Source organism: Sus scrofa, chromosome 17, assembly GCF_054392235.1.
Source record: "Sus scrofa isolate SSC_HxYL_T2T_F1_AM1 chromosome 17, Sscrofa_HxYL_maternal_Yorkshire_Landrace_v2.0, whole genome shotgun sequence".
NCBI lineage: Eukaryota > Metazoa > Chordata > Mammalia > Artiodactyla > Suidae > Sus > Sus scrofa.
This window is the reverse complement of record NC_139399.1, coordinates 58,964,033-59,106,966: the sequence shown is the minus strand read 5'-3', so window position 1 is coordinate 59,106,966 and position 142,934 is coordinate 58,964,033. Positions and strand designations below refer to the sequence as shown.

General features: G+C 45.3%; 1 protein-coding gene, 3 long non-coding RNA genes and 1 pseudogene across 11 annotated transcripts in view; 3 read left to right on the top strand and 2 right to left on the bottom strand.

Moving 5' to 3' along the window:
• The window catches only part of LOC146395363 (uncharacterized), a 10,460-nt gene extending 3,020 nt beyond the window's left edge, over positions 1–7,440 (bottom strand). The window contains exons 1-3 of one of the 6 annotated variants that reach the window (XR_014832555.1): positions 7,352–7,440; positions 1,933–3,135; positions 1–586 (exon numbers count right to left, since the gene is read on the bottom strand). The exon at positions 1–586 is cut by the window's left edge and continues 844 nt beyond it. This is a non-coding gene — a long non-coding RNA (uncharacterized LOC146395363). Of the gene's footprint in view, positions 587–1,867; positions 3,136–6,361; positions 6,429–7,351 lie in introns of those variants that run through there. The other 5 variants (XR_014832554.1, XR_014832557.1, XR_014832556.1 and 2 more) reach the window with 5 other exon arrangements.
• A 17,782-nt stretch (positions 7,441–25,222) lies between these two features.
• B4GALT5 (beta-1,4-galactosyltransferase 5) lies at positions 25,223–102,429 on the top strand. 2 transcript variants are annotated; one of them, NM_001444660.1, is made up of 9 exons: positions 25,338–25,519; positions 79,451–79,585; positions 89,960–90,073; positions 91,421–91,545; positions 92,456–92,572; positions 93,200–93,387; positions 94,371–94,493; positions 98,203–98,304; positions 99,248–102,429. In NM_001444660.1, the coding sequence occupies exons 1-9, from the start codon at positions 25,405–25,407 to the stop codon at positions 99,393–99,395; spliced, it is 1,167 nt and encodes a 388-aa protein (NP_001431589.1). In that variant the 5' UTR covers positions 25,338–25,404; the 3' UTR covers positions 99,396–102,429. The 2 variants fall into 2 exon arrangements, with proteins under 2 accessions (XP_084858926.1, NP_001431589.1); XM_085002800.1 differs by lacking the exons at positions 98,203–98,304; positions 99,248–102,429 and adding an exon at positions 95,722–95,883 and having other exon boundaries at positions 25,223–25,519.
• On the bottom strand, positions 46,827–56,444 carry LOC146395362 (uncharacterized). The gene is made up of 2 exons (XR_014832594.1): positions 51,009–56,444; positions 46,827–50,725 (listed from the first exon to the last, which is right to left on the bottom strand). It is a non-coding gene; the product is annotated as an uncharacterized LOC146395362 (long non-coding RNA).
• A 238-nt stretch (positions 102,430–102,667) lies between the features above and the next one.
• LOC146395360 (uncharacterized) lies at positions 102,668–142,565 on the top strand. Of its 2 annotated transcripts, XR_014832725.1 has the most exons (6): positions 102,668–103,073; positions 105,204–105,405; positions 107,687–107,860; positions 108,764–108,819; positions 139,969–140,087; positions 140,631–142,565. It is a non-coding gene; the product is annotated as an uncharacterized LOC146395360 (long non-coding RNA). The 2 variants fall into 2 exon arrangements; XR_014832726.1 differs by lacking the exons at positions 139,969–140,087; positions 140,631–142,565 and adding an exon at positions 110,747–111,533 and having other exon boundaries at positions 102,964–103,073.
• Positions 137,778–138,676, top strand: LOC146395361 (MOB kinase activator 1B pseudogene; annotated as a pseudogene).
• Positions 142,566–142,934: the final 369 nt, after the last annotated feature.

Below are 142,934 nucleotides of genomic sequence, written 5' to 3'. Positions count from 1 at the left end.
TGAGCCACCAGGGAACTCCTACAAGTCCTCTTTTTTTATCTATAATTCTAAAGTTTTTTAAAAAAGCTGTGACGTGGAGTTCCCATCGTGGCTCAGTGGTTAACGAATCAGACTAGGAACTATGAGGTTGCAGGTTCGATCCCTGGCCTTGCTCAGTGGGTTAAGGATCCAGCATTGCCGTAAGCTGCGGTGTAGGTCGCAGACAAGGCTCCGATCTGGTGTTGCTGTGGCTGTGGTGTAGGCCAGCAGCTACAGCTCCAATGTGACCCCTAGTCTGGGGACCTCCATATGCCTCGGGTGTGGCCCTAAAAAGACTAAATAAATAAATAAATACAATAAAAGTAAAATTAAAAAATAAAAAGCTATGACAACCCCCCCCCCAAAAAAAAAGTTAAAGAAAATGATCAGGAGTTCCCGTTATTATTCAGTGGTTATGAACCTGACTAGTAACCATGAGGTATTGAGTTTGATCCCTGGCCTCGTTCAGTGGGTTAAGGATCAGGCGTTGCCGTGAGCTGTGGCGTAGGTCACAGAGGTGGCTGGGATCTGGGGTTGCTGTGGCTGTGGTGCAGGCCAGCAGCTACAGCTCCAATTCGACCCCTAGCCTGGGAACTTCCATATGCCGTGGGTGCGGCCCTAAAAAAAGACAAAAAGACAAAAAAAATTAAAAAAATAAAAAGCTATGACAACCAACACTGTAAACCAACTATAATGGAAAAAATAAAAATCATTTTTTAAAAAATTTTAAAAAACCCTGAAAACCAGCCCGAAGTCTAGTGTCAAAGCTCATCTGGGAACAAACCCTGACCTGATCTGAGGCCATGTCTAGGCTTGTTGAACCCACTTAGTGTGAATATTCATGTGTTTCATATCAATGTTTTTGATTGTAAGATGCTATAAAATATATGGCTTATAAACCACTTTACTACTCTGAAATGGGAACATTTCTAAGTTTTGAAACACTGATTTCTGATAAGGGATTGTAGATTTGTGCTGTCAGTTCTCATGACAGCTGTGATGTGAATGCTTTTAATATCCTCATTTTACAGATGAAGAAACAGGGTCAGAGCGGTTATGTGCATCGCCCAGACCACCCAGCTAGGACGTGAAAGAGTGAGGATTTGGACCCAGGCCGACCGACTCTAGAGCTTCTGTTGGAGGGAATTTTTTTGTTTGTTTCCTTTACTGTAGGACTTTCCAGAGGCTTTAATCTGCTAACATGCTCTGTAAATCTCCAGGAGAGGACTATAGAACGCAGCAATCCCCAAACACGTAGACTGTGGACGTCAAGATCATTTTTTTCAAGGAATCTCCCAGAACTAACTCTGAGAACCAGGGAGTCCCCTTGGAGGATATAAGGAACCTTGGCCAACCAGGAGCATGAAGGAGCCGAACCCTGCGCATGGGAGCAGGCAGAAGAATCCTTGGCAACTCCCACCCTGTCACTAATTAACTACGTGACCTTGAAAAAAAAAAAATCCCGATTCCTAACTTGTAAAGCAGATGACAAAACCACCTTGAGGTCCGTCAGCCTGCCAGCAGCATTTTGTACAGTCTTTGAAGAGGAGGAAGCCTAATGCATTTGAAGTAGACATTCAAAAAAAACTTCAAGGGGGTACAGCTGGTGCAAGTTTCCTGAAAATTCTCTGAAACACCAGGCTGGGCTGGCTGAGCTGCTCAGTGGCAGGAAAGCAGGCAGGAGAATTTCTAAATGTCCCTCAAGCTCCAAAATGCTGAGTCCCAGATCCCTTCCAACCCTTTAATAACTGAATTTGTCAACATTTCTATTTTTTTTTGTTCGTTTTTTTCTTTCTTTCTTTCTTTCTTTTTTTTTTTTTTTTTTTTTTTTTGCTTTTTAGGGCCTTACCTGTGACATATGGAAATTCCCAGGCTAGGGGTCGAACTGGAGCTGCAGCTGCTGGCCACAGCCACAGCCACAGCCATAGCAATGCCATATCCAAGCCATGTCTGTGAGCTACACCACAGCTCACGGCAAGGACAGATCCTTAATCCACTGAGTGGGGCCAGCGATCAAACCTGAGTGCTCATGGATACTCGTCGGGTTCATTGCCACTGAGCTGCAATGGGAACACCCAAAGATTTATTTTTAAGAACTGAAGATGTGCTTGACAACATGGAGAGTTAAAACTGGAGACAACTTAAATGTTCCCAAGCAGGGATCCAATCAAGTATGATATAAAAAATAGTGCAAAGAAAAGCTGTAATTATATATATTACAGGGTAGTGGTTAAGGTCATAGGCTCTGGAATCAGATTCTCTTGAGTTCAAATCCTGACTCTGCTGTTTACTAAGCATACACTCTTAGTCAATTTACTTGACACCTAAGGGCTTCACTTTTCTTTTCTGTAAAATGGGTATAATAATTGTCCTCACTACAGAGCATTCTCAAAAAAGATGAAATGAGTTAAAACAGACCATGCCTAGAACTATCACCATGAAAGTAAATGTGACTAAATGTATCTTATTTGAGTCATAACATTTTTATCTCCTTTGTACGAATCACATTTTGATCTACCATCCCATTTCACTACCCTTTCTTTTAAGGAGAAGAATGAGAGGGTTATGCCCAGGGTTATGCAGCAGGAAAAGCTCATCTTGGAACCCAAGCATCCTGCCTCCCGAGTTCAGGGCCTGACCACTGGGCTAGAGCTGTGCTCGTTAGCTGTGCTTGAGGCTCGCTCTGGGGATCCCCTAGCCTATGGCCTGTCGGCCCAGTTACAGCTGAAGCTGGTCCAGCATGAGGGACGGCAGTGTCTCCTCAGATGGCCCCACGGGGCACCTCGCCAGGCCCTTTTTTCCTCTGGAGCCCGGCCTCGCTCACACAGGCTGCTCTGTGAGGCTGTGGGCAGGAGGCCTCTCTCGCCAGCAGTGTTCAGTTACCCCAGTGACATTCAATTGTTCCGAAGAGAAGAGCCTCGTTTTTTGGCAGCCCCTAGACCTGGATTCCAGGAAGCTCTGCCTGGCTCCTTTTCTGTTTGTTTCCAGTCAGCAAGTCCGCCTGTATCACTTTCCACCGGGTTGCGTAAGTCCGCCTGCTGCTCTCACTCTCCCTCTCTTACTGTCATCTTGATACCACTCTGAGCTCACTGCCGGTCAGGGAGGAAGACCTGGGACCTATAAGGGGAGGAGACAAGACGCAGGGTGTGTCAGCAGGTATTTATTGCTTCCTAGATAGACCCAAATGGCAGCTTGGCCCAGTCCCAACATTTTCAGGGATGCGTGTCTTACCCGAGACAGAAAAGCCCAGGCTCTCGGCCCTGAAAAGAGATCCCTGAGGTGGCAGCTCGGCCCTGCAGGTGAAGGGCCCTGTCTGTATGGACCATGGTAGAGCCCCCTCTACCCTCTGTGGGATTATTTTGGCAGGCGCTTGGAAAACTGAAATGGAACACACAGCCCTGGAGGCAACTGCCTGAGTTCAAATTCTGGCTCTGCCACTAACCGGCTATGTGATTTTGGGCAAATTACTGAACCCTCTGTGCCTCAGTTTCTATACCTGTGCATGGAGATAACAATAAAACCTCCCATATTAGACTGTAATAAGAACTGAGTCAGTTAATACATGCAAAGGGCTTAGTACAATTATCGCTATAATTATAATAGTAACTATTATTATTGATATCCACTAGAGAGAAAAGTTCCTGTTTGTGCCCAAGGAGATTAGACAATAACATTCACTGTGGCATGATTTTTCACAGTGGCAGGTTGAAAGCCATTTAAATATCTCTCAGAGTTCCTTGGTGGCCTAGCAGTTAAAGATTCGGCATTGTCACTGCTGTGGCTCAGGTTCAGTCCCTGGCCTGAGAACTTCTGCATGCCACAGGTATGGCAAAAAAAAAAAACACAAAAAACCTCTCTCTCAGGAGTTCCCATTGTGGTGCAGCAGAAACGAATCTGACTAGTATCCATGAAGATGCAGGTTCAATCCCTGCCCTCGCTTAGTGGGTTAAGGATCCGGCGTTGCTGTGAGCTGTGGTGTAGGTCGCAGATGTGACTCAGATCTGGTGTTTCTGTGGCTGCGGTGTAGGCAGGCAGCTGCAGCTCCGATTTGACCCCCAGCCTGGGAACTTCCATATGCTGCAGATGCGACCATAAAAAAGCAAAAGAAAACTAAACAAAACCTCTCAGTTGCTAAACAAATTATAGTATATCCGCACTGTGGGTTTCTGTACAGCAGTTAAAAAGAAAGGGGAAGATCTATGTGGCCTGATGTGAAAAGACTCAAAATATAATGATCAGGAGTTCCCGTCATGGCACAGCAGAAGCGAATCTGACTAGGAACCATGAGGTTGTAGGTTCGATCCCTGGCCTCGCTCAGGGGGTTAAGGATCCGGTGTTGCCATGAGCTGTGGTGTAGGTCGCAGACGTGGCTTGGATCTGGCATTGCTGTGGCTGTGGCGTAGGCCAGCGACTACAGCTCCAATTAGACCCCTAGCCTGGGATCCCCCATATGCTGCAGGTGCGGCCCTAAAAAAAGACAAAAAGACAAAAAAAAAAAAATATATATATATATATAAAATGATCAGTGACAAAAAGCAAGAAGCTGAAGGACACACGGACGGGAATATTTATGTAAAACATAAAAATGCAAAACAGTCTGTGAGTCAGGAACATACGTAAATGCATAGGGAAAATGTCCAGGACAGCGCTGCCTGATATGGTTGTCACTAGCCACATGTTGCTATTTACATTTAAATGTAAGTTCATTAAAATAAAATAAAATAAAAAATTCAGTTCCTCAGGGACATCAGCCATACTCAAGTGCTCAATAGCCACATGTGGCTAGTGGCTAGTATACTAGACAGTGCAAATATAGACCCGCCCCTCACTGCAGAACATTCTGTTGGATGGTGCTGGTCTAGATGGGTGAAAAAGAGAAATCGACAACAGCAGTTACCTTGGCATGAAAGGAGCAAGGATGCCAGGGTATCATTTATTCTTTTTTTTTTTTTTTTTTTTTCTGGCCATGCCTGTGGGATGCAGAACTTCCCAGGCCAGGGATCAAATCCAAGCCACAGTGGTGACCTGAGCCACAGCAGTGACAACACCAGATCCTCAATCTGCTGAGCCACAAGGGAATTCTTATCGTTTATTCTTTTAGCAGATGTTTATCAAGCACTTACTCTGTGCCAGGCATTGCCCTCACACTGGCACCACAGCCTGAGTAAGACATAGCTGCCTTCTTGGAGTTTTCATTCCAGTGGCTGGTATGTCAAATGGAAACTGATGTTTTGGTGAAAAATAGAGCAGGTGCAGTGGATAAAGAATGTTGGCAGATGGCCTGGGGTGATCATTAAGACATTTTTTACATTTACCTGCATTTTTTTTTTAAATGAGGAGACTGCCTTACTTGTGTAATTAAAATTTTATGAAAGGAAACAAAAGTACCTCAACCCTGGAGAGAGGAAGTCTGGATTCCTGCCCCACTCTGTCCTTAACCCTTGGGCCCTATGCCTTGTGATGTAAGCTTTCTGGTCCCCCATTTCTGTATCTCCATGTGTGTGAGATAGGGGCTCCGAGGCGCCACCAGCCCCTCCATCCTGTGGTTGGATGTTTTCATGAGTCTCTTCACCTGTCCAGGAAGCCCATGGATCGCTGGAGTCCTTTGGAAATGTTAGCGTGTAAAACCATGCAGGACCCTGTTGCAACAGACACAACAACCCAAGGACAGAGAAAAGGAGAAGGATGGGGAGGAGCAGGGGGGAGGCATGGAGATGCCCTGCGGTCAGCTGGACTCTCCAGCCAACTTCTCCTGGGAGCTGCTTGTACACACCCAAGTTAAAGCAACACAGAGTTCTTGTTATAGTAGTGCAGACAGACGCTTTAAAATAATAGCTAAAATAATAGCTAATAGTCACTGAGCTCGACGATGCTGCAGGCACCGTTTCTGTGGATTAACTCCTTAATCCTCATGACAGCTCTATGGAGGTCAGTACAGTTTATCAACCCCATTTTACAGATGAAACAACTGAGGTTCCAACATAATAAATAACACTTGATTGTTAGGTGGAGCGGCTGGGCCTTTACCTAGGGGTCTTAACCACCAGGTTTCAGCACCTGTTGCTTATATCAATTAGACCATGAAACAGAAGAAGTAAAGGCTTTTGCTTGTTAAAAGGAGTCCATGCATGTAATCTGTAGGCCTAGACCAAGTGGGAATTAATTAATTGAGGGTACTGGGTCTTCTCGCTTCTGCCCTTGCCAACCATTCCCCAGAAGCCAAAGGAATCCTAAGTCAGATCCTGTCTCTCTGCTCAGAAACTCCCATGGCTCCCGCCTCATTCAGAGTAAAAGCCTTTCTATGATCAACAAGCCCTTCTGCAACGGCCCCAACCCTCATTACCTCTGACCTCGTTCCTCCTGCTCCCCTCACTCCAGTCCAGCCACATCAGCCTCCTCTCTGCTCCTCTGACTCAGCAGCTGGGCCCCCTCCCCGGGCCCTCGTGTGAGCTGTAACCTCCCATGGACCTTCCACCTTCCTGGTGGAGGTGAGGTCTGAGCTGAGCCTGGAGGCAGAGGAAAGCCCTGCCTCAGAGAGTAGGAAAGGGAGGGGAGCTTTCAGGGAAAAGAGGGGCGTATATGTGTGTGTGAGACAGATGGGGGGGGGGGGAATGAATATGGCTCATTCAAGGGACCTAAAGAAAACCAGGAAGGTCCGTGTTCCTGAGAAAAGAAACTGAGTGGAAAATGGTGAGGAGGGCGAGAGAGATAGCCAGGGACCAGTTCACGCAGGTCTTGGCCAATGTAAGAGTATGTGGATTTTCTCTTGCGGGCAGTGGGGAGCTAGGGCAGAGTTTGAGCAAAGGAAGGACGCACTTGAATTTGCTTTTCCCCAGCTCCCTCACTCCTTCCTGGGGGCTCTTTGCTGCTCATGACTTGCCACCTTACGTGGCTACAGGTAACCCTCAGTTTCACCTCCCTTAGGGACTCCAAGAATATATATATATAAAATGTCTTTTTTCCCTCTTGAGGAATATGTTTGTGTGCATATTAATTTTTTTTGGCCGTACCTGCATCATGTGGAAGTTTCTGGGCCAGGGATCGAACCTGCGCCACAGCAGGGACTGGAGCCACAGCATTGACAACACTGGATCGATCCTTCATCCACTGAGTCACAAGGGAACTCCCTGTACATATTAATTTTTTATTTTCTTTTTGATTTTTTTCGTGCCATTTTATGTTTGGGAGGTACAGAGATGTCTCCTCACCCCCTGCCTCCGCACACATGTAGCTTTGCCCATTGTCAAAATTATTCACCGGATATATAGATATTTTTTAAACCAAGGGTGAACCTACGTGGACACATCGTAATCACCCAGAGTCTGCAGCTTACCTTAGGCTTGTACGTTCACTCTCGTACATTCTGTGGGTTTGGAGAAATGCGTAGTAGTGTCCATCCACCGTTATAATATCGTAAGGAGTGTTTTCACGGCTCTCAAAATCCTCCGTGCGCTGCCCGTTCATCGCTCCCCCGGCCCCCCCAGCCTTGGCCCGCCCTTATCTTGTCCCCACAGTTTTGCTCTTTCCAGAATGTCGCATCATGGAGATCACACAGCGGGCAGCCTTTCACCTTTGCTTCTTCGAGCCAGTGATGTGCAGTTAAGGCTTCCGCTTTTTGGCTCTCATGACTGATGCTGCTCTGACCATTTGTGTCCACGTGTTTTCCGAGGTGGGAGCCGCCATTTGACATTCCCACTAACAGTGTGTGGTGGTTCCAGTTTTATACCGTTTGTTTGGCAACTACATGAGCATATATGGAGAACGAGGTGAAGAAAGGTGGGGATAGGGTGACCAGAGGGGGCTAGAGAGGAAGCCTGGTACCCCACCCTGCAGGGCCCACAGGCCTCAGTGAGGTGTGGAAGTTTACTGTGTTTCCAGACGGGGCGGGCAGCTCTTGGAAGCTTTTAAGCAGGGAAGAAGCACGAACTGATTTGCATGTGCCTGTGTGTACCTGAGCGGTTCATGGAAGTTTTGACACCTAATCCCTAAACGGATAATAATTCGCATGGTTCCCTTCCCCCTACAACAGGTAACTACTGTTTTGCTTGTGTACGTGTCCGTTTAGAAAGTCTTTTGGACTACGTATGCAAAGACAAACATACAGTCTGGTTTTTCTCCTGTTTTTATCCAAGGTAGATAGCATCCCACTTTTTTATTTCATGTAGAAATGTATTTTAGAGACTTCTGTATCAGGATGTACAAAGCTCCAATGTTCGGTTTTGGTTGTTTTTTTTTTTTTTTTTAACTACTGCATAGTGTTCTGTCATTTGATGTATCACTATTTATTTTACCAGTTTCCTCTTAATGGACACTGGGGTTGTTTTCTTTCTTTTTTCTTTCTTTTTTTTTTTTTTGCCAGTATGAACCATGTTTTTGATAAATAATTTTTACACAAATGCCATCTCACACAGGCAGAGTTATCTGTAGGACAAATTCCCAGAACTGAACTTGCTGAATCAGAAAGATAAATGCATTTATCATTCTGATAGGTTTTGCCAAATTGCCTTTCAGAGAGGTGGGGCCAATTTATACCCGACCAGGAGTTATGAAGGTTTCTGTGGCCTCAAACTCTTTATCACTCAGCCTTCAAGTCTTCAAGCTTCTGGAACTTTGCCAGAGTGATAGGTGGAACACGGTGGTTCCTATAGTTTTAATTTGCATTTCTTAGAGTGAGGGAGGCTAAGCATCTTTTCATATGTTTAATGGCCATTTGCATTTCCTTTTCTCTGACCTATCTGTTTAAATCCTTGGTTCTTTTTTTCTATTGGGTTTTGTCTATTTTTCTCCTCTGTCTCAAAAAGCTCTTCTTACGTGAGGGAGACTAGCTCTTTGTGGGATGAGTTGCAAGAATTTTTCTTGTCATTTGTGCTTTGACTGCATATGGTGGGGTTTTTTTTCTTTCTTTTTACCATCAGTTTGTATTTTTTTAAATAGCAGTCAAATTTATCAAATGTTTCTTTTCTGGCTTCCAGACTGAGAATCACAGCTGAAAGCCCTCTTTCATATTCTTTTAATATTTATAGTTTCACTGTTTATGTGTTTTAAATTCAGCCACACGTTATCCTCCCGCATGTCTCATTTTATAACTTTGCTGTTTACTCGAATTATTGATACGGGAGTTCCTATGTGGCTTAGCGGGTTAAGAATCTGGCCTTGTCGCTGCAGTGGCTTAGGTCACCCCTGTGGCTTGGGCTTGATCCCTGGCCCAGGAATTTCCACATGCCCTGAGTGCAGCCAACAAAAATTAGTGATACATAGAGAAGCTTTAGTTCATTCATTTTCATTGTTGCACAGTATGCTACCATGCAACTGATAAAACCACAGTTTCTTCACCAGTTCCCCCAATAATGGAATTTAAATTATTTGTAGTTTTTTACTGCTAAACTCAATGCTGCAACAAACACCCTGTATATATCGATTTATGCTCACTTGCCAGAATTTCTTTGGTGAGCATATCTAGAAGTAGAATTTCTTTTTTTTTTTTCTTTTTTCTTTTGTCTTTTCTAGGGCTGCATCTGCGGCATATGGAGGTTCCCAGGCTAGGGGTCGAATGGGAGCCATAGCCACTGGCCTATTCCACGGCCACAGCAACGCGGGAACCCAGCCACATCTGCGACCTACACCACAGCTCAAGGCCACGCTGGATCCTTAACCCACGGAGAGAGGCCAGGGATCAAACCTGCAACCTCATGGTTCCTCATCGGATTCGTTAACCACTGAGCCACAACGGGAACTCCTAGAAGTAGAATTTCTATCAACCTCTGGATGTAAGTATCTGATTCTGGTTTTAGTTTGCACTTCCTTGGGCCTTTTTTCATATGTTTATGGGCCCCTTGGGTTACCTTTCTCACAGAAATGCCTTTTTCACACCCTTTGGTCCTTTTACATTGGGGTGATTGTCTTTTTATGACTGATCTATAAGAGTTCTTTATACATTTTGGATACAACCCCTTTGTTATATTGGTTGTATCTTTTCCAGCTTGTCACTTGCCTTTTTGTGAGGGCTTTCGTCATTGAGGAATAATCAATTTTGTTGTAATCTAATAGATAAATCTTTTTTCTTTATTGTTAGTACTTTTCGTGCCTGGTTTAGAAAATCCCTTTCTTTTCAAGGTCCTATGTGTTCCTTTAATCATTTTAGCGTTTAAAGAAAAAAAAATTCTTTTGAAATCTAAATGATGCCAAAGGAGACTGAGCTGCTTTTATGTTCACTGAAATAGGGTATGGGTTAAGAAAAGGGAGAAACACAGCTCCAAACGCTGTCCATGCTGTGGCCTCTAGCTCAGGGCAGTATTACATTTGCTCTCCTACGGGCTGATTGATTATGGCCAGGCACTGGGTTGTTAAGACCCTAGACTCAGATTTTCTGTCACTGCCTTTGATCAACATTCCTCATTCCTGCCTGTGACCCTGGGGCTTCGCTGTGGTCACGGCTCCGCCCTCTGCCCCCATTACTCCGCTCAAAGTAATGCTGCTGGGTCAGAGGAGAGGAGGAGGAGAAGCAGACACAGCTGTTTTCCCTTCCTGAGACCATGACACTGTCTGATTGCTCCAGACACCTGCCACAACATGATGTCCTTGGCTAAGTGGCTTTCCCTGTTGCCAACAGGGGCGGCCTTTCCTCCAATCGGGTGATATTTGGAGCCCTGTCCATCTCTTGGGAGTTGGGTTGTTTTCCACCCCAGCAGAGAAGGAACTGAACATAGCTTTGGAATGTCAGCATTCTGTTCAGGAGCTGGGCTGGCAGGGGCAGCAGGTGGCTTGGAGATGAGAGTTCTTTGACCTTCCCAGAAGAATTTCCCAGCAACTTCTCCATCTAGGGTCATTTTAGGATATTCCTGGGCCTCTGGCATTGTTACTTTGTAAGGCCCCATCCACAGCCTATTAAGCATGACAAAATGCATCCCCCTGTCCTAGTCGATATGACAGTTGTAATCTCATAGGTTCAGAGGCAGGTAGCCAGTTGACCTAACATTATATTTTGTAGACATTTTAATTAAACATTGGTTACTTTTTTTTTAACAGTTTCCTTCTTGTATGTTGGACTCTTGTATAAGTCTCAAATGTCATGTGCGCTTGACATATTTAGAGACTCTGGGCTCTGGCCTATGGTGTCCATTATTAAAACTGCCCAGCCCCCAGCTTTCTTTTGTAAGACTAGATTTGCCAAGCCCACTACAGCCCACAGAATCCCCAAGCACTTGCCAAACATTCTCCTGTGTATTAAATCATGAACTGCTTCCAAATCTTCCTCCGGTGTGTGTCATCGAGGGATATTTCCAGAGGTGCTTTTTGTCCTCTCAGCAGAGTCAAGGAAGTGTTTGCTGGACTCCATTCATCTGTGTAAAATCTTGGAATGCGTTCTGAACCCGCTCCTACATATAAAATCATGAGATATTTGCAGAATACCATTTTGTGTGTACAGTCATGGCCTGTTTGCTTTGCCCCTTCCTCTGTGCAGAATCAAAGAATATTGGCAGAACACCCTCCTATCTGTAGCATCATTAACTGCCTGCAGAGTTTCCTATGTTTGGTACCATGGAGTCTTTATAGAGCCTACGTGTCCCAGGTAAAATCAGGGAAATGAATACCCTCCTCCAGGTAGAATCATTCATTGTTTGCAGATCCCTTTCCAGGATCACCAGTGGTTTGCAAAACACCTTGGAAAATCAGGGGACATTTACACAGCCCTCTTCTATCTATAGAATTAATATAATATTTGTAAGTCCCTTCTTAGGTATAAAACCATCCATGGTTACAGAGCACTTTCTGTGTATAGAATTTTAGGGTGTTTTGATCAACTTGTCCTTCCTGTATATAGATTTATGAGCTGTTTTGGAGAAACATTCTTTTTTAGGATTTATTGATTGATTGATTTAAATTTTATGGAGTGGAGTTCCCGTCGTGGCGCAGTGGTTAACGAATCCAACTAGGAACCATGAGGTTGCGGGTTCGGTCCCTGCCCTTGCTCAGTGGGTTAACGATCTGGCGTTGCTGTGAGCTGTGGTGTAGGTTGCAGACGCGGCTCGGATCCTGAGTTGCTGTGGCTCTGGTGTAGGCCGGTGGCTACAGCTCCGATTGGACCCCTAGCCTGGGAACCTCCATATGCCTCGGGAAGAGGCCCTAGAAAAGGCAAAAAGACAAAAAATAAATAAATAAATAAATAAAATAAATTTTATGGAGTATAGTTGATTTACAACATTAGTTAATTTCAGATATACAACAAAGGGAATCAGTTGTGCATGTACATATAGCTATTCTTTTTCAGATTTTTTTTTTTTTTTTTTTGGATCCTCAATGTTTGCAGATCCTCTTTGCTTATCATTATGGAATGTCTGCAGAGCTTTCTTATCTGTTATAGACTCAGGGAGTGTTAGCTGAACCCCCTTCTGTGTTGAATCATGGAGCATTGACTGAGCCCCCCCATGGTATGGAATCATAGAATGTTACTAAGCACACTCCTCAGTATAGAACTTGAAGTATTTACTCTCATCCCCACTTACATATTAGAAGAGATACAAAGGGTCATGGCCAGGTCATGGAGGGTCTTGAGGATTAGGCTTTCTTCTATAAACTATGGAAGAGTCACCAAAGGTTTTTTTGTTTTTGTTTTTGTTTTTTGTTTTTTTCAGGGCCACACCTGTGGCACATGGAAGTTCCCAGGCTAGGGGTCAAATTGGAGCTGTAGCTGCCTGCCTACACCACAGCCACAGCAACCCGGTATCTGAGCTGCATCTGTGACCTATGCCGCAGCTTGTAGCAACACAGGGTCCTTAACACACTGAGCGAGACCAGGAATTGAACCCACATCCTCATGGATACTGGTTGGATTCTTAACCCAATGAACCACAGTGGGAACTCTGGAAATTTTTTTTAATGATTGGCTTTTGGTGGGTATTTTTTGTTTAATCTGTTGAATTCATAAACTGTTTTATTCATTAATTTATTTAACTAGTATTTACTAATGATCTACCTACCACGTGCCAAGCCAATTTAGGCACAAAGTTGGCAAAGATGAAAAAGAGATATTTCCTTGCCCTCAGGGAAATGTGTAGTTTAGACATAACTGTCACATAATTCATAAGAAACCAGCTGTGTGGCCTTGGGGAAGTTCCTTAATCCTTCTAGACGTCGGTCTCCTCATCTGTGAGTGAAGGCGGTGATTTTGTTGTAAGGATTAAGAAAATTTCTATTTATCTAGTGCTTAGAACAGTGCCTGATGCAGCGTTAATGCTATTTAGGTGCTTGTTTCATTATGTGCACACACGAATATACATCCACATGTACGTATATAAATATAACACGGTGTGCTCTATTAGTGCTCTGATAGAGGTGTCTACGGTTATTCTACACAGGAGAATTTTATGTCAGGATTTACTTTAGGAAATAGAAACTACTCCAGGTATTTTAGTCAAAAGAAAATTTGATACAGTATTTAAGTGATTAACAAAATCACCAGGAGGGCTGGAAGAGTTGTCAGAGTGACCATTTTAGACTTTCAGTTTTTTGTTGTTGTTGTCTTTTTGTCTTTTTAGGGCCACACCCGCAGCATATGGAGGTTCCCAGGCTAGGGGTCCAATCGGAGCTGTAGCTGCCGGCCTACACCATAGCCCCAGCAACGTGGGATCTGAGCCATGTCTGAGACTTACACCACAGCTCACGGCAATGCCGGATCCTTAACCCACTGAGTGATGCCAGGGATCGAACCCGCAACCTCATGGTTCCTAGTCGGGCTTGTTAACCACTGAGCCATGATGGGAACTCCTAACTTTCAGTTTTAAGGTTCCTCCACCATGCCATGTTCCAGAGGTCACCAAGCTGCTACTGCTCTTGCCATCACCACTGCCACATCTTACTGCCTTGCACCCTCCAAACTGGGGACTAGGTAGTGGACTGCACTGCCCATCCTTCTCCCATTTGCCAAGTCTGGCTGGTCAGCTGCCACAGCCACAGGAAGAGGGCCGTAGCCTCCCTTCCACCCTTCAGATCGCATGCACATGCATCTAATTGACAACTTAATTTACCACTGACCTCCTCGCTGCACGGTTAGCTGGGGAATTTCATTTTAAGCTTTTGAGATTCTTCCAAATAGAAGGAGAATGAAATAGAGGTCAAGAGCACCCATCCAAGTATCCAGACCAAGAATTCTGGGAGATTACACGATGGGGAAAAATATTGGAGCTGGATATTAAAGGATGAGAAACGAGAATACAGGGCTTCTAGGTAGCGGAAACAGAGTACATAAAGGCATGAAGGCATAAAATAAGCTTGGCATAGTCCACAAATGTCTGTTGTTTTTGCCTACCCAGCATCTAGGCCACTGGTAACTGTTCCTTGGTTTCCCTTTGGGGAGTTACCCTGTCCCACTGTTAGTCATGTGGGTCTTATGAAGCCTATCTTGACTCCTGGTTCCAGGGGTAGGCGTGTGACCAATCCAGCCAATCAGCATATTCCATCCACTTAGTCATGGTGATTTGTTCAGGGCTGGCCATGTGACTGAAACCAAGCCAATGAGACTTGATCATAAAAACTCTTTTTTGGCAGGGATTCTTTAGCTGTGGGGACCATCTGCTCAGGGGAGCAGGTATATCTGATGAAGCCCACTCAAAGGAAAGCAGCTAAAATATGAGGAGAAATCGAGTGAGGATAATATTACGTGAGCCCCTGGACCCAGCTATGCCTGAAGCCACGTAACCCTCCTTCAGGCTATAAAAGTCATTTAAAGCAATAAATTCCTTTTTTTTTTTGGCCATGCCCATGGCATGTAGAAGATCCTGGGCCAGGGCTCGAACCTTCACCATAGCAGGTGCAAGTGTGACTTCAGCCACAGCAACACTGAATCCTTAACCCACTGAGCCACCAGGGAATTTTTTGATGTTCTTTTTCGTGATCTGAGTGCTTTTTAAATGGGTGTATTTGGTTTTAAAAATTCAGTGAGCTATATACACTTGTGCTATATGTTTCTGCATGTATGTTATATTTCAATTAAAAATAAAACAAGGAGTTCCCATCATGGCTTAGTGGTTAACAAATCTGACTAGGAACCATGAGGTTGCGGGTTCGATCCCTGGCCTCGCTCAGTGGGTTAGGAATCCAGCATTGCTGTGGCTGTGGCGTAGGCTGTCAGTTACAGCTCCGATTAGACCCCCGGCCTGGGAAACTCCATGTGCCGCAGTTGTGGCCCTAGAAAATACAAAAAAAATAATAATAAAATAAAATAAAACAAAACATGGAGTTTTGGCTCAGTGGAAGCGAATCTGACTAGCATCCTTAGGACGCAGGTTCTATCCCTGGCCTCACTCAGTGGGTTAAGGATCTGGTGTTGCTGTGGTTGTGGTGTTGGCTGGAAGCTGTAGCTCTGATTCAGCTCCTAACCTGGGAACCTGCACATGCCACGGGTGCAGCCTAAAAAGACAAAATGTATATATACATACATACATAGCAGAAAAACCTCAGCAGGTAGAAAACTTGGGGATAAAAAGAATGGCAGACCAGGACTAGACAGATTCAGGGCTTAAATTATGTCAGTAGAACTCAGTTTCTCTTTATTGCTTGCACTAGTTTCTCTCCATGTCCTGGCTTGATCACCAGGCTCCACATGTTGAGAAAATGGCTGCCATTGCTCCAACCTCACAACCTCTCATATTTATGTCTAGCATGAAAGAGAAAGTTGACTTCTCCCCAGAAGTGCAAATTTAAATGTCTGGGAATTGAGTCTCATTGGCTCTGACTAGTCTGCCCAACTTGCACCAACTACTTTTACCAGAGGAATACAATGTTCTGACTGACCAGTCTGGCTCACCTAATGAGTCTGGAGGCAGAAATGGAGTCCACAGCCCCAGAGAACCCAAGAGGCTGAAAGCAAGATTAGGAGGAGACTGAAGCTGTTGCAGAAGTGAATGGATGTTAAGTAGCTAAAAAGGATCAATAAATACCTGGTACCCAGACTTCTCTTCTTCCTCCTTTTTTAGCATTTAGAAAAATGCCTGGCACCTAATTTGGTACTTGATATAAGTAAGTGTTGAATGAGAGAATCGCTTCTATCAGCTGATATTCCCCAGGAGCAGACCTGTCACGCCTTGAGCCCTTCTGTCCAGGATAAAAAAGGCAGTGTCAGAATTTAGAAAAGGGATCTAAATCACTGCTTTGATTGAAAAGCCACAGGCCTCTATAGAATCAATGCTCTTGGAGAACTTGTGCTAACTCTTAGGCTAGTTCCTCATATCTTACTCTTTCTTCAGAGGGGCTTTGAGACAGAGCACTGGAAAAATCTCGTCATGGTAACTGTGGGCGAGGCAGGAAGTCATGAGAACCCTTGTTCACTGCTGCAGGAGTGTGGATTGGCACACCCATTTTGGAGAACAATTTGGAAATGGTCATTAAAGCAGAAGGCGTGCATAACCTACTGCTCAGCAAATGCACTCTCTGGAGAAACCCTTGCCCTGCTGCTCGGCATACATACAGAAGGGCACTGTTACAGGTCCTAGTGTGTGCATAACCAACCACCCCAGACTTAGTGGTGTAACAGTAACCATTTTATTACCCTCATGGATTTGGAGAGGGCACCGTGGGGATTGCTTGTCTGGGGCTTCAGCTTGAAGGTCAAGGATGACTTGACAGTTGGGGGCTAGACTGTCTAAAGACTTACTCTCTCATGTGTCTGGTGTTGGATGCTGGCTGTCAGCTGGGACTTCTGCTGGGACCTGACCAGAGCACCTGCACATGGCTTTTCCATGTGACCTGGGCTCCCTCACAGTGTAGTAGCTAAAGGCTCCTAAGGTAGGTGTTCCAACCAACAAGTCAAGTGCATTTCCTTGGAAGTCGTGCATTGTCATTTCCACTCCTTTTTGTTGGCTATAAATGATTCACAATCCCACCCAATTCAAAGGGAGGGAAATTAAAGAAAACGTCCAGAAGAACATGGGGATGAGAAGATTGTTGAGGCTGTCTTTGCAAAAGACATTCTGCCAGAGATGTTTGTTGCGGCAGTGTGTGTGCTGGGCCACCACCCCTTATCCAAACCCCTTGGGGGACGATGTTTTTGAAATTTAAAAAAATCTTGGAGTTCCCGTTGTGGCGCAGTGGAACCATGAGGTTGCGGGTTCGGTCCCTGCCCTTGCTCAGTGGGTTGACGATCCGGCGTTTCTGTGAGCTGTAGTGTAGGTTGCAGACGCGGCTCGGATCCCGCGTTGCTGTGGCTCTGGTGTAGGCCGGTGGCTACAGCTCCGATTGGACCCCTAGCCTGGGAACCTCCATATGCCGCGGGAGCGGCCCAAGAAATAGCAAAAAGACCAAAAAAAAAAAACTTAGGAGTTCCCATCGTGGTTCAGTGGTAATGAACCCAACTAGTATCCATGAGGACGCAGGTTTGACCCCGGCCTTGTTCAGTGGGTTAAGGATCTCGGGTTGCCATGGCTGTGGTGTAGGTTGCAGATGTGGCTTGGATCTGGTGTTGCTGTGGCTGTGGTATAGGCCAGCAGCTTAGCTACAGCTCCAATTCAACCCCTAGCCTGGGAACTTCCATGTGCCACAGGTGCAGCCCTAAAAGGACAAAAATAAATAAAAAAGTAATTATCAGAATTTTGAAAGGTAATATGGTACATACACCGAATATTTATATAACACCCGTTGAGAGGAATGGGTCAGCCTGTAAGGAAAAATTTAAATATTTCTGCAGTGAAACGTGAATATTCACATTAAATGCAATAAAAATTATAGATAGCTTTCTGTCTATTGAGGTCAAGTTGTGCCACTAAAGAAGTTCATGTCAGGTCAGGTCTTATTGGAAAACACATTATGGATTTTAGATTTTTAGATTTTAGATTTTTTTTTAATTGTAGCTAAGGACCTATTGACCAGTAATAGTAAAAAAAAAAAAAAAAAAAAAAAAAGAAAGAAAGAAAAAAGAAAACCTAAATAGACATCATTAAGAAATGAGTAAACCCCAGCCACATGTTTCACTGGGGCTGTATCTTATACAAAGAATGTGGAGAGAAAGCAAGTTGGATGAGAGTATATGTGTGATCAGTTAGATAAGCAAGGTTATGTTGTCATAAAACAAACAGCCTCTAGATCTCAGAGGCTTATTTCTTGCTCATGTGACAGGTTCATCACCAGCCGCATAGGGTTGGGGAGGTTTCTCCTCACCTGGGGACTCAGCTGGTGGGGTGCTGCTCTGTGGAACATTGATGGTCACTATGGTCAAGGGACAGGAGGACATACTGGCTCTTAAAGCTGCTGGCAGGAAAGGATGCCTGTCACTCCTGCTCTGAGCCTCAGTTTCCTCTGAAAGGGCTGATTAATGACTGCCTGGCTGGAGGTGACCTGGGTGAACCGCACAGTCACTGTTCAGTCAACAGGTGTTCCTGGCCCTGGAAGTACTCAGTGCCAAGGCTCATGGGGCCTAGAAAGCAGTTATGGACATGCTGGCGATCTTTATCTGTTCACTGCCTCTGGGGGCTGGAACTGAGATCATCATTGCTCTGTAATGTTATCACACTGCTAGTGATTAGCATTATGGATTGTGCAACGGTTTCCTCAGGGCAGGTGCTTGGAACAGTACAGTTTGAGGGGTGGGGGGGGGCATGGTGTTATTTCTGACTTATTTCAGGCTCTGGAGATTTTTTTTTTTTTTTTGTCTTTTTAAGGCCGCAGATATGGCATATGGAGGTTCTCAGGCTAGGGGTGGAATCAGAGCTGTAGCTGCCGGCCTACACCACAGCCACAGCAACACTGGATCTGAGCCACCTCTGCAAGCTACACCACAGCTCACAGCAATCCTGAATCCTTAACACACTGAGCAAGGCCAGAGGTTGAACCTACATCCTCATGGATACTGGTCAGATTCATTACCACTGAGCCACAATGGGAACTCCAGGATCCTTTTCTTTATGTATTCTATTTGGGCAAGTCTGTAATTGGGTGTGGACAAGCATGTAAGGCCCAACTCTCACCCTCCTGGGAGTTCTCCAGGGACCTCTGTTTCTTTAGGCCATTCCTCTAAAACCTTTAAGGGCTCCCTATGGCCCACAGGAAACTGTAAGTATAGGACAGTTCCCATTGACGGAACACCTGCTACATGCCACACACTTTATAGGCACTATCTCAAGTCCTCAGAGCAGCCCCGGGAAGAAGGAACCATGATTCCCATTTTACAGATGTGGAAATGGAGGCTCAGAGAGGTGCATGACTTGCCAAGGTCACAGAGCGAGGGTGAGGAAGAGGCAGAACTGGTTGGTCATGAGATCTTTCTGACTCCGGGGCCCCTACTATACAGCGACAAGGTCAGGGCCCCTCTGGTCTCACCCCACCCCTTTTCCTTCTGCTTGGAGGCACCAGCTGCTCCAGGCAAGCTGTCCTCCTTTCACTGCCCCTGGAGCAAGCATGTTTCAACTCCCTTTTAAAGGCCATCTAGAATCTCACAGGACCCCTCCCCAGACGGCTGGTCACATGAGTTCCACTCCCATTGCATTGTACCACAGTTACTCACTTTCCTGTCTGTCCTGCCACGGGGCTGCAGGCACCTCCCCTTAGTCACCTCTGTATTTGTCATGCCCAGATGTGCTCCGGGCACATCTGCTCTTTGTTCTAGTTTCCTTTAACCATTACGGAGCACCTGCTGTGTGCCGGGCACTGTGCTAGATGCGAGGATACAGCAGAGAATGAGACAAAATCCCTGACCTCATGGAGCTTACGTTCTGATATGGGAGACAGAAAAGGAGCAAATAAGCACAACTATGCATAAGATGATGTCAGGGATGAAAAGCGACCCGAAGAAAATAAACCTGGGTAAAGAGATGGAGAGTTGGGGGGTGAGGAGAAGGAAAATATTTTAGAGGAAAATCTCTTGGAGGAGATAACATGTGAGCAGAGACCAGAAAAAAGGGAGCCTGTTTGATGGAGTGACTAACTAACTAGTGAGTGAATGAATAAATGAATGAATGCTCGCGTGAGCCGGAAACCTGACTTGGAGATGAAAGGGAGAGTGGAGGAAAGAATTGGACATCTTTTCCCCTTTCTATTAAAAACAACAATGGAGTTCCCGTCGTGGCTCAGGGGTTAACGAACTAGCATTCATGAGGACCTGGATTCGATCCCTGGCCTGGCTCAGTAGGTTAAGGATCCGGCGTTGCTGTGAGCTGTGGCGTAGGTCGAACACTCGGCTCGGATCCCAAGTTGCTGTGGCTCTGGCGTAGGCTGGCGGCTACAGCTCCGATTTGACCCCTAGCCGGGGAACCTCCATATGCCACGGATGTGGCCCTAAAGGCAAAAACAACAACAAAACAAACACACAAGCCAGTCAGTGCCTTGTTAGTTCAGATGGGAAGGCCTCCCTGTTTCTTTTCCTGGGGGGTCAGGGGAACTCCTTGCCCACTAGCCTAGGGGGGAGGAGGACTTTGTTCCGAGTCAGCTAGATCTCTACCATCCCCTTCCTAACTGGAGCCCGCTGGCCTCGGCCCTCTTTCTCCCTGTCCCAGCCGGCTGGAGGTACCTGAGTCCCTGAGACCTTTCCATCTTGCAGCACTGTGAGCAGGTCCGTCTCAGTGTCATTTATAGATGTGGAATGATGGCGTGCAGGGTCCAAAAGGTGCATCCAGGACCAGTTAGGGGCCACCGTGGCCTCGTTCACAAAGCAGTGGCACCTCTTCCCCCTGGCCTCCTACCTCTCTGTCTCCTTGGCAGAGTCACACTTTCCTGCTCTGCTATTCAAAGTTGACTTCCTCAAGGCTTGGCCCTAGGCACTCCCTCTCTTCCTCTGAACCAGCAGCCCACAGATGGTATCGAGGTGTGGTTTTAATTTGCGTTTTTCAAAAGACAAATGCAAGCACCTTTTTATATGCTTGCTTATTGGCCATGTGCATATCTTCCATGAATACCTCTTCAAGTCTTTCCATTTTTTTTTCTTATTAAGTTATTGGTTTTTAAAATCTGTGTGTGTGTGCGTGTGTGTGTTTGTGTGTGTGTGTGTGCGTGTGTTAAACAGTATTCTGAATGTGAGTTCTTTGCCAAATTTATATTTCTTCCACCATGCAGCTTATTCTTTCCCTTAATGGTGACTTTAGATGAAGAGAAATTCTTATTTTAAGGTAACCCAACTTATCAAACTTTTCCTTTTTAGCTGGTATTTGTGTCTCCTTTGATGAATCTTCGCCTACCCCAAGGACAGGAAGATACTCCTCTATGTTTTCATCTAAAAGTTTTTTTGTTTTATCATTCATATTTAGACTTACAATCCATCTCAAATTGATTTTGTGGATAGTGTGAGGTGGGAGTGATGAATCTTTTCTTTTTTTTCTCATATGGAAATCCAGTTGACCTAGCACCAGTTCAGTTAAACCAAACAGCACATGGTGGAATATGGTTATTTTTTGTACCATTCTTTCAGCTTCCCAACAGGCTTAAAAGTGTTTTAAGGAGTTCCCGTCATGGTTCAGTGGTAACAAACCTGACTAGGATGCACGAGGATGTGGGTTCGATCCTGGCCTTGCTCAGCAGGTTGGGGTTCCAGCATTGCTGTGAGCTGTCATGTAGGTCACAGACAGGGCTCGGATCTGGCATTGCTGTGGCTGTGGTGTAACTCTGATTCGACCCCTAGTCTGGGAACTTCCTTATGCCATGAGTGTGGCCCTAAAATTCGGGGGGAAAAAAAGTGTTTTAAGTAAAATGTTGGGGGAGGGACAATTAAAAAAAAAGACAGAGGGATTATTGTAGCTAAACAAATACTGTGTAAGTAATTCCCAATGTGGTATGTAATATTGTTTGATATTGTTAAAAAAAAAAAAGCTATAAAAGGCATTGTTTAAACCAAAGGGTAAATTTGGGAATGGACTGAATATTATAGGTTGTTATGATATGATTGTTCATTTTCTTTGGCATGATAATATTATTGTGGTTATGTAGGAGAATGTACTTTGTCTTAGGATTTCTGAGGAAGTATGAGGCATGAAGTACCCATAAGGCAGCAACTAACTTAAATAACTCAGGAAAAAACTGTATACATGAATATAGATAGAAAAAGCTGGAAAGGTTGGGGGAGGGGCCATACAGAGGTGGGGGAGTGGGAAGTAGGAACTGTTCAATGCAAGATAGGTTCAAGGATATTTTGTGCACATGGGAAATGTAGCCAATATTTTGTAATAGCTGTAAATGGAAAGTAACCTTTAAAAATGTGTTAGAGGAGTTCCTGTTGTGGCTCAGCAGGTTTTAAGAACCTGACACTATGTCTGTGAGGATGTGACTTCGATGTGAGTTCGATCACTGGCCTCGCTTTGTGGGTTAAGGATCTTGTGTTGCTACAAGGTGCGGTGTAGGCCTCAGATGCAGCTCAGATCCCCTGCTGCTGTGGCTGTGGTGTAGGCCGGCAGCTGTATCTCCGCTTTGACCCCTAGTCTGGGAACTTCCATATACCGCAGGTGTGGCCATGAAAAGAAAAAATTTGTATAAGAAATTAAAAAATTTTTTAAATCTGGAATAATAACAATCCAGGCGGAGAGTGTACAGGTGCTGCTTATACTAGTCTCTGGACTTTTCTGTTATGTTTGAAAATATTATTTATTTATTTTTTTTTAGGGCTGCGCCCACAGCATATGGAAGTTCTGAGGCTAGGGGTTTAATCAGAACTACAGCTGCTGGCCTACACTACAGCCACAGCAACGCCAGATCCAAGCTGAGTCTGTGACCTACGTCACCGCTCACGGCGACACCAGATCCCTGACCCTCTCACTGAGTGAGGCCAGGGATTGAACCCACATCTTCATGGACTAATCAGATTAGTTTCTGCTGTGCCGCAATGGGAACTCCCTGAAGATGTTTTTTAAAGACAGGTTGGGGGGTGCTTTGTATTGTCCAAATGAAAGTAGCTGCAAGTCACATTACTCCAGCTAGTTTGAGATTTCTGGTCTAGGGCCTCACCTCTGCTATCTCACTTACTCTGTATCATATCCCTGCGGGGCAAGTAACATTGGGCCCCTTTCACAAGTAATGAATAGAAGCTCAGAGAGTTAAGTGACTTGCCCGAGGTCACACAGCCAGTTGAGACTGATCTAAGACTTGAACTCACATCTGTCCTAGTCGAAATTGTTTGCTTTTCTGTTGTTTAAGCCTGTTTTCTCCCATCCCATTTCTCAGCGGAACTGGTCAGCTGAGAGCCTGTATGCATGTATTACTCACATCCTCACAACAACCTGATGCAGTTGTTGCTAATAATATCTGCCATTTTACTGAGAAACAGAGTGGTTAAGTAACTTGCTTAAGGTCACTCAGCAAAGAATGGAAGAGATAGGGTTCAAGAAACTAGGACACTGGCTCCAGAGCCCTCATTTAAAGAGTCAAAAAAGACACTGTTAAAAAGTATAAATCACTTTAGGAATACAAAGCAGAATTATAATTGGTCCTCACAGAATCCCTGCAAAGTCCTTTCTTCTCCTGTTTGGGCATTCCAAGGGGACACTTGCCTCCCCCAAGTCAGCTGGCAGCCTCTTGAAGGTGGAGCAGCCTCTGCTGCCCCTCACCATGAGTCTTCAGTTATTGCTAACTGCCTTCAGAGGTCTTCTGGCTTGGAGCTGATCCTAAAGCATTATTTTGGATATGGTTCCACACTGTCCTCTGGAGTAGGATACCAGTTTGTATTCAGGATGGGAATTAGGAGCTAGAGGAATAGTCAAGGCACTTACAACCTGGTGGTCAAGAGTGCTTTGGGAGACAGGTACATTCTTTTCTTCTTTTTCTTTTTTGGCCGCTGCTTGGCTTATGGAGTTGCCGGGCGTGGGTTCAGATCTGAGCCACAGTTGCAACCTATGCTGCAGCTGTGGCAATGCTGGATCCTTAGCCCGCTCTGCCTGTGCCAGCTGGGGGATCAAACCTGCATCCCAGGGCTCCAGAGATGCTGCCAACCCCGTTTCGCCGCAGCAGAAACTCCAAGATAGGGTTTTTTGTTTGTTTGTTTGTTTGCTTTTTAGGGCTGTACCCACGGCATATGGAAGTTCTCTGGATAGAAATCGAATCAGAGCAGCAGTGCCAGCCTACACCACAGCCACAGCAATGGCAGATCCGAGCTGAGTCTGTGACCTATACAACAGCTCATGGCAATGTCAGATCCTTAACCCACTGAGCAAGGCCAGAGATTGAACCCACATCCTCATGGATATCAGTCCGGCTCATTACCGCTGAGCCACAATGGGAACTTCCAGGTCATTTTTTTACTTAAGCCGTTACTGCAAGGATTAGGTGAATTGCTTCTCCATCACAGAGCCTCAGTTTCCTCATTTGTACAATAGGAATAAGAGCGCACATCTTCGGGTTGTTGGGGTGATTAATGTGGTAAGTAAAGCCCAGTGTATCTTAAGGGCAGGTCTTCACATTAATAACTTATCAACACTGCTGCTTGTGATTCTTTGGTATGTGGAATCTGCCCATATCTACAGCCTCATCCCTGCCATTCTCCCTGCCCTACTGGATTTTATCTATGCTTGCTTTGAGTCTACCTGGGGTCAGATCAGTCTTTTTAACCTCAGAGGCTTTGCATCTACTGTTCACCCTTTTACGTTTCTTCTCCTGTCTGTCACCCATCAGTGAGGCCTTCCCTGACCACATTATTCCTCCAACATATTCCCCTGTTTTATTGTGTTCATCACTTATCAGAACCTGGTATTATGAATTGATTTGTTTCTTTTTCTCCTCCCATTTGAGTGTTAAGTTCAAGAAGACAAGGATTTTGTCTGTTTTGTCTCTAAGCATCCCCAGCGCCAATAATGGTGTCTGGCATATGTCTGCTTTCAATAGATGCTGATTTGAATGAATGAATGAATGAATGAATGAATGAAGGTGTATACCCGAGCCCATATTCCTACAATCCCTGCTTTTCTGTCGCAGTGGGTGACCAGCCGCGTCAGGCATTGCAGACGATCCCTTGGCTCCCAGGTTGGGGGCGCCCAAGCGCGGAGCCGACAGGCACTTGAGCGACGCTCCCCGAAAGCCAGGGCGGTGGCCGCGCCAGGAGAGGGGCTGTCGCCTTTTGGCGACGTTCCCGGCGGGCCACCGCGCCGCCGCCGGGGCCAAAGAGGGGGTCGGGCGGTGAGCGCGCGCGCTGATCTTTTGCGACGGTGCCCTGCGGCACTGGCCCCGCCCCCTCCCCGCCCCCGAGGCCCGCCCTGCCCCGCCCCCGCCGCTGCGCTCGCTCGGGGCCGCTCAGGCCCCCGCCCGCTTCATGTGGCCGGGCCCGCGGCGGCCGGCGGCGAGGAGCGGCGAGGCGGCGGAGAGCGGCGGCCGGCGAGGCCCGGGAGGTGGTGGCCGAGGCCCAGGAGGCGGCGGCGGCGGCCCAGGAGGCGGCGGACGGGGAGCGGCGGGAGCAGGCCCGGCCCGGCCCTTGAGCGGCCGCCCGGCTGCAGCATGCGCGTCCGCCGGGGGCTGCTGCGGCTGCCGCGCCGCTCGCTGCTCGCCGCTCTCTTCTTCTTTTCGCTCTCGTCCTCGCTGCTCTACTTCGTCTATGTGGCTCCCGGCATAGGTAGGAAGGGGGCCTGGGACCCCGGGGGGGTGTCGCTCTGGCCTCGAGGGGACCCTGGAAACCCCCGCCCCGCCCCAAGGAGACCCCAGCTCTCGGAAGACCCCCGGCTGGAAGGCGACCTCAAGCCTGGCCCTCAGATTACCGGGACCCCCGCCCGACCCTTGGGAGACCCTACGCCTGGACCTCGGGGGACCCCAGAACATTCCCGCTCTCTGCACCCCGACGGGCTCTGGAACCCTCCTCCCCACAACATCCTCCCACCCACCTCCTGCCCTCCTTTAACCCCATCCGGGCGCGAACCCGACTGTGTCTTCACACACACCCTCGTCGTGCCAGGACGCCCTCATTCTCGCTTTGGCCTCCTAGAACCCTCACTTTCCGCTCTTCGGCTCCTGAGCTGCCGCTCCCCCTCCCCGGGGTCTCCTTCAGCCCGGGTTCCCGGCATTCCGCGGACCCCGAACCTCCGCGGCCCGCCTGCCTCTCCTCGCGGAGCCCCTGTGCCCGGGTCTCGAGGCGTCCCACCTTCCCCGTTCCCATCCATCCTTCTCCTCTCTCCTCCCTGGTGACTCTCCCGTTTCCTGCTCTCCTTCCCTACCCTTTTTTCCCTCCACTTTCGCTTGTTACATCCACCTCCAGGTCCTCCTCCTCCTGATGGACAGATCGCTTTCCTTTTAGGGTGGCATTCCCCGGCCTACCCCCCGAGGAGGTCCCCCCCTTCAGTCTGCTAACCCCTGAGTGCCCCACTACTCCTCTCCGTCTACCTCCCCTCGCCCCGCCTACCCCCAAGGGCACACCCTTGTCATCTCCCTTACCTCTATCGTTCCTGAATCCTCACTGCTCCCCCCTCCCCCGCTCAGGTCCTCAGCCAGGTTCTTCCTGATTGCAGACTTGGGGAAGGGGTGCTGTCTGGGTTCTTCCTCTTTTCCCTTTTTTTCGCTTATGCTCTCTCCTAGTCTTGAGGGTAGAAGGTGGCCTTTAAGTATTCTTTGGTGCCAGGTCTGGGGCAGGGTACAGGGAGAGGGTGGCATTTGAATTGGCCCTAGAGGAAGAGATAAGACTAGGGCTTTGGGGAAATGGTGCTGGTGGCAAGGAGGAGCGTGGAGAAAAGGTGGAATGGGTACTTATTCTCCTCAAAGCCATGTCCTTTAAAAGAAAGGCAGCCTTGGAGAAACTGAATCCTGCCCAAGCATAGACTCAGATCACAGAGCAGACATTTAGGACATAAAAAGGTTGGAAGGAAATGACAGCATGAGGGTTAAGGTCAGAGGACATTGAGGTCAGACCTGGATTCTAATCCCTGCCCTCCGTGACCTTGAGCAAGTTACTAAGCCTCAGCTTTTCTTCTCTGTAAAATGGGGGTACTCATTCCTAACCTCATAGGGTTTTTTTTTTTTTTTTTTTTTTTTTTTTTTTTTTTTTTTTTTTTTTTTTTTTTGTCTTTTTGTCTTTTGTTGTTGTTGTTGTTGCTATTTCTTGGGCCGCTCCCACGGCATATGGAGGTTCCCAGGCTAGGGGTTGAATCGGAGCTGTAGCCACCGGCCTACGCCAGAGCCACAGCAACGCGGGATCCGAGCCGCGTCTGCAACCTACACCACAGCTCACGGCAACGCCGGATCGTTAACCCACTGAGCAAGGGCAGGGACCGAACCCTCAACCTCATGGTTCCTAGTCGGATTCGTTAACCACTGCGCCACGACGGGAACTCCCCCTCATAGGGTTTTAAGGGCGGAAATAGATAAATTCCCTTTTAAAGCACTTGTCACCATACCTGATGCTTAGAGAGTTAAAAAAAAAAAAACAAAAAAAACCACCAGCAGTTATTATATATAGCTTTGGAGAAACAAGGAAGTAGATGGAAGGTTTAGGTATGTATTTACCTGACTTTGCATCACCATGAGGCCCTAGAGAGAACCTCAGTTTAGAGTGAAAAGTGATCAGAAGATGCTGTCGGGAGTGGGCCAAGGAGAGTAAATTCTGCTATAAAAAGTCAGGATTATTTGGATGTTAGGAAAGGGTCGTTTAACTCTGGGGAAACTCCCTTTAGGATTGCAGTAATAATTAGTTTCATTCTCTGTTGACCTGTCAACACTGAACTAGCTGAATAGAGAAATTTCCAGATAGAGCAGGAGATTCTCTCCTGACTTTTTTTTTTTTTTTTGTCTTTATAGGGCTGCACCTGTGGCATATGGAACTTCTCAGGCCAGGAGTCCAACTGCTGGCCTATGCCACAGCCATAGCAATGCCAGATCTGAGCTGCATCTTCAACCTACACCACAGCTCATGGCAATGCAGGATCCTTAACTCACTGAGCGGGGTCAGGGATCGAACTTGTGTCCTCATGGATACTAGCCAGATTTGTTTCTGATGAGCCACAATGGGAACTCCTATCCTGACTTTTTTTTTTAAGTGCATATTTCATTTGATGGTTAATATTGATAATATGTGCTGTAAACTAGATCTAGGAAGATAGCACAGGTAACATCAGATTGCCCTAACAGTTTATGAGGTGTCTTAGGAAAAGGATCCCCCTGGGAAGGCACTGTTTGTGGCCTGTTGGATCAGGATGAGGAGATAGGAATTTTGGCAGAATAAGAACAGGTGAGTAATTAGTGGAATTAATTGAGAAAAGGTTCTTCAGTATATTGAATATTAGATTCTAGTAACAATGGGTGTGAGATGATGGATTTGAACCTAGAGGCAGTCTTGGAGCCTTAACTCCTTTTGTGAAAGTGACAGTTTTTTTTTTTCTGGTATGGGTGCATAAATCAGCTATATCTAAATGGAAAAGTATATCCCACTGGGATGGTAATCACCTTCTTGATTAGAAAGATTAGAAGCTAGATTCTAAAAAAGAAATGCAACTTATCAACTTAATTAAAATTCCTCAACGGTAGATTTTTAGGTCAGTGGAACCCTGGTGTAAAGCAATGGGCTTCTACCACACTTAGATTCTTATATCACCGATAACTGAAAAAGATGCAAGCCACTTAAATATTCACTCATCTCTCCTTAAATGTAAGTCTTCTAAAGGGTAGATCTAATTAGGATTCAGATTCTCTTAGTTGGAAAGGAGAGCAGTAGAATGGATGTGGAGTGGTTTTAGGGTTCTTGCAGGCACGGGTACAGGGTACATTGAGTCGTTTGGTGGTTTTATTTATCTTGGATTTCCTGTTAATGAAATTAGTTTTTTTTTTAATGATTAGCTTTGGACAGAGGGTGGCAAACCGTTTGAAAAGGTTAAAGCAGTCTAGAGAAACAGGTTTTCTATGCCTGGGATGCAAAGACTTTGAGACAATTATTAAAATGAGCTTAGAAAATAATACTGGGTTGAACCACATGAAATTTCCATTTTTGCAGGTCAAAAGCAGTTGTATATCAGCAGTTTAATGTACCAACCTAGTACATTTCCAAATAATGACAATTCTGTTTTCTGGCATAATGGAAAATGTCAGGCTTGTATTTCCTTCCAGGTTTAATTTTTTTCCAGCGCTGCTTTTGATTTGCTGTGTATACCCTGTGACCACGTTGTGCTCAAGGGCTAAAGAGAAATTATCAAATCTAAGAGAGTGTTACAACTATATTCAGAAATAGGTAGACTTGCCTTTGAGGTATGAGAACAATCATGTTAGTTGTGTTTTAAAGATGCTCATATAGGCCAGCCACAGTTTTAGCCTGTTGTTAGTGTTTTTGAGTTCTAATGCTCGCTCTTCATATTAGTGACCCATAGTCTAAGAGCAAAGGGAAATTTTCCTTGACTTGAGGGTCCTCTGAAATGGGCTAGCAGTACAATCTAACCTAGAAAATTGGGCTTGAGGAGTATTACTAAATGTGTTAACAAAGACAGAGTACTCTTAGGTACTTTCATATGCCAATTCAGTTGAGTAATTTTAAAATATGGCTTCATTGGCCATTATGTTTTTGTTATTAAATCAAAAGTAGTGTTTTATATCAGTAGTTTTAAAAGTAGAAATGCAAAGGATGGGGAACGGAGTTCCCGTCGTGGCGCAGCAGAAACGAATCCAACTAGGAACCATGAGGTTGTGGGTTCGATCCCTGGCCTCACTCAGTGGGTTAAGGATCTGGCATTACCACGAGCTGTAGTGTAGGTCGCAGATGCAGCTCGGATCCCAAGTTGCTGTGGCTGTGCCATAGGCCGGCAGCAACAGCTCTGATTTAGATCCCCTAGCCTGGGTACTTCCATATGCCACAGGTAGGGCCCTAAAAAGACAAAAGAAAAGGATGGGGCAGAAAGTGTGAGGGAGGTGGGCGAAATGAAAAAGGGGAGAAGGGGATGTGGTGATTAAAACAAATGCTTACGTGCCTCTTCTCTGTGGCCCCCTCTCCCCCACAGCCTGAATAATTCTTGTTTATTTAATCACTGCACTGTTGAAATATCCCTATTCCTTTCAGGGTTCTGAAGAAAACTTTGAACTTATTTATGATCCTTTAACTTTAAAAAATCTAAGAGCTTGGAGTACCTCCATATTCCAGTCTGACCAGGTCTTTTAGAAGATAAGAGAAATGAACTGTTTACAGATGTACACTTGAAGGGCTGATTCAAGAAATCTTACGTTTATGGTGCTGTCACATGGGCAGGTTGCAAAGAGGTTACTGTCCTTTGCAAATTGTTACTGCTTTTGAGAGAGATGCTTGTGCATTGTTAGAAGCAGTAGTCTTTTCACTGATGAAATTTTATTAAAGTTCCACTATTTGAAGTAATTTTTCTTTTGTCCTTTGATTATTGAGGAAAGGAAATGGGAAATGTTTTTCTTCCTTTTGGCCTCCTTAGTTCCAGGAAAATTTCATTTACAGCTGGCCTTTGGAAGGCAGGAATCAGTAATTCTGATTCCACCTGATTTGACCAGATGACCTTGAGCAAGTCACTTGATTCTCTGATCTTAGAGTTGGCCAAAAAACAAAGAAAGCTGTTTGAAAAAAACAACAACTGCATCTTCACCAAACTTTCAGTGAGAAATTTTTATTTATAGCAATTTCATTCACATTCTATGAAACTTTGGACTTAAGATTTTTCAGAAGATGCAAGTTTTTTATAATCAAATGCAATTTTTTCTAATAACTTCAGGAAATTTTCACATTCTCCCCTTGTTAAGTATAATATGAAAGTAGCCTTTTTGTTGTTGTTGTTCCACACATGAAAATGCCCTCTAAATGCTTCAGGGCACTTCGTTCCTGAGCTTTTCTGGAATCAAATACATATTGTGAATGTGGGTTTTTTTTTTTTTTATTTTAGAAAATTAAAAAACCTCATCCCGTTAAAGGAACCCGTTGTACCCATGTGTGCCGGCCTGTAATCACTCACTCACAGTGTTTCCTTTGAATATTGCATTGTGTCTGTCTTCTTAGAAGGAAACCATATTTGGAGAAGAGGTTAAATTATAAAACTGAACAGCACCACTTTTGACCAGGCTTTTGGTGGTGTTTTATGGCCTTTCTGCAGAATTTTCCTAATTGGAAACAAAGTCTTGGGTTTAGAGTTGAAGTCTCTTGAACAGTGAAAATGTGCTAGTCCTGGACAGTCTCTGAAAGTACCATTCAGACAGTTATCAGTTACTGTTCTAGGGCATTGATACTCTAGAGGGTAGATGATTCTGCTGGAACCCTGAAATTCTGCCCCCCAACCCCCACCTTGACAGGCCAGTGGGAGCAGCGTATGACATGGCCAGGAAGTAGGGTCTTGTGTTGCTATGATTTTTCATAGGTCTTCAGGAGCACAGAAATTCCAACACTGTAGAGGCCAAAGTGCTACTGACTTGCCTACTTCCCTGATTTTGCAACTTTTTAGATCATGAATGATAAATGTTGGGCTGTATAACTATATAAAGTGAACAGAACTTAAGCAGGCAAGAAGTAGGCAATGTGACGCAGCAGGGGCCTAAGAAATAGAGAAAACTGGTGGTCAGTATTGTCAAGATAAAGGTTAATCAGAAGCAGATAGATTGGGTGTTGGCTTAAAAGGAGTTAATGGACTTATTGTGAGAAGAGGCAGGCCTGTATGTACTAATAGTGAAAGGGCAGTTACTCTTCAGTTCCTAATACTAGCTAAATAATGGTATCGCCTCCATGGCATGTTGCATGTATTTTTTTTTTTTTTTTTTTAGAAAGTCGTGAGATAATTAAAGGAGTTTAAGATCTGTGGGTCAATAATAATCCAGTATTTGAGTGACTTCCTGTCATGTTACCCACAGCTATGGGACATACTTGAATTCCAGACTTTTGACTGCCTCTTTCATTTTATAGGTGATTGTATAAGCCCAGACTGAGTCATTAACTTGCCCAAAGTTGAGAATTATAAGATATCCCTTTGGCACATACCAAATGGTTGAAGAGACAAGATTAATCACAAGAAATAAGTGAAAAAAATAGATGACAGTATATAATCGATTGCTGAATTTTATTTATTTTTTATTTTTAGGGCCACACTTGCCACAATTAATTGCTGAATTGATATTAGTCCTTAATGAGATGGAGATACAGACAACCACTTTTTTGTTTTGTTTTTTTTGCTTTTTAGGGCCGTACCTGAGGCATATGGAGGTTCCCAGGCTAGGGGTCGCATCAGAGCTACAGCTGCTGGCCTACACCACAGCCACGACAGTGAACGCCGTGTCTGAGCTGCGTCTGTGGCCTACACCACAGCTCACGGCAGTGCTGGATCCTTAGCCCACAGAGCGAGGCCAGGGATCAAACCTCCAACCTCATGATTCCTGGTCGGATTCGTTTCCACTGCGCCATGATGGGAACTCCAAGACAACTAGTTTTTTTGAGTGCCTCCTCTTGTCAGATACTCTTGGGTATCAGCCACTCTAGAACGAAAAAGGCAGAACAGTTCTGCCATTCTGATGCTTCCATTCTATCTCGTGGAAGGTTTTTGCCCTTTGTGACACTTTTATTCTAATCAAGAGATAGCAAATATACACGATGGTTTCAGGTAGTGGTAGGAGTGACTGAGGGTCTATTTTAGATTGAGTGGTTAGGGAAAGCTTTGTTAAAGAGGCGATGTTTGACTTGAAGGCGTCGAATAAATAGATCACTCGCAGGTCTGGGGGTTGGGGTGGTATTGGGGGGTGTTGAGCGTATGTAAAGGCCCTGAGGCAGAAATAAGGTTGAGTGAAGCTTGACTAGATGTAAGTGATAAGAAGTGAGTTTAGAAAGGTCGTACAGGTCCTATGGTCAGGCTGTATGGGACCCTACAGGCCATGGTGAGAACGGTAGGATAGGAATGAACATGAGCTTAGAGCACTGGGAATTATATCTAGTCACTTATGATGGGGCATGACGGAGGAGAATGTGAGAAAAAGAATGCATATGTGTATGCATGACTGGGTCACCTTGCTGTATAGTAGAAAATTGACAGAAAACTGTAAACCAGCTATAGTGGAAAAAAATAAAAATTATTTAAATAAAAGAAAAAACATTAGCTTAGAAATCGGCCAGACCTGGGTTTGATGGAGTGGGCAGACTACTTTCAGTTTTCTTATCTGCCTAGTAGGGGTCTTCCTCAGGGTTCTTGTGAGAACTGAGTGAAATAAGCATGTTATTAGAGGGCTTGGCACAGAGCTCGACACAAAGCTCCATATGTTTATAATGATTATTTCTCACCCTGGAGAGAGATGGCCTCCTGGCCTAACGCTAGTACCACACTGGGAGGAGGACTGGCCTCCAGTCGGACTTTACCAGTAACTAGATGGAGACCTTAACTTCACTTTTCTCATCTGTAAACTGAGGAGATTTCGGGGTCCCCTTCAGAGCCAAAGTTACAGGATTCTGAGCAAGTGTGAGCTGAAGTAGAAGGAATCATGAGTTCTGTCAAGTTAAAGGCACCCCACTTCAAAATACATCTCCCATTAGCTTAGTTTCCTACCTTTAGTGAAATACTGAGCCAGGGATTCTGTGGTGAAATGTTGGTGTGTAACCGTCAGACCTTCCCTCTGTAGGGTGAATGGAGAAGTTCAGACTGGGCAATGCTTCTTTGAAGACATAGGCCCTAAAAATGAGAGAAGAATGTCGGCACTGAAGTCTATCTTTGAAATCATTTGACAAAGGAAAAAAAAAGAAAAAAGAGATTTGTGGTGTTGTCTCGGTCAAAGGAAAAAAACTAAGAGATAAGAGATTTTATGGGAATATCTTTGGGATGTTAAAACTTTCTTTCTTTCTTTCTTTCTTTCGCCCCTTCTGTTCCCTGGGTAATCCTTTTAAGTTTTAATCTGCTAAATCAGTCTTTTCCTTTAGCTTCACACTTTTGCTTTTAAGCATGAAATAGAGCCCTGGATTCATTAGCTCCTGCCCCATCTTCAATCCTCTCGTAATTGGATGTTGAATGAAAATGAATATTACATTTTGACCCAGTAATTCTTGTTAGTATTGTGGCTTATACCGAAGGACATTCATGCTGATTCCACGAATCCAGGGTTTTCCCAAGCATGGGCATCATATTGAATAATTTAAAGTGCTGTCTCCTCTCAAATTCCCTCCCCTACCTCTTTTGTTTGTTTGAGTGAGTAATTATTAGACTCTAAGTATTGTCTGCCTCCTTCCCAGGTTACAGAGATGTCCACGTACTTTGCGGTGACTAGAAGGGAAGCTGGTCATTGTTTCTGAGGTCCCTTAGTTACTGTCATCAATTATGAACAGTTCTCTGAGGCGATCCGTGGTCTAATTATGGTGATGAAAGATGTTATGAAGTATCAGGTACAGGAAAGTGGAGATTGGAGGAAAGCTAGGTATTGTGTTTTACAACTTTAATCTGAGGTATGTTAGTGAGCACAGCTGGGTATTCTTTTTATTAAAGAGTTGTAGAACATTTAAATATCAGTAAAGAGGGAACTTTTTTTCACCTTCCAGGTTGTCTTAAAAGTGTGATTCATACCTTTTGCTTAATTCGCATGTGTTGCACAACCATACATGTGGAAAGATGGAAAAACAGAAGTACTTGTTTCCTCCTAAAACTGCTAATTACCCCCATTTTGAGGAGTTCTCCTTTTAGGCACTAAGCCTAAATTATTCTCATGATTGTGATATATCTTCTAACTTGGAGACTGTTGACTTGTGAAAGTCAGAAAATAGTTTAGTCCTAAATTCTGTGTCATGGTCATGTTTGTGTAGTTAAAAAAAAAAAAAAATCCTTTATTCCATTTCAGAAAAACAAATGAATTGCCAACTTAGCGAAGTTAAACCAGGTGGACCCGAGATGATAGTAGACCAACTTTAGGATTCTTGATATACTTATTTATGAATCTGTATATTTTAGTTTATTTATTTTTTTGTCTTTTTAGGGACGCACCCATGGCATATGGAGGTTCCCAGGCGAATCAGAGCTGTAGTTGCCAGCCTACACCACAGCCACAACAATGCTTGATCCGAGCCGTGTTTGCCACCTACACTGCAGCTCATGGCAACGCTGGATCCTTAACCCACTGAGTGAGGCAGCCAGGGATCTAACCCGCATTCTCGTGTGAATACCAGTCAGGTTCATTACTGCTGAGCTACAAAGGGAACTCCTGAATCTGTATATTTTTAATAAAACCATTTAATCTTGAACTTTTAGAGAGGAACTCATTTTATCCACATCCTTAAAATCTATAGAGTAATGATAGGGAAGTTTTCTGGGTTGTAATGGCCTTGTGCCTAGGATAGTGCCTATCATACTGTAGGCCCTTCAATATTTAATGAAATGCATGAAGAAACTGTGGTCTGGTCAAGCTAGCCTCTTCATTGTTGGATTGCATTTAATCTCGGGGGGGGGGATTCTTCTGTTAATTCTGATTTTGAAGTGAATTTGAAATCATTTTGCCCAACTAATTTGTCTTTCTTTTTTTTGGCCATGCCCATACCATGCAGAAGTCCTAGGGCTAGGGATCAAACCCATGCCACAGCTATAACCAGAGCCACAGCAGTGACAATGCCAGATCCTTAACCCACTGAGCCATGAGGGAACTTCTCCTTGCTATTTCTTTATGGTAAAATATTTATAACAAAGTTTGCCATGTATTTTGGTGATTTCAAGTGTGCGGTTAGCATTAATCACATTCACAATGATATGCAGCCATCACACTATTTCCAAAAATGGCCATTGCCCCAAACAGAAACTGTCTTCCCATTAAGCAATACGTCCCTCCTCCGCCCTCACCCATCCCCCACACCAGCATCTAGTCTACTTTCTTTTCTGTGGGTTTGGCTGCTCCAGGTACCTCATATAAGTGGAATCATGCAATAGGTGTCCTTTTGTGTCTGGCTTATTGCACTTAGTGTGATGTTTTCAAGGTTCATCCATGTCATAGCATGTGTCAGAACTGTGTTCTTCTAGATGAATAATATTCCATCACATGTATATGCCACATTTTGTTTTTTCATCTGTTGATAAACACCTGATTTGCTTCCACCTTTTAGCGGTTATAAATAGTGCTGCTATGAATGTTGGCATATAAGTATCTGTTTGAGTCCCTGTTTTCGAATTTTTTTTGTCTTTGGGTCTTTTTAGGGCTGCACTCACGGCATATGGAGGTATGGTTAGGGGTCGAATCAGAGCTATAGCTGCTGATCTACATCACAGCCACAGCAACACAGGCTCTGAGCCTCATCTGCCACCTACATCATGGCTCACACCCATGCTAGATCCTTAACCCACTGAGCGAGGCTGGGAATCAAACCCATGTCCTCATGGATACTAGTCGGGCTCCTCTGAGCCATGGCAGGAACTCCTCAGTTCTTTTTAGTATTTACCTGGGAGTAGAATTGCTGGGTCATATGGTAATTCTGTTTAATCTTTTGAGGAACTGACAGACTTTTCTACAGTGGCTGCATCATTTTACATTCCCATCAGCATATATGAGGGTTCTAATTTCTCTACATCCTTGCAGCCAACACATATTTTCTGTTTGTGTATTTTTTTTCTTTTTAAGTATAGACATCCTCGTAGGTGTGAAATAGTAGCACATTGTGGTTTTGGTTTGCATTTCCTTAATGACTAATGAGGTTGAGCATCTTTTTGTGTTGATTGGCTATTTGTGTATCATGTTTAGAGAAATGTCTCTTCAGGTTCCTTTGCTTTTTTGGTTGTTGTTTTTTGTTTTTTTTTTTCAAATCATATCCAAGCCGAAGTTGTGATTTATGTATGCCACAGCTGTGGCAACACTGATCCTTTAACCCACTGTATAGGGCTGGGGATTGAATCTGTGTCCTGGTGTTGTAGTGTCCGTAGTGCCACAGTGGGAACTCCTGATGCTAGTTTCTTGATTTCTGATTCTTGGTCTTTAAGATGGTCACTCTCTTTGCCAAACTTGACATACTTTGCACATTTCATTAAATGTTTCAAGAGTTTGAAGAATCCTCTGACTCTTCTGATGAAGGGGATGCCATCCGTATCTTATTGATGTCTTTTGTTTGATTATTTTGTTCAGTAGGGCTGAATTATAACTGAAATGTTTTGTTTCTAATTGCAGTTCTCTGAAAGTCCATGTAAGACATTAACACCAAAGTTTTGGTATGGGGGACAATCCAGTTTACTGGTTAAACATAGGATATAGAAGAGAAATTTGGAAAATATTATAGATTGATGAACATAGTCCACGAAACACTGGGCTCATTTTTTTTTTTCCATATAGAAATGAAAGGATATGATGATTTGGAAGATAGAGAAAAGTAAATATTACTTGGCATTTTGTTGGCTTCAGATTTCTGTTAGCCAGCACCATTTATGTTTTGCTGTTTAATAAGTAGTGGTACTTAGGCTGAAGACCTGGAGATATGACTTTGAGTTTTAAGCATGGGTGTTTTTCTTCTGATTCTTTGAATGTTGATGATTCTTTATTCACCAGAGCATTCTGTTTTCCCATACCTCTCCAGCCTACCACACAGGCACAGGATGGCAGGTAGTGATGAGAAACAGGCTCCTAGTAAAAAGATGAAAAATAAATTAAAAAAAGGAGTTCCCTTTGTCATGGCTCAGCGGAAAGAATCTGACTAGCTTCCTTGAGGAGGCAGGTTCGATCCCTGGCCTCACTCAGTGGGTTAAGGGTCTGGCGTTGCTGTGAGCTGTGGTGTAGGTTGCAGGTGGAGCTCAGATCCTGAGTTGCTGTGGCTGTGGCGAAGGCCTGTGGCTGCCTCTCCAATTCGATCCCTAGCCTGGGACCTTCCATATGCAGCTAGTGACACCCTAAAAAGACAAAAAAAAAAAAAAAAAAAAAAAAGTAGACGTTTAAGACAACAACAAAAAAAAATTTAAAGAAATTCTTGAAGAGACATTTAATTTAATTTCTTTCCTTACTGGGCCCATCAGTTGTACCTGTTCTTGCTGGTGGTCATGTTTACATGGAATGTTTCTGCTGTTTCTCTCCTGAACAGAGTCATGGTGATGGTGAGCAGTGACTTGGAAGTTTCTTAACTTCAGGTCGTGTAGCTGCTCTCCGGACCAGCGAAGGAAGGATGCTTTTATTTGCTGAGGCCTTTTCCCTTCCACCGGGAAGAGTGTCAGACTTAGAATCGAGGTCCCGCCCTGAGCAGGTACTTAGGGAGCATTTCTCAGACATGATCAGTCTGTCTCCTACCCTTCAGCAGTTTTCATTGCTTTTAGGATAAAGTTCAGGCTCCATATCATAGCTTATAAGAGTTTTCATGATCTGGCCTCTACCTCCTCAGCTTCATTTATGTCATTCCCCTTCCTCCCCATAAGCCTTCCCACCTGGTCTCCAGCATAGACTTTCTTTAAGCTTTTCCCTGTCTAACTCTAAGTGGCCAGTGCATGGGCCTTATCTCTTTTGTTCATTTTTGTATCCTTCCCTGGATCTCTGGCTTGGCACACTGTAGGTGCTCAATAAATATTTTTGTTAAGTCAGTGACATGAGGTGGAGGTAGACAGATGGGAGGCACTGGAAAGTACAGCTATCCAGTCCCCTGCCTATTTGGGTATGTTGAAGTTGCTCTGCTGACTATTAAGACTTCAACGTGAAGAAACGAAAAAGGATCAAATAAAAACACAGTGGATTTGTAAAACTATTAATTGTAATTGAAAGTATGATTCCTAGCACAGACTCAGATTAATTTTGCCCAGTTCAGTCAGGTGTTTGGTTTTATGGGGGCCTTGTTTACAGGCAGATGACATGACAAGCAGGAGTCTTAAGTTTTCCTCATTTAAGAGTCAACATGGATTTTAACCCTTTTAAGTGCTGTGTATTTTACATCCTGCTTTGAAATTGCAAATCACAAATGAGTATATTAATGGTGTGTCTTGTGCCTAAACTTGAAATCTAGACAAAAAAATTAATAAACAGGAAGACAGTTCTGATTTAGGAAGCAGCAGATACAATAAATCTTGTATATTACTAGGAACATTGTTTCCAATTTTTAACTAGAAAATTATTTAGGTTAATGGTTTTGGTGTTTTCACATTTGTGGTAAAAGGTATATATCATTATGTATTGAATATGGTTGTCGGTCTTTAAATCGAGAGGTACTTTTTGCCTAGGAAATAAGAAATTGTTTTATATTTTACTTCCAAGGAGTGATAAGGAAGAAACGCTTTCTGAAATCGGAAAGCCATATGGATGGTATGGAAAGTCAGTCTGTTATTCGTGAACAGCTAGTGTCTTGCGTTCTCTGCTGTTGGGTGGAAGGTGGAAATAACCTTGCCTCATTGCTGAGATTATTTTTGAACTGACTCATGCTAGGCTGGCCCCCTCAGTTGCTTTGTCTGAAAGGGACAACTGGAATCCTTCATTGTGCTGTGTGTGTGTGTGTGTGTGTGTGTGTGTGAGAGAGAGAGAGAGAGAGAGAGAGACAGAGACAGAGAGAGAGAGAGAGAGAGGGAGTAAGAGAGGGAGGGAGGAAGTTAAGTGTTTGGTTTTGGTATTGGCTTCGTTTTTCTGTTTTGTTGTTGACTTGGCATGCCTGGCTTTTTCGTTCTGGTTTTAAGTATTCAGAAATCTTAAGATTTGTGTGAATTAGAAGATTTGAATTTATTTGAATTTCATTTGGCACTGGGGAAATTAACTTTAGGTAAGAGCTACTTCGGGGGTTGGCTTTGTGTTAAAGATAATTTTTTCCTTAGTTATTTTATTGTATTATAAACAATTTCAGATATAACGAAAGTAGAGTGAATAGTATAGTTGGCTCCCATGAACAAAGATAATTTTTGATGTGACCTCTCTATATATGAAAAATATAAATGTGAAAGGGCCCAAAGACATATCCCCCCCAACAAAGCAAAACAAAATACAAGCTTAGGGCATTCCTATTGTGGCACAGCTCGTCAAGGATCCCAGGTTGTCTCTGCAGTGGCTCAGGTCCGATCTCTTGCCTGGGAATATCCATATGCCTCGAATGTGGCCATAAAAAAAATAAGGAGTTCCCATCGTGGTTCAGCAGTTAGCGAACCCAATTGGCATCCCAGAGGCCATGGTTTCGATCCCTGGCCTTGCTCAGTGGATTAAGGATCAGGCGTTGCTGTGAGCTGTGATGTAGGTCACAGATGTGGCTCGGATCTAGCGTTGCTGTGGCTGTGGTGTAGGCTGGTGGCTACAGCTCCGACTGGACCCCTAGCCTAGGAACCTCCATATGCCACAGGTGCAGCCCTAAAAAGACAAAAGACAAAACAAACAAACAAAAATGAAATAACAAGCTTAGACTAATTAATAAATCATATTTTTAAAGCCTGGATAATTGGATTTCATTTTTGTTGATATGTCTTGCTGATCCAGTTACCTAAATGAGTGTTTCTTAATATGTAAAAAAGGAAGACAAAAAGTATAAAAACTTAGGAGGCTTATTGTGAGGATTAAAGGAGAGTATTTGTCAGATGTTTGCACAGCTTGGTACCAGTTTGATACTCAACAGGTAAATGTCCCCTTGCCCTTTCACAGTTCCTCAGTGGCAGTGCTCAACTCAGTAGAGAGGGGAACAGACACTTGGGTGAGCTGGTACATGGTAAAGAGTTGATTTCAGTGCAATTTCCAGAGCACTTATTTTTTCTGTTGCCTCATCTTTCCTTTGAACCCTGGAAATTTAGAGCTGGAAGAACAAGGGTCAGATGTTTGTCAAGGGTAAACTTTCCGTGCCGTGGTGGTACCTCGAAGGCACTCCCAAGCTGTAGGAGCAGATGCTCTGGCTGAAGATGCTGAAGTCTTGGAGGGCCCCTGGGAGCAGACAGTTGACTGTTTGCGTGTTTACCACCTGTGTTCTTTTGGTTCTCTTGGCCTTGTTTTCTGAGAATATATTGCTGACTTCTGTAGTTATCTACGCCAGCTTTGACCAAAGCCAAGTGCAAAGCTAGCAGGGGAAAGGATGGCAAAAATACCTCTTTTAGGACTTGGGTTAGCGCAGATTTTGTGGTTTGTGTTTAGTAGCATTCCCCAGTAGCCACAAATGAACACACCACTGATTTTAATTTTAGTATTATCAGTTATATTAATTTATTCTATAATTAAAATAGTAAAACAGTCTGCATAGATTGAAGCTGTGGTTTCAGGTTGTATGTATGAATAACTCACTCTGTTGTGAATTTTGGACAAACCTATCAGCAGATTATTTATGTAAGCTTGTATCATCAGAAACATTGCAGAATGAATCATGTTTAATTAGGATCTAACAAATGTTTCAACCCTTGTTCTGTTGAATAGTATTTTTAAACTATTAAATCAACTTTAAGAATTATAAAAGGAAATTATAATAATTTATTCATAATCATCTTTTTCATCACATGTGTTTTCACTTCGTTGTTTCCTTCTCATGTTTATACACAGAGAGATATTTGAAAATTTTGTACCTTAGGAACCGAGAGGCTGAGAGAATTGATTTGGAGAGGGTGGCAGCAATTTAGTAAATGCTGTGTTTTTATGTTAGAATAATCTTGACAGTCTCTTTGCTGTAACGTCTTTTTCTGGTTAGCTCTGTTTCCTCCACTAAAACTAAACATAGTGTCTAGATACAAGTTTATTTCTTAGTTCCCTTCATGGCTCACTGGTTAACGAACCTCACTGAGCAAGACCAAGGATCCATGAGGATGCGGGTTCGATCCTTGGTCTTGCTCAGTTGGTTAAGGATCCAGTGTTGCCATGAGCTATGGTGTAGGCTGGCCGCTGAAGCTTGGATTTGACCCCTAGCCTGGGAACTTCCATATGCCTTGGGTGTGGTCCTAAAAAAACAGTAACAATAATTTGGAGTTCCCTTTGTGGTGCAGCAGAAATGAATCCAACTAGGAACCATGAGGATTTGGGTTCGACCCCTGGCCTTGCTCAGTGGGTTAAGGATCCGGCATTGCTGTGAACTATGGTGTAGGTTGCAGACGCAGCTTGGATCTGATGTTGCTGTGTCTGTGGCGTAGTCCAGCAGCTGTAGCACCAATTAGACCCCTAGCCTGGGAACCTCCACATGCCACAGGTGCAGCCCTGAGAAGCCAAAAAAAAAAAAAAATTATTTCTGGCGAGGGATTCTTTAAATGAAGACTCTGAAGAAAACGCATTTGTTAGTCTTTACCAATATGTGGAAAACTTGGGAAGTTCTAGCCCTTGTGGTATCAATTTAATCTCATTCCTAAATACTATTAATAAAATTAAATAGAAGAACCTCAAATTTTATTAAATTTTATTTAATTTAAATGTGGCTAATTTAGTGTGAAAGTGTAACATTTGATCTGTCGCCTCCATTGCTTGGGTTCTAGAAGGTAGAATCTTTTTCCGCTCTTTTTTTTTACCTGTGCATACAGAAGCGGGGCCCGGGGACACCATTGATGTCAGATGATTTAGTCTTTTCCGTAAAGGTGATAATATTAAATACAATCAATCGTGCTATACCATGACTTAAGCATTCCTAAACATCACCGTGCTATGCAGAATTGTTGAATAAAAACCATAGAGCTTATGGGAAAAATGGGGTCAGGCACACAACACTTAAAAACTAAATTAGTGACATATTAAAAAGAAAAAAAAGGAACCTAATGAAACCAGAACAATTTTACACACATTCACTGGTTAAGAAACACCATAAATAGGGCACTTCACTTTGAAAAAGACCTGAAATTTGCTCGTGGAAGTGGCCTCAGAATTGCAACTTGTGAGTTATTGTGAAGTAGAGGAAGGAGAAATAGGACGGAAATAGTACTGAATGTTGTAACATCCAGATGTGTATGGATACCTGCTTGGTGAACTGAGGTCACTGGTAGATGTTTGAGGTGTGTGCGTAGGTGTGTGTGTGTGTGTTCAGCCGGTTCAGAAAACTAGACACTTCAAAAAAAGAGAGGAGGGGAGTTCCCGTCGTGGCGCAGTGGTGAACGAATCCGACTAGGAACCATGAGGTTTCGGGTACGGTCCCTGCCCTTGCTCAGTGGGTTAACGATCCGGCGTTGCCGTGAGCTGTGGTGTAGGTTGCAGATGCGGCTCGGATCCCACGTTGCTGTAGCTCTAGCATAGGCCGGAGGCTACAGCTCCGATTTGACCCCTAGCCTGGGAACCTCCATATGCCGCAGGAGCGGCCCAAGAAACAGCAAAAAGACACACACACATAAAAAAAAAAAAAAAAGAGGAAAAAAAACCCAACGCATTTGGTTTCCTAATCATTTCCAACAACTCAAAAGCAAAGAAACATTCATCCCTCATGGGTGAAATTGCACATAAGCAAATGCAAAATTCCTGTTATGCTCGGATTGTTCCCAAATATTGCAGTTGGTTTGGAACAAATGGGTATTTTCAAAAGAAGTGTTATAGTGGAACTAACTATAAGACTAAGTATGATGTAATTTGTATAAATATGGGAAACTTAAAAAGATTTTAGGAGTTCCCTGTTAGCTTAGTCATAAGGATCTGGCGTTGTCACTGCTGTGGGACAAGTTCGATCCCTGGCCTGGGAACTTCCTCATGCTTTGGGTACAGCCAAAACACCAAAAAAGATTTAAAAAAAATTTTGAAATCTCAAGCTTATAGAAAAAACTGCAAGTGTAGTGCAATGTCTTCTTCTTGAACCATTTGGTGACATGAAGCCACATCACCCCCAAATATTGAGTGTGTTTTTCAGAGTTCCCATCGTAATTCAGCGGAAACGAATCCGACTAGCATCCGTGAGGACACAGGTTTATTCCCTGGCCTTCCTCAGTGGGTTAAGGATCCAGCGCTGCCATGAGCTGTGGTGTAGGTTGCAGACGTGGCTCGGATCCTGCGCTGCTGTGGCTCTGGTGTAGGCCGGCAGCTGTAGCTCCCATTGGACCCCTAGCCTGGAAACCTCCATATGCTGTGGGTGTGGCCCTAAAAAGCAAAAAAAAAAACCAAAAAAAAAAAACAAAGTGTTTTTCAATAAAGGATATTCCAGCCAAGGACAATCTAACCATTAAAGTTAACTTGGTTACTTACGGCCTTCTAATCCTCTGCTCTCCGTTAAAATTTTGCCAGTTACCCCAGTAAAGTCCTTTATATCTAAAGGGTCCAGTTCAGAATCGCCTGTTGTGTTTGTTGTACTGTTTCTTTAGTCTCTTTGAGGAAAATCCAGAGAAGTTCTCCAGTTTCTCTTTGAATTTCATGACCTTGACCCTTTTGAGGATGACAGGCCAGCTCTTTTGTAGCTTGCCCCTAAACTTTGGGTTTGTCTGATGCTTCCTTATGGTTAGGTTAGGTTAGACACTGAGGCAGCAGAATCACAGACGTGATGTCATGTCCTTTTGATACATGTCAGATGACACAGGATGGTGACTTGCCCCATTGCAGATGATTGCTCTGATCACTTGACTGAGGAGGTGTTATCCAGTATTTCCACTGTAAAGCAACTCTTTCCCCTTTTGTAATCAGTGTGTGTTTTGCGGGGAGCTACTTTATATAAATATCTTGTTCATCAGACTTTTCAATGTACTTATTTTTCTATTTATTTATTAGTATAAATCCATGTGCTTTAAAAAATTTATTGTCGTCACTGTGGGCTTATGGTTTTAATGTTTACTCTCATTTATATTTGTACTCAATTGTTGTGATTAGGCCTTTGGGAACCCCTTTGTCCTGGCATCTGCCCTTTTTGATATGTCCCTGTCATTCTTTTTGTTTTTGTCTTTTTAGGGCTGTACCTGCGGTATATGGAGGTTCCCAGGCTAGGGGCCTAATAGGAGCTGTTGCTGCTGGCCTACACCACAGCCACAGCAACGCAGGATCCAAGCCACGTCTGCGACCTACAGCTCACAGCAACGCCAGATCCTTAACCCACTGAGTGAGGCCAGGGATCGAACCCACAACCTCATGGTTCCTAGTCGATTCGTTTCCACTGTGCCACGATGGGAACTCCTGTCCCTGTCATTCTTGAACACTTCCTTAGTTTCTGGAATAACAAGGTATTTAGGCACATTTTGTGCTTTCTTTATCCCATGCTTAGAATCAGCGATTTCTCCCCAAAACTCTGATTCTTTTTAGTGGAGAATGGGTACTTAGAGGCCAAGATCCTGGTCCTGGATGCACTCATTGCTGTTAGAGTGTTATGACTTCTAGGCCTTCTCATCAGTGTGTAGAGCTCTGGAATATATCTGTGTGTACACATGTACACACTCTTACACACCCGCACCCTGCATCTATGTTCGTTTTCACGTGCATATATATACACATATAGAAAATGGTGAGTTCACACCAATGACAGTTTAAATCCAGCACCTAAGGGTTCATTCTAGTTTTTTCCCTTCCCGTATTTCTCACTCCTTTCTCTGACAGTGAGATCCTAACTCCCTTTTTCCTTATTCCCTTTACTTACTTGGCCATTCCCCCATGTGCCTCCATGCTGCTCTGTGTCCAGTACTGTTTGGACATGCTTCTCACCCCCGACATCATTCAGCTCTCTTTGCTGGGCTGTCTCCCTTCTTCATCCCACCTGGGTTCCCACAAGCCTGTACCAGGCTCCTCCCTCCTCCCTGTGTGGGTTCCCCTCACCCCTGCTTTGACTCTGGCGCCCCACCTCACATCCCCTCTTCCCTGCTGGATGCTTTCCTCACCTGTCCTGTCTCTAGCACTCCATGCAGGGCAGCCGCCCTTATCCTGCTGTGCTGAGACATGCCTCTGTGTCTCCCCCATTTTACCCCTGGCAGGTCTGTCTAGCCTCCCCCACCGCGCCCTGACCCATGGCTTCCTTTAGGACTGGATGCACATTTTGGGGGAATGAATTATTTGCCCTGACCATGTCACCTAGTTTTGCATTCTGAAAATAGAGTCACCACACCTGTCTGAAATTCTTTTTTGACTATTTTCTGTGTCCCTTGCACAGGATACTCTTGAATTCTTCCTATAGATGCCACATTTTTAGCTAACCAGAGGGTGACAAAGTGACATTTAGCCCACATAATTACGATGAGTTCCTTTCCTTCGTCAGACTTTCGTGACTTAGGGACCATGGTATTTGAGAAGCCCTATTCCTCAGAAGTGACTATTTGCATCCGTAGTTTGTGTCTCCCCTTCTTCTAGCTCAGGAGTTCATCTTCCTCTGTTTTCCAACATGACAGTGGCAGCAGATGCTGCTTCCACTTGTTGAGCCTTTCTAGAAGTGTTTTGCATATATCATCCTATTAGTTAACACCCTAGCTGTGTGAGACATAGATGTTTTAGAGATGAGGAAACCAAGGCTTGGAGAGGTGAAATGATGTGTTCAAGGTCATACAGCTTGCTCTAAGTTCAACCTTGCTTACTTTCTAGAGCCTGAGTTCTTGAATAAGCCTATGCCGCCTCTACAGTGTTAGGATAAATTTGATTAAGATAAGTTTGGCTTTTTAGGGCCACACCTATGGCATGTGGAATTTCCCAGGCCAGGGGTCGAATCAGAGCTACAGTTGCTGGCCTACAGCACAGCCACAGCAATTCAGGATCCTTAACTCACTGAGCTTGGTCAGGGATCGAGCCCGCGTCCTGGTGGATATTGGTCAGGTTTGTTAACTGCTGAGCCATGAAGGGAACTCTGATTATATTGTTTTACAGTCACTGTTTTTGATTCCTTTTGATTTAGGAAGAGGAAGTGTAATCTCAAAGTTATACTTGGAAGAAAAACAGATGTCATTAGCTGTGTGGAAACCCTTACCCTGAAATGACTGCATTACTGGAATAGGCCTAAAGAAGTAGGTGTGAAGCCTAGATTACCCCTCCCCCCCTCTTCCCCGACCTGGGCACGACTCCCTTTCCACAGAAAGGGCACTTTGAAGTATGAGGATCAAAACTTTTCCAGCTCCTCTTTGGAAACTAATGTGAAAATTAAGGCCTTAAAAAGTATATATAAGCTGTCTGATGCTTTTTTAAGGAAGAGCAGGTTGGAATTCTGCTTATTTCTCGGCCCATTTCAGTGCTGTTGTGTTTTCTTTTGTGGTTTTTTTTTTTTTTTTTTGCAAATGTAACGATGTAGCTAACTGTTGTGTTGGAAGAGGGTTTCTATCCCGTGGTTCTGCTTTTCTCCAGGTGCAGAGATAATTGTTTGCGCCTTTGTCTCCCTGTATATCCGCTCTCCTTTGTGACTGGTGTTAGGTTTTTATGAGGTAGCTCTCTGGAATTGGGGAACTTCCCCCAGGCTACTCCTTATGCAAAGAGTTGTTCTTTATGCAAAGCTGCAGGCCTGCCCTGGAGTCAGACTGGCCTAACCTCATTTGCACTGCTCGCTAATCGTGGAGCTGAGCTAATCATATCTGAGCATAAACACAGCCAAGTCCGTCAGGCTTTTTGAAAGTGGTGAGGAAAGTAAGCTTGTTTCTTGCTGATACATAACCATGAGAATAGTAATAAGGATGGTTATACTTAGAATTCCTAGACTTCTAAAAATCAGAGGGGTAGAATTCTTTCTTTCCTCTCTCCCCTCCACCCCTTTCCTTTCACCCCCCCCCCCCAACTCTTTGTCATTTAATCAGTCGTCAGGCTTATAGGCCTTTAGAAACACAGGTTATACTGTACGCATTGTGCTCTGTTTAGGACAAGGGGAGTTTGCCTGCCCTGGGAGATATAAACCTGCAATGAGTTATGGAGTCACACCTCCTGAGCTCATGTTTGCTGGTGTTGTGACTTTAGGCAAGTTCCTGAACCATTCTGTACCTACTTAACTTCACTTTCCTCATGGGATAATAACAGTCCCTACCTCACCGTTAAGTGCTCAGCAAGGTCCCGGCAGTGGTGAGCATACCCAGTAAATATTAGCTGCTACTGATTCACATTGTATAGGATCACAGCATGAAAGAGCTCAAGGGGATCGTCAAGGTTACTGGAACAACCTCTGTATTTTACAGACGGGGAAACGGAATCTGAGAGATGTTATGGGATTTCCTCACCAAGACTGGAGCTGATGCCCCATCTAGGTGTTATACTAGAAATGTCTACCAGCTCTTCAGGGATTCTCATCAAGTTGGCATAGATCAATGATGATAGGAAGAGACCAGGGTTTTTTTTTTTTCTTTCTTTCTTTCTTTTTTTTTTTTTTTTTTTTTTTTTGGTTTGGGATGAGGCTGAGTGGTTTGTGTATAAATAGAAAAAGCACACTCAACATACCTATTGTTTCTATAATGCAGACGCAGACTACAGTGTAGTGAATAAGTTTTAAAAAAACTTGGCAGGTGGAACTACACCAAAAATAGTGAAAAAGCATCATTGTAGGGGCCTAGATTTGAAACAGTTGTATTACTGCCTGTTATCCTTACAAATATGAGGTAAGTAGGATGTCAAGGTGGTTTGCTGCTGGGAGAAGCAGGTTATATGTATCTTTGAGGTGAGCAGAAAAGATAAAACAGGTGCAAAGGGCATTGTGGCTCTGTAATCAGAGTGTGTTGGGGATCATTACAGGTCAGTTACTGCTAGGGTTTTTGTTTTATTTTGTTAGGTATGTGTTTATTTTGGATTATAAAAGTATTCAGTGTTTAAATTTGGAAAATATCGGAGTTCCCCTTGAGGCTCAGTGAGTTAAGAATCCAACATAGTGTCTCTGAGGATGTGAGCTTGATCCCTGGCCTCACTCAGTAGGTTAAGGATGCAGCATTGCTGCAAGGGGTTGTAGGTTGCAGATGTGGCTGGGATCCATTGTTGCAGTGGTTGTGGCACAAGCTTGCAGCTCTGCCTTTCGTTCGACCCAGGAACTTCTGTATGCTGCAGGTATGACTGCGAAGGAAAAAAAAAAAAAGAACTAGAAGGAGCTCCCATTGTGGCTCTGTGGGTTAAGAACCTGACTAGTATCCATGAGGAGGTGGGTTCAATCCCTGACCTCTCTCAGTGGGTTAAGGATCCGATGTTGCTGCATGCTGGCATGTAGGTCTTGGATGCAGTGCGGATCCCGCTTTGTTGTGGCTACGGTATAGGCCAGAGGCTACAGCTCCCATTCAACCCCTAACCTGGGAATTTCCATATGCTGCAGCCCTAAAAAGAAAAAAGAAAAAAGAAAAAAAACCCTAGGAAAATAAATACATAAACAAATTTGGAAAATACCACAAAGCTTAAAGAAAATAAAGACAGTCTAAAATCTCAACCCAGAGATAACTTACTGTTAACATTTTGGTGCTGTTTCTCTCTCTCTCTCTCTTTTTTTGGGTACGTGTATAATTGTTTCAAAAACACAATTGAATTCACCTTATATGTACAGTTTTATATACTAACTTAAAATAGTAAAACAATATAGAGACAAATTGACTGTCACATTTTCAGTCCTTTAAGAAAATCTGGACTTTAACCATATGCCCGAAGAATGTTCTTTGGCCTGATTTTATGTAGTAGTAATGTCTAAAGGCTGATCATGTGGCACCTTTACTTTTATCAAAATGACTCATATTTTCCCATCTGTAGGAAGTCTCAGAAATGAAAATAATAATAATCCTCAGGGAAGTTTTGCCCTGGTTCAATAAGGACTGTTTAATCACTTACTTACTTAGCTCTTATCTACTATCTGTCTAATAATATTCTAGGACCAGAGTACAGTCATAATCTGCTAATTTATGTTAAATTAACTGGTGCCAGATAAAGCCGGGTAACTCCAGTTCATAGCAGAGAGCAATCCATTTTTGCCAGGAAAGATTCATTTTCGTCATATGCAGAAAGGAAAGCCAAACATTCAAGGAATATGAATTATAGACAATATAGAAATCTGAGGGTAAAGATTCTTCCCTAGAATATTTTGTGTTTCCATGAATTCATAAAGTAGAATTTCAGAAAATAAGCATGGTTGTTAAATAATGGCTACATGTATTGGACATACCAATCAGTGTACCTTCTTTGGGGCTAAATATTATCACATTGAAAGATACTGGATACTGGCAGTAAATTCGGTATTATTAATATCACTTAAAGTGGTTTATAGGAATTTAAAGATGTCGCTGTTTTTCCTACTTCACATGTATAGATACATTCAATTGAACTTCAGGAATGTGCTTCCATTTAATAGTTTATAATTAAATGCTTGTCCTTTTTAAACATTTCTTTTCCAAGATTCTTTATGCCAGATACTTGATGATGTTTAAAATGTAGTTCTGAAAAATAGAGGGTTAAAAATAACATTCGGAAGGGAAGTGAGCATAGGGATTGAGTAGGAAGGGGCTTGAGGAAACTTTCAGGGTTGATGGTCATACTTCATATCTTCGTGGGGATTTGGTCACACAAGTGTGTGCATTTGTCCAAACTGAGCAGATATATACTTACTCATTTTATGAAGTTTTACGCCAAAAGTACTTAGAGGGCAGCTTAGTGATCTCTCCACTTTGCTTGGAAATGCATGAAAAAATAAGGTGAAATAATAGATGGACTGATGGATGTATTTGGGATAAGAAAGTTGAGCAGAATGAAGATGGTGAGTATATGGGTGTTCACTATGAAATTCTTTCAACTTTGCTGTATGTTTGAATTTTTTTTTTTTTTTTTTTTTTTTTTGGTGCTTTTTAGGGCCGCATCCTCGGCATATGGAGGTTCCCGGCTAGGGGTCCAATTGGAGCTACAGCTGTGGGCCTACACCATAGCCAACGGCAATGCCAGATCCTTGACCCACAACCTCATGATTCCTAGTCGAATTTGTTTCCACTGCGCCACGATGGGAACTCCTGAAAATTTTCATAATAAAATGTTAGTTTAGAAGTGTTATAAATCCAGGTTCTAGTTACCTACTATGGGGCAGAACTGCAGCTATTTGAATCTGACCTCTGACTTGATCGTTTTAACTTTGAGATGGATAGAGAAAGAGCTAAGAATCGTTGGAATCTTCACCTTTCCTATGTTAAGGCTCCCACAGCCTTTCTCATTGAGTCTAAAGATTTTTTTTTTTTTTTTTTTTTTTTTTTTTGTCTTTCTGCCTTTTCCAGGGCCACTCCTGTGGCATATGGAGGTTCCCAGGCTAGGGGTCTCATCGGAGCTGTAGGCGCCAGCCTACGCCAGACCCCACAGCAACGCTGGATCCCAGCCGCATCTGCGACCTACACCACAGCTCACGGCAACGCCGGATCCTTAACCCACTGAGCAAGGCCAAGGATCAAACCTGCAACCTCATGGTTCCTAGTTGGATTCGTTAACCACTGAGCCACGACGGGAACTCCCTAAAGATTATTTTCTGATTATTGTTACTGTCCTGTAAGTGGTCCAGGGACATACACCCTGTATAATCATCAAAAATAGCACCTGTGCTCATTTCAACATACAATATCCAGTAGGTACATAGACACTACTTTGGCAAGATATTTTTTAAGGCTAGTGCTCAGTCCAAACCTATATTGTTCTGTTCTCCTGCCTTACTCTACAGACTTCTGTCTGGATGTTTTCTGTTGTCCTGATTTCCAGTTCACTAATTCTCCTTTTTGTAGTCCAATATTAAACCCATCTGCTAAGTTCTCAGTTCTTGAATTTTTGTTTGATACTTTTTTCATCCTATTATCTGGTTCTTTTGATATTCAGTCATTTGGTGTCCCGTCTCTTAGCATGCCTGGTAATTTTTATTGAAAACTGGATGTTGGTGTATAAAAAATTGTAGTGGCCCTAGATGATTTTATCCTTTTGTGGAGAAAAGCTCACTTTATTTGCTAGTCAAAAGGATGAGAGAACTGATCCAGCTTATCCCATCAGGAATTGAGCTCACTAAAGCTAGGGTGTGGTTTTGGTAAGGTTCCTATTTACTTCTGCTTTGCCTACTCTTCTGGGAGTAGCCCTGAAGTAGTCCAGCTGAGGACTTGGGATGTTTGCCATGGCCCTACCCCCATGGCGCGTCCTGAACTTTAATCTTTGTCTCTTCAGCACATGAGATGTGTTCTTCAGAGGCTTCCTGTTGGGTTTCTTAGCCTCCTGACCTGTGCAGCTTTGGGATCCTACAACTCTCTCTCTTTTTAAAAATTCTTTTTACGGGGAGTTCCCGTCGTGGCGCAGTGGTTAACGAATCCGACTAGGAACCATGAGGTTGCGGGTTCGATCCCTGCCCTTGCTCAGTGGGTTAATGATCCGGCGTGGGTCGCAGACGCGGCTCGGCTCGGATCCCGCGTTGCTGTGGCTCTGGCGTAGGCCGGCGGCTACAGCTCCAATTGGACCCCTAGCCTGGGAACCTCTATGTGCCTCGGGAGCGGCCCAAGAAATGGCAAAAAGACAAAAAAATAAAATAAAATAAAATAAAAAAATAAAAGTAAACCAGCCATTAATAAACTTACTTAGATATTACTACCATGCTTTTTGTCTGACAATATTAATGGTTAATTTAAAAGTGAACATTAGCACAAATGAGTTAAATGATTTGTCTAGGGCAGAGTTTCTCTGTATTGTCACTAGTGCTATACTGGCTTGGATAATTCTTTGTTGCTGGGGGTGTCCTGTGCAGTTTAGCAGCACGCCTGGCTTTTTACCCCAAGATCCTGTAGCTACCCCCTTCCCCAGCTGTGACAGCCAACAACAGTGTCTCTTGGGGAGCCAGATGTCCCCTAGGGAGCAAAATCACCCCTGATTGAGAGCCGTTGGTCCAAGAGGAGGGATTCGTTTCCCAATTTGATATATCACAGAGAAGAGGAATTGAATTTTGAGTTACCCAAGTTACTGTCTTTTACCATTGGACGGTTTTCCGGCTTTATTCTTAGTCTACCTGATGGTAGACACTGGGGCCCTGGAATGGTTATAAAAGTGAATGGATTTTGTTACCTTTAGCTTGTCTGCTGTGCCTTGGGAGCTTAGGTCACTTGTTTACCTGTCCTAGTGTTGAGAAGACAGACTCTTGATTTCCAGGTGATGGTAACTGGTCCGGGCTGTGTGTGACATCTCCTTGGGCTTTGCACTGTGGCCGTCTGTTTTCACTGTGATCTAACACATGTATAGTCTAAGCCGACAGGAGCAAATTAACACAGGAAGTCCACTCAGAATGTAAATCATCATTTGGAATTTAAGGGTTAAAGGGCATAAAGAGATCAGAATTAGGGCTAAAACTAGGGCTTAAAAGTGGAAAAGAGCTTAGAAGTGAATTGGAGTGGACATTTCTGAATGGTAGGACACTGCCAAAAATGATTCAACTCTGTGCCACTCTTTTATTCTGCAGACATCTTCCTGTTTTCCAAATCATCCTGCTTTCTTATTAATAATGCACAACTTTTTTTTTTTTTTTTTTTTTTTTTTAATGATACTCCTTTCCCATCATGCCTCTTAGGTGCTGAGTCAGAGAAGATTGCTATAGCAACAGCTTAGCATCAGGGAAGTGGAGAAATACCCCTGCAAGGCCCAAACGCTGCCATCTTTCCCGCTCACATATCTCATAGCAGCTTTGCACCTTAATGACTCTCAAGCTTCAATTCAGGGGTGAATTTTTCTTACTCTTAAAGGCTTTAAAATTTAGAAATGTCTCTGACACGAGGTATTTGAAAACTCTTAGAAGTGGGTCTGAAAAAGAAAAAAATTGGTCTGAATGTAAGTGTGAATTGCATTTGATTTCTGGCACAATAGCTGTCATTTTCCCACTTTTCTATTATTGTCTGGATATGGCTTTTCTGAGTTCCCTAATTTCTGTTTTGTAAAATTTAAAATATTTTCACATTACCTTTATGATAGACAGCTGCTAGGAGTTGAACATACGCAAGAGTTGGACAAGTAATTAATTGCTTGGGAGCACTAGGGTCCAGGGTTGGAGCCAACATTTTTCTCCCCTACCTTTGCCAGCCCACGGCCTTCTGGGTGGCCACTCATGGTCTGACCTTCGAGAGCTCAGCCACTCTGTCCCTGCTGTTTTCAAATGCAGGTCGGTCTGGGCCACAGAGTTTTATTTCTGGTTGGTTAGATGTGACTGTGTTGTGATGGGCCCTGGAGGGAAAAAGGAACTGTTGAAGCCGTTGGGTTTGCTGTCCGAGTTGAGGGCATACTCAGCACACCAGCTGATGCTCCATGGAGAAGGTGCCGCAGGGTCTCTGAGCATTGTAGCCTTGTACTCGTGTTTGCCTTTAAACCATGACACATCTTAACAAACTTGTATAATCAGTGTATTGATGTGCTATGGTACATTTAAGTGTGTAAATCAGGATTTTCCCAGAGTGATGGTCTTCATTGTTGTCTTGGGGTTTTAAAGGTAGCCTAGAAGTTATTTACCTCTCTTGATAATCAGAATAACAATATGGATAAAAAGAATAATTACATGTGAACTCTTTGTAATATCATCGTGATTTTTCTGTAAGTCTAAAATTATTCTAAAATAAAAGGCTTATGAAAATAATAAAAACTATGACTCACTAAAGGCCTACTCTGTTCTAATCACTGACTTTTCGGTCTTAACATTTGTTATTTTCAACCCTTGTTAAGACTGTGAGAAGCTTTAGTCTTGATCACACCACCAAGTAAGGTCCAGACTCAGACCTTGGCCTGAGTTCAAAGACGAACCCTACCCCGTTTCACTTCCTCTCTGTTTGCAGGGGAACGAGGATAGAATTATTTGAACAAGTGGCTCCTTTGGTTTATCTTTTAAGTCTACACATAAGCCTTGATAGTTTTTCTCTTATAGCACCACTAATACTACATGGCATGTAATTGATTTGCATGCTTATGTTCTTGGTATGCAGCCTCCATCAGTCCAGGGACTAACTTTTTCTCTTTCTTTAAAAATTAAATTACGGAGTTTCCATTGTGGCTCAGCGGAAATGAATCTCACTAGGAACCGTGATGTTGTGGGTTCAATCCCTGGCCTCTCTCAATGGGTTAAGGATCTGGCATTGCTGTGAGCTGTGGTGTAGATTGAAGATGCGGCTCGGATCTGATGTTTCTGTGGCTGTGGTGTAGGCTGAGAACTGTAGCTCTGATTGGACTCCTAGCCTGGAAACCTCAATATGCCATAGGTGAGGCCCTAAAAAACAAAACAAACAAACAAACAAAAATTAAATTGTAAACTAACATATGAGTGCTAATACACAGTCCTTGTCTTAGAGCTTTGCATGTGTTACAACTTCCTCAGCCGGTAAGGTAGGTATTATTACTTCTCTCATTTTATAGGTGAGGAAATTGAGGTACAGAGAATCTGGGTAACTTGACCAAGGTTACTCAGCTACCCTGTGACAAAGCCAGGACTTAAGGCCAGGTGGTCTTATTCTGGAGGCCAGGCTCTTAAACACTAAGCTGTAGTCCCACTTTAGAATGTCTTTGGATCCCCCTGCCTCGTAGTAGACTTAAGTGTTGATGGGTGGTTAGATTAATAAATTAATGAATATAAAAGCAACTCCCTGGAGGGTAAAAACATGAAATTCTGATTTTTATATAGTGTTTTCCTCTTTGGGTTAGATCAGAGGGTGTAAACAAGTCAGAGTGTGTAAACAAATCCTAGATAGGCCCTGGTGAGGATTAGGGTCAACTGAAAAGGTTGTAGTCTTTTAAAAGGAGACAGCCACCAGGCTACTCAGCACCTGGTGATTACATCAGAGTGGGAATTGTACTCCCATCTTTGCTAGCTCTTCTAGTATTTCAAGAAAATCTAGCAGTCTGGATCTTTATGTGAATAATAATAGCAGCGAATATTTAAATAAATATACTGCTTACTATGTTCTGGGCTTTATTTATTTATTTATTTTGGCTGCAGTTTCCCAGCCAGGGATCGATTCAAGTCTCTTCTGCAACCTATGCCACAGCTGTGGCAATGCCAGATCCTTAACCCACTGTGCCACAGCAGGAACTCTCCAGGCTTTATTACTAGTGTGTTACAAATATTAACTCATTTAATCCTAAATAAAAATTGTTATCCCCATTTTGTGGATGAAGAAATTGAGGCACAGAATGGTTTAAGTAATTTGCCCACGATCATTCAGCTGACTAGGGTTTATCCCTAGGTAATTCTATTCCAAAATTGATACTTTTAACTCACTAAACTATCTGACAGTCATTCAGTTTTAAGATGAAAGGAAAACCAGAAATGCCTAATTAGCCAAACAAAACACATTTGTGTGTAGAAAGTTTGCAGGGTCCCATCTGAACATTCACTGTTTGTGAGACCAAAACAATTTCTAAGATAATTTTTTCATTAATCACTTGAGTTGAGAATTTTTATCCGCTGTATACAAGCTTATTTCTCTATCATTTTTCTGTATTTTTATTTTCCTCTTATAAAGGAATGTAAGCTACATAAAATTCAAACATTACAGAAATATGTAATCTTAATAAAAAATCCTTCATAATCCCACCTGTTCCTCCAAGTCGCTGCTGTTAAACATCCTGGTGCACGTTCTTCTAAGCTTTTTTCTAAATATAAACTAAGGTGTTACTAGTTTCTGAGTCATTTCAGGTATACTCATGTTGTTAAATATCAAAAAATTGTATTTGGAGTTCCCGTCATGGCGCAGTGGTTAATGAACCCGACTAGGAACCATGAGGTTGCGGGTTTGATCCCTGGCCTTGCTCAGTGGGTGAAGGATCCGTGGTAGCCATGAGCTGTGGTGTAGGTCAGCAGCTACAGCTCTGATTGGATCCCAGCCTGGGAACCTTCATATGCCACTAGTGCGGCCCTAAAAAGACAAAAAAGACCAAAAAAAAAAAAAAAATTGTATTTGTTAAGCCATTTCCCTATTGGGTTAGTTTGTTACTTGATAAATTGAAAACCTGGAGTTCTTAGAGATTGCCCTTTCACGTTTCCTTGATAATCTTGATAGTGGGGCATAAATTTGATATCATTCTAACATCTTTGACTTTTCTTGCATGATATATTTTTCTCCTTTTAATATTGCTCATAAAAACTAGAGTTGCTAGTTTTGTTAGCACAGTGGTTTTTGTTTTTGTTTTTCGTGAATATACCGTTTCTTTAACCTACTTTATCAAAACAAGAATTTTTTTTCTTCTAGTTCTGGTCATTTCAGCTAAAAGGGTGATATGAAAAGCAATATTAATGGAATATTGGAATAGAATAATAGGAAATGTATAAATTAAGATGTCAATTTTTGAAGATTAAAAATCGGTTTAGTAGAATATGAATAAATTGGAGATTATAGCTTGAAACAGGTTTCAGATTTTGAGTACATGGCATTTATTACTTAACTGAAACTCTAGACTGGTGTTTGATTTTTTAATTTAGATATTTAACTTTGGAAGTCTTTGTATTTGGAATGTGTTGTAAATGAAAATTATGTTTTCAGATTCGTCTAAAGTGCAGATCCTAATTTTTCCCATATCTCTTGATTTTTACCCCCTGTGATTAGAATAGACATCTTGAATTTGGCTTTAGGCTCACTAACTATACCATGCATACTCTTTCAACTATATTTAACAAATATCTGTCGGGCTGTTATGGTATGCCAGGCACTGTTACTGGGATATATAAACAAAACATACAAAAATCTCTGCCCTCTGGAGTTCCCACTGTGGCTCAGCAGGTTAAGAACCCAACATTGTTTCTGTGAGAATGAGGGTTCAATCCTAGGCCTTGCTCAGTGGGTTAAGAATCCAGTGTTGCCACAAGCTGCGATGTAGGTTGCAGATGCTGCTTGGATCCCTTGTCATTGTGACTGTGGTGTGGGCCAGCAGCTGCAGCTCAGATTTGACCCCTAGCCCGGGAACTTTAATATGCCACAGTTGTGGCCCTAAACAGGAAAAAACAAAAACAAACAAAAATACTACCTTAATATTCTAATGTGTAGAGGTCAAGTCAGACACAAAAGAAAATTATGTATCATATTAGGTGACTGCTATGGAAAAAGATAAGCAGAGCAGGGGAGAGGTGTAGATATGTGGGATTTTTGGCAGGGAGGCAAGAGTTGCAGTTTGAAATATAGCAAGGTTAGGGAAGGTCTGGCCGAAGTGACAACTGAATAAACACTTTGAGGAGGTGCACCAGTAAGCTGTGCAATTGTCTAGGAGAGATCAGCCCCTCGTACAGAGCTGCATGAGCTGTGGCCTTGAGGTGCCAACTTGCCTTTGGCACCTGTGGTGCTCAGAGCAGAGCAAAGGTGTTGGGGAGATGAGGTGTACATTGTCGAGAGCAGGGCTGGGCAGACTCACTCTGTCAGGGGCCAGCTGTAAATGTTTTAGGCCTTGTAGTCTCTGTAGTAACCACTCAGCTCCCCTCGTAGCTTGTAGCGCTGAAGCAGCCATAGACAATACATAAACCAATGAGTGTGGCAGTGTTCCAATAATACTTCACTTACAAAAACCGGCAGTGGGTAGGATTTGGTCCTTGACGTTTGCTGACTCCTGATTTAGAGACTTGTAGGCCATTGTCCAGAGTTTTGACTTTTACTCTGAGTGAGACGAGAGTTCGAGTTTGTTGGAGGCTTTTGAATAGGGGAGTAAGATCTACTGGCTTCTGTTTTCAAAGATGACAGTTGCCTGATGGAGCATGACTGTAGAAGGGCAAGGGTGAGAGGGTAGAGTTACCCCTAAACCAGGACAGGACGGCGGCAGGTGGAGCAGGTTCCTCAAGGACAGTGATTTGGCTTTGGGCCAGTTAAGTTTGGGAGGACTGGTGGACATCCAAGCAGAGATGTGGAAGATGCAGTTGGTATACAGACGGGGTGTTTGGGGAGAGGTCCAGGCGAGGCTTACAAACCTAAGCGCGTTCAGCATGCATGGAGTACATCAAGTCCTGAGGCTTGACGCAGGAGAGAAGCAGGTGAGCACGGTAGCTGTGTCTGCTCTGTTTGGCCACTTTGGGAGTGTTGGTTCTTTGAACTCTTAAATGGATTTAAGTACAGAACCTTTATGATCCTTGGGTTAGGTTTATTATTTACCACTGATAATCTTGTTAAGTTATAATTCCAGGTTTTACATGCAGCTTTTTAAAAAATTGTAGTAAAATAAGCATAATTTAAAATTTACCATTGTACCCATTTTAAGTGTACAGTCTAGTAGCATTAAGTACCTTGGCAATATTGTGCAACCATCACCACTGTCTGTATTTAGAACCTTTTCATCATCCCAGACAGAACCGGCACTCATTAAACAGTTCCCCAGTCCCCCTTTCTCCTGGCCCTTGGTCATCGCATTTCTACTTTCTGTTTCTATGAATTTGCCTGTTCTAGGTACCGCCTGTAAATGGAATCATACAATATTTGTGCTTTTGTGTCTGGCTAAGTTAGCATAATGTTTTCAAGGTTCATCCATGTTAACAGCATGTGTCAGTGTTTATTTTTCTTTTTAAAACCTCTCATACTGAGTCTTCTTTCTTTCTTTCTTTCTTTTTTTTTTTTTTGCTATTTCTTGGGCCGCTCCTGCGGCATATGGAGGTTCCCAGACTAGGGGTCCAATCGGAGCTGTAGCCACCTGGCCTACGCCAGAGCCACAGCAACTTGGGATCCGAGCCGCGTCTGCGGCCTACACCACAGCTCACGGCAACGCCGGATCGTTAACCCACTGAGCAAGGGCAGGGACTGAACCCACAACCTCATGGTTCCTAGTCGGATTCGTTAACCACTGCACCATGACGGGAACTCCTGAGTCTTCTTTCTAAGAGTTCTTTGCTACAGAGTGGAATTGATAACTCAGCCTCATGTTCTAATATACACATGGTCTTTGTTTCTGGAAAGCTTTAAGAGTTTGTAGAAGTGCCTCTTCAGCTCATGCAGCCCTCTTTCTTATTTGTGCTCCTAGTAAAATAATAACACTGGTATTGGGTAGCTGGCCAACGTGATTTGATGGATTTTCTGATATTATGTGCCACATTTAATCAAAAAAATTCTCACTTGGAATTGATAGAAAACCTGAAAAAGTAGCAGCTTAAAGGTAGCAGTCAAGTCAGGATAGATTGCTTCTGGAAATGGGCTGCGAGGTGTTTGGGGGGAGTGTAATTTTACAGCTGGCTCATTTGACAAATTGCTGAGCTTGGGGGCAAGTCCTGTAATGTTTGCCACCCCTTCAGAGCAATGATATTTGCATGTCTCCTAAATAACCTCTTCACTCTTTGATAACAGCCATACTGATGACAGTGAGTGCATTGAGGGAAAACCCGGCTCTTCTTTGGTCTTGAGGGTTAAGTCCAAGCTCAGCTGACATGTGAACAAGGTGGTGTTGACTTAACCAACGTTGGGTCTCATAGGCAAGGCTCAGTGATGTTCTTGCCTGTGGTGGCAGAAAAAGATGAAGGATAGAAGGAAAATTAATTTTCACCTTCGCTTTGGGACTGGCAATTGCAGAAAAACCTTTGTTAGTTTAAAAAAATTAACAAGAAAATTGGAGGCAAGAAGTCTTTTTGAAGATGCAGTGGATCTTTCATGTCATTTCCTGTAATTTCACTGCACCATCCCAGCAATGCTGGAAATAAGTCAGTGTTGAGAGTTGAAAAGGAAGATCAAAGTATCCATTGTTCTCTCCTTTTGAACTGTGGGTGGCTTTGGGTCTTGGCCCTGGGGTTTAATTTTTTTCTTTTCTTTTCAGGGCCACATCCTTGGCTTATGGAGGTTCTCAGGCCAGGGATCCAGTCGGAGCTGTAGCCACCAGCCTGTGCCACAGCCACATTATCGCCAGAACTGAGCCGTGTCTGTGACTTACACCACAGCTCACAGCAATGCCAGATCCTTAACCCACTGATCAAGGCCAGGGATCAAACTTGCATCCGCATGGATACTAGTCAGATTCGTTTCTGCTGAGCCACAATGGGAACTCCTAAATTTTTTTTTTAATGTCATCATTTAGTGGGCAAAGGATGAAATTAATGTATGCAGGGGGTTGGAGAGGACTTTGCTTTGGTCTCCAGGAACCTTGAGAACTTTTTTTTTTGCTCCTATTAGCAGTGACAGCAGTGACAGTGTCTGCGTTGAAGTGTATTTGGAGGCCAAGAGTCTTCAAGGTCTTAATAGCAAACTTAGTGGTGCTTTTTAAGCCAGGTCAAAGCAATGATTGACTCCCAGGTTATTTTTCTATAAAATGGAAATAATGATACTTCGTCAAAATTAAATGAAACCTCTTGTTTCTTAATTTTCTTTTCGATCAAGGCTTATGCAAGGAGGAAGGTTGAGAGAAGTGTGTTTTTGTTACGCATCTCTCACTGTGTCCCCCAGAGACTTGAGCTCCTCAGTGGCTTCCAGGCTTCTGTGATTATGTATCTTATGTACAAACATGCATTGATAGGCATTTTTCAAGACCTCATGGCCAGCTGATTATAAGTCTTGCCCTTCAGAGGCAGCGCTCACCTGCCCTTACCAGAAGGTGTGTCCACTTTAGGACTCCTGGCTGGCGTCTAGCTTGTGGTTGCAATAGGACGGCATCTGCATTCTTCGAACAATAGATGAATAAACTCAGGAAAGGGCCTAAACTCTCATCCAACCAAATTATTATCCACCTGTCCTGGGCTATAAATAATGCTATGACATGCATTCAGTCCTATTGGAGTTCCAGGGTTGGTTGTGCTTTTCTATCTTGATTTCCTTGGGCTGTCTCTGGGAAATTAGGAACTAAGTTGACCTTCATCTTCTAATTTAGCCCAGGAGCCCTAGGCTGGATCTGATTGGCTTCTCAGGAGGGGTGAGATCTAGGCTGTCTTCCAACATCATTTGATTCTCTGTCTTGCCATTCTGCTCTGCTCTGAAGACATAAAATGTGTTTACTCTGAGTCCTAACGTGGAAAATTTCTTTTAGTGCATGTGCTAACTTTTGATTTAAAAGATATTTCACCTTTCACATTAGCCAAATCCAGATGTAGTTTTGGAGGGTGTGACTCTTATTTTGTTTCGCCTTCTGGCTATGTGTAATTTTTGTTTTATCTATTCAGCTGCATAATAATAATAATAATAAAGCAGTGTCGACTCTTTCTCTCTGCAGACACTTCCACTTTGAAATCAGATGCATGTCAAATAGAATAATAAAAAAAAGAAAAGCCGGACTTTAACCTAGTTACCATGGGTTTGCCTGCATTGGGATCAGAGCTTCATGTTTACTGTCTAAATGGTGTGAAAGGGGATTAAAAAATAGAAATAGCAGTACACTTTAGCCAGTGTGGACACTGACAGTCGATAGTGCCATCCTGGAATGCTGCTTTTGGGAAACTGGAGTGGAGGTGGGTACTGGGCAGGAGGCGGGGATGGAAGGAGATTGTGAGCTCTTTTACCCAAGTATCCGTGCTGTGACCTGAGGGCCAAACTTTTGGGAAGAAGGTTAAGCCTTCTCATACTCAAAATAACTTGTACTTGCAGTTTCCGTCGTGGCTCAGTGGCTAACGAATCTTAACTAGGAACCATGAGGTTTCGGGTTTGATCCCTGGCCTCGCTCAGTGGGTTAACGATCCAGTGTTGCCACGAGCTGTGGTGTAGGTTGCAGACATGGCTTGCATCTGGTGTTGCTGTGGCTCTGGCGTAGGCCAGTGGCTACAGCTCTGATTAGACCCCTAGGCTGGGAACCTCCGTGTGCTGCAGGTGCGGCCCTAGGAAAGACAAACAGAACCCCCCAAAAAAAAAAAAAAAAAAAAAAAAGATAACTTGTACTTAAGTGTGGTTCATCTTTGCACGATAGATGGTGTGGTTGTGGTCCTCTTTGAAGCCTTATGGTTCCTGTTGTAGCCCACATTCACCAACTGACATCAAAAAGTTGTGGCACTTTCTGGCTAATACTCTTAAGGTTCTTCTGAAAAGCCTGCAGAAATGCCCCGGGGAACAAAGAAGCCATCAAAACTGTGTCCCCTTTTAAAAGGTAGACATACACACCCCTCCTAGGGTGGTATGAGGGTGCCCACCCCCACAGTTTGAATGATGATGCCTTTATGTTGTAAAGGAGCACGGAGGTAATTCTCTGCTTCTCAGGAGGACTCCCCTTCCTTACTCACCAGAGAGCAGCCTCTTAAACACAGAGTATGAATGCCATTTGATATTATTCATTTAAAGAGTGACAGCTGTTGTGTAGTCTTCTCTCTCTCCTTCCTTGAGATGGGCCAGGAGAGGCTGTTCACTGTCTTCTGTCCGCCGTGCCTCGCCTTCCTTCAGCCGGCTTCCTGCCAGTTGCACGTGTGCCTGCTCTAGTCCTAGTATCCGGAGGCCTTCCCAGACTTACAGCCCCTGTGTAACTGCAAGGCGCACAAAGTGTTGCCCATCGGAGCAGCATGACTTTTTAAAGAAGGAAGAGGTCAATTGGCAGGTACATTTGCACTGGGTCTGGAAGGGGCTCATTCATCGCTTCTCTCTCTCTCTCTGGACGAGGTTGGTATAGTCTTCAAGCAATAGCTTAACTTCATCACTGCTTTTATTACCATTCCCGGCATAAATTATTTAGTACAAATGCAGGCATAATCTCATACAATTACTTAGTATTAGCGTCCTGCTGTGAGCATCATTTTCTTGTGTTGTGCTCTAATCATAAATTAGCAAAAGACACTCCAAAAAAATCCTCTCTGGTTCTACTTAGAGAGGCCATGTGGGTAGAAGGTTGTCATTGGTACTACCTGATTTTTTTCCCCCCTTTTAGGTGAATTTTTCTTTTATTACGGTATAGTTCACAGCTTTCAGAAAACAGTTTGTTTTTGTTTTTTTTTAAACTCACTTTTTACCTGATAATATTTAAACCTCTTAAAAATTTGCCAATTACCCCATCAGTAGACTGAGTCATTTTATAAGCAGGATTCAGAAAGTGCCAAGTTTTGTTTGGGGAGCTGGAGCTGGGATATGGGGAGAGGCAGTAATAAAACTCTAGCCAGAAGACTCAGGGCCTACAGTTGAGTTGAAGAATTAGGTTTATTTTAGGGTGGACTCCCAGTACTGTGACCCTATGCTAAAGATGAAGTCACTCAGCCACCCCTTTAGTAATTTGCCATATTGTTGAAGTAAAGTCTAGAGCTGGAAATTTTGATCCTTTTTAAACAGTGATCTAATTGTGAAAAGCACAGATGGCCACTGACAGTTTACGAATGTTAGGCATTTGCTGATTTTAAAAATAACTGTGAGAAGGGAAAATCAAGGTGAGAAGAGAGACTAAAAATCAAATGGCCGCGTTGGGTTTGGGGTTGTCAGACAGCATGAGAAACAAAACACAACAGAGGTAATATTAAATTTGCTCAGGGAGTTATTTATAATAGCCGGGTTTTGCCTCCCTGGACACCGAACCCCCAGTGCATTCATGGTGATAGGTTTATTGGTCAGAGGCACCTGCTGACAAACCCACAGGGTCATAAGCAAGTTTGAACGCCTGGGGAATTGAGTTGTTGGGTGTGGTGGGAAATGTTAATTGGCCTCTGCTAAGATTCTTATCCCTTGATAAACTTACTCCCTCTGGCAGTCTCGTTAATATTTAAAAATAAAGTGCTAAATCTATTACAAAGGACCGTAATTTAATTTTTGTGGCCTTTCAGTGCTGTGTGGTTACCAGCCAAGAGTCAGTATCCTAAGGTCTTTGGGTGTTCTGAGTTTTAGCCTCGGCAGTGTTTCTCAGTGTGGGGTGTGTAAGCCAAGGAATTGGTTTTGGTCTGAGAGAAAGCCCATCTCAGGAATTAGTCATTTTTCTTTTGGTGACCCTGCGAAGGTCGCTGAGGAGAGGGACATAGACACCAACCTCAGGAACCTGCATGCGAGAGGAAGGGCGAGTGCCACTGGGTTGGTCCTTCCTGAAGTCTTTTCTCCTCCCCTCCCTTTTCACCCCAAGCGCATGCTTTTTTGGTGATAGTTTTCCTTGTCTTCGTCTTGGGTTTTGTGTCGTTGAGATCCGGGCAGTAGGAGTAGCATTGTCTGGGATCCCAGTGGGTTGCCATGTCTCTTGCGAGGAATTGGGGCGTGGCAAGACCTGAAATTGTAGAGACAGGTTTTATGGACTCTTCTAAATCATGCTTAGCATGAGGAATTGGAACTTGACCTTGAAGGCGGTGGAAAGCCATTCAAAGATTAAGTGAGGGAGCGGCAGAAAGATTTAAATACAGTTTCTCTTCAGGTTTCCTGAGGTAAAATAAAGAATTGGGGAAGGGGCAGAGAATAGCCACTGAAAGCTTTTAAGTTCTCATGTGACCGTCCCTAGGGTATTTATTCCCTTTACTGTAATTTTTTACCCATTTACAGAATTCTTACAATAGTATTAATATAGTTGAACTTTAATTGGTAATTTATATCCATCCAGAGTCCAGCTTCTGCAGCTTCTTAATGTTAGCAATGCCCAGTTCGATCCCTTGGTCAAAGGTGCCTGTCTCATCTCTCCATTGTAACTATGCATTTTGCTCTTTGCAATAAAGTAATCTGTGGGAAGATTTGATTTTTGCGTTTTTTTGCCACACTTGCATCGTGTGGAAGTTCTGGGACCAGAGATTGAACCTGGGGCCACGGCAGTGAAAGTGCCAAATCCTAACCACTAGGCCTCCAGGAAACGGTCAAGAATTTGTTTTTAGTGTTCCAGAGTAGTTCTTACAAGTCTTGACCACAATTTACGCTTTACAGCATTTCTTTGTAGAATACCCTTCTGATTCCGTGGTCTTGGTTGGCCTTGCATTGCTGTAACATGTGAGCACCCCTTAGCTGTACAAAGAAAAGTTAACTTCAGATCATTCTGGATCGAGTGAAAGACAAATTGATGTCATAGATGATAGAAAATGAGCCGCTCAGAAGAGCCCTTTCTAGAATTAGAGTTTGATGTTTGCTGAAGACAAGCCATCTGGTCTGGAAGAGGGGTTTCATAACTACGGGGCGTTAATTTAGGGAAGGCCTTGTTTTGCTAAGTGTTTATGCCACAGAGTTAAGACCTTTTCAAGTGCTTTCTTTGGTAGTTACTGTCGTTCTATAGAAATCATGGCTCTGATTTCATGTGTTTGACAATTTGGGTGCTAATTTCAGCTGGAGTAATGCCTTCTGGAAACACTCAAATTCTCAAAGAGTAGATAACCCTATTAGTCAGTTACAATCTTATAGGCTAAAAATAATATGATTATCATATATTATCCCCATAGGACATGGAGAATAATCTCCTTTCCAAAAGAGGATCAGGAAGGAGACGAAAGAGCTGTCTATGGAAAAATACTTTGGGGTCATGGGCTGGCTGGAGAAAACTTGCTTGGTGAAGTTATAGCAAAAGCACCAGAGGATAATTATGCATCCTTGGAGGGTAGACGAAGGTAGAATGATGGTTTGGGATTGGGGAAATTATTTGGGTCTGGAACAGGAAAGAGGGGGGAAATCCTTATTAAGGCAGAAGTTTAGTTGTGTTTTTGTGTCCCCCATATAAAAATGTCTTATCATTGTTTTGGAAAAAAATGAAAGAGAAAGCCCCGTCCTGAGACAGCATTCCTAGAATCTAGCCCTATGTATTAAGTAGGTGCTGTGTGAAAACGGCATTCTCAGTAATTGAAATTTTGAATAAATTAAAATAGATTTGCTTACTGCAAGAATTTTTCATTGTATCATACAGGAGTTTTTCTGACTCCGATGGAAATGCTGCCTGTAACAGCGAAAAAAAAAGGGGGGGGTGGGCAGAAGACCCATAATTCTACTAAGCAGAAATGATACTGTAAACATCTTGATGTGCAACTTTCAGAATTGTTTTAGGGGCATATTTTCCTCCTCATCTTTAACACAAGGGTGATGTCTTACATACACTGTCAGACGGTGTGATTTCTTCTCACAAAATAGCAGTTACTTGGTTTTGCATGGTATGACTGTGCCACAGTTTTTTCACCCAGTCCTTTTAGGTAGGTTTTTTTTTTGTTTGTTTGTTTTTTGTCTTTTTGCCATTTCTTGGGCTGCTCCCGCGGCCTATGGAGATTCCCAGGCTAGGGGTCTAATCGGAGCTGTAGCTGCGGGTCTATGCCAGACCCACAGCAACGCGGGATCCCAGCCGCGTCTGCAACCTACACCACAGCTCACGGCAACGCCGGATCATTAACCCACTGAGCAAGGGCAGGGATTGAACCCGCAACCGCATGGTTCTTAGTCGGTTTCGTTAACCACTGTGCCACGACGGGAACTCCATGGTTTTATTTTGCTTTTTTAAGCAACACAGAGATAAACATCCTTGAACATACTTGGCATCTGTCAAATTGATGAATACTTGAAAGTGGCGACTATGGGTTTAAAGAATATTTACATTTCACTTTGATGCAGTCTGTCACCAGGTTACCCTCTGTGTGTTACACCAATTTATGTTCCCTTCAGCCTGGTAGGAGACATCTGTTTCCTCATATCCTCACCAATGTTCATTATTCATTAGTCTTCTGAATCATTTAGACAGGTAACTTTTAGCCCCATCCTAAAATCTTATGTTATATACTTGCAAAGGGATAGAAGAAGTTTAGTCATAGGCAGGTAGCATTTCAAGAGTTAATAGAATTGCTATTAACTATAGAATAGTTGGAGAATTGCGTTTTTGCTATAGAATTGCATTTTTTAAAATCATCATGAAAATGTAGTTTTTCAGCATGGTCAGAGAGAAAGAGGGGAAATACAGAGAATTAGAAGCCCTGTTATGACCCGTGTTCACTCTAGGTCACTCCACTATAATTTCCTTCCTGACCAGTGTGTGTAGAGAAGGAGGTGGCTCTGGGCATGTGCTTTCCCATCTCATTCAGGCTCCATTCCAGCTTTATCATGAAGGAGCTGAAGTTCCCTTGTTCTGGAAAGGGGGGCCGACAGTGTCAGGACAGCCCGACCCTCGATCCCAGGGGGAAGGGAGAAGAGAGAAGTCAGACAAATGTAAATCTGAAGAGAGGAAAAATAGTGAATTTAAAATTGTGCAGTTTTGGAGTTCCCGTCATGGCTCAATGCTAACAAACCAACTAGGGTCCATGAGGTTGCTGATTCAATCCCTGGCCCCGCTCAGTGGGTTAAGGAGCCGCGTTGTCATGAGCTGTGGTGTAGGTTACAGACGTGGCTCGGATCCTGCATTGCTGTGGCTGTGGTGTAGGCCGGCAGCTGTAGCTCCATTTAAACCCCTAGTCTGGAAACTTCCGTTTGCTGTGGGTGCAGCCCTGAAAAGCAAAAAAAAAAAAAAAGAAAGAAATTTGCAATCTTGGGTCTCAAAGACACTTTGCACTCTGGTGATTCTCAGGACCTAAAGGGAGGGGAGAAGAATCAGAATTTATAGGAGTTTATGTGATTTGTAAAAGCACATTCAGTGTTATTTGATGTTTATATTTTGAAGACATTCAGTATAAACTGACATTTTTATTTGCAGAAGCTCTCCTGTGTACATCAGTGATGGGGCTACCAGCTCAGGCTTGGTAGAAAAGGTTGAGGAAACCACAGCCGGTTCAATAATGCCATCGTACAGATGGGGCAGCCACGGTCCAACGAGGACCACAGAGCCAGCCAGGGACAGGACTCGAACCACTGTTCCTCCTCAGTCCGGGAATTTCCCCTTTCCCCTTTTACCCTGCTTGGTTAGAATATGAGGAGTTTCTTTGTCCCCTCACATCTGTCATTTGGGCAGTATAGATGGAGTCTAGTCCCAAGAGAGAAAGCTAGAACACCATGTCTAAGTGAAGATTCTTGGTTTCTGTAGGCAGTTCTGGTCTAAGAAGCCATCCTGGGCCTATAGGTAGGGAGGACTTGAGAACTGGCAGCCGTTATTGGCACCCTTTCTAGAACAGAATGTGGATGTGGGGATAATTCCGGTGTGGCAACCGAACTTTAGATACCCGCCCATCTCCTCTTCTGTAAGCTTGATAAGCAAAGAACGAAATTGTGAATATCTTGTTTCTTAGTGTCTGTTATTCATGTTAGATAAATCCAGTCCGCCTGAAGGAATCCTTCATTTTTTCCCCTGTTATATATTAACGACAACAATAAAAGTTGTTGTAAAGAAAATCAGAAAAACATAAGAAGGAAAATGTTATCTGATATGACTGTTACCCCCAACACTTAAGCATATTAGTAAATTTACTTCTTCGTCTTTTTTTTTTTTTTTTTTGCCTTGTGCATGTGCTTATTCTTCAGCAGTAATTGCCGTAACATAACTTTTTTCATATTGTTAAAGTCTGATTAGTCTACACTAGTTTATCCTTTTTACAAGGTTTCGTACCTTTTACTTTTAGAGCTGTATAAGATTCTCCCAGGTGTATCACAGCTAACGTATCTGTTCATTTCTTGTAGCTTTTGAGTTGTTTTCCAAGTTTGTATTTTTACGAATAGCTTAATTTAATACTTTGTGCATAGAGTGCCCTCACATTTAGAAAATTTCCTTGAAATGGCTAGATCAGGGGTATGAGTATTTTTATGGCTCTTTGTTGGATTGGCAAATAGTTTTCCCTAAGGGTTATACCAATTTACACTTAGACCAGCAAAGTTAGTCAAGTATCAGTTTCACTATGGCATTTTATGGCTTATAGGATCTTTCTTGTATGGTTGCAGGAAAATCAGTCTGCTACTAACTTGAGAAAACAAAGCACCTCCACCACACGGCCATAGAGCATGCTGTGTGCTTAGATGTAATTCATTAATAAATAGCTAAGTGTCTACTATTTATCAGACATTGCAGATGAAAAAGAGTAAGACAGTCTGTATTCATAAGACCTTTACATTCTGCTGGAAGAGATATGCTCACATTTACAGGGGTCACAATAGGAGTTTATGTATCAGTTGGGAAAATGCCAGTACAGTTCTAGTCTTGGGGGTGGGATGATATCAGGAAAAGCCACGAAGAGAGTCGGTAAAGCCTAGTATGAGCAGGCGTTGGCAGCTGCAGGAGGCACGCTTCTCTCTAGCAGGTGGGACTGATAGGTGAGCAGAGCCTTCGTCCAGAGCCAGCTTCAGAGGGTAGTGTTGCTCTGCTGATCTTGTCTCTGGCACATTCCCATCAGTGACATATCTTTTCGCTCTGCAAGTTTACCTCCAGGGCAGGCCCAGGGTAGTTGCAGTTGAATGCAAACAGCTCCAGAAAAGTAATTTATAGCTGTCTCTGACCTAGTCCTGAATTGGGCATCTTTGTTTGCAGAGCCTCTCTGGTGGGTATGTATTTCTGGAGGTTGTTAATTGATCGATCGTCCTATTAAGAATTTTGGGGGAGGGTGGAGTTCCCATCGTGGCTCAGTGGTTAACGAACCTGACTAGGAACCATAAGTTGCTGATTTGATCCCTGGCCTCACTCATTGGGTTAAGGATCTGGCGTTGCCATGAGCTGTGGTGTAGGTCGCAGACATGGCTCAAATCTGGCATTGCTGTGGCTGTGGCGTAGGCCGGCAGCAACAGCTCTGATTAGACCCTGCCCTGGGAACCTCCGTATGCCACAGTTGTGGCCCTAAAAAAACACAAAAGACAAAAAAAGAATTTTAGGGGAAACAAGTTGAAGCTTAGATCAGTTAAGTGATAGCCATAGGCTACTCAGCTAACTAATATCTGTTTAGGCAGCATTTTCATTTCTAATCTCATGTACAGTTTAATAATTTAACAGATAATAAGATGAACAGGTCAGTGGAAATGTTTACAGGATATTTCAAAGCTGTTAATTTTTACCACTTGGGTTTTTAAAATTTTTAATAACTGGGAATAATACTTAGGGTAGAAAACAAAACCTATATTTGACTTGGTGATTTTTCTGCTTCAAATGGGAAGGACTAGGAAAGCAAAAGCTTCATCAGATGAAAATTTCCCCCCAAACAAGTTTTGGGATTCCTTGCTTTTAATGTCTACCCCCATTGCCCCTCATAGTTTTCCTTAAATACTTTTTTTTGTGTGAAAATTGTCACACAGTTGCTCCAGGACATTAAAATAGATGTGCCAAAGGGTATAAATTTATTGTCCAAGAAATTCCTTGTGTCTTTAAAAAAAAAAAAAAAAAAATCCCAAACAGCTCTCTCTTCCTAAATGTATGTCACTCTGTACCCAGAAGCTTGGATCTTGACATCTTTCTGTGTAGTATGAGTAGCCAACTTTTTAAGTAGATCTGAAGTGTAAAAATTTAAGATTCATACTGGAGCTTCAAATTTATAGCATTTTAATGAAACAATAACATTTTAGGGTTGTACCATACTATATACCGTGATCATGGGCACCCACCACTGACGTGGGATACCGGAGGCCAGGGGTATATAAGATTTTGACAGTAATGATGCAGAGGAGAGGAATCAGGCAGCGAAGTATGGCAATGACCTGTGTGGACTCAGAGGACTCCTAGACATCCAGAGCCTGAGAGACAATAGCACATACTTGTTAAAAACCTGGACTCTGGAGACAAAGACCTGTTGGGAAATCCTGGCTCCCAATAGTCAAGTTACTTACCCAAACCTCAGCCCTGTCATCTACAGAACAAGGGAAGTAACCCACCTCTCGGTTCATTGTGAGGGTGCCGTGAGATAACGCATAAGGTATTTAGAAAAGGCACTGGCACACAGGGACTCAAGAAATGAATTGCTTTTTACAGGAGTCCATCTCTCTATAAGCAGCATAAGTGGACTCATTCTTTACAGAACCCCTATTGTGCAGAGCAGTGAACACTGGTGATCTCTGGTTTCGGGGAGAGAGGTCAATTATTTTTCAGGTTGTCTTATTTCTCAGAAAATGTTGGTCCAAAAAGGCTCTGCAAGTTTTGCGGATAATCTAGCATGGCAGAAATCAAACGTCAACATTCCTGTGACGTGTTCTGTTCTTTGTTTCCCCTTGATTTTTATTCTATCTCATGTGTGTATGTGATGTATGAGGGCAAAGAAGAGATTGGGCAGTCTTCTCTTTACTTCCATTTATTCCTTTTCCGCCTCTGTTCCCTTTATATTCCCTCCTTCCCGTGCCCTTTATTTTGTTTTGAAAGCGTATGACTGTGAATGGGTATAATCTTTGGTCCGTAGATTTGTTCGACTGTTTTCCTGGAATTGTATTTGACCCCGTTAGAAATCACACAATGCGTGGTCTCTGGGGAGCGTTCAGAATGACAGTGCCTGAGGTGAGTCCATCCTGGCGAAGAACACCTAGTCTGACGGGCCCACCCTGAACCCGAGGCCCGCTTTTGCCCACCGCATCCCAGCTCTGTCTCCCCTGCTGTGTATCCTGACATCTTCACTCCATCTTCTTGCTCCAAGATTTGGCAGAATATTGCTGTTCCATGTCAAGCGAAAATACAGGTTTTGGTAAGATTTGGCACCACCTTGTAGTAACCAAGTGGGAATCCTTTTTCTGTTTGTCCAAAGAAGCTCCTCCTTTAAGGAACTTAGGTCTGGATACTAAAAAACTCAGTCCTTTATCCAAAGCCATGAATTTTGAGTAGGAGTGAGTTTCCTTGTTTTGATTGGTATCTACTAGCTGGCACACCCGAAATGGGATCCCAGACCACTTCTTCATTGTCAAGCCTCTACATATTGCACACACAGCCCTTTGTGCTCTTGCTCCCCCCTGCTTTCCTGGTGCCCCCATCCCCGGGTATTTCATACATACCCGTCACGTCATCCCAGCCATACCCAACTGCTTTTAGTGCCTCACATGGCTTCTCCCTCCGTTCCCTTTCCTATTTCAAGACCATCCTAGAGTCTCCTCCTCTTGAGTATTTTCTGACCCCTGCCCTGCCCTCACAGTGCGAGTTACAGCCACTCTCCCGTGCTCCCTTCCACACAGCACTGGTTACAGCTGCCTTGTCCGGCTCCTCCCCTAAAGATAATGGCAAGGACTCTAGGGGTAGAGGGCGGCTCCTGGCACGTAATAGGTGTGTAATGAATGTTTACCTGGTTTGCCTTCCCTGTGTTTCTTTCTCTAAAAATGTGTGTTATGAAATTTCGCCTTATTTCTTAGTCAGCATAATACACATACACACACACATATGCAAGCACAATACTGCTCTTTGTTTTTTTCCAATTTTCAATATATCCTAGAAATCAGTTCATAGATTTTCCTCATTCTTCTTCCTCCTGCTCCTCCTCTTCCTCCTCTTCTTCTTATTGGTAAGTGTTATTGAAGTATAGTATACATTTGAAAGTGTGCATAAATACACCAACAGCTTGATGACTTTTTCCAAAATGAATAGATAGACCTATGTAACCAGTGCCCAGGTCAAGAAATAGAAGATTACCAGAATCCCCTGCCGCACCCCTTCTCCCCCATCCCAAGGATACCTGTTCCTGACTTCTGACATTATAGATAAGTTGTTCCTATTCTAGGGCCTTATGTACATAAAATTATACCATCTCTGTCCTTCGGTGTCTTTGTCCATATGATGGAGACTCATCCATGTGGTTTCATTTAGTTGTAGTTTATTCTGGTTCCTATACAGTATTCCAAGACTCAAATAGGTCACCATTTTTAATCTGTTCTGTAGATGCACTTCTGGGTTCTTTCTAGTTCGGGGCTATTTCGAGTGGTTCTTCATTCTTTTGTGTGGCCTCACAGTGCTCCATGTGAATGGACAGCAGTTTAGTCCACCAGTCCCTTTTGGGTGGACATTCAGTTTTTTTCCCAGTGTTTTCCTCTTACAAATAATGTTGCACAAGATTTTGAATAAACTCGTGTATTATAGTAAGGAAAATAAGAAACCAAACAGCTTTGTGAGGAGTGAGAGTACCAGAGCACATTTTTAGGGAAGAGCTAATCTGTTTGGCAGCTCTGCTCAGTTGGTAAACAGGATTTGCTGAACTTTTTGTAGAAGCAGTTTAGTGGTTAACTCAATGTTTTAGAGTAGAGAGCTAGTAGAAGGGAATGAAATTGGGAACTAGTACAAGGAAAGCTTGAAATCCCATATCCATGCCATTTTGGGCATAGCTGAGTTCAGAAGGCTCAGCAGTTTGTTGTCCTGGCTCAGACATTTATTTATTCAAGTATTTATTGTGTATCTTGTCTTCTAGCCACAAGGGGCATAGATTTTGCCCTCTTGGAGCTCACATTCTAGAAGGAGATAATAATAGACAAGACAAATAAGAGGAAGTGTAGTATGTTAAATAGAAACATAAAGCAGGGAAGGCGGGTAGGGGGTGCGTGCACACCTACATGTGTTTGTTGGAGTTAAGACATAGATTTTGGAAAGTGGTCAGGGAAGGAATGGCTTTCTATTTAGTTCTCTCTCTTTATTTTATTTTATTTTTAAATTTACGTTTATTTTTATTTTTGGCTACGCCTGCGGCACACAGACGTTCCCAGGCCAAGGATCGACACAAGAGCCACGGCAGTGACATTGCTGAGTCCTTAACTGCTAGGCTACCAGGGAACTCTCCTTTAATTCTCTTTTAGCTTACCAAGCCAGCTGTAACAAATATTGAAGATAGACATGTTTAGGATTTAAAAAAAATATATGGACTTAAGTATATAGAATCTTTTCATTGTGTCTTTTCCTCTTGGGCTCATTGTGTCAGTTATTTTGTTCGTACTTCGGAATGTCGGAATTCATTATCTAGTGAGGAATTTTTTATGAGTCATAGTCATTTATTAATGGGTGTGTTCAAGTGAAAATCATGTTACCTGATTTGTAAGACGTCGGAGGCTGACTGGAATTCTAATGGAAAGGGGAGAGTATGTTTTCCTGTTAGGAGACCCAGGCAGTGCTTTGCTCCCGGAAACTCTCCAGTGAAAGCCATGGCCCAAGGCTGCTTACATTGACATCTGGACGGAAATTTCCAGTTATGTAAACCTGAATGGGGCTTATTCTTCTCAGCTGAGTTATGATCGTAAGAGACGCCCCAGTCTAGATATGGGAGCTGGATAATCATTATCATTTCTCACGAAAGTATAAAAAAGTTATTAGTAACCCTGAATTTGTAGTAGATGTTATTTTAGTATTTATCACACTGCATTATACTGTCTTCCTCTTCTTCTTCGGCCACACACACGGCATGTGGAAATTCCCAAGACTGAACCTGCACCACAGCAGTGGCTCAAGCTGCCACAGTGACAACACTGGATCCTTAAACCCACTGTGCCACAGGAGAACTCCTATACTTTCTCCTGTACCTTATTCTCTGTTATGCTCATCCTTGGCCCCCAGTGGCCTAGTACTGTGTGTAAAAAAAATAAAAAGCAGGAGTTCCCTGGTGGCACAGGGGTTAAGGATCTGATGCTGTCACTACTGTGGCTGTGGTTACAGCTGTGACTTGGGTTCAATCCCTGGCCCAGGAACTTATGCGGGAAAGTAGATGGTGCTCAGCAGGTACTTGTTGACACAGTGGAGGATTTGACAGCCACGTGCCAATTTAAAAACATTTTTTTTAGCTGTGACCCAGCCACAGTTGATCAGAACTATATGTATTGGACAGTACCGTTTTTCAAAGTAATGCTCATCAAAATGTTAACACCTAACCTCACCTCTCTTTTTTTGTGCTATTTTTGTGGTTTTTCTCTTTGTTTTGGGGGGGTCTTTGGCCACAACTATAGCATGTGGAAGCTCCTGGGATCAAACCTGCGCCACAGTTGCAGCCTGTGCCACTGCTGCAGCAATGCCAGATCCTTAACCTGCTGTGCCACATGGATACTCCTATTTCTCTCAGTTTTTTTACTTCACTAACCATGTGACCTTGGGTAAATGACTTCCAGAGGACTTGATGTCCTTATCTCAAATAAGGAATCAAGGTGGTATCTACTTACAAAGATGTGAATTTTAAATGAGATCAGTTAGATTGAAAGCAGCATGTGTGTGCATATATACTTCCTAGTTTAGGCCACAAAGAACTGTGGGCTAAATTTAGTTAGGACTTTTAATAGGGATACTTGTAGGTTCCTACAGTTTGATCTATATAACCAACTGCAGGAGCAGAGAACAGGAGAAAGGTAGCTTAGCAGTTAAAAAGATTGAGTATTTTGCCTTTACATGCTTCATGTGAATCAGCAGTTTGTAAACTAATGTTTACCAACAACATTCAGCAGTTATCAATTGATTATCTACCATGGTGATGGAAGTTTTAAATTCTATTAATATCTAAAACAATTTCCCAAAGTGAGTTCTGCAGAGACTCACTTGATGCTGCTAGGTATGTTAGTGGGGGAGGGGGGCTGGTTCGGGAAATGGCAAGTTAGATAATTCAGCATCTCTCTTGTAGGATTTCATTTGTTATTTTTAATTTTATGGCCATGTCCTTGCCATATGGAAGTTCCCTGGTCAGGGACTGAATCCAGGCTGCAGTTGCGGCAGCGTCAGATCCTTTAACCCACTGCACCAGGCTGGGGATCAAACTTGCACCTCTGCAGCAACCTGATTCTTAACCCACTGTGCCACAGCGGGAATTCCTGTTGTAGGATTTCTTTCTGGCCTGGAGTTACTGTGCATTGTGCATCTCCAAGAGTTGATAGCTCTTTGGTAGCAGATGAAACAGTGCTGCTGATAGTTCTGCTTGTGGCTGAGCCCATCCGACTACACCTAGACCACTAGCGTGTGGGTACCAGTCTTTGTCAAGTATAGACTACTGGGCTGGTGTCCAGAGGAGAGCAGCCAGGATGGGGAGGGAAGTCATGCTGATACCAAGCGGGACACACAAAGGAAGTGCAAGGCCAGGTTAGGTGGAGTAGAGCTGCAGGTGGAGGGAGGTTAAAAATGCCTGTCTTCTAATCTCTGAAGTGTGGGAAAGGGATTTGACTCTTTTATCAAAGGGCAGAATGAGAACCAGTGGGTAAAAGTGACTGGAAAACATTTTGGATCCAATCCAAAGTAGAATTTTCTTGTACATACTGACTCAGTGTTCTTAGAGGGTTTAGTTTTGGGGGAGGTATTGTATGAGGAGGTATTGAAAAGTGTTCATTAAAATTCCTTCCAACCCCAAGGCCATGAATTTGCGATTATTTTCTTTTGTTTGGCAAAGTTTACTTACTCAGCCTTTTTATTTTTTCAGACTTGTGCTAATGCCTATGGATAATTAGAAAAAGCATTAATAATACATGGTTTGTGTGAATTTGTTGGTTGAATGACAGAACTAACACATGAGACCATTGTTAGCAAACTGTAGACAAATAGGAACATAAAGCAAATTTTTGATCATCTTTAACAGGAACACAAGAATTGAAGAAGGGAGAATACTGGAGAAGTATGTAGACTGGGGTCAGAAGGATTAAAGAGATTTGCGTGGCAGAAAGGAGAGCAGAGCACTGCAGATCAGCAGATGCCCCGGGATGAAGGCAAGAGATGTAGAAGGCTTTTGAGAAGGAGCAGTGTGGGTAAATCTGTAATTAAGAAAGATCCATCTGGCAGCTTTACATAGGAGATAAAGTTTGAGAGCTTTTTCCTTAAGAGCAATCATTTAAGCCATGTGGTGCTTTGAGAGACAAGTTCCGGCTAGAAGATGGATGAGCAAGTTTGTAAACGTAGCCGTTAGAGCCTAGGTACGCCTGGTTCAGATCCATCCCTCCGTGACCTTGGTGAAGCAAGGTGGAGAAACCGAAGCCTGGAAGTTGACTCTAAATTGGATAGTATTACTTGCCTCTTAGGCTATGAGGATTACATGAGATAAAGAATTGGGTAACGAAGTGCTGAATATTACTCACTGTTATTTATTACGTAGGTATTATGCATACCTCCCCTAGAGCAGGTTCTAGAAATGTGGTCCTCCGACCAGCTACTCTGGTAAGCACCTGTGAGCTTGTCATGGGTCCCACTCACACTTAGTGAATCAGAGTCTCCAGGGGGTATGGGTTTGGGGGGGGGGAGGCTAGAAGCAGACTTCAAAAAGCTCTCTAAGCAGGAGGCAGGGAAAGATTTGGGAACTGCCCTAGAGGAATCCTAGAGTTGGGATTCAAGAACTAAGAAAGGGAGGGAATTTAAAAGGCAGGCTAACTGCAGTGCCTTTGCAGTAGAGAAGATCAAAAGCTCAGAGATGATGCACTTTTGGGGAAAAGGAGGTAGTTTATTTTTTTGCAGTGCCAAACTGACAGCTTTACACACAGTGCTCAATAAATATTTGTTTTTATATGATTGAATACGACTGGTTTAGTTTTATGTCGGAGATGGAAGATTTCAAGGGATATATACTATGTATAATACACATAATATATAGCCTAAGGGATAAAAGAATACTATAGAGCCACATTAGAAATATGATCCTGAATGAAGTTTAAATCTTAGGTTTAACCGATATTTATGGACTGCCTATCTACTGTGACTGGGTGCTGGGCTTTCTACTGTAGATAGAAAATGAGATGCTACTCTTGTTTGCAGAAGCTTCACAGAATTATCCTTTTTTAAGGATTTGCAGTTATTTTTTCCCCTGTAACTTCGTCTAGCAACGGAGTACTGTCCCTGAGCTATTCTCTGCTGATGCCAGAAGTTAAACATGCAGCTGTCTTCCAGTCACCACGAGGCCTAATCTGAGACTGCTCCCTCATTTCTGAAAGCATTCTGAACAGTGACTTCTTCATCATTTTACAGCTCTGGATATACCTTAGTGATGATTTGAAACCTTTGGAAAGATTTTATGCCCCTGTTTAATGTGGGGTTTGCCACATTGAGCGTTGTGCTGCTTAAACTGCTCGTCCCCACCCCCATCTCCAGTACTAGCGCCAAACACAGTAGCTTGCACTGAAGGAAATTGACTTCTAAGCTTCATCCATTTAGTCATTACTTACTGCCCGTTATGTGTAGGACACTGTGATAATAATGGTGAAAACGGTGTCCACAAAGTATCTTGTTGAAGAGCCAGGACCGCCTGAGGCCGAGTGAATTGAGCCTGGGGGAGTGGCCCAGGCTCCCTGTTGCATACCTGCCTGGGGCCTGGCTGGAAGTCAGCCAAGTGTTCCGATGATCCCTAGCACACGGGACTTCAGGAAAACCCAGGGGAAGATCACTCTCCAAAGATGACAGAGATTGGGCAGTTAGTCTGAAAATCATTGATTAAGAATCTGGTTTTTGTTTTGCTTTGTTTTTATTGAGATATAACTTGCATATAACATTATTTTAGTTCCAGATGCACAACTTGATATTTTGTATGTATTGTAAAGGGAATTTTATGTGTATATATATATATATATATATATATATACATATATATATATATATACACACACACACATATATATATTTTGTTTGTTTTGGCCACAGCGTGCAGTGGCTTGATATGGAATCTCAGTTCCCAAACCAGGAAATGAACCTGGGTCTCAGCTGTGAAAGCACCAAGTCCTAACCACTCAACCAGGGAACTCCAGGGAATATGTTTTAACTGACATTTGGGCCAGGCTAGCTGCTCCTTTCCCGTTGCTTTGGACTTTGGGGCTGAGGTGGGTGGGTAGTGAGGACTGCTGACATTCTTTCATTATATTCTTTTTCTCTCCAAATACTGCAAAGTAGCTGGAGCCTCCGTCTGCCTCTTTCAAAAGATAGCAGATCCCAACCTATATCTAAGTATTTCTAGAAAATAGGACAGCAGTGACTTCCTTTCTCTGAGGATAGCCATCAAGTATTAAGAATGTGAACTTAAGGAGAGCAGAGGTATTTTTCAAAATGTTTTAATTGATCCCTAAAGGTCACTCTGATCATGACAGTACAAACACAGGATTGGGTATTTAAAGACCTGGTAGAATGTAATTTTTTTAATTTACGGTTTTTCTAAAACTGCTGAAAATGGACAGAAACTTCCCTAAGTCTGCCTGGTTACCCGAGGAATATTGGTGTCCTGAAAATGTAGAACCCAATATGGAAAATGGAGTAGGCTTTTAGTGCTAAAAGGGGTTTCAAAATGAAAAAAGAAAAAAGAAAAGGTGCCCAAAGTTATGTGGGTTTTGGGGTGTGTTTTGCTTTAATGATTGTTTTTGAATCAACCTCTTTTCCCCTCTGCCTTTGTCTTCTGCAGTGAACACCTACCTCTTCATGATGCAAGCTCAAGGCATTCTGATCCGGGACAACATGAGGACAATCGGCGCTCAGGTTTACGAGCAGGTGGTTCGGAGTGCTTACGCCAAGAGGAACAGCAGCGTGAACGACTCAGGTATATATTTAATAAAGGGGTGGTCTGCTCAGAATGTCCCCTCCAGGAGAGGTAAATTTGGTTTGAATAATTATTGCTGATGAAAACAAAGCGTATTGTGAAAGAGAGACGGTTTGGCTGAGTCGTGGGTTATTACTAAAAGAAGAAGCTCTTGCAAAATGAATCCTTGTTCCTTTTGCTAATGGTCTATTAAGGGTGACTGGATAACTCCATTTTCACTCCTGATATGTTTCAGGGAGTCAGGGGGTGAGGAGTATCTTTCAAGACCCCCCCCCCCCCTTTTTGTGTGTAGTTGCCCTAAGTGGGCAGAGTGAGTATGTATCTTTAGGACATCAGTAAAACAGGAGCACCAAAAGCTGTTTCTGGAAATAATTTGATTTCAGAAAATGTATCCATAGAGCCAACGAGGAAAAGCACTTATTTTTAGGGCTTAACATTGTGCGATCGGCTTGTGGTAGTGGTGTGTCCACGGGGTTTTCAAAGCTCATTGTTAATTCCACACGGGAATAGTCGCCCCAACTCTGTTCTTCCTTTGGACGCTACTTGAACTTGTTCAGCCCAGTAGGACTTGTTTAACCTTGTAGTTTATAAATGCTTTAGTTGCAACTTAACAAATTTCCACTTCGTAATCATCACATAATCTGGGATGATTTCCGCAGACTATAAAAGTGACTTCTAGAGAGTTCCCAACGTGGTGCAGCAGAAAGGAACCCGACTGGTATCCATGAAGACCTGGGTCCGATCCCTGGCCTCGCTCAGTGGGTTAAGATCTGATGTTGCTGTGAGCTGAGGTGTAGGTCACAGACATGGCTCGGATCCCATGTTGCTGTGGCTGTGGTGGTGTAGGCTGGCAGCTGTAGCTCTGATTTGACCCCTACCCTGGGAACTTCCGTATGCTGTGGGTGTGGCCCTAAAAAGCAAAACAACAACAACAAAAAAAGCGACTTCTAGAAGAAAAGTTGAATACATCACCTGGTTTAGCTTCCCTGATCAGGTGTGGTTTTCATCCTATGGCTTAATTCCAGCTTGTGCCTGAGTTTGGTGGCCAGACTGTTTTAGCTTTGGGAAAGCTTTTCAGACTATCACCTAAGCAGCCGTGATGCACCCAGGAGTGAATATTTTTTGCCTTGACCTTTGGAACTTTTACCTGTAGCTTTATTACCTTTTGATCACTAATTATAAAAAGAAGAAAAAAGAACCCCAAATTTAAATGGCTTGCGTAATGTTACATTGTAAGAGCTTGTTCCTGAATTGTGGTGTTGACTTAAACTGTCTTTACAAAGGACTGTACATAGCAAGCTCTTCACCTTTGAGAGAAAGCTATCTTTTTTATGTCTCTCTTTTTTTAACTCTTCCAAAAATCGAACACAGGAAGTATTTCCAGATGGTTAAAATGGGTCTGCCATGAGGCTTCTTCCGTCTCCAGCCAGGGATGGTTTTTATTTAGAAAATAGATCCCGAGATTTCATTTTGCTATGCATTCATGATTTGCTTCTTTAACTGAGGACTAATGTGCTTTCCTTGTGGCTTCTTACTAACTTCACTCAAGCCTAGTATTATAAAATATGTGTATTTTAAAAAATTTCTTTCCAAGACAGTCCCTCTGTTCTTCTCTAGAAAGGTCTAAGGTTGTCCAGAGCTCACTGGAGGATGTGAAGTTGCTTTCTAAACCTTGCAAATGAAATTATTCTGTGGTGCTTGGGATCTTAATAGAAGTATTACCGCTGAAAGGAAAGTTAAATCCTGAGAAGAATTGACCACATCCTAATTTATCAGTCTGCCTTGCTGGTCAGTTTAGCAGCAACCAAGGACTATAGTTAGCAAACTGATAAACCTTGGTACTTCCTTTCTTCTTGTTTGCAAAAAGCAAGCGATCAACTTTTCAGAGCTTTTCAGCCAAGTTGTGGTCTCACAGGACAAGTTGCCTGAGCTTGGCACCCCCCTGCAGAGGAATCCCTGCGGTTCCCGAAGTCAAGGGAGAAGGCCGAGCACATTTTTGTTTCCTAATTCATCATGTGTGGTGTTCGGTTTTGCACATCATCCCGTACACATTGTCTCACTTGACTCAGATACGGCTCCATCGGGCAGGCAGGATTTTGTTAGCTTCCATTTTTCACAAGTACAAGTAATCTTGCGGTTGTTGGAATGGCTTGGTCATGTGACTTTCCCTCAACCCATCCCCAGACTGACTTCTGGTTGTGGAACGAAGCTCGAGAGTCGTCTGGCTGCCGAGCAGGGCTCTTTCCCCTTCTCACTCTGGTTGGGAGCATGTGCGCAGTCATGACCTTTGCCCAGTCCAAGTATTCCTGCCTCTCCAAGGTCGGATGATGCTGCGGCTTCTCTGGGCAATTGGCGAGGGGGTCCATTTCCTCTCCACCTTAGAGGGCACGTAGCAGGTCTCTGTCCCCACACTGCCACTGGTCTTGCAACACATGATCACTCAGATTCCCTGAGGAGTTGTTGTTGTCCCTGGACACTGAGCAGGGAGTGAGTTGCCCCCTTGGAAGGCATATCCAGGGACCTGTTTTTTTATTTTTATTTTTTATTATAGTTGATTTACAATGTTCTGTCAATTTCTGCTGTACGGCAAAGTGACCCAGTTATATATTTATATACATTCTTTTTTTCACATTATCCTCCATCACGTTCCATCCAGGGACCCATTATTATTTGAATTTGCATATGTTTGTCCTCAAATTATCATACACTAAAATAATCCTTCCCAGCATCACTCGGGCTGGAATAATCATCTATTTTGTGTGCCCACTAGCCACACCGGTGGCACGTGGAAGTACCTGAGCCAGGGATCGAACCTATACCACAGCAGTGACCTAAACCACTGCAGTGACAATGCCAGGACCTTAACCTACTGCACCACAAGGAAACATTTTGTGTTTAATGTGTCTATTTTCCTCATAAACTAGAAGTGTTTGCCATTGGGGCCTGTCTTATGAGTGAGAACGCATCTTCACACACTTGGCCCTGCGTATCCACAGTTTCTGAATTTGAGGAAACAATAGGTCAAAAACATTAATTAAAAAAAAATTCCAGAAGTTCCTCTTGTGGCGCAGTGGAAATGAATTCAACTAGGAACCATGAGGTTTTGGGTTCGATCCCTGACCTTACTCAGTGGGTCAAGGATCCGGTGTTGCCGTGAGCTGTGGTGTAGGTCACAGACACGACTCGGATCCTGCGTTGCTGTGGTCTGGCATAGGCCGGCAGCTATAACTCCAATTAGACCCCCAGCCTGGGAACTTCCACATACCGTGGGTGTGGCTCTAAAAAGCAAAAAAAAAAAAAAAAAAAAAAAAAAAATTCCAGTAGTTCCCATCGTGGCTCAGTGGAAAATGAATCTGACTTGCATCCGTGAGGATACAGGTTCTATCCTTGGCCTCACTCAGAGGGTTAAGGATCTGGTGCTTCCATGAGCTGTGGTGTAGGTCGCAGACATGGCTCAGATCTTACACTTTGCTTGCATTATCTCATGGACTCCTCGCAAGCACCCAGTAAGATAACTGCTCTGTACTTGTTTTAGGGATGAAGGGTTAAAGCACGCAGGAGTGGAGTTCCCGTTGTGGTGCAGTGGAAACGAATCCGACTAGGAACCATGGGGTTGCAGGTTCAGTCCCTGGCCTTGCTCAGTGGGTTAAGGAAACAGCGTTGCCGTGAGCTGTAGTGTAGATTGCAGACATGGCTTGGATCTGGCGTGGCTGTGGCTGTGGTGTAGGCCGGCCGCTGTAGCTCCGATTCGACCCCTAGCCTGGGAACCTCCATATGCCACGGGTATGGCCCTAAAAAAAAAAAAAGGACAAAAGACAGAAAGAAAAAAAAAAAACACACAGGAGTTACAGGACCAGATGTATCAGCTGGGATTTGCTGTCCTCTGAATCCCAGCGGTGCCCTCATGGCTTTTGTCCTCTTGGTACCCCCAGTACCTTGTACCCTGCCTAGCACTTAAGAGACGCAAAGTGAATGATTTTTGAGTGTGTGCCTGGATAGATTTAACAAGAAAACCCACTTTAAGTATTGTAACCTAGTTCTGAGATTACCATCATGATTGGCTTCTATGTTATTGGCACATCCTTGGTGAGTAAGTGTTAAAGAGGAAACATCATTTCATTGGAAGTTATCCAGTAAAAGCTTTTTATTCATTTCAAAGCGATTTTTGGCCTTGCACAGAGTATTTCGGCCCTATAGCTGCTGAGATAGCTAGGTGGCCATCCCCTCTGACCCAGCCACTCCCGCCAGGAACACTGTGGGCTTGGAAAGAGTAGCCTGGACCGAACTCGTCCCTGAGTTGTGGGCCCACCTGGGGAAAGTGCCGTGGCACACACTCATCTTCAGAGGCCTTCATGAGGTCACTAAAGCTTAGTGTGTCTTTTAAGTGTGATGGCTTGCTTGATCCTTGACAGCTAAAATGGTTACTGTCTATTAGAGCATACTTTGAGGGATCAGAACTGTAACCTTGAAAATAAGCCTGAAGTAATGACCTAGAGAAGCTTTGTGTCACTAAAAGCCACTGGTTTGTGGAGTTCCTTTTGTGGCTCAGTGGGTTATGAACCCAACTAGTATCCATAAGGTTGTGGGTTCAATCCCTGGCCTCACTTATTGGGTTAAGGATCCGGTGTTGCCGTGAGCTGTGGTGTAGGTTGTAGACACAGCTCAGATCCTGCATTATTGTGGCTGTGACTGTGGTGTGGGCCAGCAGCTGCAGCTCCGATTCTACCCCTAGCCTGGAAACCTCCATATGCTGTGGGTGTGGCCCTAAAAAGACAAAAATAGCGTAAAATAAATAAAAATAAGATAAAATATAATAGTCATGGACCCAGTCCAGCCACTTGGTTGTGTAGCTGAAGTGGCATTTCTCTTTCTTAAATATGAATATGCAGGTGCCCTTCTACCCGGTCACTGTTACCCAGAGGGAGACTTCTTTGCTCTGCATATGTGTGCACAGGCACACAAACCTCCCCACACTGATGGCCCAGTCCCCTTCTGGTCACATACTCAGAAAAATGTTCTGTTGCCGACATCCTTCAAAACAGGTGTTGTCATAGACAAATAAAACAGACAGAGTCACTGCCAGTATACTTTGTAATACAGTCAGTGAGGTAGGTGTTCTTAACCTTTCTCTCTGCTTTTTAGATGCTGGGCTTCATATCTGCTCCCCCAGCAGGTAGTCTTTTTTTTTTTTTTTTTTTTTTACTCTTGCTACTCTTTTTTTAATTTTTTAAATTTTTTTTTATTTTTCAGGGCTGCACTCAAGGCTTATGGAGGTTCCCAGGCCAGGGGTCAAATCAAAGCTACATCTGCCAGCCGCAGCTACAGCGACTCATCTCATCTGTGACCTACCCCACAGCTCACAGCAAACGCCGGATCCCCAACCCACTGAGCGAGGCCGGGGATCAAACCCGCATCCTCATGGATACTAGTCAGATTCGTTTTCACTGAGCCACGACGGGAACTCCCTTAAGCGTGCTATTCTTGAAGAATGCGAATTCTTTGTATTTTACAAACGTTTGTCCTGATGATATCTTTCTAGTATAAATAAATCTCTACCTTTTTTACGCAGAGAGTCAAGTGTTTGGCCTTTTCTCAGTAGGAGGAGAAGGTGGTGATTCCTGCTGGAGTCTGTTGGTCAGCGCTTCTCAGTCCCTGCTCAACTGGATTTGATAACACGAGGGAGAAAGCTGAATTTTGCCATCACCGAATATTGGGGTAGCCAGGTTAACCTGAATGCGCGTTGGACTTCCCCCAACGGCTTTACAAAGACTGATGCCCGCACCCCACCTCTAGAGGTTCTTATTTCGTGAGTCTGGGATATAGCCCAGGCATCAGGATATTTAAAACTTCCCAGTTGATTCGAACGGGCAGCCAGGGCTGCTGAACCACTGGTGTAAAACGAAGGTCAAGCAGGCCCTTTGAATCTGGAGATAGGAGAGGCGTCTGTCGTCTTCCCACATTATAAACGTAAAAGCAGCTGCCTTTCCCTCGCATCTACTTCCCTTGCTAGAAGAACACATCCTGATTTGACATAGATTAGATTTAAAATCAGAAAGTAAAACCATGGCCATAGACATTCAGCAGGCTGGCTTTTTCTCTCAGCAGTTCCCTCATTCAGTAGGGTCGTGCTTGATAAAGAAGACTTAAGAAATTGGTGTGTGGAAGCCTGAGGAGAGCACACAGCATCGTCTGCCCATTCTGGGTGGCCAGAGAGACCTTGGGCCGGTTTTCCCCAGGCCATGAGCAACTAATTTCTTCTGCCTCTTCCACGTTAAAAGGCTCCTGCTGATGATGAGAAAGTATATTTTATTTAAATGTTTATGTAGAGGATTTAAATTTAGGAATGAGGAAATTAGGTTGGGGGGTTCTCCAAGGTGTAGGGCAAAGTTATTGAGGACTTTGACTCAGAAGTTGTGTATTTGAGGTTTTCTTTGTTTCTTTTTTAAAATGACATTATTAATTTAGTAATCAGGAAGAAAAAAGTGGTGTTTTGTTTCATGCTATCTGCTACCAGGGTTATTATATATTATATATATATATATATATCAGTGTTGGAAAGAAGTAGAAAGGAATTTATCTGTGTCTTCAAACAGAGCCTCAAAGTGGGGTTATTATTAAGATTATCAGAAAGTGTCTTGTCTTCTCTCCTACTTGTTTTTTTAGCTTCTTGTTTCCTGTTTAGGTTGTAGTTGTAAGACTTGGTTCTGTCTTTGCCTGGAATTATTATTCTGATTTGGTTGATTTGCTTATGAAAATGCTTATTGTAATACCTCTGGAAATTTTTTTGCCTTGTAGGCAAATGTAATTACTGTAATGCTGTTTCTAACCAGCTTCTTCTACGCGCCTGCACATCACAAATATACGTATTCTAGTACACACGAAAAAACTTATAAATTTTTTCTTAAAGAGAATCATTTTATGGACAAAAAAATATGTGTGTATGCATAATTAAGAAGCAAAATCAGAATCGTCCAGAGTAATGATTAGTATTGGAGGTTCTTGACAACTTTTTGAAGTATTAGTACCTTCAGAAAGGGTTCCACTTAGGATAGGTTTGCATGTGTGAACTGAGGACTTGGGGCTGCCTTCTGTGTACATGTGATTTTACCTTTAGTGTTCATGCCGACTAGGTTTATATCTTTATCTAAATGTGAGCTTATTGGTTTTCAGGAAAGTTACAACTAAAAAGGACAGGAAATGTTCTGTTCTTTCCTCTCCTGTTAAGCGACTTGAAACTCTCAAGTTACTTACTTCTCATTGAGTTTTGTCCTCTGCGTACTTGTCGTGTAGGTAACCATGTGTCTGTATAAGCCATTCGATTCTTGGAAATACTCTCATAGCGCTTTTTTAAAAATACCTGAGGAGTTCCCTGGTGGCCTAGCAGGTCCAGCATTGTTACTGCTGTGGCTTTATTCCTATGGCATGCAGAGGTTCCCAGGCCATTGTGGTTCAATCCCTGGCCCAGGAATATCTGCATGCCATAGGCAGGCCAAAATAAACAAATAAAATGAAAAATAAATTTTAAAAATATCTGATTTAAAGAGTTCCTAATTCCAGGGTACAAAGTGAATTTGAATAGAAAGTTTTAACTTTCATAGCATCAGCATGAATCAAAAAGGACTGGTGGGAGTTCCCTGGTGGCTCGGCAGGTTGGGGATTCAGTGTTGTCACTGCTGTGGCTCTGGTTGCTGCTGTGGCATGGGTTCGATCCCTGGCCCAGGAATATCCACGTGCCGTGGCCATAAATGAATAAATAAATAAACTCTAAAAAATAAAAAATAAAAATGAAAAGCAGTCGCATATCCAGGAATTCCCCTTGTGGCTCATCAGGTAAAGAACCCAGCTGGTATCCATTGAGGATGTGGGTTCTGTCCCTGGTCTTGTTCAGTGGGTTAAAGACCCAGCATTGCCGTGAGCTGTGTGGTTGTAGTCGTAGATGTGGCTTGGATCTGGCGTGGCTGTGGCATAGGCCAGCAGCTTCAGCTCCGATTCAACCTCTACCTAGCCGGGGAACTTCCATGGTGGCCCTAAAAAGACAAAAAAAGAGGCAGTTAGATATCCAGATTCCTTTTCCCATCCTGGCAAAGTACTGGAGACTTGATAACCTCCAGAGATGGTGAAACAGAATATCCCTCAACTGGGGGCACCTGGTTTGGCTTAGGATACCCCCAGGCCTTTTCTCCTCCTCAGTTTTTTTTTAGGAAGCTTGCAGCAAAAGCTGTACTATTCTGGCAGGAGATTAGAATAGACTTCTCTGGGGAACCTGACCAGACTAAGAGGAAAGACCCACTTACTGGGACCAGAAGTTTTCTAACCAAACTTCTGGCCAGAACATCCTCCAATGAAGAACCTCAGTCCAGACCCTTCCAGTTATCTGACTTGTGTGCCCCACTCTTGAATATTAGCAGATGGCCGAGGATCCCTGTGCTAGAGAGCAGAATAAACAAGAAGCTATAAATTGGAAGAAACAGGGTGTGTTGGGAGGAGAAAATTATCACAAAAAGGGCTGAGAACATGAAACAAGATATTGCAAAAAAAAAATGAATATTCAGAAAATTAAAGGGGCTTCTTGAAATAAAAAATACAGCAGGAACGATAACTAAAAGAAGGGCTGGGTAAATTGAGGCAGTCTCTCAGAAGGTAGAGGAAAAAAAAAAAAAAACGAGATTGAAAGTCAGATAGAAAAGGCAAGAAACTTACAGGAACAGAGGTCCAGTATCTAAGTTATGTATTCTGATCTCCAGAAAGAGAACACAAAATTCAAAAGGAAGGACGTCATTACCACAATAATACTTCTCCCCGTCCCCAGATTCTGTAACTGGACATGAATTTCCAGACTTTAAAGGCCCACCAGGGGGTCAACACAGAGGATGAAAACAGAGCCCCAGCAAGGCACAGCAATATGAAATTTCCTGAACAAAGAGAAAGTTCTTTGCATTTCCAGAAAGAAATCACCATCACCTTTTACAAAGATCGGGAATTAGAATGGCTTTGGACTTAATAGGCACAGAGGAATCTAGAAGGCAACGGGCCAGCACCTTTACAATTCAAAAGAAAAATTGTTTCCAACCTGGAATTTTATAAAACCAGCCAACATGTATATCCAGTGAGGAAGAATAAAAATAGTCAGATGCACAGGGTTTCCAAATCACTTCCCATTCCCCTTTCTTAGGAAGCTCCTGGAAGAATGTGCTGTACCAAGTGAGAAAGGGAGAGAAATTGAACGTGGGGAAAAATGAGGTTCAGTACTGTAGGGAGGTGAAGGGACTCTCCAGGACACCGAGGAAGGAAGATCAGAGAATAGCATGTGCACGTCAGACTCCCGGGAAAGCCCGTCCAAATTGGGGTGGGTCTGGAGGCATGGACCTTCCTCAGGAAGATGCAGTTGAGGGACCTGATGTCTGCGTCTTCAGGGAAATGAGGACGCAGCAAAGGGATATTGTCATCCTTCCACGTCAAACTAAGCAAATAGATAAACAGGACAGCCCTTCCAAGGGAGAAAAATTTATTCGGGAAAGGAAGAGGAATCATAACTTTACACATTTCTCAGCTGCGGAGAGTATTGAATCATCGTAATTTAAATACCGAAGATTGATGGTAATAGGAAGGCTGGAGAATGGAAAGGGGGTGTGTGTGGTGCAGCTGGGGAAGAAAGGGATTGAAATCTTCATCCCCCGTAGTGAGAAGCTGACAGACCTAAAACTGAAAGAAACATCACGGAGTTCCTGCCGTGTCACAGTGGGTTAAAGATTCAGCATTTCTGTAGCTGTGGCGTGGATTCAGTCCCTGGCCCAGGAACTTTCATATGTGGTGGGTACAGGCCCCCCCACCCAGCACAAACGAAGATTGGCTGTACAGGCCGATGGAGGTAAATACTACGGTAGTCGGCTGAAAGAAGTGAGGACAATTCCTGTAGAGAAAGACATGGGAGAATCAGTGCTGTTTTTGTTTCTGTTTTTTAATTGCGTTGTAGGGTTATTTGACTGTAAACTGAGTGCCTGTGAAGCTGTAATAAAATTAAGAATAGGGAGTTCCTGACGTGGCGCATCGGAAACAAATCTGACTGGTATCCATGAGGATGCGGCTTTCGATCCCTGGCCTTGCTCAGTGGGTTAAGGATCTGGCATTGCCTTGAGCTGTAGTGTAGGTCGCAGAGGCGGCTCAGATCCCACGTTGCTGTGGCTGAGGCGTAGGCCGGCAGCTACACCTCCAATTCAGTCCCTAGCCTGGGAACTTCCGCAGGTTCAGCCCTAAAAAGCAAAAAAAAAAAAAAAAAAGAAGAAGAAGAAAAAGAAAAATGCTTCTTCGGTAGGCATTGAAGAATTGCAGAAGTGATGACTTGACCCATCTGAGCTGCTTTTTTTCCTTCTCTAGACTATCCTCTTGACTTGAACCACAGCGAAACCTTCCTACAAACCACAACTTTTCTTCCTGAAGACTTCACCTACTTTGCAAACCACACCTGCCCCGAAAGGCTCCCTTCCATGAGTGAGTAGAGCTCTTGCTTATCTTCTCTGTATTTAAAACAGATGTCCTTTCATTTGATTAAAATAAAAAGGAGGGCGTTCTTGGTCTCTCACTGTGTCTACTTACATAGAGATTACAGACACCTCTTGGCCATTGGCAACGGGAACCGTGAAAGTCACCTGTGTCCTGGCTCTTCGTTGGTCTTTCTGCAAGGTTTCCTGGGCTCTTGGCATCATTTTCTACCATTTTTTCACTCTTTGCCGTCTTTTGCAACTTGGGGTCTGTTAAAATGTCCTCGGGAAAGTGTAGGCAAACAAGCCTTGTCTTTTAGTATAAATCTCACACCGACAGTAACTTGTTTGACATGAAAGAAGTTTTCTTTCTTTCTTTTTTTTTTTTTTTTTTTTTTTTTTTTTTTTTGCTTTTTAGGGCCTCACCCAAAGCATATGGAAGTTCCCAGGCTAGGTGTTGACTTGGAGCTGCAGCTGCCAGCCTAAGCCACAGCCACCACAATGCCAGATCCTTAACCCACTGAGGGAGGCCAGGGATCAAACCCACATCCTCATGGATCCTAGTCTAGTTCATTAACCACTGAGCCACAACAGGAACTCCCAGAAAGTAATTTTCTTAACCATGTGCTGGTTTTAAAAATTCTTGGGAGTTCTCTTGTGGAGCAGTGAGTTAAGGATCTGGTGTTGCCACTGCAGTGGCTCTAATTACTGCTGTGGTGCGGGTTTAGTCCCTGGCCCGGGAACTTCCACATGCCGTGAGTGTGGCCAAAAAAAAAAAATTAAAAATTCTTGGATCTTTTCTTTCTCTTCCCTTCCCCTTCCCTCTTCCTTCCCTTCTTGGAATCTCATGTGGAATCTAAAGCAATGGCAAGGTATCATTATACCTTTTCTGTGCTCTGGGGCTTCTTGGACAGTTGTCTTCTTGACCTGACTCAGATGATGAGTGTTCTGAGTTTGGACATGACTAGTCAGGGTCACTGATCAGTCAGTTGGGCGTTGTGTCTCTACCCACCTTGGGAGCACACAGAGAATGCACACAGAGGAAGCTTGACCCCTTTTCTCCTTCCTTCTTGAGAAGTTCAACTGCTGTTGTACTTAGCCTTAATTTCTTTCTACACCCTGGGCAGAAAGCAGAACTCTGAAGTCTTAATGTCTTGATTTGCCGTTTTCCCCAGTAGTCTTGATGAGCTGAAGTGCACTGAGTGGAAAGCAGAGGAAAGGATCCCCAGCCCTTTTGGAAACACAACCTGCTGAAAAAGCACTGAACCGCTGCAGAGATTAAAACCCCGAACGTAGGAACAAGAATCTACTGTTTTCAGGCCTCTTAATTATCATTTTCCTCCCCCTTTCTGTGCAGAGGGCCCAATAGACATAAACATGAGTGAAATTGGAATGGATACCATCCATGAACTCTTCTCTAAAGACCCAGCCATCAAGCTTGGAGGTCACTGGAAGCCATCGGATTGCGTGCCTCGGTGGAAGGTAGGGGTGAGGTCAGACCGCAGGTACTGGGAAGCCTACCTGGGACTTGGTGTCTTTGGAATCCCCAAGGGTTTCACACTGACATTTTGTAATTTGCACCGTCCTTGCTACTTAATGCAAAATTGTTGCATCTGTCGGGAACATATTGGAGGAATGGGTTTCCCTAAGGGCTCTTGTGTAGCCACAGAAAGTCTTTGTTCTGGTGACCCAGCCGGACCCTTATCTTCCTCACAGAGATATTGGCTGAGTGGGGGAGTTGGCAGTGGTAGGTCTCCTATGAGGCAATTGCAGAAGCTGCCCCACAAATTCGGTACTTCATGCCTTATTTGGCAATCCTGCTGTGAGTTTAGTGGAATAAAAAGCCGAGTTGTCCAGCCCGACACTGAGAACTGTTTAGTTTCGCCCTGTGTGACTGTCGTCAGGAGACGTCAGGAGTGTGGCTCGATCAAGCCTGTGACACCAGCCGAAGTCCCTTCTTTTCAGCGAGTCTTTATTGAAGTACTTGGTCTGTGCCAGCCCTGTGAGAAGTTGTGGTGCAGCAATGATCAAAGCATGTCTGGGACAGGTCGGTGTTTCCAGCCCATCACCAGAATGTAAAATCAATTTAATGACCAGCATTTATGTATAAATATACGTCTGTCTGTGGATATGGTATGTATTTGTGTGCTGGGTCACAGTGAGTGTAAATGTGGGTTCTGGTCTCGGATTCATTCACAGCCCCACCGTGTGCATGTTATGGTGCCTGTAAAAGCGAGATTCACTTACTTCCAAGGGTCGACTTGCCAGCACAAGTCTTCATGTAGAGAAGTTAAGGAAAAGGCTGGTCCCCAATTCTGCAGGAGTGCCCTCCTCCCACGGCACTCCGTTGAGGGGACTAACAGGTGTCCTCTTTTGCTGTGACCCACGGCAGGTGGCAATCCTTATCCCCTTCCGGAACCGCCACGAGCACCTCCCGGTCCTGCTCCGACACCTGATTCCCATGCTCCAGCGCCAGCGCCTGCAGTTTGCATTTTATGTGGTGGAGCAAGTGAGTGGTCCTTCCTTCTCTCTTCTTTCTCTTCTGAGACAGCAGTTTAGAGTGCTTCAAGCCAGTCCGTCCTCGGTGTAAAGAGCCAGTAAAACTGAAATCTAATGATTGAGTCACCCAGCGGTAGGAAGGGCGCCAGAGAGCAGTTCTGTGCTCCTGGTTTGAGATGTTGCTCAATACCAGCAGATCTGAGTGCAGGATGGAACTTTGTTTACCCTTGAACAAAGGCCACTTGTGTGCTGGTTTTACTGGAGCTGCTTTGGGTGGTGTCTTTAGGCTCCAGACCCAGGAAATTCCCCTCAAGTTAAGATAAGGAGCCACAGGTAAAAATGGCAGTGTTGTTCTTCCTTCCCTCTGGGGCTGGGTACTCTCCTGAATGCTGTTATGTGGCTGGCTGGCTGCCTTTACACAGCCTTGAGAGAGAGGAGCTTGAGTTTATCCTTATCACTCCTTTTTATTTCTGAGGAAGTTGAGGCCAGAGGTCAAGTGACTGTAAGTCAGTGATGAGAGCGGCTGGACCCACCTCCCTTCTGGCAGAGGTCTCTCAATAAGCTCTCCTTCAGGCGGGGCTGAGGCAGCCAAGATCGCGCTTCAAGAGTCCTTTTAAAAATAAAGTTCTTCTTTTAGGTTGGCACCCAACCCTTTAATCGAGCCATGCTTTTTAATGTGGGTTTTCAAGAAGCAATGAAGGACTTGGACTGGGACTGTCTTGTTTTTCACGATGTGGATCATATACCAGAAAACGATCGTAACTATTATGGATGTGGACAGATGCCAAGGCACTTTGCAACTAAACTGGATAAGTATATGTATCTGTGAGTATCATTTCCTCCTAATTAAAGAGGTTAAATCTAAAACAGTGGTTGAGAGATGCAAAGATGGCAAAATCCAGTTAGCTCCGACCCGAATGTCCGTCAGCTGCAGAAAGGATAGATGAAATGTGGTACATCCATGCGCACAAGGGAATGCTATTTGGCAGTAAAAGGGAAGGCCGCACTGATATATGGGAGGACATGGATGACCCTAGAAAACATTACGCTCCGTGAAAGAAGCTAGACTGAGTACTGTATGGCTCCGTTTTTTGGTTTGTTGTTTTTGCCGCACCTGCCACATGCTGAAGTTCCAGCCAGGGATTGAGATGCCCATGCCACAGCAGTGACCCGAGCTGCTGCAGTGACAATGCCAGATATATGATTCCATTTATGTGAAATGACCAGAATAGGCAGATGAATAGAGACAGAAAAGAGAACAGTGGTTGCATAGGGTTGAGAAGAATGGGGGAAATGAGGAGTCACTGCTAATGGGGGGCCCAAGGCTTCTTTGGGGGAGGGTGATAAAATTAGTTAAACTTAATTATCAGAGTTTCCTGGTAGCCCAGTTAAGGATTCACCGTTGTCACTGCTGTGGCTTGGGTTTGATCCTTGGCCTTATGTATGCTGTCGGTCTGGCCAAAACATAAATGAATAAAAATGAAATGAATTGTGGCCATGGTTGCACAACTTAATGAATATACTAAGAACCATTGGATCATACACTTTAAAAAGGTGAATTATATGGTTTGTCAGTTCTGTCTCAATACAGCTATTATGTAAAATTAATTAGAAAAACGTTCAATTAGCTAGCTTCTCAGGTTGATGCATCTCAGCCCCAGAAAACAATTTCCAGTGCCCCAGGACTGTAGCACAGAGGGTTTTGTTTTACTTAAGACTTAGTTCTTCAGTGAAATGGCCTGTTCTGGGAGGGAAAAGAAATCACTCTTTAAGACACAAATGATTGATGCCATACATCTCTTTTTTAGGCTTCCTTATAATGAGTTCTTTGGCGGAGTGAGCGGCTTAACAGTGGAACAGTTTCGGAAAATCAATGGCTTTCCTAATGCCTTCTGGGGTTGGGGTGGAGAAGATGACGACCTGTGGAACAGGTACCCCCTTCTGCTGTCTTCCAGAGATGCTATCTTAGATTCTCCAGACCAGCACCGTCTAATAAATGCTCTTAGACTCTCCAGACCAGCACCGTCTAATAAATGCTCTTAGACTCTCCAGACCAGTACCGTCTAATAGCAATTATGGTGTATTAAGCCATGTATGTAATTTTCAGTGTTTTTTGCCACATTTTAAAAGGTTAGAAAGGAAAAAGGTGCAATTCATTATTATATTAATAAACAGTTTTAACAGTTGTATTTGTCACAGTATATCCAAAATAATGCCATTTCAACATGTGTTTGTTAGAGATATTTTACATTCATTTTTTTCTTACTAAATCCTTGAAATCTGGTGTGTATTTTACACTCACAGCACATGTCACTCAAGCCTCCCCAAACCAGAGGTCAGATGTTAGTTGTGTGTACACAGATTTATCCCTGCCATCAGATGAGGCTTGTATGACACAAGTTTGTGTGAACAATCCTTTGTGTCGGTGGCTTAAAGTAGTAGTTTTACAGAGTAGGTAAACAAGTAACAAATAACCAAAAGGATTTCTACTCTGTATCTACTTTTTAGCTCAGCTTTTTTTTTAGGAAAAGATGGGTTGGGGTTGTTACCACAAAGTAGTATTTGCTGGTAAAAACCCAGATGATACAAAAATGCATAAACAAAGAGCATAAATCTTAATCCCCCTTCTTATCCTGTTTCCTTCCCAGGGCGCAGCCATTTGAACAAGCTGTTTCTTTCTATATAGTCTATCTGTTCATCCATAACAACTCAGACACATCCCTTCTCCCCTTCCAACCGTATTAATGTAGACAGACCCACTTCATTATTTTATATATATACATTTTTTTCTTTTTTTTTCAGGGCTGCACCCGTGGCATATGGAAGTTCCCAGGCCAGGGGTTGAATTGGAACTGCAGCTGCCGGCCTTCGCCACAGCCACAGCCATAGCCACACCAGATCCTTAACCCACTGAGGCTAGGGATTGAACCCACATTCTCATAATTCTTAATGGGATTCATTTCTGCTGCACCACAACGGGAATTCCTCCACCCCACCCCACCCCACCCCACCCCCGCCCCATTTCATTATTTTTAACAATTGCATGGTATTCCTTTGTGCAGATAACAATTTATTTTAATCCTCTCCTACTGGTGAACATTGTTGTTTAATTTTGAACATCTTTTGTTCCCCTGTGGAAATATTTCTTTAAATTTCCAGTTGCAGAACTGCAGAGTCAAGAAGTAAATGCACTTTTGGAGTTCCTGTCGTGGCTTAGAGGTTAACGAACCCGACTAGGATCCATGAGGATGTGGGTTTGATCCCTGGCCTCCCTCAGTGGGTTAAGATCCAGTGTAGCCGTGAGCTGTGCTGTAGGTCACAAACGTGGCTCTGACCTGGCGTTGCTGTGGCTGTGGTGTAGGCCAGCAGCTGTAGCTCTGATTTGACCCCTAACCCGGGAACCTCCATATGCTGTGGGTATGGCCCTAAAAAGCAAATAAAATGAAATAAAATCAGAAGTAAATGCACTTTAAATTTTGACAATTATTGCTAAATTTTCCTCTGGAAAAGATTTCAAAAAGATTCTGACCAGCAATGCTTTGGTACGCAGGTTTTCTTACACCACTGCCAGCACTGGATATAAACAACCTTCTAAATTTTTGCCATGTTTCAGCTCTTTAGTAGCCACGTGTGGCTTGTGGCTACTATTGGGCAAAGTCGCTTCAGACAATTTTCTTTCTCAGTCTGAGAGGTAAAAAATGGCATGCCATCCTTTTAATTTGGCTTTCTTAGGAACCTAGTGAGGATGAACAGCTTTTCCATACATTTAACTGGTTTGACTGGTTTTTAAATCCAGTTGAGCTCTCCCAGGACATCTGTCCTAATTCTCATTTTACTCTCTCTCCAGCTCAGCAGGGGACCTCTCAGTGCAGGAGGTTGTGGCTGGTTTTCCCCAGCACCCCGCACAGGTCCAAGCACACAGTAGTGGGCATTCCACATATGCATATTTATCAAGTGAGAGTGAGAATGTATCTTCACACACTCGGCCCTCTGTATCCACAGTTTCCAAATTTGAGGAAACCACAGGTCAAAAATATTCATTAAAAAAAAAAAATTCCAGGAGTTCCTGTCGTGGCTCAGCGGAAAATGAATCTGACTAGCATCCTGAGGACACAGGTTCAATCCCTGGCCTCGCTCAGTGGGTTAAGGAACCAGTGCTTCCGTGAGCCATGGTGTAGGTTGCAGACGCAGCTCAGATCTGACATTGCTGTGGCTATTGGCGTAGGCCAGCAGTTTGACTCTTAACCTGGAAACCTCCATATGCTGAGGGTGCAACCCTAAAAAAAAGACGAAAATATATTCCAGGAGTTCCCGTCGTGGTGCAGTGGAAATGAATCTGACTAGGAACCATGAGGTTGCGGGTTTGATCCCTGGCCTTGCTCAGTGGGTTGAGGATCTGGTGTTGCCGTGAGCTGTGGTGTAGGTTGCAGGTGTGGCTCGGATCTGGTGTTGCTGTGGCTGCAGTGTAGGCCAGCCGCAATAGCTCCGATTCAACCCCTAGCCAGGGAACCTCCATATGCCGCAGGTGCGGCCCTCAAAAAAGACAAAAGCCAAAAAAAAAAAAAACAGAAAGTTCTGAAAAGCCAAATTTGAATTTGCCACATGCTGGCATGTGTTTACATAGCATTGTATTCAGTATTATAAGTAAGCTAGAGATGATTTAAGATGTACTGGAGAATGTGCAGGGACCACGTGGGACTTGAACAGCCACAGATTCTGGTATCTACGGAGCGGATGCTGGGACCAGTAACTCCCAGCTGGAGACTGAGGGTTGACTGTATATCAAAATGAGAGTATAATTTGGAGTCAAGGAGGATGTTGAAATAATATTCCTTCACAGATTTAAAATGTGAAAATGACCATGAATTTCACATAGATGTCCACAGTCTACCTCCATGTATTGAGTATTTCTTGGAGCTCTGTCAAGTTTCCAGCTTGGGACGGCTTATCTTTATCATATTAAGAATCCAGGAGTTCCTTGGTGGCTTAGCCGATTCAGGATCTGGCATTGTCACTACTATGTAGGCTCTGTTGTGGTGCAGGTTCAGTCTCTGGCCTGGGGACTTCCACATACTGTGGGTGCACCCCCCCAAAAAGAATAAATATCCTGAACACCTGCTCTAAATTCCGCCTCCCTCCTGTTGACTTTTCATAAATGGTGACATTTTACGTCTAGATTGGAGGACATCACGTAAATAACTTTCTCTCCATGGTGATGAGGGGAGGTGGGCGGAGACTAAGTTCTCCCTCAATGGGGAGAACACTTGGGGATTGACTTTGCTGACTTGCTCTGTAGTAGGTTGTGGAGGGAGAGGTGGTACCCACGGGGGAGAACATGTTTTTGATGGGACCCAACAAGCTGGCCCAGAGGGAGCACATGTGCACCTGTCTGCTGGACACACACATAGTTGTCATCGCCACTGAGACCCTCAAGAATTTCGAATTTCTTTTCTTTTTCAAAACTTTATTGTATCGTAGACTTTTCTAAAACTGTGAACTTATATAGAGGGGAAATGATTTGAGTGTTTAGATGCAGAAGAAGTTCTGTTGTTCACCTTGGGGTTTCTCAGCCTTGGGATAGGTTGGGTCACATGTAGGACTTGATCATTTTACCCAAAAGTGCATCCTCTTTGTCCCCAGAGTACAGAATGCAGGCTATTCTGTGAGTCGGCCAGAAGGTGACACCGGGAAGTACAAGTCCATTCCTTATCACCATCGAGGAGAAGTCCAGTTTCTTGGAAGGTTGGTGGAGTCTGTTTATTCCTCATGCAAATATCCTGTATACTTTGCATTTCCAGGTGTCCCCAAGCATTACAGCCCCTTGGCTTACTCCCGATCCCACTCCAAGCTCGTGTTCAGACAGCTCTTTCAGAGTTCCTACATATATTTTAAGTGTAGATAGGTGTTTGGGGGCAAAATCAGACTATAGGTGGACATTTGGATATTAAGATCCTTTAAGGAAATCCCTCAGGCTACGTCTTAAGCTTTGTGGTCTCCTCTGCGGCTGTCAGGGAGGTGGAGAAAAATCCACTCAGGTTAAGGTCTCTGTGTAACTCACACTCACTTGACAAGGAGTTGGCACCCTCTCTGCAAGCTCTGATGCTGGAAGGGTGCCCCTGAGCTTCTGTTGGTGTGGTCGCAGCTGCTCTGTTGCCCTCTATACCTTCAATACAGAAATTCCAGATTGGACAGAATGGGGCACATGGACTGTGCACCTCTGCGTTGTCAAGAATGGCTCTTTCTGTCTTTCGTTAGCTGCAAGGAGGACTGTGCTCTAGACAGCCGTGGTTGCGTGAACTCTCTTTTTCATGAGAGGAGGAGGGCACCGGATACAGACAACTTTTTCTCATCTGATGTGTTTCATAGCTTACCTCCCGCTTCCGCGCTTTGTGGTCTTGGCCAAGCCAGTTACCATGATGAGGCTTGGTTTCCTCATCTGTTAGGGGGCAAGAGCATTCAATGAAACGCTGTGGTAAGTAGGGCACCTGGCATGAAGTAGGAGGCATTTCTGGTTATAATAATGACATTCATTAGCCTGGAGGAGCTGAATGGCCAGTCGCCCGCCTCGTGGCACAGAAGCACCATGGTGGGTTGTGCCCCCTCCTGTGGTCTGCTCTGCTCCATGTCCCCATCGTGAGGAGCTTGGGCCCGTGCTCAGAGCCCCCCTCTGTTCTCTGCTTCACAGGTATGCCCTGCTGAGGAAGTCCAAAGAACGGCAAGGGCTGGACGGCCTCAACAACTTGAACTACTTTGCGAACATCACATACGACGCCTTGTATAAGAACATTACTGTCAACTTGACACCCGAGCTGGCTCAGGTGACCGAGTACTGAGACGACGAGAGAATATGTGTTTGCTTCACCCGCCACCACCAAGAAAGCAGCCTGACGACATGTCTCGGGGCTCCACAGAGGAAGAGAACAGAAATCCAGCATCCAATGAAGGATCACAGGGTTCAAGGGAAAAATGTGAACACAGAGCACACGCACAAAACGCCTTCACCGTTTGGACCCGACCCCCCGGGTGGAGAGGGTCAGCCCGGGAACTGACTTTCTCTTTTCACCAGACAGACGTCTGTCCTGCTGCTCTTCTCCCCCTACCCCCGCCATCGCCTGCCCCGACGAACCGTCTCAGCCACAGTCTTCAGAACCAGAACTGTGATCCGCCACCGTCCCGCTGCCGGCCTCTTCCTGCGAATGGCCTTTGGAGCTTCTTGGCCCTCAGAGCAAAGAGGCAGACCCACCACTGGGCAGCTGTTTTAGGAAGAGCAAGTGAAACTCCACACGCCATTCTCCTACATCTCTGGTGTTCTCTTTGGTTTCATTTTTTACAAAAAAAAAAAAAAAAAAAAAAATTGACCTGCTTTGGGTGGGGATTGGGGGTGGAGGGGAGGGATCTGGGAAGATAAATAGACATATAACAATCACTTCTTGAAGAAGTATAACTGTAAATAAGCCATGTAAAATGCCTTTTTAAAATTTAATTTTCTAGCTGGCTCGAATTCAAACCGAGGATTTACACATTAGATCCCGTGTTTGTTTGGCAGATGCAGGAACTCAGCTAAAATGGAATAACATCATCTCCCAAAATTGCTGTCACTTTGGAAGGGAGTGGATATAGGGCATGTCACAAAAAAACAACAAAACAGTCCGGTCTTTATCACCGGTATCTCCCGCCCCCTCCCATCCCCCATCCAAAAGTCCTGCTCTTCACTTTGGCTCCGGATTCTCCCTCCCATGCCGAGCAGGCACACTCTAGCCCCAGTCGTTTGCTGAGCAGGGGGCCGCGTGCTAGAACACTGCTCTCCTGCTCCAAGCAAACCCTTCAGGTGGGCCCGCTCTACACGCACCCCAGAGCTCTGGATTGTGTGTCTTGTCCTTTGATCATCATGAAGGGAGAGTGTGGTTGTTGGCTTTTCCTACTTCTATCTCTCCCTCGCTCGCTCGCTCTTGGGGAACATGGCCACAATTTCTGAAATCTGTGCCTAAACTACCAGCTAGCTTCAGTGATTCCTCTGAACATTTCTCTTACCGGTTTCTGGAAAGATTCTTTGTGAACGTTATTAACTAGAACATAGAATAACAAGCAACCAGATTATGAAGAATTCATCCGGGGAGCAGGTGACACTTGTGGGCTGTAGATCAGCCAGGATCCCGTTTTGGTCAAATCAAAGCTTTGGAATTAGACTAAGCCGCCGGACGGACACAAGAAAGAGCCCAGGTGCTCTGTTCACACCCCCATGTGCTTTTTGAAGTCAGATTCTAAATTGCATTGAATGCGTGCCTCTCTTTTCCCCTGAGCCAAACCCCTCGCCTCAGAGTCCCCTTTGACCTCTGCAAAATTCTGGAAAATATCAGTTCTTACCCCCTCTCCTTTTCCATAAAACATATTTATATATCATTATGAGGAGTACTTTCTGAAGAGTACTTCATATTTTTTTTAATTGCCTTGTTTGCCTTCAACTTCCTTAATTTTCATGGTTTACATGGATGCGTGTGTAGGGGCGACATTTGTGTATATACACATGGGTTAGGGTTTTTTCTGTTGCCTGTGTTGGTTCCATGGACATATGATCCCCACAAGCTGTGGGAGTGATAGGCCAGGCCTTGTGTTCTGTTGTGTATTTTTTTCTTTTGAAGAGTAAAGTGCTATTTAGAAAATAAATTGCATTGTGAAGCTCTTACCGGCTCATATGAGAGAGCAGGTATCCTGCCCTTGAACACGCTGGTAAGTTGTATCATAATGTTTTCAGAGTTTTGAGCATTTCCTGCTTTAAAAGACCTTCACGAGGGAACATGACACAGAGAAGTTCTTCTGGCTTTCCTTTGGCACAGGGTGCATAGAGCAATAAAGATTTCTTTCCCCCCTTCCTCCAGACACCTCTCGGCCTCTGTGCTGGCACTGCCACTTCTCTCTCCGAGGGCTGTGAGCTGCCTTGAGTTTGATGAGATTACGATGCCCTCTGGAAGGGTTTGCCAGGTCAGACTGATCCTTGGTCAAGGATGGCGCGTGTACCCTCGGCAGCGTTGTGAAAAGTGATTCCATTGGAAGCCTGTCGTTAACATATTTGCCACCAAGAACAAAATGTTGGCCAAAGGCTAACACGCGATTTCAAAAAGAAAATGCTGATCTGAGGACAAAAGGAAAAGTCTCCTTCCACTGTTCCAAGTAGCGTCATCTTGCCATCATGTGGGAAGTTGTTCGATCGTGTGAAATCTCTCACTGTGCACTGTGAGTCGTGTATCCACAGAGCTGAGGAGTATCACGTGGGGAAACGTAAAAGTTAAAAACAACAGCCAGGCCCGTGTGCTGTTAGTAGTGTGAAATTCTCATGTTTTTTTTAAAAAAAAAAAAAACCAATAAGAACCAAATGTGACCTTGTCCTTTTGGCAGCTGAAATTCTTTAAGGCTACCGATGGATGACCCCTTAAATCAGTCTCTCTTGATTTTCTGTGCCAGGAAGAGTTTTCCTTGCACACCGTGTTTGGTTTTTTGTTTGGGGCGGGCGGGGGGTGGGGTTGGCTGCAAAACTATTCCTTTTGACATTACAGGGACTTGTGAGAGCTCCTCTACACAGACATGAATAGCCAAGCAAGAGCCACACGTACTGATTGTATCCACTCACCATCGACGATGGCATTGAACGTAGCTAGCTTATTTCCATCACTACAGTTTTTTGAGCTTGCTGTTATGTTTTAAGAGGTGCCAGGGGTACATTTTTGCACTGAAATCTAAAGATGTTTTAAAAAACACTTTTCACAAGAAATAGTCCTTTGTCATTACATTATTTACTCATGTGTTTGTACATTTTTGTATGTTAATTTATGAATGATTTTTTCAGTAAAAAATACATATTCAAGAACCAAACATTGGTGGTCATCTGTGTTTGTCTGGGGCAGTTTGGCATCTTAGAGCCTTGGCAGGGCTGACCTCGGGGTGGACCCGAGAGAAATACTGCCAGCCCGAGCCCTGCAGTCAGACCAGTCGAGTGGAAAACGCTGCTGATGTCGCCGCAGCAGCGAACCCCCCCCTCACTACCCGTCATCCACCCACGCTTGGGTCTTCATTCCAGAACTGGCCCAGGTGATGCCCATCAAGTCCAATAAGACACCTGGGCAAGGGGTGGGGCGGGGGGTCGATGGAATTTGCCTCTAGAAGGTGCTCTGGGGCCAGTAGGGGGTTTTCCGTCTGCCTGACTCTACTTGGAGGTTGTAATCATAGCTCCTTTTTGTTTAATGTTGACCACTCGCTAATACGTGTGATGGTCTCTGTCCAGGTGCGAGGGATATAGTGATTAGCAGCAATAAAGGGTCAGTGGCCTCAGAGCTCACTGTCCTGTTGGCCTGCATGCCAGGTGGAGGGTCTGATGTAAATTACAAGCACAATGAGGTCTGTAAAGGAGATTACTGCAGACTACGGGTGCCTGGCAGGGAGGGCGTCCCTGAGGTGTGGTGGGTGAGCTGAGGGGAGACGGACAGGGTGCCCCCTGGAGCTGCAGCGAAGGAGAGCCGGTAAGGCGGGAGCAGAGGGGGCAAAGGGTGCAGTGGGCAGTTAGGCTGGGGAGATGGACAGGGCAGACCGGGCCGTGCAGGGCCCTGTGAGCCAAGGTAGAGTTTGGGTTTTATCTTCAAGGCCGTGGATTCAAGAGTTTCCAGTAGGCAGGGCCTTGCGTGATACAAGTAGAGAGTCATTCAAATAGATGTCTCTGGCTACAGGGAGAATGAGGTTGTAGAGAGACAAGGGAGAGGTAGGGGCCAGGTAGGTGAATGCAGTTACCGGGAGGCAGGTGTGCAGTCCAGAGAGAGGGGATGGAGAGAGGCTGGAGGAATGCCGGGCCTGCACACGGATTGCTGCTGGGAAGGGAATCCACGAAGCCTCTGGCTTCCCCGTTTGTGTGGGTACCAAGGCCATTTTTACCAGGGCACTAGAATCAGTCCAGGACCCTGGGGAGGATCGTGAGATCTGATGTGTATGTTGAGTTCAGGGGGTTTTGAGACAACCAAGCAGAAATGGCAAACAGGCTATTGTTCGTGTTCCAGTTTGGGACTCGAAGAAGCGGTCGGGACCACAGATGGATGTGTGAGTCTCTGGGGTAGCAGATAAGGGAAGGTCTCAGAGAGGATGAGATTGCTCAGGTCCAGAGTAGAAAAGCACACAGAGAGGGAGAAGGCAAGCTGGCCTTGACCCGAGCCTCTGGGATGTCTATTTAGCAACAGTTGGGAAGAGGAGGGTGTGTGAGCGGGGCAGGCAGGAAGGGTGGTGGGAGGAAAAGGAGAGTGGATAGGACAGGGAGGTCCAGGGAAGGCTGTTCAAGGGAGGGGCCAACAGCACTGAATGCAGCAGGGATGTGGTGCAAGATGAGGTATGGAGATTAAGGATGAGCATCGGGGCAGACGCTGGTTGAGGCAACACCCATTGCTGGAATGGGGTGCAGGGGAAGCCATGCTGGCGAGGACGGAGATGGGAGGGAACGGAGCAGCATCGAGGGCAAGTGTTTCTTGAATCTCATGTGAAGGGGTAGACGAAGAAGGCTGAAGCTGGAGGGGGTGTGTGAGGCTCAGGGCATCTTTTTCGTGTGTGTTTTTTGGTTTTTGTTTTTTGTCTTTTTGCTATTTCTTTGGGCTGCTCCCACAGCATATGGAGGTTCCCAGGCTAGGGGTTGAATCGGAGCTGTAGCCCCCGGCCTAAGCCAGAGCCACAGCAACGCAGGATCCAAGCCGCGTCTGCAACCTACACTACAGCTCACGGCAACGCCGGATCCTTAACCCCTTGAGCAAGGGCAGGGACTGAACCCGCAACCTTATGGTTCCTAGTCGGATTCGTTAACCACTGCGCCACGACGGGAACTCCTTTTTCGTGTGTTTTTAAGGGCCGCATCAGCAGCATATGGAAGTTCTCCGGCTAAGGGTCGAATCAGACTACAGCTGCCTGCCTACACCACAGCCACAGCAACACCAGATCCTTCACCCACTGATCGAGGCCAGGGATGGAACCTACATCCTCCTGGGTAGTGGTCAGGTTCATTTCCACAACAGGAACTCTGCAGGGTACGTTCTGATTTTGGTTTTCCAACATGAGACACCTGAGTGTGTTTTTGAACCCTAGAGAGATGTCCGCCAGAGAGAGAGAGATAGCTGAATATCCCTGAGACAATGACTAATTCAGCAGGAGTCCCCCTGAACTGGTAGCAGAGGGTGAGGCCAGAGCAAAAACCAAAACCAGGAGAAGTTAGGAGCCCTTCATAGGCCACCCTAAATTGCAAACACCCTGTGAAGCCCCAGGTTGCTGTCACAAGAATCAGGGGTCCCTTCCAGTGAGTCACCAGAATCAGCATTTGGCAGAACTGATTTCTGGTTCTACCACTTCCTCCCCGCTCAAATGTTCTTTTAATTTGGGGGAAGTCCAGTCATAAATATAGTAGTTCCCACTTACTGAGGGCTGCTTCTGTGCCCGGGGGCTGCGCTAATTGAGCACGAAATTAGCCCTCAAGGTAGACTGCTCCTTTTTCTAGATGGAGCTTTCTCAATCTCTCCTCTTGACATTCTGAGCCCAATAATTCTTTGTACGGGGTGGAGCTGGGAGGGCTGCTGCCCTCTCTGCAATGGAGGATATTTCACTGCATCCTTGGCCTTTACCCTTAGATGCCGGTAGCACAGAACACCCACCTCCCAGTTGTGACAACCAAAAATGTCACCAGACATTGCCACGTGTCCCCGGGGAGAGCGAAATCCCCCAGTTAGCAACTGCTGCACGGAAGCCACTGAAGCCACCCCTTGCCTGTGGTCACAGAACTAGCTGATGGAGCCAGCCAGGATCTGAGCACCAGGTCATTTTCACCCCAAGGTAAATGCTCTGAACCCCTAGGTTACTTACGCAACTCTTCCTCCTCCTCGTTCTTTTTCTTCTTCCGCAAATGTGCTTTCAACAGATTTGGTTCACAAACATAGCTCACAAATATTTTTGTTATAAAATTAATGCGTGATCACAAGCTCACTAAAAAAAAATGTTTTAAATCTTTCTCCCTTTAGCGTTAGCCATTCAGCTGGTGTCTGTATCTGTACCTATATATCTACATGGATGTACAGGGAGATAAAGACACGTACACTTTTTTTCTTTTTTTCAGGGCTGTACCGTCGACATATGGAGGTTTCCAGGCTAGGGGTCAAATCTGAGCTGTAGCCGCCAGCCTCCACTACATTCACAGCAACGCCAGATCTGAGCCACGTCTGCAACCTACACCACGGCTCACGGCAACGCCGTATCCTTAACCCACTGAGCGAGGCCAGGGATCAAACCCGAGTCCTCAAGGATCCTAGTCAGGTTCGTTAACCACTGAGCCACAACGGAAACTCTGACATGTATACTTTTGAAGAACTGTAAATAACTGAGTCACTTTTCTGTACAGCAGAAACTGACATAGCATTGTAAGTCAACTATACTTTTATTAAATTTTTTAATTAAAAAAGAAACAAATTATAATTACTTTTGTTTTTTAATCTCAACTGTATCTCAGATATCTCATCTCCATGAACGAAGAGCTTTCTCGAATAAAGTTCAAATATCCCCCTCCCAGAAGCACTGCCTGGGCTCCCAGTCTACGTGCTCCACCCCTTAATGCCTTTCTTTTGCGTCACAAGATTTTTTACTCTGAGTCCTACTCTCTGTTTATTCGTTCTTTGTTCATTGGCTGTCAGCCCCACTCGAATGCAGTCCCCATGAAGGTAGAGGCTGTCTTGTTCTTTGCTCTATCCCCGGTGCCAAGAACCAGTCTGGACACATAGTAGGTCCTCAATGAATATTTGTTGAATGAATGAATGAATGAATGAACCTGTATTATTCCTTTGAATGGCTGCTTGTAGTAAGCCATTGTATGGATGGATATAATTTATTTAGCTATTCCACTTATTTTCTTTTTTTTTTTTTTTTTGGTCTTTTTGCCTGTTCTAGGGCTGCTCTCGCGGCATATGGAGATTCCCAGGCTAGGGGTCCAGTCAGAGCTGTAGCCTCCGGCCTACGCCAGAGCCACAGCAATGTGGGATCTGAGCCGCATCTGCAAACTACACCACAGCTCGTGGCAACGCCAGATCGTTAACCCACTGAGCAAGGGCAGGGATGGAACCTGCAACTCATGGTTCCCAGTCGGATTCGTTAACCACTGTGCCACGATGGGAACTCCACAGCTATTCCACTTCTGTTGGACATGGACACTGTTTCTAGGTTTCCACTGTCACATTCTATGCACCACAGTGAACACCACTGCACATGAATTTGTGTGCACATGTGTAAGTAGGTCAGCTTGAGAGAATCCACAAGAGTGAAATTGCTGGGACAAAGGATTTACACATTTTAAAAGTTGATGGAACACACTCAATTGTCCTACAAAAAGGCAGCATGAATGAACACTCCTACCATTAACAAAAGACCATGCCCTTTATTTCTTTCATCCCCTGGAATTGATTTTGTCATTTTTCTGAATGGACTGCCAATTGTCCCAACAGTATTTATTGTAATATATAATTTCCTCACTTTTTTGAAATACCATGTCTCCTACACTAAATTCTGTAGCAAGATTCTTGCATTCTACTGAGCTATTTGTCTCCTTCTGCTTTATATGATTTATATTTGTCCCTAGAGTATGTTTTTGTAAGACAAGTGTCTCTCACCTTTCATACCCTCCTCCAACTTTTAAATGTAAGCATTCCTAGAAGTGAAGAATACATACAGAAAAGTCCATGAATCGTAAGTGAATAGCTCTTTGAAAGGTCAAAGTGAACATCAACTTATAACCTCATCATTGTTATTAAATTTTCTTTTTAAAATTTATTTTTATTTTTTCTTGTCTTTTGGGGGCTGCACCTGCGGCATATGGAAGTTCCCAGGCTAGAGATCGCACTGGAGCTGTAGCTGCCAGCCTATGCCACAGCCATAGCAGCTCGGGATCTGAGCTGCGTCTACAATTTACACCACAGCTTGTGGCAATGCGGGATCCCCGACCCACTGAGTGAGCCCAGGGATCAAACTCACATCCTCATGGATACTAGTTGGATTTGTTTCTGCTGCACCACAGTGGGAACGCCCAAATTTTCTTTTTAAAAAATAATTTAGTTTTTCATGTTCATTGCAGCAATGTTCACAATAGCCAAGACATGGAAACAACCCAAATGTGCATTGACAGATGATTGGATTAGGAAGATGTGGTATATATACACAATGGAATACTGTTCAGCCATAAAAAAGAACAAAATAATGCCATTTGCAGCAACATGGATGGAAATAGAGACTCTCAATACTGAGTAAAGTAAGTCAGAAAGACAAATACCATATGATATCACTTGTATCTGGAATCTAATATACGGCACAAATGAACTTTTCCACAGAAAAGAAAATCATGAACTTGGAGAATAGACTTGTGTCTGCCAAGTGGAGGGGGGAGCGGGATGGATTGGGAGCTTAGGGTTAATAGATGCAGACTATTGCCTTTGGAATGGATTAGCTTGAGATCCTGCTGTGTAGCACAGGAACTACGTCTAGTCACTTAAACTGGAGCATGATAATGTGAGAAAAAAGAATGTATGCATATATGTGTAACTGGGTCACCATGCTGTACAGTAGAAAATTGACAGCTCTCTGTAAAGCAGCTATAATGGAAAAAAAAATCATTATATTAAAAAAAAAGGCTTTTGTTTTTAAAAAAAAAATACTAATAATTTAGTTTTTTGGCTATGCTCATGGAACTTCTCAGGCCAGGGACTGAATCCACACCACAGCAGTGACAATGCCGGATCCTCGACCCACTGAGCCACCAAGGAATTCTCTATTATTAAATTTTCTTGGCTATTTTCATGTATTTTCTTAAACCAGTGAAATTTAGATTCATTTTGTCAAGTTCTATTAAAATTGATATAGGCTTATGATCGACATGATGCTGAATTATTAATTTGGGAAGATTTAATATCTTTACAATATTAAGTCTAATCTCCGGAATGGCCAAATACGTTTTTCTCAGAGAAAACTTGAACCATTCTCTCCACCCAGGACCAACTCATGATCCTGCAACTTCATTTTTATTAGTCAGTGGGGTTACAACCAAAAATATCCTAACAAAAAGAAAAATGTTTAGAGGATAGGCAAACAAATCTCACGGCATTTTTCTATTTTCCGGTATTTGTATTTCATTCCATTGTAATTATTCTTTTGACAGAAACGTCCGCGATCTTGTCACCAGCTAGGAATCTTGGCTCCAAGTTACTTCTGTGGGTGAGTTGGACTAAGAATTAGGCTTTAATAGCAAGAGTACCTTGGATTTATACACGGCGCTTTATAGTGACGTCACCGTGGTGGTGAAGGAGGCGCCTCCATTGGCTGACCACCTAGTACGTGCCAGGCATTGCGCCAAGCAACTCCCTTCCTCTTTGCACTTACTCTTCACAATGATCTCGGGTGGAAAGTACTGTCACCTGCCTTCTCCAAAAGGGAAAGCAGGAGTTCCCGTCGTGGCGCAGTGGTTAACGAATCCGACTAGGAACCATGAGGTTGCGGGTTCGGTCCCTGCCCTTGCTCAGTGGGTTAAGGATCCGGCGTTGCCGTGAGCTGTGGTGTAGGTTGCAGACGCGGCTCGGATCCCACGTTGCTGTGGCTCTGGCGTAGGCCGGTGGCTACAGCTCCGATTCAACCCCTAGCCTGGGAACCTCCATATGCCACGGGAGCGGCCCAAGAAATAGCAACAACAATAACAACAACAACAAAAGACAAAAAAAAAAAAAAAAGGGAAAGCAGGATCCGAGAAATGAATGTGACTTCACTAAGGGCTGGTGTGTTTCTGGCTCTTTCGACCTTCATCTTATCTCATCTGGTTCTTTCCTTGTCAAATCGAGATGGTTTATTTGTTCTTCCATTCGGCAAGTATTTGAGCCCATACGCAGTACCTTAGGTCCTACTGTGATCCAATCCTGGACTGGGAATTGAACAGGGAGCAAAATAAGACTTCTTATTCTCCAATCCAGTTGAGAAGACAAAAACAAACCAACCCCATTTCGTAGTGCGTATCAGTCTGTCACGTTAGGGCGTGACAGGGTGCCCCTAAGATTTCAGTTCTAAACTGTTTTGCCTCCAATAAGTGTTGATGAGGATGTGGAGAAATTGCAACTTTTGTGCATGGTTGGTGGAAATGTAAAATGGTGCATATGCTGCGGAAAACAGTCTTTCTTTAAAAAATTAAAAATAGGAGTTCCCCTTGTGGTTCAAAGTGTTAAGAACCTGACCAGTCTCTGGGAGGTTATGGCTTTGATCCCTGGCCTTGCCGAGTGGGTTAAGGATCCAGTGTCACTGCAAGTTGTGGTTAAGGTCGCAGATATGGCTTGGATCTTGCTGTGGCTGTGGTGTAGGCTGGAAGCTGCAGCTCCGATTTGACCCCTAGCCTGAACTTCCATATGCTGTGGGTGTGGCCCTAAAAAAAAAATTAAAGCGTGACCACATGATCCAGCAATTCCACTCCTGGGTATATATCCAAAAGAACGGAAAGTCTCAGAGAGATATTTTACACTTATGTTCATGGCAGCATTATTCACAGAAGCCAAAATAGGGCTGCAGCCCAAGTGTCCATCAGCAGAGGAATGGATTAGTAAAATGTGGTAGGGATAACGGAATATTATTCAGCCTTAAAAAGAAAAGAATGTAGTTCACATTTTGGCTCAGCAGGTTAAGAACACAACTGGTATCCATGAAGATGCAGGTTCAATCCCTGGCCTCACTCAGTGGGTTAAGGATCTGATGTTGCCATGAGCTGTGGTGTAAGTCACAGAGGCGGCTCGGATCTGGTGTTGCTGTGGCTATGGTGTAGGCTGGCAGCAGCAGCTCTAATTCAGTCCCTAGCCTAGGAACTTTCATATGCCTCAGGTGTGCCCCCCACTCAAAAAAAGGAGTTCCCATCGTGACACAGCGGAAACGTATCCAACTGGGAACCATGAGGTTGCGGATTCGATCCCTGGCCTCGCTCAGTGGGTTAAGGATCCGGCATTGCTCTGAGCTGTGGTGTAGGTTGCAGACATGGCTTGGATCCCATGTTGCTGTGGTTGTGGAGTAGGCCGGCAGCTGTAGCTCCGATTAGACCCCTAGCCTGGGAACCTCTGTACGCTGTAGGTGCGGCCCTGAAAACAAAGGAAATTTGAGTTCTCTTTTTGTGCAGCAGGTTAAGGATCTGGCATTGTCACTGCAGTGGCTCAGGTTGATGCCGTGGTGCAGATTCAGTCCCTGACCTGGTAACTTCTACCTGCTGTAGGTCAGGGGAAAAAAAAAAAGAACCTTGAGGATATTATGGTAAGTGAAGTAAGCTATTCACAAAAAGACAAATACTGCCTGATTCCATTACATGAGGTTCCTAGAATAGTCAAATCCATAAAGACAGGAGGTAGAGTGGTGGTTGCCAGGGACTGGGGGGGCAGGGGAAGTGAAGGGTTATTGTTCCATCACAATCGAATTTCATTTCTGCAAGATGAAAAGTTCTGGAGACGGGTCCCACAACAGTGAATGTATTTCACAATACTGAACTGTCCATGCGAAATGGTCAAGAGGGTAACTTTAATGTATGTATATTTTACAATTTAAACATTTTTAAAATTACTATAAAATCCTTCTTCTCCATAACCCCATCCATACCATCCGTTTTCTTTTCTTTTTTGTCTTCATGAGGTTTTTAAAATTAACAAGCTTTCCAGATGGTTTTGGCTTTTAAGTCAGAAAAAAAAGATACATTTTTTTCCTATGAAATGTTTTCACTAAAAAAAAAATAATAATAATAACCCCATCCAAGAGGAGTGGCCATTATCCCCACTTTAAGTCTTGGTAGCCCCTAACATAGTAGGTCTTTATTACATATTTGTGGAATCAATTTGTAAATTAAAAAAAAAAGTTTTGCCTCCGTTCTGTTTGTGATCATTTGTGGAGGCAGAATGAGAGCTACGAAAACATCATGTACCCGCCGTCACCATTGCACGCAGTCTGCAGGTAGCTCTCTGCAGCCGTGGGCCAGGATCAAAACGTGTACAATTCTATATTGTAATCGGCACCTCCTTCCTGTGGTGTGTCCTTTCTTCATTGTCAGCCTTGCTTTTCCGTGTTTCTGTGTAACCTGTCACTCTTTGTTGTCACTTCCTTTTCCTTTGTGTCCGCAGAGCCTGGCAGCTCTGTCTGTTCTTGTTGGGCGGTTGGACTTCCTTCTACGGCTTTGCTATTATGTGATACAAGCTGATAAACCGGCCAGTACATGTCGTTGCCTCTATTTTTTCCTGGACTCTTTTCTTGCTCTGTGATCCTCCTTCACCATCCATGGTTCTGTTAATTTTTAGCCTAACTCAAGGGTTGGCAAACTCTGGCCAGCCTGCTGCCGGTTTTTGTAAATAAAGTTTTATTGGCAAAGAGCCATGCCCATTGGTTCACATCTTGTCTCCGGCAGCTTCCAGTTAAAGTGGCAGAAGTGAGGGGTTGACTTGTGACTGGGACTATGTATGAACCCCAAAGTCTAAACTGCTTGCGGTCTAGCTTTGCAGGAAAATTTGTGCCAGCATCTTGGCCAACGAATTCAGCTTAAAAGGTTAAATTTTGTATGTGAGTCTGGCACTGCTTAGGTAAGGTAGCAAGTCAAGAATTGGAGTGCATTTAAAGCTGACGTTGTTTGGGGACATTAGTTTCGGGGTGTGTTCCCTGGCTCTGCCCTCTGCTGGGAGCACTCCTTCGACCTCGGGTGTCTTCCCTGAACACCCAGGTTGCAGCAGCCGACCGTCCCAGTTCTGTGTGACTTTTCTTTACACCTCATCACCAGATGACTCAGTCCCCTTGTTCATTTGTGTGTTCACTGGTTTATTAGCTATCTTACCCTCTACCTGGTAAATTCTTGAGGGCTCTCCTGGCCATTCAGGGCAGGGCGTGATAGCAGGTGTTAAAATATTTGTTTTGTATTTTATATTTTTATGAGAGAGAGAGGAAAGGTTGCCTACCCAGCTACCGTCTTCTTAGCTTCTCAATGCGTCCTTACAAAACATGAACCACTGCTAAGGAAATGGAGTCCCGGAGAAGCAAAGAGCCTGCCCCTGGGAGTTCTGGTTGTAGAAGTGGGAGCCCTCACCCTAACATCTTTCCTGGTCCCTCTTCTTTCTAAAACTAAGAGCAGGAGATTTAGGGGTTCCCGCTGTGGTGCAGCGGGACCAGCAGCGTCTTGGGAGTGCTGGGACGCAGGTTCCATCCCTGGTCCTGCACAGCCGGTTAGGGATGCAGTGTTGCCGCAGCTGCCGCTTAGGTCTTAAATCTGACCCCCGGCCCAGGAGCTCCACATGCTTTGGGGCGGCCAAAAAAGAAAAATAAAGCAGCAGATTTGCTTCTCACTCTCCCCATTCCTCCCCATCCGCCTCCCCACAGAACAGGGACCGCTTTTCCCTTTGGCTCCTACAACCCGGCCACCCGGCACTGTCCTGGAGATCCCTTGGCCAGTGCCGGCCGGTGCTGCGTGCAGCAGCAGCAGGGAGCTGAGTGGGGCAGGGCTAGGTGGCCAAGAGGGCGAGAAGGGTGCTGAGCTGTGCTGTCCTGAGCTGGCTCCTATCCTCCCAGGGACGTTTTCAGCCAGAACAGGGAGCAGAATTCACTTCACAAGCGGCAAAAATGAACAGTTTGCCCTGGAAGCTAATTCGCAGGTGATGGGAAGTCTGAATCCTTCCTCAGCCACATGATTGTTAAAGGAACAGCTCCTGCCACCCTACCGTGGGGTCATGGGGCCTGGTTTGAAGGGAGCGTTGGCATCTGTCAAACACTGGAAGCTTCACGTCAGGCCTGGGGTGTTGTCACAGTGGTCAGTAGTAGCATCAAGGGGGGACACCAAGGACTGTGGGAGGTGCCTTTGTCTCTTCTCTCTGTAATTTCAATGCCCCCAGTGCCACTCCAGGTAAACACACAACATAAGACAGCGAGCCACATGGCTTCATATAGCCGTGTCTCTGCCGTCACAGCTTTGCTCCTGTCCCACCTGCAAACCAAGAGCTTTAAAAGGGCCTGAGAGGTGTGCAAAGACCAGAAGAAGGACAACACGGCTGGAAATCCCGGCAGCCTTTGCTGCCAGGGCTGCAGGTCTTGCTGGCTGTGGTCAAAATCACGTGGGATCGTGTTTTCACTCACCGGACCCTGCTCTGCTCTTACAGTTGGAGGCTCCGAGGGTCATCATTCAACTCATCCCTTCCCGAGAGACACCACCTACAGACTGCTGCCAAGTGTCGGATTTTCCTATCACCACAAAAGCCCCACCTCTGAGCACTTTTGAAACCCTGACCAGGAGCAGTGGCCTGAAACAGTGAAACTACTTTCAGTCTAAATTTGGAGAGTGGAGCTTTCTGAGTCTGAGCCTTTTCACTTGCTGGCTTCTCAAACTCACTCTTTAATTCTTTTATTTACTCATCAAACCTCTGTTACTGTCACTGCTTTGGTTGTGGGTTCGATCCCTGGCTGGGGAACTTCTGCCTACCTTGGGTGCAGCCAGAAAAAAAAAAAAAAAAAAAAGAAGAAAAAGAGGAAGTTATGAAAAGAACAAGGGAAAGAGAGTTCCAGGAAGAAGAAAGAGGAAGTGCAAAGGCCCTGAGGCAGGAGAGAATTGGCTTGGAGAAAGTAGAGGGAGGCCTTTGCAGCTGGAGGGGAGAGAGGGGGAAAAGACAGGGCCTTGCAGGCCATGGTGAGAACTTTGGTGCTCAGGGACAGGCAGCCAGGAGCTCCTAGACATTCCCATCAGGCAAGCGACATGTTTGGTTTCATGTTTCTCAACGTTCCCTCTGGCTGCTCTGGGGAGCAATGTGGTGGCAGAGAAACCAGCAAGGAAACTATAGGCTTGGCGTGATGGTGATGGCTCGAGGGACCTCTTTTTTAACACAAGAGGTCCTGGGAGAGGGAGTCACTGAGGCTGCCCAGAAGAGGCAGTTGTTAGAACAGCCCTGAGGAAGCAGGAAGGGACGCCACCCTGTCCCCTGGCCACCGTCATTGCTGCATCTGTTCTCTCTGCATCTTGTTCAGCCAAGTGGATGATTCAGGACCCATTGTGGTGATGAGGGATCCAGAGGGATCCTGGGTGATGCTGACATTGGCGTCTAAGGCCGTGGGAGGGTCACAAGGAGCGAAGACTGGAATTTGTGAACTGACTTTTGACGCTGTGACTTGAACCCACGGGCCGGGACTCAAACCCAGCCTAAAGCCAGGCTGGGACTCGAACCCACGGGCCGGGACTCAAACCCAGCCTAAAGCCAGACTGGGACTCGAACCCACGGGCCGGGACTCAAACCCAGCCTAAAGCCAGACTGGGACTCGAAGCCACAGTTTTTTTAATTAAAATCACTCACCCGGTGTCTGGACGTACTGAAGTTCAGGTTCTTCGTGTCTCAGCACAGAAGGAATTCAGTGAGAGACAAAGTGCTCGGCAAGAAATAGATCTATTGGAGTTCCTGTCAAAAATAGATTTATTGGAGTTCCTGTTGTGGCTCAGTGGGAACAATCTGACTAGTATCTCTGGGGACACAGGTTGGATCCCTGGCCTGGCTCAGGGTTTAAGCATCGGCGCTGCCCTGAGCTAGGGTGTAGGTCGCAGACACGGCTCGGATCCCGAGTTGCTGTGCCTGTGGTGTGGGCCAGCGACTGCAGTTCCGATTTGACCCTTAGCCTGGGAACCTCCATATGCCATGATGCAGCCCTAAGAAAAGAGAGAGAAAACGATTTATTAAGATAGGATGCTTGTGAGAGCTACAATCAGGCAGGCAAAGAAGCTCTGCCTTGAGGATTAGCTGGGCTACGGTTTTATAATCCAGGAAAAGTGGGGAGGGCCAAAGGACCGTCTCCTTCCCGATTCTTTGAGCAGACTTCGGGCTCATGTCATTAGCTCCTCCTTGGCATCGTGTCCAGTAAGAGAGGGTTTGACCCATGAGGTCAAGCGAGGACTGTCACGGCGCTTATTCAAGTCAGCAGCACATGTGCTAAAACACGTTGAATCCGCTCAGGTTTCTGGGTAACGAGGGCCTCCTACTCTGGAGGGTCATCTTTCCCTGAAATTCCTGTCCTTGGTCCTAAGGATCATTGTCTTGCTGAACTTGAATGCAGGCCTCCTTTTAGCTTTAATGACCCCAGGCCTGTCTCATGCTTTTATTGATGGTTTTATAATTAAGCGAGCCTGCTTCATTCCGATGGCTTTCTTGAGTGATGACTGGCTTGTAGGGTCTCCCCAAGTGCCCTAGGGGGCTTCTCCAACTACCTGTGTGACCCTCCTACTCCTTCTCTGTCAGTTGGGGGTGGGGAGGGGGGAGGACTAAGTGTTCGGGGAAATTCAGGATGTCTTTTTAGGATGTTTCAAGCAGACAATTAGATATTCGAGTCCAGAGCCTGGGTGAGAGCAGGATGCTGATGGGAGCATGAGATTCATGCACATGTCTTTTGAAGGCAGGAGAATGGGTGCAGTCACCCCGGGGAGTGCCAGTGGCCAGGGTCCAAAGACAGAGCTTGGAGGACATTGCTGAGAAATGACCACGAGCCTGGAGGCCACAGCAGGACTTGGCAACAGGAGTGTGACCTTGGGAGCCATCTGGTGGCACAAAGGGGACACAGATGGGGACGGGGTGTGGAAATAGACCCAGGAGTATGGACTCTCACCAGAAACTTGATGTGTGTGGGGACAGAGGGATAGGACGCTTGTGGGAAGATGATGGACTCAAGGGAAGGCGTTTTGTGTTTTTTAACACAAGGGGTCCTGGGAGAGGGAGACACCAAGGCTGCACAGAAGAGGCAATTGTTAGAACAGCCCTGAAGAAGCAGGAGGAGGCGCCACCCTGTCCCCTGGCCACCATCACCGCTGCACCTGCTCTCTCCCCGTGTGACTTTGGGCAGGTCGCAGGCATGTTCTGGGCACCGATCTCTGTCACCTGGGCCCCAGATGACTTGTATGTTGCGCTGGGCCTGGCCTGGGGCCGGGGATGGGCCCTAGGGACAGAGCAGCCTCCAGCAGGGAGGAAGTCTGATGGTCAACAACCACAGATTGTGGCTGTCCCCAGAGAGGCCACCAGGCTCCACTAGGCCCACCTCACTGCACTGACCAACCCTGCCTGCACCAGGGTCCACAGCCAGGCCTAGGCGGCCTCTAGAGGCTTGGCCCAGAGTGCTGTGCTTTGCAGGGACAAAAATGAAAGCTTTAGAGTCTGAGGGGCTACCAGGTGCAGGCAGAGGGGCTCCAGAATGAGAGGGGCCTGGATCTGATCCTAGCTCTGCCCCTTCCTGGCTCAGGGATGTGGGGCAAGACTTTTGCCTCTTTGGGTCTTTGTTTACTTATCTGCAAAATGGGTATCATCATCATTGCTTGTTATGAGGATTAAGCGACATGAGAAGTGTACAGTCGTTTATATCTCCTCCCTTCCTCCTCCCCTCCCTCCTTCCCTTCCTTTCTCCCTCCCTCTCTCCCCTCCCTTCTTTGTCTCAGAGGAGGCAAGTTCTGCCACCGGAGTCTCCCTCTTCTTGGGTTATGACATCTGCATGGGGCCTGGGTCCCTGGGTCATGTGAGGCAGCCTTGGCCTCTGCTGAACCCTGTGGGGCTACAGGGGCTTCCCCTGCCTGCATTTACCTGCCCTGCCCTTCTGCTCTCTGGCTAGTGTCAGCCATGGGCTGGGACTCCACATAGGACAAGGGAGGGACAACAGGCACACGTGAGGCCCAGGTGGCAGTGGCCAGAATTGCCTGGGGAGTTGAAAAGGTGTGGACGTGCTTGCAGCCACTGGGGCAGGACACCAAGGACAGACCCTGTGAGGGACACCTCCTCAGGGCAGCTCCTGGCTGCTAGAAGTTAGCTCTGGGCCCAGCCTGGTGACTCAGGGGACCTGTGTTGGGTCCAGCAGACATCTTCCAATCTGCCTCCTGCCCTGCAGGCCCCAGAGAGGGGCAGGCGCGGGCTGAATCCTGTCTCTACCTTGTAGTCACTCTGCGACCTAAGGTAAATCATGCAAACTCTGGAGCCTTAGTTTCCTCATCTGTGAAATGGGGATGATGCTGGTGAAGCTGTTTGCTTGGAGGATATAAAATGCGAATGAGACCAAGCCAGTCCCCTGCTCACCGTCCCCCAGCGGTGCCCCGAGGCACATGGAGGAAAGTCCTGCCTCCTCTTCCCACGGGTCTCACAGGGCCTCCTGCCCCCTTGTTTCCCTTCTCAGCCCTTCTGGGCTCGATGCTCCTCCCTCTCACTGAGCTCATTCCCACCTCAGGACATTTGCACCTGCTGGTCCCCTGCCCGGCATGTCCTTCCCTCAGCTCCTCCCATGGCTCTTCCTTCAACTCCACCGAGAGCCGGCTCCTCAGAGAGGCCGCCCGAGCTGCCCCCCATCACTCGCTCTCACTCCTGTTTCACCTGCTCCAGACCTCATCACCTCAGGCTCCTGTTCACCTGTTTGCCTGCTCCTGCTCTGTTGCTGTAATGTCAGCCCCGCAAACGCAGGAACGAGACCTGTTTACGTCTCGGCCCTTCCCGATCCCTGACAGTAGGTGCAATGCACGTTCGCTACTATGATTTTCCTGGAATTATTTCTTAGTCCCTCAAGGCATGTAGTGCTCTATGGGTGGAGCCAGATAAGGGCCAGCTTTTAAGTGGTGGGTTTCCCAGGTGCTCATTATTTCATTTATTCTGTCAAAACCATTTCCCCGAATGCCTGTGGTGGGGCAGGCTCCAAGCTGGGTGCTGGGGATGAAGCTCTACCGTGGAGGGTCCCACCTACGCCACGAGTCCCTCATGGAAAGGACAGTCAGGACCTCAACTCCCAAACCTTCCATGGCTCCCTATTGCCCCAGGCCAAAGTCCACCTCCCTTATCTCCACATGTCCTCTCTCCTTATTGGGGTCCAGCTGGCTTTTCTAGGAGGATCTGAGGCACCCACGGCCCCTCTGTAGTTTTCCATTCTCAGGGTGGTCTCTGCTCTCGCTGCTCCCCCAGCCTGAGAGACGCTTTCTCGCCCCACTGCTGAGCTGGTCAGTGTTCGCCCAAGCATGCAGGGGTTGCCTGCTCTGCCTCCTGGCCCTTCCAGGCCCCTATCCCGTCCCTGTTCCCCACCCCTCAGCACCGCGGCCTCGAAGCCTACTCAGTTCTGTGTCATCACATCAGGCCCGCAGCCTGTCGGCCATTCTTTGTATGAACCTTCTCCCCTCAGGACCTCACACCCACCCATGGCCTAGTGGTGATGATCTTATCCCTGTGTCATTTAAGGCACCAAAGCGCAGAGAGGTTTCATAACTTGCCTGAGGACACACAGCTAGTACAGGGGATGAACCCAGCAGGCTGACCCAGATGCATTCTTTATGTGTGGGCACTGCTCTCTCGGCCATTTAGCCAGGCCTTTCTAGAAAGGCCTGTTAGCCTGTGGGGAACACGCCCTTACACTTCCCACCTGCCCTCCTGTGGCTGCCCTCCGAAGCCCTGGAGCCCACATCTATAACCACGGTGCAGCGCCCGTGCTGCGGGCTTTACGGTCATTGTCCTGTGACCGCCTCTCATTCTCCCGGCCTTAAAGGTGGGGAAACTGAGGCAGGAAGGGACGGCATACCTGCCAAACTGGAAAGCAGGAGCCCTGGGCCAGTCCCGGGCTCTCGGGACCAGAAGCCCACACCATGCTCCCCTGCATGCCTCGGGCCACCACGGCTGGACCCCGCTTTCAGGCTCCCCCCACATCACACCTAGTTCCCATGTGGCCTCACACTATCAGGTCGGGCTTGTTTTGTACCCTGTGTTAGAGCTGAGGGAACAGAAGCTCAGAGTGGGGAGATGTGGCCAAGGTCACTCAGATAGTGAGGGGTGTAGGGCTGGACTTTGGACGGGGCCGTGGGACCTCAAAGTCTTTACACAGCTGCCCCGCATGTCCAGGTGACCAGGCTGCCACGTTTCTCTCCCCACCCAGGGCCCTCGAGTCTCCTGGGAAGCCCCAGACTTTCCCTTGTTTCCAGCCAGAGCTTCCCGGGCGCTGACAAGAGGGAGCCGCCCACTCGGGCTGCCCCGGACCCTTCTCATCTGGCTGTGAGTAAACAGGCGGCCAGGTCCAGCCCAGCCCCTGTCCACACCACAGGGTTCCTGACAGCTCGGAGGCTCTCAGCCAGCAGCTGTGCACGGCCTGGGAGCCCCCCACCCAAATGCACAGCAGGCCTGCTCTAAGGGAGCTCTGGGGGTTGAGCGCTTCCAGGCCTTTGCACTTGCTAATCCCTTTGTGAAGACAGACCCTTCCTCAGTTTCTCCCACAGCCGGTCCCATCTCGTCCTTCAGGTCACAACTCAAATGTCACTTCAGAGAGGCTCTTCCTGACCCTCTGGCTCACTAGAACATGAGCTTCAAGAGGGCAGGGTGGGAGTTCCCGTTGCGGCTCAGTGGGTTAAGAACCCGACATAGTATCCATAAGGATATGGGTTCAATCCCTGGCCTTGCTTAGTGAGTTAAGGATCCAGGGTTGCCAGGAGCTGTGTTATAGGTCGCAGATGTGGATCTGGCATTGCTATGACCCTAGCCTGGGAACTTCCATATGCTGCAGGGGCAGCGGTAAAAAGAAAAAGAAAAAGGAAAAAAAAAGAGGGCAGGGTTGTGTCTACCATGTGGGGGGAGACCAAGAGTAAGAAAATGAACACACTTCAACAAGATCCTTTCTGCTACTGATGTGTTTTGTAAACACACCTACGTAGTTGGGTGGACCGTGGGGCAGGGGCCTCTGAGGTGGAGACCTAGATGAAATGGAGGAGCCATGCCAGCCTCTGGAGAGAAGAGTATTCCAGACAGAGGGAACAGCAAGTGCAAAGGTCCTGTGGCAGGAATATGCTGATGAGTGGGAGGAGCTTAGCGAAGGCCAGTGTGCCTGGCACACAGGGATTGAGAAGAGCAAGGGTAGATTTTTCCCCCTGGGGGATGACTTGACAATGTCCGAAGACTTTTTGGTTGTCACACTGCGGCATGAGGGTATGTTGCTAACACTGAGTGAGTGGAGGCCAAAGATGCCACAGTGCATGGGACAGTCTCCTCCGCAGAGAATGATCCTGTCCAAACGTGGCTGGTTGAGAGATGCTGGGGGGCTGTGTCCCCTGTGAGCAGCCTCCGGCCTGCCTGCTGTGCGCTGGCGCCACCTGGTGGCCTCATGAGACACTGCAGCAGTCCACGGAGGCGTCAAGACTTCAGAAATGATGCTTCCCTCCAGCGTCCATGTAATAATACCCACGGCATTGGCAGCCAGGATCACCGGCTTGCCCAAGGCTCACGATATGGCGGGTCAATGCAAGATGTTTTATTCAGATAAGCCCAAACTCCACATCCACACTAACAGGCAACTCTCAATGGACACGTCTGACACTGGATTCATCCCCAGAGCCTCAGGGAGTCAGTCATCCCGGACTCCTGTCTGTCTGTCACCCCATGTCCTCTCCTGCTCAGAACCCCCCATGACTCCCACTTCTCATCCACAGAGAAAATCAAAGTCCCTAAATGGCCCCAAAGGCCCCTGCCCTTCTATTTAAAATCAAAACCCTCTCAAGCCTGCCTTCTCCCTCCTTCTCACTCTATTTTTTTTTATGTACAGCAAGAATCACCAAGTGACATATATTTCACTTATTTATCTTGCTTATTGCCCATTTCCTCTATGTGAAGAACTCCCTGGGAGCAGGGGTCTTCCGTTTGGTCATTGATTTCTCTCCAGCATCCAACACTGTGCCTGGTACACAGTAGGTGCTCAACAAATACCTATTAAATGAATGGCCGGATGGATCTGCACAAGCCTGGCTGCCTCCCACTGGAACTTTGTGCTGTGCAGGTGTTTAGAACAGTATGAGGCCCCCAGTGGGTGCTGAATGGGGCAGCACTGTGCTTCGGTCTCCATTCCCGGCCTCCTTCCCCCTCCCCTCTCCACCCTCTCAGTCCATGAAGGGAAGGGATTGAGTCTCAATTATCTTCCTTTGTCCTTCGCACACAGTAGGTGCTCCTTAAATGCTGGTATTGAGGGAAAGACATTGAAATTTGAGGAGTGCCTCCTGTTTGCCATGCACTGAGACAGGTCCTCATACCTCATTTTAGGGGTGAAGGAACTGAGACTCCCACGTGGACAGAAGCAGGCCCTGTCCCTCAACGCTGGCGAAGTGCCCTCCTTGCAGCCAGCTCTGAGGGTGGGGGTCAGGGATCCTTGGGAGCAGAGGGAAGACATGTCATTCTGCAGCATGACCAGCAGAGGGAAGCAGAGATCTGTGGCTCCCAGAATCTGGGTCTGCAGGGCCAGAGAGTGAGCATCTTCTTACACGTGGCACCCTAGGCATTTCATTTGCCTCACTCCGGTCCTAGCCTGGTCTGAGAAGGCTGTCCTACCAAGAGATGCCTTTCTTCTGCCCTGCATTGAGCCCTTATGCTTTCCCAGGCACTGTGCTCAGTGTTTCCCACATATGTTAGCTTGACCCTTAGAACAGCCAGAATGAGCAGGTCCTATTACTGGCCCATTATTCAGAGGTGGCAACTGAGGCCAGACAGGTACGATCACTAGCCAGAGTGATGCTGTTCCACAATGTGTGTTCTGTGTATGGAGGCAGAGTGCGTGCCTTTGGATCGTGAGCCATGATTGTATGTATTAGACATTTGCGTGGTCTCCTTTGGGGAGGGGGTGACTGTATCTGCAGGCGGAAGAGGGAGGAAGTAAATGCCTGAGGCCGTGGCCTGTAGTAGAGCATAATTATTTATTTAAAATATTCATGGGAGTTCCCGTCACGGCTCAGTGGAAACGAATCTGACTAGTATCCATGAGGAAGTGGGTTTGATCCCTGGCCCTACTCGGTGGGTTAAGGATCTGGCATTGATGTGAGCTGTGGTGCAGGTCGCAGACTCAGCTCAGATCTTGCATTGCTGTGACTGTGATGTAGGCAGGCAGCTACAGCTGCGATTCTACCCCTAGCCTGGGAACCTCCATATGCCGAGGGTATGGCCCTTAAAAGACAAAATAAATAAGATAAAATAGGCATGGACCCGTTATATCAGAGACTCAGAACATGTCAGAGGTCTGCAGAGCTGGGATGGCTTGACCCAGCCTCAGAGGATGCTTCAGGGGAGGGGAGGAAGCCTGCCTGACTTTTCTGGGAGGAACAGTAGTTACCCATCTGGAAGCAGGAGGATTTTTCAGACTGAAGGGACAATGCGTGCAAAGGCTCTGGGATGGCTCAAGGAACCTCAATAGCCAAGCCCGGCTCAAAGAGCGTTAAAGAGATGCTGGGGCTCAATTCACTGAGACTCAGAGGCAGGGACAGACTACGGGGGGTCAGATACAGGACAGAGGGTGCCGTGGGGTCCCAGAAAGCAACCTCCACCTCCTGTGGGAATCTCAAAGGACTACCACCTATCACTGTCTCCCTTTTACAGATGGGGAAGCGGAGCCTCAGCGGGGTGGGGCTGCTTGCTCACACAGCCAGGAAGTGGAGGGCTGGGCTTGGAATATACGTTTTGAGGAACCACCATGAACTCCGTGAACTCGGGAGAGATATTTAATGAGTTCTGGCTGAATGAATGAGTTTGCTGATTCATGTGCCTGGCACTGGGCTGAGTGTTTTCCCAGCATTCTCTTATTGAATCCTCAGAGATAACTGTGAGGGAAGTGCTATTATTTTCATTTCTTTTATGGATTTAAATTTAAAAAAAGGAGTTCCCATGGTGGCTCAGCAGTAACGAACCCAACTATCATCCATGAAGATGGGGGTTCGATCCCTGGTCTCACTCAGTGGGTTAAGAATCTGGTGTTGCCATGAGCTGTGATGTAGGTCACAGACACAGCCTGGATCCCGTGTTGCTGTGGCTGTGGTGTAGGCTGGCAACTACAGCTCCAATTTGACTCCTAGCCTGGGAACTTCCATATGCCATGGGTGCAGCCCTTAAAAGACCAAAAAACAAAAGAAAAGAAAACAATGCTCAGAGAGGGCAAGTGATTTGCCCAAGATCACACAGCCCACAAGGGTCGGAAGCAGGATTCGAGCCCAGGCCCTCAGACCTGTCCTCTTATCTCTGGTACCAGAGTGTCCCAAACTCTAGTTGGCTCTGCATTCTGTCTTATCTGTGCTCTCTGCCTTCCTTAACCTTTTCTAAACTAAACCTGTTTCTGTACAAAGGAAACAATATATCATTAGCAGAAATGGAAAAGTCCTGTAATGAATTGCAGACAGCAGTGAAAATAAATACAATAAGAGCTAAATAACGCCAGCACATCCCTGCCAGGTTCTTGCTTGCCAGCCCAGCGGGGAAGCAGGGGCCTAGCTGGAGCTTTTTGTTCGCAGGGCGAGTGAACAAGGTGGTAAGGAGATGTTAGCAGCCAGGGCAGTTTTCTCCCTGAAGCGCTCAGGGTTGCCGGCCTCCCTGGGACCTGATGCCCCCTGTGACCTAGAGCAGCGCCCTCAGCCCACACCCTTCTCAGCTCATCGGGGCCCTCCCAGGCTCTGCCCCCAGACCAGGGTGGGATGGGGGATCCTGGGAATGGAGCCCCCCATCCCTCCCGCCTTCCGTTCCTCCCTGGCAGAGCCCCTCAAGGAGCGTATACAGCTGGCGCTCAGCCAAGCCTCCAGAGCCTGGCCTGCAGAAACTCAACATTCGGTGACTGGTCTTATTTTGTTTTTAATAGAAAAATGTTCCCTGCACCAACTCTTTCCTGGGCAGGGTTTGGAAACCTTTTCCAGATGGGAAATAATTTTAGGGAAGAGGAACAGCTAAAATTACCGGCCATTCTGCTGCCAGCTCCCACTGGGACGAGCCAGCCTCGGCGCTGGAAATTTCCTGAGGTGGGGGTGGGTCCGCGTTGGGGAGAGGAGCCAGGATGGATTGTTGAGACTGGATGTCTCGCCTGGCCGAGCTGCGGTCAGGTCACGTGGGCACTCCGAACTTTCTCGGCTACTGCCAGGCTCCTCTCCGGTCCTCGTTCCACGCAAATTTCTGAGATTCAGCTGCCATTTTGCAGGCAATGCCCAGGGTAGTGTGTATTGGACACACCATTGTGATAAAATCAGCACAAGCTGGCCGGGGAAGTGAACACATCAGACGGCCCAGGGTTCTGCACCAGATAAAGTGTAAGGAAAAGAAACAGTTAGTGGGGAAAACAGAAATGCAAAGACTGAAAAGATATCAAAAAAAAAATTTTTTTTTTTCTTTTTTGGCCACGCGGTGGCATATGGAGTTTCCAGGCCAGGGATCAGATCCACCCCACAGCTGCAACCTAAGCCGCTGCTGCGGCAATGCTGGATCCCTAGCCCACTGTGCCGGGCCGGGTGGACCCTGTGTCCCAGCGCTCCCAAGATGCCACTGATCCCGTTGCTCCACAGCAGGAACTGCTGTTTCTTTTTGTTTGTTTTGTTTTGTTTTTTAAATGGGCAAGACAAAATACAGTGTCTAGGGACACACGTGTTGCTGAAATTTGGCCTCTGTCTGAGTTAGAAACGCGGAGCCCGAGTTTGGGGCGAAGCAGAAACGCGCAGCTTTTATTGCTTTGCCCGGCGGGCAGCTGAGGCCCTAAAGACGGCGGCCTCTCTGGGGAGGGACAGGAGGGGGTCTGAGGGGTTGGGGGTGGAACACAGACACGCCTCAGGGAAGTCGCCAGCTTGTGTTCCTCTTCAAAGCTGGTGTCAGGCATCCTGGGGCGGGGTCTGGTGGTCCTTGAGGTCCTCGCCCATGACCTTCTTTTCTGGAACTTCATCAAGAGTTGACCTCTTCTGTTTGTTGGGGGTTTTAGTTCTGCAGAAGCGCTCAAAAACGTTGTTGTCTGTATCCCTCCAGGAGGAACCAGGCCCCTCCCACAAGGCTGCACTATTGTTTCTCCTTTTCTTTCTTCCTTTCTCCCTTTCTTTTTTTTCCTTTTCTTTCTTTCTTTCTTTTCTTTTTTTTTTTTTTTTATGGCATATGGAAGTTCCTGGGCCTGGAGTTGAATCCAAGCCACAGCTATGGCGATGCCGGCTCCTTTAACCCACTGTGCAGGGCTGACAATTGAACGCACAGCTCTGCGGTGACCTGAGCCACTGCAGTTGAATTCTTAGCCCGCTGCGGAGGCTTTGGGAACTCCTGCTCTTTTCTCTTGACTGCTCCTCCCTGGTCTCTGCATCCCCTCCCTTCCCTGCTTAACAACCGTCTGAACCTGCCCTTTGGAATTCAAGGAAGGCCAAGGAGGCTGAGTGAAGCCTGTCTCCTGCAGACAAGAAATGGGGGACACAGAAAGGCTTTTATGCCCAGGAACCCCACAGGGCCCTGCTGGTTTCACACAGAAGTGACAAAGCTATAAAGAAACACAAGGGCTGACGCTGAAAGTCAGGGTCATGGCTCCTTTGGGAAGGGGAAGGGGGCTGTGAGTGCGACAGGGCTCCTGCAGGGGCTTCTGGGGTAACTGGCCAAGTTCTGTTTCTTCACCTGAAGATGGTGTCAGGGAAGTCGAGTTGTCTTATGACAAATCAGTAAAGTATATGTTTGCACTGTGTGGTTTTCTGTATCTGCGTTTTATTTAAAAAAAATTTTTTTTTCTTTTTTTTTTTAATATTTTTTTTTCCCACTGTACAGCAAGGGGGTCAGGTTATCCTTACATGTATACATTGCAATTACAGTTTTTCCCCCTCTCTTTCTTCTGTTGCAACATGAGTATCTAGACATAGTTCTCAATGCTATTCAGCAGGATAAGAAAAATTTTTTAAAGCAAATATCCCTGTGCAGATGAAAGAAGCAGCTTTCCCAAGGGTGAGTAGAGAGCTGTGATTTGAGCCCAGCTTACAACCCGAAGCTTGTTTTTTCATTCAATAAATATTTGCCAAGCCCAGGGTCTGTGCCAGGGGGCTGTGGGTGAGAGTGGCGCTCCTGTCCTCACAGCGCTGGGAGGCTGAGCAGTGCGAGGGGCAGGGACACCCAGGATTCTGGATGAAATGGGGCAAAGAGCCTGTAAATGGACTCTTTTACAAAAGAGCCTGGGCTCGCAGAATTGAAGGGAAATACATCTTCAGGGGCTACAGGCAAAGAGGAATTAAACACTGTAGCCTGAGCAAACGTCCTGGAGCTCTTACCCATCTCGGGCAGGGTTGGGCCGGGGTTGGGAGGATCCTAGGAACTTTGGAAAAGACTTAATTTTAAAAGAAATAAAAGGAACAAGAATGGGATAAAGCACTCTCAAAAACACTTTCACCCAGGAATTCCTGTCATGGCTCAGTGGAAACAAACCCGACTAGCACCCATGAAGATGTGTGTTCGATCCCTGGCCTTGCTCAGTGGGTTAAGGATCTGGTGTTGCCGTGAACTGTGGTGTAGGTTGCAGATACGGCTTGGATTCCTCATTGCTGTGGCTGTGGTGTAGGCCAGCAGCTGTAGCTCTGATTTGACCCCTAACCCTGGAAACTTCCATGCACTGAAAGGGCAGCCCTAAAAAGCAAACAAAACAAAAACAAACCAAAAAAACCACCCTTTCCACAGATTTACTAAGTGTGAACAACCTTTTGCTACATTTGTTTAATCATTCACTCTTTCTCTCTCTCTTTTCTGGATAAATCCTTTTTTTTTTTTTTTTCTGAATGATTGGCTGACGTGATGCTCCTTTACCCCTAAATATTTTAGTGTGCATTTCTCAAGAACAACGGCCTTCTCTTATCCAGCCCTATGGCCATCGAATTCGGCGGCTCTAGCACAGGAGCTATCCTAAGGCTGTAAACATTTTGCCACTTATCCCAGGGGTGCCCTCACAGGGACCCCCTGCCCTCCACAAGCCAGGGTCCAATTTGGGTCGTGCCTCACATTGACTTGTGTCTCTTTTGACTCTTGTAATCTGAGCAATTCTGTTCTTAATCTTGGTATGTTTGGGGGAGAACAGGCCAGTTCTTGAAATATTTATTGATGGTCCTTATCATGCATTGCTGACGTTAACTTCGCTCATCAGTGGAAGGCGCTGGGCAGGGGCTGAGGGCAGAAGCGGGGAGGCCGAGGCGGGGGTTGGACGGTTGTCCAGGCAGTGGTGGCAGGAGAGGTGGGGGGACTGGGGAAGATTGAGTTGGGTTGGATTGGGGGTGAAGGGACCTCTTTTTTTGCTCCAGGATGCACCCTGGCCCGCTCCACCTTCCATAAGCTACGGGACTTGGCAAGTTACTTCTCCTCTCTTCACCTTTCTGTGCCTTAGTTTTCCCGTCTGTGAAATGGGGACTGGCAAACACCTGTGGATTGGGTGAGCTGACACACGTAAAGCACCTGGCTTCTAGTTAGTGCCACAAAGTGTTGGCTGCTGTGCCTCTGTTAGTGTCCCTGTCATCTTCCTCCAGACCTCACAGCAGTGACTCCCGTCTCCAGAACGCCATGTAAATCTGGAGTTTGACTCCTGAAAATGAGTCCATTACCCATGAATCTCGCTCTGACCTCACGGGCCCCTAAAATGTGGGACCATTGGACCCCCTCCTGGTGCCCCATGACCCCCATTGCTGACTTTCTGACTCTGCCTCCCGTCTCCCTTAGCCTAAGGCAAGAGATAGGCAGACCCCAGGCTAGACACTTACAACTAGCCTCCTGTTTGTACTTCGAGATAGAAATGGCAATAGGAACGGGCAAATGGCTGGACTTTGTCTCCTGTGGACACTTTAAAATCGTGGTGGAGTTCTCTGGTGGCCTCGCGGGTTAAGGATCCAGTGTTGTCACTGCTGCTGTGGGTGTGGCCAAAACTAAATAATAAAAATTACATTCAAAACATAGGTAAGATGGAGTTCACTGGTGGCACAATGGGTTAAGGATCTGATGTTGTCATTGCTGTGGCTTGGGTATGATCCCTGGTCCCAGAACTTCTGCATGCCAAAGGTACAGCCAAAAAAAAAAAAAAAACAAAACAAAACAAAACAAAAAACAGTGAGAGCGAGACATGTAAGTGATAGAAAAATTCAAATGTACTAAAAGGTAGGCAGTGAAAATGAAGTCTTTTCCCTACCCTGATTCCCAGTGCACATTCCAAAGGCAACCCTATTTCCAGTCTCCTCTGGGCTCCTCCAGAGAAAGTCTGTACATCTATGAACACACATGACCATAGACACTCTTTACTTACACAAATAGAAGCACAACAACTCCTTGCATATGATTTTCTTTACTTGACACATCTTGTTGTGCTTCCTAATTTGTCACACACACACACATATCTGCACCATCCTTTTTCACAGCTGCATAGTATTCCACGGTGTGGCCAGGCCATATTTTATTTAGTCATTCCTGTATTGCTGGGCCCTTAGGTTATTTCCAGCTTCTTGCTATTACTAAACAGCAGTGTAGTATGTTTCTTTCTCCTTAATATCTTTCTGTGTGTATGTGAGATTTTATGACAGGTTTGTGCATTTTACATTTTGGTTTGTATGATCAAATGGCACTTTTTTTTCTTTTTTGGCCACACTTGTGGCAAGTAGAATTTCCTGGGCCAGGGATCAAACCTGTGCCACAGCAATGACCCAAGCTGCTGCGGTGAAAATGATGGATCCCTAACCTGCTGTGCCACAAAGGAAATCTGCACTTTGCAGAAATTGTGTCAGCTTATTCTCTCACGAATAATGTGTGAGGGTGTCCATTTCCCCACAACCTTGCCAACACCGTGTGTTATGAACATTTGGATTTTTGTGGTCACTCTAAAAGATGAAAGCAGATGTCTCAGTAGTTTAAACCTCTCTTTTTATTTTATTTATTTATTTTTGCTTTTTTTTTATGGCCACACCCACAGCATATGGAAGTTCCCAGGCTGGGGGTCGAATCAGAGCTACAGCTCCGACATAGACCACAGCCACAGCAACGCAGGATCCAAGCTGGATCTGCAACCTACATCCCAGCTCACAGCCACGCCAGATCCTTAACCCACTGAGCGAGGCCAGGGATTGAACCCACAACCTCATGGTTCCTAGTCGGATTCATTTCCGCTGTGCCACGACGCGAACTCCTAAACCTCTCTCATTAAATTGAAAGTGAAGCAGACACCTTTGTTTGTTCAGTTAAACATGCTCTTGCTGATTTGTATCAGAGACCTCCATGGTTTTCCTTTATTTTGTGGTATATTTCTGCTACATCCTGATGGCCAGGTCCAGGCCCTCTGTCCCCAGGTGTGTATGTGTCTTTGTAAAACAAATAGTATCATTTTATGCGTGGATGTGTTAAATTTACAGACAAGTGCTCCTGTTTCTCACTTCTTTCAGGCAACCCTCTGTTTCCAAGGTCTCTGCCTGGTGCCGCGTGTGGCTGAATAGCTCTTGCCATGCAGAAAAGCCATTTCTATTCTGCTTCCTTCCCAGCAGGCCATTTGCTTGTGTCCTTTGGGCGGAACATTTTTCAATCATGAGAAAACCTGGGCCCCGAGCCTGTCTCCTTTAGAACCAGGAAGGCGCACAGCTGGGAGGAGAGAGCTCCAGCTGCTCTGTGACTAATGGGGTCCTGCTGGGACCCTGGATGGACAGGCCAGGGCTGGGCTGTTGTCTGCACATGTGACCTGGCCTGGCCTTGGGAAGAGTCCTTTTTTTTTTTTTTTTTTGTCTTTTGAGGTCCGCACCCGCAGCTTATGGATGTTCGCAGGCTAGGGATTGAATTGGAGCTGCAGCCACTGGCCTACACCCCAGCTCACGGCCACACCAGATCCTTAACCCAGTGAGCAAGGCCAGGGGATCGAACCCATGTTCTCATGGATCCTAGTCAGGTTCGTTCACCACTGGAGCCACCACAGGAACTCCTGGGAAAAGAATTCTTGATGGTTGTTGGGGGGCGTGCAGAGAGGGGGTCGGGGCCAGGGCTAGCCCTTCTGGGAGCCGCCTGGACCTCAGGCCTTCTCTCTGGGCCTCCCACGCGCAGCCCAGGGCCTGTGAGAGAAATGACAGCCCTTCCAGGAAAGGGCTGAGCTGAGTGGCGAGGGAGTGAAACCACCCATATCCACCCGCATTGTGGGCTCAGGATGACGGCTCGGGAAGGGCCCTGGTGGTACCACGAAGCCAGGGGCTAAGTCGCAGCATCCCAGCCCGAGGCCTGTTGGGTTTGTGTGAACCAAGCGCCCGTGAGTGAGATGGGGAGGGCCCTGAGGGTGCCCGAGTCACCCTCTGTGCTCCTTCCCTTCAGGTGCCACTTTCGCTCCATCCACCCAACAAGTCAACAAATATTCTTGAGCCCTGGGCATAAAGTAGTAAACCAGACAGACAATAATCCGGCCCTCCCGGAGTTCTCTTGGGATGTGTGCATGGGTGTGAGTGTGAGTTTCGTGTGTGTGTGTGTGTGTGTGTGTGGCAGGGGGAATAATGCCCACCCTCACTGCCCCCCATCCATGTCCTAACCCAGGACCCTGTGAATAAGCTGGGGAGTTAAGGCGGCCGATGGAATTAGGGTTGCTAGGCAGCTGACCTTGAGCTGGGAGATGGTCCTGGATTAGCCGATGGGCCCAAGTGAATCACAAGGGCCCTTGTAAGAGGGAAGCAGGAGGGACAGAGCAAGGGGGATCCCGCACAAGACAGGCTGGCCGGCCTCTGCTGGCTTTGAAGCTGGAGGGTAGGGCCAGGAGCCAAGGACTACAGGAGCCCTGTGGAAGCTGGAGAAGGCAGCCTCTCTTCCAGAATCCCTGGGACACTCGGCCCTGCCCTTTGTTTTTGGACCCAGTTTGAGATTTTGACCTTCGGGACTATAAGACAATAAATTTGAGTTGTTTTAAGATTCTAAGTTATGCTTTGCTAAAGCGGCAACAGGAAACAGACGCAATAAACACGCAAAACATATAACACGTTAGATGGTGATAAGTGCCCTGGGGCAAGAAGAAGCCAGATGGAGGATGGGCCCTGTTGGGAGGGTTTGCAACCTTAAACGCAGTGAGCAGATCTTAAACGTTGTGGGCTTTTCTCTCGTTTCTGTGCCTTTGCAGATAATGTCGCCTGGGGCGGGAATGCCTTCCTTCCTTCCTCTTCTCTCCCACTAGTGAATCTTAGGCATCCTTCAGGTTTCAGCTCAGTTATCACATCTTTGGTCTTCTGTCTCTGGCCAAGATGAATTGGTTCATTGACTGATTTATTTATTCATTCATCAAACACTGGGAACCTACTATATGCTTGACACTGGGGACACAATACAAGTAAGACTTGGCTGATTTTCTCAACAACAACAACAACAAAAAGAGGTGAACAGGCAGAGAGGGCCTGCAAAGGTCACATTTAACAGAGGCCTGAGGAGGCGAGGACATGAGCCACATGGATAACGGGGGAGCGTCTACCAGGTGGAAGGACAGGCCCGTGCAAAGGCCCTGAGGTGGGAGCCTCCCTGGTATGTTCAAGGCACAGTAAGGCCGCCATTGTGATGGGGTCAAGTGAGCTCCAGGGAGACAGGCCTGGAACACAGGAGCTGCTCAGCTAGACCTAGGGCGGCGCTGGGCCCTCCCAGCCTCCGTGGTGGAACATGCTTCTCCAGACAGGAGCTGAACCAAGATCTGCCACTCTCCCGGCTCTGCGCAGGTCCAGCCCCATCCCACCCCAGCTCCTGCTTCCTGGGCCAGCCTGTTGCTCCGGATTATTCCCTGGATCTCAAAGCCTGGTACGGCCTGGTCTGGGTGGGGTGGGCAGCCATATCGTGACCCGCTCTCACCCCAGAGCTGCCAGGCCTGGGAGGAGGAGGCTGTGCCGCCTCCCTTGGGATCGTGGCCATTTCCCCTACACTTTCTGTGCTCTGTGACCCAGGGCTGGTGGCTCACCCTCTCTGGGCCTTGGTCACCACATCTAAGGCCCAAGAGGTTGGATTATTCAGGGGTCTCAGCTTTTCAGCCAGCAGCCACATCCTGCCCACAGACATGTTTGAATGTTTTAAAATAGCTGCCAGCACTTAGGAAACTTCTCGTAAGACTCTCGATTTCTGGTTTTTCTTGAGAAATGAGAAGATCTGGCAGCTGGTGACTAGAGATGAGTAGGAGCTATCACAGTCCACACCCAGCCCACTCCATCATTTCTTTTCTTTTTTTTAAGTATAGTTGATTTACAATGTGCCAATTTCTGCTGTTCTGCAAAGCGGCTCAGTGATACGTACACACTTAGGGGTGTGTGTATTCTTTTTTATATTCTTTTCTGTCATGGTCTATCCCGGGAGCTGGGATATAGTTCCCTGTGCTGTACACTAAGATCTCATCGCTTATCTATTCTAAATGTAATTACTTGCATCTGCTAACCCCAAACTCCCTGTCCATCCCTCTCCCTCCCCCTCCCCTTTGCCATGTGAGTCTCTTTCTGTTCTGTAGCCAGGTTCCTTTGTGCCACATTTTTAGATTCCACATCTAAGTGATATCACATTGTTTTGTCTTTCTCTTTCCGACTTCCTTCACCTAGTGTGAGAATCTCTAGTGGCACCCATGTTGCTGCAGATGGCATCATTTCACTCTTTTTATGGCTGAGTAATATATACATATATATGCTTATACCACATCTTCTTTATTCATTCATCCGTCAATGGACATTTGGGTTGTTTCCATGTCTTGGCTGTTGTGAATAGTGCTGCAATGAACATAGGGGTGCATGTATCTTTTTGAATTATGGTTTTGTCCCCATACATTTCTAGGAGTGGGGTTGCTAAATCATAGGGTAGTTCTCTACTTAGCTTTCTGAGGAACCTCCATACTGTTTTCCATAGTAGTCCGACACTCCATCATTTCTGACTCATGTCTTGAGATGCCTGGGTCTTTGGAGTTCACAGGCCTGAATTCTATGATTCTTCTAGCTCTGATTTCATTCATTCACTCAACATCTATTCCTTAAGCATTGAGCACATATAGGCCCAGTTTACAGTTGAGGGGACGGCGGGGGGGGGCCTCTGGGAGGGGACGTGGTTTACTAGGTTCACAGGCTCAGCAGAGGGGCTGCCTCTGAGCCACGGTTGACTGATCAATGGACAACTGACCGCAAAGGTCTTGGCCAAAATGTATTGAATATTGATCTGGGCCTGCTCCAGGTCCTGTCCCCAAACCAGACCGACGAGCTGCGGCCTCTGTGGGCTAATGTAGTCCCTGGAGCCACAGTGATCAATAAAGAAAGCCTGGGCTTTCGGGAGAGCTGTAGATGAAGGGGGTGATGATGGGCCAGGGGCCCAGGAGGGAGGGGGTGACGTTGGAGTCGCTTCCAACGGAGCAAGGTCCGGAGGCCAGAGCCCCGAGGTCTCCCTTCTTCCTCTCGTGGCCATTGTGGACCCTTCGCTGAGACCTGTTCCACTCTGTGAGATGACGTTCCACTAAGATGATGGTGATTTGTGGCTCTGGAGTCCCAGCCCTGCTGCTCCTTGCTGGGTGACCTTGGATAAGGGACTTAGCCTCTCTGTGCCTCAGTTTCCAATTCTATAAAATGGAGACAACACAGGTGTCTACCATACAAGGGCGTTGGTAGTGATATGAAATGAATGGCAAATTATAGTCACCTAGGACATGGCTGGGCTCAGCCACAGGGGGCTGTGATCGGAATGTCCTGCCCTGGAGTTTCCATCATGGCTCAGTGGAAATGAATCAGTCTGGCTAAGTTCGATCCCTGCCTCAATCAGTGGGTTGAGGATCCGGGTGTTGCAATGAGCTATGGTGTTGGTCGCAGACGCGGCTCAGATCCCTTGTTGCTGGGGCTGTGGTGTAGGTCGGCAGCTGCAGCTTTGATTCGCCTCCTAGCCTGGGAACCTAAAAAAGACAAAAAAAAAAAGTCCTGCCCCTGGGGAGAGACAAAAGGCTAGACAGACTGCGTGTATCCATCCGTTCCCTGGAGGCTGGGGCAGGGAGAGGAAGAGGGATGCAGGCACATCACTGGGTGACCCCGTGCACAGTGGGGGGATCAGAACCCACCACTGACTGTCCCTGTAGGAGTGTCCCGAGGCCCCTAGTTATGGGTCTGCCACTGCAAAGATTTGACCTTCTTCCTAGCAGGGGTTCATGCCTGGGGCTCGGAGCCAGACATGAACTTGAATCCTGCTGCTTCTTAGCTGGGGGACTGTGGGCAAGATGCTTTGGCTCTGAGCTTCCATCTCCTCCCTGTACAATGAGGATAACGCAGCGGGACTGAACTGGGGCTGATTTTGCCCCTAGGAAACATTTGGCAAAGTCTGGAGACATTTTTGAGGGGGTCTTATTTGATTTTATTGGTCAAACATTGTGGGGGTGGGAGGTAACTCGTCTTATTCCAGTGCTTCTAAACCAGGGGCGATTTTGCCCCCAGGGCAATGTCTGGTGACATTTTGGTGACACACCTGGGGGAGTGTTGCTATCAGCATCTAGTGGGCAGAGGCCAGGGATGCTGCTAAACATTCTAAAAGCACAGGACAGCCCCACAACAGAGAATTAACCTGCCCCAAATGTTAACGGCATCCAGGGTGAGAAACCTGGTTCAATTCTTACTCTCTGCAGCCACACAAGTTTATACAGACTTGTAGAACATTCAAAGACTTTTTGATATGTTTTTTTAATAAATGGTATCAAAACATATAAATCCTTCTGTGCTTGCATTTATCCCTTAATAATAAATCTCAGAGATTTTTCAGGTCAGCCTAAGCAAACCTCCCCAACTTTTTGATCACAGCAGCACACATGTAGAATGTTTGCAATTTGGATTATTCACAAGTGTTGCTTCAATAAATATTTTTCATGTCTATGAGCCAATAATACTTCATTATTTAATTTTTTCTTTTTTTTCTGCTTCGGACGGGTTGAGCTGGGATTTTAGCTCTTACCACAAAAGCACCTGGAACTCAGAAGAGAGTAGAACAAGATTCTGCCCAAGATCCTCTGAGCTTAGACATTTCCCAAATCCTTAAGTGGAGCACATACCAGCTTCAGGTGGCGCCCTGTCTGAGAAGGCGGCGAGCTCATGGAGAGGCTGAGCACAGAGAGGGAGGGCGTGCCTGGTAACAGGGAGAGCAGGAGCAAGCCTCAAGAATTGCCCCTTGTGCCAAGGCCCGGCCACTCCAAGTGTGGCCCCAGATCAGCAGCATCAGCGTTGCGAGAGAGCCTATTGAAAAAGCAGAATCTTATGCCCCACCCTGGACCTACTGAGTCAGATCTGCTTTTAACAAGATCTCCAGGTGATTCCAATGGCTTCTCCTCTAAAGATGGAGAAGGACCAGCTTCAGTTTAGAAACATCCAGAAATATGTTATTATCCTACAAGAATGAAGAGTGGACTGAATTGCTGCTTCTCTCTGTTTTTATAACCCTTAAGCACCTTCCAATACTTTCCATTTTGGTGGAAGAACAAAGAAGGAAGAGAAGATGCAGACACACACAACTATGTGCCTGTGGTCACCCACGGACAGACACAGCATGAGCAACGTCACTCACCATTCAAGTGATGGCTAACAAGCACGGATTTCCTTTTTATTTTATTATTTTTCTGCTTTTTAGGGCCGCATTTGTGGCACATGGAAGTTCCCAGGCTAGGGGTGAGACCAGAGCTGCAGCTGCCGGCCACGGCCTCATCAGCTCAGGATCCAAGCCAGGATCTGAGACATACCTGCGATCTACACCTCAGCTCATGGCCACACTGGGTCCTTAACCCACTGGGTGAAGCCAAGCATCGAACCGGCATCCTCATGAATACTAGTCAGATTCGTAACCCACTGAGCCACAACAGGAACTCCCAGATTTCTTTTTTTAATACTTTTTTTCCTTCCTTTTGGCCATGTCTGCAGCATGTGGAAGTTCCTGGGCCAGGGATCGAACCTGTGCCACAGCAGCCAGCCCAAGCTGCTGCAGTGACAATGCCGGATCCTTAATCTGCTATGTCACAGGAGAAGTTCCAGGGACATATTTCTTTGATGAACACCCTTTCCTACCCAAATAAGCGCAACATCCATGTAATTCTCTCCCCCAAATCTGCAAGCCCTGGGGGTCATCCCCGCCTAGAGGTCATGGGTGACATTTCAGACACTTCCAGGATAGTTGGCATTAAAACCGCAGTAAGCATGAGGGCCCTGATGGATCCCGTTGCCTGGACCAAGAACCCGCGGGTGGGGCCTGTCGTCCCTGGCAGAGAGCAGGGCCCAGGGCGGCTTCAACTGCCAGGACCTTGACTGATTACTCAGCCGGCCCAGAGCCCCTCCGCCCCAATCCACCTTCTCCAGGGGCTCCAAGTCAAGCCTCTGACAGCAACCATCTGTAATAAAGTATTTTGGGGTCTGGAAAAGTGGTTCTTCTTTGGGCACGATTTTTTTTTTCACTTAATTGTCCCCTTACCTCCAACTCCCACGCTTAAAAGCAAAACTCCACTGGGCAAAAGAAACACATCATTTTATTCCACATCTCTTAAGCAAACAAAAACACATTGGAATTCCACGGCTCCCTGAGGGACATGGCTGCTGGCGCTGAGTCCTGCTCTGGAAGGCTCTGGATGTCAAGCCAGAGCAGTGACGTTTACCTCCAGGCTGCAGTCTCCTGGCCTCTGGCCTTGACCCTTCCCTTTCTCTGTTCTGTTTTCCCAAATCTCCTGGACCCATCTCTCTAAGCCGCCATCTGCCCACACAGGAAGGAAAAGAGAGGTCACAGTGTAAATATTTAGCCTGAAGGTCTTGGAGAGAGTTTGGGGGAGGCTCCTGGCAGCAAGGTTCAAGGCTCAGATGACCATGCAGCCTCTCCCAACGGCACGTCTTGGTACTTCCTCTGCCCTCTGTGCCCACCTCCCTAAGCCCCATCATCTAGGGCAATCAGCGGTGGCACCCAGAGGAGGCTTGGTGGTGGTGGGTGAAGCTGGCTCCCCCTTAAGCTCCATCACTGCTCCCAAAGCCACCTCCAGTCAATATACAATCTAAGTTAATGCCACTCACCTCCTTAGCAGGCTGCTCCTTTGGACCAGACTGCTGCCCCCAAACCCCTTCCACATAGTCACAGATCTGCCACTGCAAACTTCTGACCTCCTTCCCAGCAGGGGTTCACGCCTGGGGCTCAGAGCCAGACATGAACTCGAATCCTGCTGCTTCTTAGCTGGAGGACTGTGGGCAAGATGCTTTGGCTCTGAGCTTCCACCTCCTCCCTGTACAATGAGGACAATGCAGCAGGACTGAACTGGGGCTAATTTTGCCCCTGGGAAACATTTGGCAAAGTCTGGAGACATTCTTCAGGGGGGGAGGTGTCTTATTAGTCAAACATTGTGTTTCCAATCATTTGGATGTGTTCATTTGTTCTGTTGTGAATGTAATATGTTTAAGGGTGGCTACAAAAGTGGCATGAAAAATCGTCTTGGTCTGCCTGCCATTGGAACCAGCAGAGCCAAAGAAGGTGCGGCCGCCGAGCAGCCGGCACCCCCCCCTCCTCTCCTGATCTGGCCTGGCCGCTACCCAGAGGCTTTGCGACCGCGAGCCCACAGCCTGCCCCATGGCTGACAGGAGCTTTTTGTTTGGTAGTCGCTCCTCTAAAACGTTTAAACCAAAGAGGAACATTCCAGAGGGTTCTCACCAGTATGAGCTCTTAAAGCATGCAGAGGCCACCCTTGGCAGCGGGAACCTGCGGATGGCTGCCGTGCTTCCTGAGGGGGAAGAACTAAATGAATGGGTCGCCGTGAACACAGTGGATTTCTTTAATCAGATCAACATGCGTTATGGAACAATCACAGACTTTTGCGCAGAAGAAAGTTGTCCAGTGATGTCGGCTGGCCCCAAATGTGAACATCGTTGGGCAGATGGAACAAACATAAAGAAGCCTATTAAGTGCTCTGCCCCAAAGTGTATTGATTATCTGATGACGTGGGCTCAGGACCCCTTGGATGATGAGACATTATTTCCGTCAAGAAATTGGTGTCCCATTCCCAAAGAATTTCATGTCTGTGGCAAAAACGATACTCAAACGCCTCTTTAGGGTTTATGCCGACTCCTATCATCAGCATTTTGACCCTGTGATCCAATTCGAGGAGGAAGCGCATCTCAATACATCTTTCAAGCACTTTATTTTTTTTGTCCAGGAATTCAACCTTATTGAGAGGAGAGAGCTTGTACCCCTCCAAGAACTGATTGAAAAACTCACTTCAAAGGACAAATAAAAGGATGCAGACCTGTGCAAATTATTCCTCAAATGAAGCTGTATGGAGTACATTTGGATTTTGTTTATATTTAGCTTGGTTGCTTTTGTCTTAGGTTTGGGGGGGCTTGTTTGGGTTCCTTTTCCTTTCTTCTGAATAAATGAAACCATATCCTAAAAATAAAAAAAAATCAACTTTACTATGAAATAGTTGGGCTGGTAGCGTCCTGACACCATTTGTTCTTCTGTTCAGTGTAACAGCTAAAGGACTTCCGTTACTGAGGTTCTTCTCTTGGAATTCGATCCTGTCATCTCTGTGGGTCACATCCTCTTCCCTTTTTAAAGTATTGGATGTAATCTACCCTTAGGAGAGAACGACTCCTTGTGTAATGCTGTTGTAGCTGGGGGCACCTTGGAAAGGTTTGTAAAGTTAGCTTTGACTTGGAGCATGGATGCCTTAGGACTTTTCCATTTGTGCTTTACACAATCTCATTAAATACCTGCAATATATTTTTACATAGTGTTTTATTTTGTTTTGTTGATTTTTAGGGCTGTACCCACGGCATATGGAAGTTCCCAGGCTAGGGGTCGAATCAGAGCTGTAGTCGCTGGCCTATGCCAGAGCCACAGCAACTCGGGATCCGAGCCACGTCTGCGACCTACTCACAGCTCACAGCAACGCCGGATCCTTAACCCACTGAGCGAGGCCAGGGATCAAACCTGCAACCTCATGGTTCCTAGTCGGATTTGTTAACCACTGAGCCACAACGGGGACTTATCTTATTTAGTTCTTAGCAGAACCTGGAGAGGCAAAGACTAAGATTATCTCCATTTCAGAGAAAGGAAAACCAAGGCTCAGAGAGGCTCAGTAACTGGCCTAAAGTCACACAGCTAGTGAGTGGCAGAGTTAGGATTTGAAACTAAGTCTGGCTGAGTTCAGATCTTTCTTTCTTTATTTTTCAGTCTCTTTCTCGCTTTATTAAAGTATGGTTGATTTACAATGTTGTGCCTATTTCTGCTGTACAGCAGAGTGACTCAGTCATACATATATATACATATTTGAAAATATTATTTTCCATCATGGCCTATCCCAGGAGACTGGCTATAGTTCCTTGTGCTCTGCAGCTGATCTTTAAACTGAAATGTTACTCAGCATCTCTGGACTCCCTAAAACTGAGTATGCTTCGGAATTGCCTCAGAGGAGGGTCTGTTAAAATGAAAAGCCTCGGAATTCCCTGGTGGCACAGGGGTTAAGGATCTGGCATTGTCACTGCTGTGGCTTGGATTGCAGCTGTGGCAGGGGTTCCATTCCTGGCCTGGGAACTTCCAAAGGCTTTGGGTGCAGCCAAATAAATAAATAAATGAGGAGCCCATCTATGGTAGACCCCAGGAATCTGTGTTTGGACAGCCTGTTCCTCGTCTCTGCTTGTAGGTGATCTGACGCTGATGGTCTGTGGACCACATTTGGAAAAAGACCCTCAGATCTTGCTCTTCCTAAAACCATCGATGGTGCCCTTTTGCCCTCAGACTTGAATCCAAAGCCCTGAGCAGGTAATGTACCCTCTTTCTCCCCTCCACTCTGGTTTCTGAGTTTGTGTCATCTCTCACCCCTGTTGTAGGTGCCACACCCTCTGCCTGCAGCTCTCCCCCTCTCCTAGTCCGGTTGGTTCCTGCAGGTCCTGGATCCTAGCCTCATTGGGCAGCCTAACTTTGGACAAGGTCTTCACTCTTTTGGGGTCTCTGCTTCTCCACTGGAGCCACAAGGGTTTGAGTAGATGCTGGTCTGTGAACAGAACAGCCAGAGCAGGCTCTAACCACTAAAGGTGGCATTGGGGATGCCCCTCTTGGTTGTGGGCCAGCAGCCTGTTTTCCTGGCAGATGCTAAGCTCCAAGTCACGTAGCTGAAATGCTCCAGGGAAGTCCAGACCCAGCATCTTGGCTGCTGCTTTGGCCAAATCAGTGTTTCCCCACCTTATCTCCAACCAGCTTGCTCATAAAGTTTAGACACTTGGCCTCAAGTTGGGAAATCTGATGATTCAGAGAGAAAGCATCTTCAGCCCTCCCCTGACCCCCGAAACCTTTACTCCCCGACAGGAACACACCCTTTGGGACAGAGAAATGTACTTTCCCCAACAGCAGTTCTTCATGGAGACAGGAGGAAACCAAGGCCCAGAGAGGAAAAACAGCTTCCCTAAAACCACACATCCAGCCAGCGGTATGCGTGCATAAGGTATTTACTGAGCACCTACTGTGTGTAAGTCCTCATGGCAGATGCTGGGAAGATAGTGGTGAACAGGACAAAGATGGAAACTGTTTTCTGGGGGATTTCAGTCTTGGCGGGAGAGGCCTGATCATATTAAAAGCTGACACAAAGCTCTTATCATGTGCTGGTCACCCTTTAAAGTGCTTTATGTGATTAACTTATTTAATCCTCATAACAGCCTAAGCAGGTGGCTACTGTCATTTTACAGTAAGGAAAACAGGCACAGTAAGGTTAAGACACTTGCCTGAGCTCACACAGCTGGGGTAGGGGGCTAAATGCTGGACTTCTGAGATATCAGGTCATAATCTCAGGAACCTCTGAGTGTTCCCACAAAGGGGTAAAGTCTTTGTCAGTGTGATTACATCAAGGATCTTGCAATGAGGAGATTATTCTAGATTGTCCAGGAGGGCTCTAAGTGCCACCACACATGTCATTATAAGAGGAAGGTGGGAGTTCCCCTCGTGATTCAGTGAGTCAAGAACCTGACTAATATCCATGAGGACTCGGGCTCAATCCCTGGCCTCACTCAGTGGGTTAAGGATCCAGCGTTGCACAGAAGTAGAACAAACAATCCCAAAATTTATATGGAACCATAAAAGACCCAGAACTGCCAAAGCAATCCTGAGGAACAAAAACCAAGCAGGAGGCATCACTCTCCCAGACTTCAGTCAATATTACATAGCCACAGTAATCACGACAGAGTGGTACTGGTACCAAAACAGACATACAGACCAATGGAGCAGAATAGAGAACCCAGAAATAAACCCAGACGCCTATGGTCAATTAATTTTTGACAAAGGAGCAAGAATATAAAATGGGAAAAAGAGTCTTTTCAGCAAGTGGTGCTGGGAAAACTGGACAGTCACATGTAAATCAATGAACCTGGAAAACACCCTCACACCATAAACAAAAATAAACTCAAAATGGCTTAGACTTAAATTTAAGACAAGACACCATCAAACTCCTAGAAGAGAACATAGGCAAACATTCTCTGACATCAACTTTACAAATGTTTTCTCAGGTCAGTCTCCCAAGGCAACAGAAATAAAAGCAAAAATAAACCAACGGGACTTAATCAAACTGACAAGCTTTTGCACAGCAGAGGAAACCATTAAAAAAAAAAAAAAGACAACCTACAGAATAGGAAAAATAGTTTCAAACAATGCAACTGACAAGGGCTTAATCTCCAAAATATACAAACAACTTATACACCTCAACAGTAAAAAAATCCAGCAACCCATTTGAAAAATGGGCAAAAGACCTGAATAGACATTTCTCCAAAGCAGATATACAGATGGCCAATAAGCACATGAAAAGATGCTCAACATCACTGATTATTAGAGAAATGCAAATCAAAACTCCCATGAGGTACCACCTCACACCAGTCAGAATGGCCATCATTAATAAGTCCACAAATAACAAATGCTGGAGAGGGTGTGGAGAAAAGGGAATCTTCCTACATTGTTGGTGGGAATGTAAATTGGTACAACCACTATGGAGAACAGTATGGAGGTACCTCAGAAAACTAAATATAGAACTACCATATGACCCAGCAATCCCACTCTTGGGCATATACCCAGAAAAAAATAACCTTGAAAAAGATACATGTACCTGTATGTTCATTACAGCATTATTCACAATAGCAAAGACATGGAAACAACTTAAATGTCCATCGACAGATGACTGGATTAAGACTATGTGGTATAGATACACAATGGAATACTACTCAGCCATTAAGAAAGAGCAAAAAAAAAAAAAAAAAAAAAGGAGTTCCTGTCGTGGCTCAGTGGTCATCGAATCCGACTAGGAACCATGAGGTTGTGGGTTCGATCCCTGACCTTGCTCAGTAGGTTAGGGAGCTGGAGTTGCCATGAGCTGTGGTGTAGGTTGCAAACATGGCTCAGATCCCTGTGTTGCTGTAGCTGTGGCTCAGGCCGGTGGCTACAGCTCCATAGCCTGGGAACCTCCATATGCCACGGGAACGGCCCAAGAAATGGCAAAAAGACAAAAAAAAAAGAGAGAGAGAGAAAAAGAAAGAGCAAAATAATGCCATTTGCAGCAACTTGAATGGAACTAGAGACTCTCATACTAAGTGAAGTCAGAAAGAGAAAGACAAATACCACATTGTATCACTT

What these genes read in the sequence shown, in the direction of transcription:
- B4GALT5 (NM_001444660.1), top strand. Translation starts at nt 25,405, where the DNA reads ATGCGCGTCCGCCGGGGGCTGCTGCGGCTGCCGCGCCGCTCGCTGCTC. An exon ending in CAGCAGCGTGAACGACTCAG is followed by an intron (nt 79,586 to 89,959) that starts GTATATATTTAA and finishes TTCCTTCTCTAG; the next exon opens with ACTATCCTCTTGACTTGAAC. An exon ending in CATTTTATGTGGTGGAGCAA is followed by an intron (nt 92,573 to 93,199) that starts GTGAGTGGTCCT and finishes TTCTTCTTTTAG; the next exon opens with GTTGGCACCCAACCCTTTAA.